The sequence below is a fragment of the Ovis canadensis genome, chromosome 14 (genome assembly GCF_042477335.2).
Source record: "Ovis canadensis isolate MfBH-ARS-UI-01 breed Bighorn chromosome 14, ARS-UI_OviCan_v2, whole genome shotgun sequence".
Lineage (NCBI taxonomy): Eukaryota > Metazoa > Chordata > Mammalia > Artiodactyla > Bovidae > Ovis > Ovis canadensis.
The window spans coordinates 37,095,065-37,235,401 of NC_091258.1; the positions used below are offsets into that span (position 1 = coordinate 37,095,065).

The 140,337-nt window shown below is 47.9% G+C and overlaps 7 protein-coding genes and 1 long non-coding RNA gene across 17 annotated transcripts; 2 read left to right on the plus strand and 6 right to left on the minus strand.

Annotated features, from left to right (window-relative positions):
• The first annotated feature begins 14,991 nt into the window (after window positions 1-14,991).
• Window positions 14,992-40,934, plus strand: LOC138418461 (liver carboxylesterase-like). Of its 2 annotated transcripts, none has more exons than XM_069549867.1 (14): window positions 14,992-15,340; window positions 18,444-18,648; window positions 19,651-19,795; window positions 22,093-22,226; window positions 23,318-23,471; window positions 25,186-25,290; window positions 28,393-28,497; window positions 31,072-31,110; window positions 35,832-35,972; window positions 37,494-37,574; window positions 38,279-38,426; window positions 39,170-39,301; window positions 40,232-40,304; window positions 40,576-40,934. In XM_069549867.1, the coding sequence occupies exons 1-14, from the start codon at window positions 15,289-15,291 to the stop codon at window positions 40,757-40,759; spliced, it is 1,698 nt and encodes a 565-aa protein (XP_069405968.1). In that variant the 5' UTR covers window positions 14,992-15,288; the 3' UTR covers window positions 40,760-40,934. The 2 variants fall into 2 exon arrangements, with proteins under 2 accessions (XP_069405968.1, XP_069405967.1); XM_069549866.1 differs by having other exon boundaries at window positions 14,993-15,340; window positions 18,441-18,648.
• LOC138418463 (uncharacterized) lies at window positions 37,859-44,164 on the minus strand. Of its 9 annotated transcripts, XR_011248588.1 has the most exons (4): window positions 43,562-44,119; window positions 42,940-42,967; window positions 41,325-41,535; window positions 39,710-41,224 (listed from the first exon to the last, which is right to left on the minus strand). XR_011248588.1 is itself a non-coding variant. In XM_069549870.1 (3 exons), exons 1-3 carry the CDS (start codon window positions 44,083-44,085, stop codon window positions 40,827-40,829), a joined length of 1,008 nt encoding a protein of 335 aa, XP_069405971.1. In that variant the 5' UTR covers window positions 44,086-44,119; the 3' UTR covers window positions 39,710-40,826. The 9 variants fall into 9 exon arrangements, 2 of the variants coding, with proteins under 2 accessions (XP_069405973.1, XP_069405971.1); XR_011248589.1 differs by lacking the exon at window positions 42,940-42,967 and having other exon boundaries at window positions 43,562-44,115; XR_011248592.1 differs by lacking the exon at window positions 42,940-42,967 and having other exon boundaries at window positions 39,710-41,245; window positions 43,562-44,115.
• A 5,099-nt stretch (window positions 44,165-49,263) lies between these two features.
• Window positions 49,264-79,073, plus strand: LOC138418462 (liver carboxylesterase-like). Its single transcript, XM_070289278.1, is given in 15 exon segments — window positions 49,264-49,315; window positions 52,593-52,797; window positions 57,511-57,655; window positions 60,782-60,915; window positions 62,007-62,160; window positions 64,117-64,221; window positions 66,024-66,128; window positions 68,495-68,533; window positions 70,138-70,278; window positions 72,236-72,316; window positions 72,670-72,692; window positions 72,694-72,803; window positions 77,328-77,459; window positions 78,367-78,439; window positions 78,715-79,073. Coding segments are annotated over 15 exon segments (1,839 nt in total). The 3' UTR covers window positions 79,055-79,073.
• Window positions 69,118-81,820, minus strand: LOC138418466 (uncharacterized). The gene is made up of 3 exons (XR_011248595.1): window positions 81,640-81,820; window positions 70,144-70,229; window positions 69,118-69,656 (listed from the first exon to the last, which is right to left on the minus strand). It is a non-coding gene; the product is annotated as an uncharacterized lncRNA (long non-coding RNA).
• Window positions 81,821-85,898: 4,078 nt separating this feature from the next.
• Window positions 85,899-87,883, minus strand: LOC138418465 (metallothionein-1A). The gene is made up of 3 exons (XM_069549874.1): window positions 87,593-87,883; window positions 86,831-86,896; window positions 85,899-86,122 (listed from the first exon to the last, which is right to left on the minus strand). Exons 1-3 carry the CDS (start codon window positions 87,618-87,620, stop codon window positions 86,031-86,033), a joined length of 186 nt encoding a protein of 61 aa, XP_069405975.1. The 5' UTR covers window positions 87,621-87,883; the 3' UTR covers window positions 85,899-86,030.
• Window positions 87,884-91,515: 3,632 nt separating this feature from the next.
• Window positions 91,516-93,745, minus strand: LOC138418464 (metallothionein-1B-like). The gene is made up of 3 exons (XM_069549873.1): window positions 93,445-93,745; window positions 92,686-92,751; window positions 91,516-91,748 (listed from the first exon to the last, which is right to left on the minus strand). Exons 1-3 carry the CDS (start codon window positions 93,470-93,472, stop codon window positions 91,657-91,659), a joined length of 186 nt encoding a protein of 61 aa, XP_069405974.1. The 5' UTR covers window positions 93,473-93,745; the 3' UTR covers window positions 91,516-91,656.
• Window positions 93,746-96,668: 2,923 nt separating this feature from the next.
• On the minus strand, window positions 96,669-98,554 carry LOC138419783 (metallothionein-1C). The gene is made up of 3 exons (XM_069552801.1): window positions 97,931-98,554; window positions 97,255-97,320; window positions 96,669-96,893 (listed from the first exon to the last, which is right to left on the minus strand). Exons 1-3 carry the CDS (start codon window positions 97,956-97,958, stop codon window positions 96,802-96,804), a joined length of 186 nt encoding a protein of 61 aa, XP_069408902.1. The 5' UTR covers window positions 97,959-98,554; the 3' UTR covers window positions 96,669-96,801.
• Window positions 98,555-104,885: 6,331 nt separating this feature from the next.
• Window positions 104,886-106,289, minus strand: LOC138419784 (metallothionein-2). Its single transcript, XM_069552802.1, has 3 exons — window positions 105,745-106,289; window positions 105,387-105,452; window positions 104,886-105,131 (listed from the first exon to the last, which is right to left on the minus strand). The coding sequence occupies exons 1-3, from the start codon at window positions 105,770-105,772 to the stop codon at window positions 105,040-105,042; spliced, it is 186 nt and encodes a 61-aa protein (XP_069408903.1). The 5' UTR covers window positions 105,773-106,289; the 3' UTR covers window positions 104,886-105,039.
• Between the last annotated feature and the right edge of the window lie 34,048 nt (window positions 106,290-140,337).

Here is a 140,337-nt window from a genome sequence, read left to right on the forward strand (position 1 = left end):
TGCTTTGGCCTGGAATGGTATCATCTAGGAGAGCCATGTATGTGCATTAAAAGGAGTGTGGTTATGTTAAAAAAAATTTTTTTTTTCTTTCCTTTATTCAAAGCTTTGTCCTCGTTCTCATTCAGGTTTGGGAACAGGGACCAACTTTTCAGTTACAGCTGGGCAGACCGTTTCTGGCCGTCTCCAGGCTCCTGCTCCCCTTCTCTGGGCTGACAGGGCACTTTGGCAATGGAGGAAGACAGTCAAAACAGAACCTGAGCACTGGGGCCGCCAGGTGGCACCAGCACACACTCCTGGCTGCCAAGCAGAGGCTGAGGGACTCCAGGAGGACGAAGGCTCTTTGTTCTCTGGACCCATCTCAGAGCCTCTTTGAACCCTCAACACCTGCCTGACCAAGATAGTGAAGATCCACTCTTGTGTGGATGAAAAAACTCTGCTGGGCTTTGTATTGTTATAGCTTGGGTGGAGTTATTCATTTATTCATTCATTCTTTGATCAGAATTATACTCAGTCCCATTATTATTCCAGGAAGGAACCAGAGAATACAAGGAAAGAATAACCCTGTCCCCAGGAGCTCTCAGTCTGATGAAGAAGACAGATGTGCCAGTAAGGAGACGTGTGTTGAGCACTGACTGCGTGCTTTTCTAAAGCCCTCTGATGGCTCCCATTGCCTTCAAGGTAAATCCAAACTCCCCCTCCTCAGCCACCTCTCCGCTCCAATCACCTGGACTCGCTGCAGCTGTGTCCCCAAGCACACCTGGCCCCTGGACCTCATCCCTGTGTCTCTCTCTGAAACTTGCTAATTCCTATTTGTCCCTTAAGATGTCATCTCTTATAAAAGCCTTTCTGAGCCTGTCCTTGTCACTGCACTTACCACAGTTTGTCAAAGATCTTTCAGAGAACTAACAACTTTTGGTACAGGAGGTCACAACCACCTACTTTTATGTGTATCTCCAGTGCCTAGGCAAGTATTTGGCATATGGTTGGCCCTCAGTGGATGGCTGGGTTTACAGATGAATGAAGCAAGGCCGTATCTCAACCTGGCAGTGAGATCGTGCACAGAATCCCACCTAGGGAGACAGAGAGGTCTCCCCATAACAGGTGGCCCTTGAGCTGAGTCATGAGGGAAATTCCAGGTTATGAGAGTCACTGGAGTGAAAGCACAGAGTAGGAAGCAGTAAGGGATACAAGGACTTGCAGATTTGAAGTGTCTAAGTAGAAGGGCTGCAGAGAGAAATAAAATCCGGAAGACAAGGGCCCTCCTCTTCTGGATAAGGAGATACAATTTTTTTCAAAGGGTAGCAGGGAGCCAGTGAAAAGCTTTCTATTTTTCACTGGAGTAACATGACCGAGGGATCAAACTCAGGTCTCCTGCATTATTAGCAGATTCTTTACCATCTAAGCCACCAGGGAAGCCCTTTCACAATGTGATCATACTTGGTTGTATATAGTGTATCAGTGAGCAGTTGCTGCATAACAAACCACCCCCAGGCTGAAAACGACAACCATATATTTGGCTCCTGAGCGTGTGGGCCACCTTGGAATTTCTGCTGACCTGGACCAGCCTCAGCGGATCTTGACTGGGCTCACCCATGTGTCTGCTGCTGTGGGTCTTAGTTGCTTCCAGGTGCTGTCTCATTCTCCAGCAGGCTCAGCTGGACTTGTTCACATGGCAGTCACAGGGGTGGGAGAGTAAGGGTTCACGTGCAAGGCTTCTTGAGTCCTGAGTCAAGAGCTGGCAAACCATTACATCTGCTCTATTTTATTATCAAAGTAAGTTAAGAGTCCAGACGCTTCCTGAATGCAGTTACAAAATCACACCACAAAGGGCATGCCCAGAGAGAAGCGAAAATGATTGTAGCCATTCAGATGGATCGCTCTGGCTCTACAGGGTGCAGAACAACAGCAGGAAGCACTAAAAACTTGGCCCAAAAGTTTATTTGGGTTTTTCTGTAAAATGTGCTGGAAAGAAACCCAAAGGGGCCTTTCAGCCAACCTAAATAGGATCCTCAGTTAGCCCAGGTAAAAGGCAAAGGATAGATCCTTTTCAGACAAATGCTTTTGAGTCAGTTTGCCTCAGCACTTCTGAGGTGCTAAGTACTGAACTGGTTCCATCTTGGAGCCTGGGGAGGTCACCTGAACCAGAAGGCATTTAATCTCAGTTTGAAGGAGGAATAAGATTTGAGAATCTCCACGCTGCACCCCCCCCGCCCCCCCTCCAACCCCCACCCTGGCCCCTAGCAACTACTTCATGGTTAGGGCCCTAGAGGCTGCAAGAGACAAGGGAGCAATCTGAATGCTGTCCCTGGGTGTGTCGGCTCAGGCATAGTCACCATTCTTTGGGATCATTGCTGAGAGTCTTGCCCTGGGTTGGAGGTCAGCCACCACCCTTGAAGGAGGGATGGTTATTATTGACACTGCCCACAAGAGGGCAGCAGAGAATTGTCAGTCAAATGGGTGCCTTTGGCCAGGCTCAGGCATGAAGTTAAACATGAGAAGCCCAGATAAGTATATTTAAACCATGTTCTGTGTAGGAAGGAAGAATTACTTTGCACCTATGGACTCAGGTTCTAGAGTCAGACAACCAAGCGTCGTATCCCAGCTGTGTCATGGATGTGAGACCTGTGCTCTTATACAACAACCACTTTCAGAAGCCTCCAGGCCCTGTGATTGCTGTAGTACTCTATTGTAATCTTGAAATTCTTAACAATTTTTAAATTATTCCCTGTGCAGTCTGGTCCCTTTTAACTAATCTTCACAAAAGCCTCACTGTCCACATCCATGCTCAGTCACTTCAGTCACGTCCAACTCTTTGCAACCCTTTGGACTGCAGCTCACCAGACTCCTCTGACCTTGGGATTTCCCAGGCAAGACTACTGGAGTGGGTTGCCATTTCCTCTTCCAGAAGATCTCCCCCAACACAGGGATGGAACCCAGGTCTCTTGTGTCTTCTGCATTGCAGACAGATTCTTTACCCACTGAGCCATCAGGGAAGCTCAAAGCCTCACTAAGTAGACATTAATATGTCCATTTTACAGATTAGTTAACTGTGGAGATGGAGTCAGCCAACATGGACTTTCTAAAGGTGGAAAGCAGCAGTAGGGGATAATCATCTCCTAATTTGTTCTTACTCCATTCTTACCCTCGGGTCCAGGCCTCTCACAGTGTCACAGCACCAGGAAGGGGATTAAAGCCCAGTGCAGGCTGGGCTGTCAGACAACTGGTGGCCAGAGCACTGGCTCTGGACTCAGGAGACAGAGACAGAATCCAGAGCATGATTTTCCAGCTGACCTCGGGCACGTACATTTCCATCTCTGAGCCTCAGTTTTTCCATCTGTAGAATGGTACAGATGCATTCCGAGGTCCCTTGCTACACCCTTGTATTAACCATGTCCTCTATGTCCCGTATTCTGATGCTTTGACAGCTGGAGCCTTGATGATTCTGGGGGGACTGCCCCTCTCAGAGTTAGACAATCCCTGGAGATAAGAATGAACTTTCCCTTCCAGCCTGCCAGAACCTGTTCCCTAACTTCTTTCTTTATTAGGCCCTCCACATGGGCCACTATCATCCTGTCCTAGTCACTCGAGGTCAATTCAGTTCAGTCGCTCAGTCATGTCCGACTCTTTGTGACCCCATGAATTGCAGCACACCAGGCCTCCCTATCCATCACCAACTCCCGGAGTTCACTCAGACTCACGTCCATCGAGTCAGTGATGACATCCAGCCATCTCATCCTCTGTCGTCCCCTTTTCCTCCTGCCCCTAATCCCTCCCAGCATCAGGGTCTTTTCCAATGAGTCAACTCTTCGCATGAAGTGGCCAAAGTACTGGAGTTTCAGCTTTAGCATCATTCCTTCCAAAGAAATCCCAGGGCTGATCTCCTTCTGGTTGGATCTCCTTGCAGTCCAAGGGACTTTCAAGAGTCTTCTCCAACACCACAGTTCAAGGGCCTGACAACTGTTGGTAGTCCCTAAGCCCCAGAGCATGGGAGGGTGGGGGCGGGGAGCTGGCTAGCTCCTTCACCCTGCCTCCCACCAACCAAGATAAAGTTCTTACCTGCAATTCCTCCGTCCTTCCTCTGCCTCTGACACACCTAGTGCTTTGCCTTGTGCCCACCAGGTGGCGTCAGCCCCCTCCTCTGGGGAACTGGGAGTAACAAAACCCCATGGGAGTAACAAACTAGCTCTTAAATAGCAGTTGGCTCTTGATCCATGGACTTTATCACACCTCAGAGTGTCTATTAATACACCACATGTTAGAACAACTTCTTTATTTATGAATCCCCCCCTTGTTTTTACTTTGCCCATTCCATGCATTTTTAAAAATAACCCATTTCAATCTCACAACAGTCCAATTACAACCCAGTGGTCACTCCCATTTTAGATGGGCAAAACTGAGGCACAGCAAAGGGACATCCCCTGAGTAAGAACACACACCTACTAAGTGTTGAGCCAGATGGGAACCCACACATCCTGGTTCCAGAATCGATAATAATATTCTGGTGAGCCACTCTCCATAATTTGGCCTCATCCATACTAACAATCGGGGCTTCCCTGGTGGCTTAGATGGTAAAGAATCCACCTGCAATGCAGGAGATGAGGGTGCAATCCCTGGGTTGGGAAGATCCTCTGGAGAAGGAAATGGAAACCCACTCTAGTATCCTTGCCTGGAGAATCCATGGACAGAGGAGCCTGGCGGACTACAGTCCATGGTGTCGCAAAGAGTCAGACACGAGTGAGTGACTGGCGCACACACACATGCGCACACACACACTATACTAATAATCAAGAGGAAAATAGGAGATGCTCTCCCACATTCTCAACACCAAGGCAGGAGTTTAGCTGATTTTTCTCTGCACGTGTCATAGCCCGTGCAGCTGTGACTTGGGGTGTTTACCCTCCCCTGTGTCTCTTGAGGCCACCAGATTGGCTGGGTGCAAAACTCCAAGTCCAGAGGGCGTGCCGCTGCTAGGGAACATTTACCCTATATGCATCTCTGGCACCTTGCCCGGGCTAAATATTTCCAAACGTCACCCCGCTCTCTGCGCTTCAGGAGTACTCATTCCAAGCCATGGAAGTGGAGAGCGAGGTCAGGATCAGAGCAAAGAGCCACAGTGCAGAAAGAGCGCAGCCCCTGTGGCTGCAGGTCTCTAGGAGTTTGGAGGGGCAATGCGGTCCCGTTCTCAGCTCTGCCCCCCTCCAAGTCCCGCCCTCTCCATCTCTGGCCCCAGCTCCTGCCCTCCCCACCCGCCTTCACCCTACCCCCACCCCTGGCCGCTTCTAAGATACTCTCCCCACGGAGTTTGCCCTCTTATACCAATATATTAACAGCCAGGACAAAAACTCTCCAATTACAGGTAACCAAAGACTCTTCAAACAACGGGTTTCATAAGTGTTTCTCCCTTCCTGGACTGTAACCTTCATGCTCTATGAGATTCCCAGGGCAGGCGCAAGCAGACAGAAGCCTTCAGCCAAGGGGAGGCTTTGGTCTGGGGTCCTCAGAACAACTGGAAAACTCTCAGAGTGACTCCTAGCCCCACAGATGCCAAGCTGGGGAATTAAGGGCAAACCTTTTCATTTCCCTGGGTTTCTATTTCCAAGCACTTATTTAGAGCTCCATAGTCTTATTTTGGAAGCATCCTAAATTTCTTTCAGTCTCCCTTCTGATGCCTGAATTAACTTTACAGTGTTCCTGCCAAGTCTCAGCCTCCTGTTACACAACTCCAGGGTCAGGGAACTCATTACTTTTCCAGGCAAGGATCTTTGAAGAGAATGTCCTTACAGTAAAGGGACTCCATCTCTCCATCATCTTTGGCTCTAATTATTCATCCATCCATCCATTCCTCCATCCTTCCTTCCTTTTGTTCATTATTTCATTTATTCTCACTATGCTAAGTGTTATGGATTCAAAGATAAATCTCAGACATGTTCCTGTAAACTGGACTGGATCCTGAATTCTAGTTTCCTCAAATATCTGGCCATGACTCTCCAAACTAAAGCTTCAAGTGTTTTCCCCACCCTTCTAATTTGGAGTCACTAAGCACAAAGACTGCTCTTGGATCTCTTTGGAAGGGAACATTTTATATAGCGAGTTCTCCTCACTACCCAGATGACAGCCAAATATCACGGACTTAAACCTTGGGTCCTCATTTCTCAACTTCAAAGGACTCCTCTAAACTCTAGGAACTGCACACCAGCCAGAGACTTCAAAATTGAATGGACTAGGAAAAGTAGCTGATATTGAAGTAGACTACTTCCTGCCTTTGGACCCGGAAAGTTTCTTTCATTTCTCCTTCCCTAATTTACCATCTTTTCCTAATTCCTACACCATGAAGTTTTTTAAAAAAATTTTTAATTTAATTTTTAATTTTTTTAACCTTGTAAAAGATTTATTTCTTTGTGACTGTGCTGGGTCGTTGTTGTTGCACACAGGCTTTCTCTCATTGAGGTAGGCGGGGACTACTCTTTGGCTGTGGTACACAGGCTTAGTTGCTTCTTGGCATATGGGATCTTTCTGGACCAGGGATCGAACCTGTGTCCCTTGCATTGGCAGGCGAATTCTTAATGACTGTACCGCCAGGGAAGCCCTATGATCTTTTGTCCACCTTTTGTCTTGTTCTGGCCTGGAAAGAGAATGCTGTTGTTTAGATATCTGACATTGCTGCTGCTGCTGCTAAGTCGCTTCAGTCGTGTCCAATTCTGTGTGACCCCATAGACAGCAGCCCACCAGGCTCCCCTGTCCCTGGGATTCTCCAGGCAAGAACACTGGGGTGGGTTGCCATTTCCTTCTCCAGTGCATGAAAGTGAAAATTGAAAGTGAAGTTGCTCAGTCGTGTCCGACTCTTCACAACCCCTTGGACTGTAGCCTACCAGGCTCCTCAGTCCATGGGATCTTCCAGGCAAGAGTACAGGAGTGGGGTGTTATTGCCTTCTCCGATCTGACATTGCAAATAACAGTAGTCCAACTGACTCAGTCGGTTAAGAGTCAGCCTGCAATGCAGGACACCTGGCTTCAATCCCCAGGATGGGAAAGTCCCCTGGAGAAGGAAATGGTAATCCACTTCAGTATTCTTGCTTTGGGAAATCTCATGGACAGAGAAACCTGGGCTACAGTCCTTGATGTCACAAGAGTCAAACAGCTGAGCAACTAAACCTACCTAACCTCCAGATGACTGTTGGATTTGTTACGATGGTGGTGATTCTGTAGTTTTCTCTGTCACAAACTTATCCTGATTTCCAATGCCTCAGTTTCCCTGGAACAAACTCAGCCCCCTCTGTATTGTATCAGACAATCTGACCCGGGTTGGGGGGTGTCCATTTCCCTGTCTGATTTCCTGCCTCTGATCCCAAATTCTGTACAAAAAGACAGACTGAATAAATATGCCTGTGTGGTCTCCAGGCCCTCACATTTTCTTAACCTCCATGGGCGATGCCTTTCGAGCCCTGAGACACAGACTCGAGTGGGATTTATCAGGACACATTCATGATTCAATATTAGCTTCAGTGTCAGACTATTTTTTCAGGCTCCAAAATCACTGTAGATGATGATTGCAGCCATGAAATTAAAAGACGCTTACTCCTTGAAAGAAAAGTTATGACCAACCTAGATAGCATATGAAAAAGCAGAGATATTACTTTGCCAACAAAGGTCTGTCTAGCCAAGGGTATGGTTTTTCCAGTGGTCATGTATGGATGTGAGAGTTATACTGTGAAGAAGGCTGAGCATCGAAGAATTGATGCTTTTGAACTGTGGTGTTGGAGAAGACTCTTGAGAGTCCCTTGGACTTCAAGGAGATCCAACCAGTTCATTCTAATGGAGATCAGCCCTGGGTGTTCTTTGGAAGGAATGTTGCTAAAGCTGAAACTCCAGTACTTTGGCCACCTCATGTGAAGAGTTGCCTCACTGAAAAAGACTCTGATGCTGGGAGGGATTGGGGGCAGGAGGAGAAGGGGATGACAGAGGATGAGATGGCTGGATGGCATCACCGACTTGATGGACATGAGTCTGAGTGAACTCTGGGAGTTGGTGATGGACAGGGAGGCCTGGCGTGCTGCGATTCATGGGGTCGCAAAGAGTCAGACACGACTGAGCGACTGAACTGAACTGAACTGAACTGAAGGCAGATTACTACTCTTCCAGGTAGTAAGTGCAAATGAGGCTATGATCAGGAACCTCTCCTCAACTGTTAAAAGTATTGCAGGATCTGGGGACTTCCCTGATGATTTAGTGACTAAAACTGTGCTTCTAATGCATAGGGCCTGGGCTCAATCCCTGGTTAGTGAACTAGATCCCATATGCCACAGTGAAGAATAAATATTAAACAAACAAACAAACAAAGAGGGGATTGCAAGATCTTCTGCTAACACTATGGCTGAAAGTCTGAAAGTGTTAGTCACTCAGTTGTGTCCGACTCTTTTTGACCCCATAGATTCCTCTGTCCATGAGATTCTCCAGGCAAGAATGCTGGAGTGCGTTGCCATGCCCTCTTCCAGGGGATCTTCCTAACCCAGGGATCAAACTTGCATCTCTTATGTCCCCAGCATTGGCAGGTGGGTTCTTTACCACTGGCACCACCTGGGAAGCCCCTACCCAACAAAAATCCTTAGGCTCTCTGAACAACTTGTTCTTGATAATAAAGTACCCACTGATTATCGTTTATTTGAACAAATAGATGTCTGTGCTGTGGTCCAGAACACTTGAGACACCTGGATTAACTCTTCTGGGGAAGTTGAACATTACCCAAGCGTGAAATCTTTGAGCAAGCCATGTGGCTTAAGAAAGTGATTCTTTCAACGGAGCCTTTCCTTGACTTATTTGATTTTGACTGATTTGGGTTTTGGAGACCACAGCTTTAGGGTATGTTCTAGGGATTGGGAAGTATCTGGCTTATAATAATCAGAGTAATTTCCCTAGTGTGTTGTATCCTCTCAAAATCTTGAACCGCATATTCACAGCTACTAACCCCCAAGCAAATGACTTCCCCAAGACTGGAATATCAGAAAAGGAGCAAAGAGGGTGGGAAGAATTGGGAGATTGGGACTGACATACATACGCTACCGTGTATAAAATAGATAACTAATGAGAACTTACTGGATGGCACAGGGAACTCCGCTTAATGACCTGTGGTGGCCTGAATGGGGAGGAAGTCCAAAAGGGAGGGGTTATATGTACACATATGGCTGATTCATTTTGTCGTACAGTAGAAACTAACAACATTGTAAAGCAACTATACGCCAATAAAAAGTAAATTTTTAAAAAAGAAAAGGAACAAAGAGAATAACCAAAAAATAAAAAAAAGTGTGACTCAAAAACCCTGACTCCTGAATACCTCAGAGATTCCACAAAGAACATCACGGTTTGTGACTACCATGGCACATCGTGACCTGTGAATGTCACACCGAAGATCAGCAAAAACTTCAGAAGAGGCAGCTACAAGTGGCCTGAAGTGTTTGCCACACCTCTTGGTTAAGCCGAGTCTCTGACCCAAAGCAGAAAATTGTCTACAGAGATAATGGTCCCAAAATGGGGTCACTTGCATTAAGTGCATGTCACCAAACAGATTTAATATCTGACTTGATTATAGCTTCAACTTCTCCCAGGCAGAGAATATTAAACCAGTCAGTCCAGAATTGTCTGGTTGTGTGCCCTCCCTTAATGGAAGGGAACCAAGCCAAGAGAAATCCACTCTTACTCAGTTAATTCCTTGTCCCATCTCCTCCTGCCTGTGAGAGTCTTTCATTTTGTATAGCTCTCTGAGCATCTTCCTGCTTGATGGGATGCTGCCCAATTCGTGAATCAATGAAGAGAGCCAATAGGATCTTTCAATTTTACTCAGTTGAACTTTTATTTTTTTTAACACCTTTAATTCATGGCAACTTATAATCTTCCATTTATGGCAATGGGTAACATTTTCTTCTTGAACAATTGTATTAAAACAAAAAGAATGCATTCATTTAAGAAAAATGGTTGGGCTTCCCTGGTGGCTCAGCGAAGAATCTGCCGACCAGTGCAGGGGATGTGGGTTTGATCCAGGAAGATCCCACATGCTGTGGGGCAACTAAGCCCATGAGCCACAACTACTGAAGCCTGTGCTCTAGAGCCCTTGAGCCACAACTACTGAGTCCATATGCCACAACTACTGAAGCCTGCATGCCCTAGAACCCGTGCTCAGCAACAAGAGAAGCCACCACAATGAGAAGCTCGGGCGCCGCAACTGGAGAGTATCCCCAGCTCTCTGCAGCTAGAGAAAAGCCCAAACGGCAACAAAGACCTAGCACAGCCAAAAATAAATAAATGAAATTATTTTTTTTAAAAAAAGAAAGAAAACTGCTCATAATAGTATACAGATGGCGTGCTTCTATGGCTGAAAGTGTGAAGTTAGCATGAGAATAACAGGTTCCAGAAACATGGTGTGTGTCTAGGCTACATTGAAAATTTTCATAGAATTCTAGGTTCATGGAGTGTTGATTCAAGGTGGATGAAGACCTCACCTCACCCGTAGCCACCCCCCACCTCTCACCACTCCTTTTTCATAAAGGACCTCCAAAATCACCCTGTGGGTTTCCCGGACCTGTAGTCCCCTAGTGTGGCACTGTTCACCTTGAAAGCTATGCCTGATTAATCCCATGATTAATTAAAACAGCCCAGTGAATGGTCCAGGAGAACATGAGCTCAGACTCGTCCAGTGCTTGTTCTAGTAAGTGCTCTCCATGTATCTGTTGAGTGAATTGATGGAGATGGTGAGGGGGGTAGGTGGCTGATTTGGAGTTTAGAGGGGTCTACTCTCCTAAGACCTGCCCAACCACTTAAGCATAAGGGCAGTCTAGGATTTTATTCTTCAGACCATCTAGTTCTATATGGGGAATTTGAGTTTCCAAAGTTAAAAAACATATCTTTACCAATTGCAACTGAATCAGTTTACAGCTGGTATGATCCCAGGAGAGGGCACAGGTTAAGCAAATTGAGATTTGGCTTGATGCCTCACCTATTTCTGCAGAGTCATCCTGAGCCAGGAGTGGGCCAGCTTTAGGCTGCAGCCAGATACATCAAGGTCTGGGCATTGCTGTCCATGTTTGCAGAATTGTGGGTGTCACAAGAAGGCATGTGTTAGAACAGGGGGACTGGGAGAATAATTCATCCACCTTTTATATCTGGCTAATGCAGCTGGATGAAGCACAAGCTGGATTTAACAAGCTGGAGAAATATCAATAACTTCAGATATGCAGATGACACCACACTTATGGCAGAAAGTGAAGAAGAACTAAAGAACTTCTTGATGAAAGTGAAAGAGGAGAGTGAAAAAGTGGCTTAAAACTCAACATTCAGAAAACTAAGATCATGGCATCCAGTCCCATCACTTTATGGAAAATAGATGGGAAACAATGGAAACAGTGACAGACTTTATTTCGGGGGGCTTCAAAATCATTGCAGATGTTGACTGCAGCCATGAAATTAAAATACACTTGCTCCTTGAAAGAAAATTTATGACCAACCTTTATTAAAAAGTAAAGACATTACTTTGCCAACAAACGTCCATCTAGTCAAGGCTATGGTTTTTCCGGTAGTCATGTATGGATGTGAGAGTTGGACTCTAAAGAAAACTGAGCACTGAAGAATTGATGCTTTTGAACTGTGGTGTTGGAGAAGACTCTTGAGAGTCCCTTGGACTGCAAGGAGATCCAACCAGTCCATCCTTAAAGGAAATCAGTCCTGAATATTCATTGGAAGGACTGAAGCTGAAACTCCAATATTTTGGTCACCTGATGCAAAGAACTGACTTATTGGAAAAGACCATGATGCTGGGAAAGAATGAAGGCAGGAAGAGAAGGGGATGACAGAGGATGAGATGGTTGGATGGCATCATCGACTCGATGGACATGAGTTTGAGTAAGCTCCAGGAGTTGGTGATGGACAGGGAAGCCTGGCATGATGCAGTCCATGGTGTCTCAGAGTTGGACACAACTGAGTGACTGAACTGAACTGAAATGAATGCAGCATCCTGGGGTCTTCATAGTCTGAGAGCCAGGATTGCATCACAAGTTGCAAAGGCCAGCTGAGCAGGGAAAAGGGCAGAATGGTTATGACTTAACCACTGTGTGGGGGTGGGACAGGCACACATATATAAGTACTAAGGCACACGCATGTGTACAAGAGCTAAGTGATTGGAAACAGGCTTGTTGTCTACTTTGGAAGACAGCCTGGATCGTTCAGTGTGGACAGAGATAGGAGTGCTCTTTATTAGGGTACCCTTTAGGGCCTGTGTTTCTTTCCTGGTGAAAGGGAGGAGCCCCAGCCCAGGTTGGTCTTTGTAGAAGCAGTCACGTCTTGGGGCTGACTTCGCTGCGGTCCTGAGCTCTCACCCCTCACCGGTCTGCCAGTTGCCAGAAAGAGTGCAGATGAGCATCACATTTAGAACTTGGGTCTCCAGAAGGTTCATTTCAGTCACAATCCATGATCTTGGCCAAGAACTCATCAACTTTTCTAAGACTGTCATGTGGTTTGTAGTTGCCCAGTTCTTCCCAGGCATTGCTCTGGCCTGGACCAGGTCAGCTTTGACAAATGATCATTGGAAAACGGTGCAAGCATGGAGAAGGCAGAGCTTCCTCTTCAGTCTGCTGCCCTGGAGACAGTCCCTTTATTTCTGCTCCGTCTCATTCGCAAGGAGGAGCCTCATACCTCAGGACTCCAGTTCCCACGATGTTTAGAGTTGGGGCTGTAACATTGTGCTGTTGTAGTTCAGTTCTCAGCTCTTCCTCTTACTTACTGTGTGCCTGCGGGCCATTTCCTTGTCCTCACTGAGCACTGGGAAATCATGATATCAATTCACGGGTTAATTTTGAGAACTGAGTGAGATCCTGCATACACACCCTCCACACAGCGATCCCCACACTGTGCGCTCAGTGAATTGTCATGTGAATGTCCGAATAAATACAAATGGAACATGCAAATAAGTAAAAACACATTTAGCCAGGACATGGCTGTTGCATATAGAAATTCAATACCTAACTTTCCAAATTTTTTCCTACAAAAGAAAGATATATACTTTTTATTACGTGAATGAAAGTCACTCAATTGTGTCCGACTCTTATGACCCGCATAGACGGTAGCCCAGTAGGCTCCTCTGTCCAGGCAATTTCCCAGGCAAGAATATTGGAGTGGGTAGCCATTTTCTTCTCCAAGGGATCTTCCTAGGCCAGGGATTGAACCCGGATCTTCTGTGTTGCAAGCAGATTCTTTACCATCTGAGCCACTAAGGAAGCCCAGTTTTCCTATTATAATGGGATATTATGCATGACTAAATTTTGAAAATATTTCTTTATTGAAAGATAATCCACACACCATAAAATTCATCTTTTAAAAATATATTTATTTATTTTGGCTACAGCATGTGACATGTGAGATCTAAGATCCCCCACCAGGAATTGAACCCGCTGCCACTGCACTGGAAATGTGGAATCTAAACCACTGGACCACCAGGGAAGTTCAAAATTCACCTTTTAAGGCTTACAGCCCAGGGGGTTTTCAGTATATTCACAGAGTTCTGCAATCATCACCACGATGTAGTCCCAGAACATTTTCATCACCTCAAAGAGAAGCCTCTACCCAGTAGCACCACACCTCATTCCTCCCCACAGCCCAGGCCTGCAGCAACCTCTGAACTACTTTCTGCCTCTATGGATTTGCTTAGTCTGGACATTTCATATACATAGAATCATACAATCTCTGTCCTTTCATATCTGGCTCCTTTCATTAGCATAATATTCAATATTTTCAAGGTTCATCCCTGTTTAGCATGTACCAGTACTTCATTTTTTTGTGGCTAAATAATACTGCATTGTACAGACGGATATTATTTAATTTGTCCATTCATCAGTTCTTGGATATTTAGATTCTTTCTACTTTGGACGATGACGAATAATGGTCCTATTTCAGTTATTGTAGGTATACACCTAGGAGTGGAATTGCTGGGTAATGTGGTGACTTTGTGTTTAATTTTTTGTTAATGTTTTGGCTGCACCACATGGCATACAGGAGCTTAGTTCCGTGGCCAGGGATCGAATTTGCTCTCCCTGCAGTGGAAGTGTGGAGTCTTAAGCACTGGACAACAGGGAGGCCCCTGTGTGTGATTTTCGAGGAACTGCCAACAGTATCCTAATGCAGTCAAAACTATATTATAATTGTTTTCCCTTCACAACACATCATGCCTGCCTTTCCCTGTTAAGAAACAGAGGTGTACATCACTCATTTGAGTAAAAGCATAGTATTGCCGTAGCCGGCTGTACCAGAGTGTACTTAGAGAATGTCCCACTTACTGGATGTATAATGATTCTGTTAGACGGGCTTTGAGCATCTTCCTCTTTCCCCTAGTAGGTAAGGGCGCTGTCACTGGGGTACTCAGAGCACTCTGCATCCCTCTACTTTGGTACCACCACATTGCATTGCAACCCACCTATCACCTCTCCCTGCCTCTGTCTTATCACATGGTGACTCCTCCAGGAGATGGACTATGTTTTATCTTTGTATCCATAGCACTTAGCATAGTGCCAGGCATTTGGTAAATGTTTGGAGATTGAATGAATGAAATAATAAATGGAAGGATGGAGGGATGGATAATTAGAACCAATGAAATGGAGAGATGGAGTCCCTTTACTGTAAAGACATTCTCTCCCCAGATCCCTGCCTGGACAGGTCATGAGTTCCCTGACCCTGGAGGTATACAATGGGAGGCTGAGTCACTTTGCAGGTATATTGTAAAATTAATTCAGACATCAGAAGAGAGACTGAAAGAAATTTATGATGTTTCCAAAATAATAGCATGGAACTCTGAAATTGAAGCCAAAGGAAAGGAAAAGATTTGCCCTTAATTCTCTAGCTAGGTAGTTGTGGGGCTAGGAGTTGCTCTGAAAGCTTTCCAGTTTTTCTGAGGACTCCAGATCAAAAACTCCCCTTGTCTGAAAGCCTCTTGTCTGTTTGTGCCCGCCCTGGGAAGGTCACAGAGCTCTAAGGTTAGAGTCCAGGAAAGGAGAAGCACTTATGAAACAAGTTGTTTATAGAATCTGCAGCTACCTGCAATTGGAGAGTTAAATCTGGGTTCTTGATTTCAAAGAGGGTAAACTCTTGGTAGGCGTGGCTCACACATTCCAGCTACCCACAAGGAAGGGAGGAGAGATTTGCTTGTTATTGAGCAGCTGGAGCGGGAGCTTGCGGAGGGAGCTGGGGGCCGGGACTGAAACAGCCCCTGTGAGCAGCACAGACACCTGCGTGCACAGGAGCGGCTCTCTTTCCGGGATGTGGCTCTTAGCTCTGGTCCTGACCTCCCTTGGCTCCTTCACAGCTTGGGGTGAGTCCTCCTGAAATGCAGATAGCAGGAGCACCTTTGGAAATCCTTGTAGGGGAAAGGATGGGCACAGGGCAAAGCAGTGACAGGCCGGGTTCTGCAGCAGCGCACGCTCTGTGAACTTGGATGGTCTGGCCCAGCTCATGCCCCATGGCAGGAGACACAGGGGACGAAGCATACCCTAGACTCGGCTTGGCACAGCCACACCAGAGGAGGACAATCAGCTCCTCTCCCACATCCCACTGAGGACTTTGATGAGCTCCTCCATGTCTTTCCCTCTTGATTATTAATGTGGATATGGAGTGGGTCTTACCAGAATCCTGCAATGGATCTCTGTCCTTGTTTAGTAGCTAACTCATGTCCAACTCTTTTGCAACCCCATGGACTGTAGCCTACCAGGCTATCTGTCCATGAAATTTTCCAGGCAAGAATCCTGGAGTGGGTTGCCATTTCCTACTCCAGGGGATCTTCCTGATCCAGGGATCAAACCTGTGTCTATTGGCAGGTATATTCTTTACCGCTGAGCTACTTGGGAAGCCCTGAAGGGGTCCTACCAGAATATTAATACTGGTTCTGGAGACAGAGCGGTGTGGGTTCAGCCCTTAGGGGCTGTGTGTTCTTACACATGGGATGTCCCTTTTCTGTGCCTTGGTTTTGCATTTTGAAAATGGAGGTGACAACTCTACCTCCGTGGACTGTTGTGAGGTGGAAATGGGCTGTTTATTCTAAACAGTGCCTGAAATAGAGAAAGTGAAAAAAGAGATAAAGGAGTTGCTTTCAAAGACACTGTATTACTGCTATATTAAAATGGTTAACTAACAAGGGCCTATTATATACCACATGGAACTCTGCTCAGTGTTATGTGGCAGCCTGGATGGGAGGGGAGTGTGGGGGAGAATGGATACATGTGTATGTATGGCTGAGTGCCTTCGCTGTTCACCTGAAATTATCACAAAGTTGTTAATCAGCTATATCCAACACAAAATTAAAGGTTTAAAGCTTAAAAAAAAAAAGACATATGTATTAATAGACTATTAGGGTATTCTAAGGCCCTTTGGAAGGAATGATGCTAAGGCTGAAACACCAGTATTTTGGCCACCTCATGCGAAGAGTTGACTCATTGAAAAAGACTCCGATGCTGGGAGAGATTAGGGGCAGGAGGAGAAGGGGACGACAGAGGATGAGATGTCTGGATGGCATCACTGACTCGATGGACGTGAGTCTGAGTGAACTTAAGGAGTTGGTGATGGGCGGCCTGCCGTGCTGCGATTCATGGGGTCACAAAGAGTCGGACATGACTGAGCGACTGAACTGAACTGAAGGCCCACAGATCAGGAGCCAACTGCCTTTTGAAAAGGTGGTTCATGACTCACATTTTATGGAGGAGAGAGCATGGCCCTACCATGGTGTGCCAGGTGGTAAACACCGGGGTGGCTCACGAGGGAAGAAAAGAAATTGGGAGTAAGGGTATTTATCTTGGTCGCTGATAGGGAAGGAAGAGGCGAGGCAGGATAAATAGGCTTGGGAGTGGCAAAGCAGAGAATTTCAGCAGGTTAGGGGCTGCGCACAGTTTTCAGGTACTTTGTCCTGGAGTGGTTGGGGCAGTATGGTTGTGGCGAATGTGAAGGACCTGATAACAAAGGGAATTGGGGTACAGGCTCTGGCAGGCTGGAAGGGAAGTTCATTCCTGTCTCCAGGGATTGGCTAACGCGGGGAGGGGCAGTCCCCCCAGAATCAGCAAGGCTCCGGCTGTCAAAGCATCAGAATACAGGACATAGAGGACATGGTTAATACAAGGGTGCAGCAAGGGACCTCAGATGCATCTGTACCATTTTGTAGATGGAAAAACTGAGGCTCAGAGAGGGAATCGTACATGCCCGAGGTCTGCTGGAAAACCACGCTCTGAATTCTCTTTCTGTCTCCTGAGTCCAGAGCCAGTGCTCCGGCCATCAGTGCTCCGACAGTGCAGCCTGCACTGGGCTTTATCTTCCTTCTGGCTCTGTGACACTGTGAGAGGCCCAGGACCGAGGGGAAGAGCAGCTATGTGTTAGTCAGTCATGTCTGACTCTTTGTGACCCTGTGGACTGTAGCCCACCAGGTTCCTCGGTCTAGACAAGAATACAGGAGTGGGTTGCCATTTCCTTCTCCAGGGGATCTCCCCAACCTAGGGATCAAACTCAGGTTTCCTACATTGCAGGCAGATCCTTTACCATCTGAACCACTAGGGAAGCCCTAATTAGAAGCTGATTGTCCCCTTACTGCTAGTTATCCCCTGGCAGGGTCATACCTTTTCCACCTTTAGAAAATCCATACTAGCTGGCTCCATTTCGTCAGTTACCTCATCTGTAAAATGGACATATTGATGTCTCCCTAGCCAGGCTGCTCTGATTAGAGTGCCCATGTGGTACATAGTAAGTGCTCAATACACATTCATCACCTACAGCACAAATGGTAATCGCTGCTGTCACCATCATTGCCTATACCTCACAGCCCATCACCCGCTTTTTCACTCTTGCCAATTGGGCATCTGTCCACGTCCTGTCTCTTGAAGGCTGTGTCTATAAGACCAGGTCTGGGTTATTGTTCTCTGTTCTGGCCACACACTTTGAGGGAGAGGTTGGCCTTTCATCTGTATCTAAAGGAGAACAATTGGGAGGGTGAGAGGTTGGAAATCATTTCCTGTAAGGATGCTTAAACAAACTGCAGCTGTTGAGGACGGACAAGAGAGAACTTGAGGGACGAGCGTGAACAGGGGTTGCTAAGGCCACCTGCCTCATGAAGGTGCAGGATGCCCCTGAGCAGCAAGGACCGGGCCTGACGTGGCAACTGCAGGAGACGCATTTAAGCTCAGTGAGAAAAAAACCGCCTGCTCCATGGGAATGGGACAGATAGAATGTGCCCCCAAATCACCCTCCCTCTGATCACTCTGTGAGTTAGGAAAGACAGCTTCACCCTCTCTTACATAAGAAGCTGAGGCTTAGAGAGTTGAGAGGACAGTCAAGATCACATGGCAAAGTATCAAAAGTGGCAAAAGTAACAAAATCCACCCAGAATCCAGTTCACTGTCACCACTGACGTGTCCTCATTTCCTCCCAACGTCCAGCAGGGCTGCCACCCTCACCGCCTGTTGTGGATACCGCTCAGGGCAGAGTCCTGGGGAAACATGTCAGCTTAAAAGGATTTGCTCAGCCTGTGGCCGTCTTCCTGGGAGTCCCCTTTGCCAAGCCTCCTCTTGGATCCTTGAGATTTGCTCCGCCGCAGCCTGCAGAGCCATGGATCTTCGTGAAGAATACCACCTCTTACCCTCCCATGTAGGTCAGGGGTGTGGTTTTGGCACCTCTCAGTGGGGGTGTTAGTCTCAAAGGGGTGCAGGAGGGAGCCAAGGCGATCCTCTGAGTGGCTCATGCTTTACTGTGAAATCCTCACGCTCTTGTAGATCCTCACCAGCATTCCAAAACTCTCACAGCATTCTAGAGCCCTTTATTCAGCTAGGAGTTCATACGCTGTGACTAAAAGACCACACGTGTCACAGCCAAGAAACATGCAGCCAAATAAATAAATAATTTTTTGAAAAGTGAGGATGGTAAGTAAAATTAAGACAATGAAAATCATTCACAATTCCACCACCTAGCAAGAGCTCCTGTTCATATTTTAGATTCTATTTTTCTAGTCTTTTATCTGTTCCATAATTTCTCCCTTAAAGTGGAATCACATAATTTCCTGTACCCGATTCTAATGTATGTGTGTGTTTCCCACACCAAAAAGCAATTCTTGCACACCATATGTGTGTCCAACAGTTCAACTAATTTCTGACACTGTTCTGCCAGAGATAGCATCAGATTCCACCCGTGAAGGGCTCAGTCCCACAAAACCTCCCTCTCCTTCAGATGCCAATTCCAAGTTGTCAGCTGTACATCTGACCAACTGGCTATAAATCAGAGGTTCCCGTGACCCCCTTCCTAGGTTCTAGTAATTTACCAGAGCAGCTCACAGAACTCAAGCAACTAATTTCCTCACTAGATTACCAGTTCATTATGAAGGATATTGAAGGTTAGAAACCACTAGCCAAATGAAGAGATCCATAAGGTGAGGTCCCTGACAGAGGACCCAGCACTGTGGCCTCCCTGGTTGTCCAGTGGTTAAGAATCTGCCCTTCCACTGCAACGGATTCAATCCCTGGTCAGGGAAGTAAGATCCCACATGCCATGCAGTGTGAAAAATAAAAACAAGTCCAAGGCCTTTGATGACCACAGCAGACATCTTGTTCAGCTCTGACTGAACCTCAAGAATTCTTCTCTCCTTGCCCCTCACAGGTGCTCCCAAGACCCAGTGGGGGCGCAGTTGCTCTCGGATCTCTTTACCAACAGAAAGGAGAACATTAGTCTCACGTTTTCTGAAGACTGTCTTTACCTAAACATATACACCCCTGCTGACTTGACAAAGAGAAGCAGGCTGCCGGTAAGCGGCGGGAATCACTGGGCAAAGCTGGGGTAGACTGGAAGGGGATGAAGGCAGTGTTGGGTGGGGGCGTCTTGGGCCAAGGGTCTTCTGGGGCCCCCTGGCTTTCTTGTGCACCACAGCCAAACCTGACATCAGGGAGCGCAGGTGGCCCACACCTCTGTTTCCCCTCGGCCAGAGTAGGGCCCCTGGGGGAGATTGCTGCACATCTGTGATGCACATTTCATTTTTCCAGGGCCTCGCATGCTAACAGATGGACAAGAAGGATGACTCTTAATTGCTAGATTAGGAATCTGATACCCAGAGAGGGTAAAACATCATTTCCATAAAGTTAGAGCTGGAAGGAACCTTGGAGATAAGCCAACAAGCCAACCCTTCCTTTACAGACAGAGAAACTGAGGTCCAGTGAGGGGAAGGCGCGGTCACAGAGTCGGGTTGGCAGGACTGGAGCACGGGGCTCCTGGAACAGCCGGGAGCGCTCTGACACGCGCTAGCACAGAGCCTATGTGTGGCCTTTCCTCAGCACACAGAGACTTTCTCTGACAGCTTTCTGTGTCACAGGTTGGAGGGCAGAGCCTGGAGCAACAAAGATGCATTTTCCTTTGCGTTTGCCAGCTATCAAGATTTTCTTGTAGTTAATTTCACTTCCTAATTGTTTTGGCTAAAGCTGACGACCCAGTGAGTCAACATTTCCAGAATGCATGGAACCCCAAGACAGAGCTGACTTCTAGATTCAGGCTGGAGATCTTCGGGTCAGGTCTGCTGGAAAAAGAGGGGTCAGTGGGGATAGAGACAGGTGGGCATACCCAGCCATCACCCAGGAACACCCCTGGCATTGTGCCCAGATGTGGAGGAGGGTGTCTATGAACTTGTGACTGGAAGCTCAGAGAGGTGGGGACAATTTTTCACTCTTTCATTTATGCATTCATTTCTTTTCCCTATTACGTATTCAGTGCTCCCATAGACACAGCTAGAATTAAGGGTTAGGAGAAAGGAAAAACATAAAACCACAACCACACAGCCCCTACCTTTGAGGATCTGCACAGAACTGGACTGGCCTCTTCAGCAAATCACTGCTGAACAGCCCCTGGCTCAGCCTGGTTTCAGAGATGACTGCAAACTCAGTCCCTCCACCTGGAAGCAGGCAGGGGTCAGAGGTGTCGGAGGAGCAGGGGCTCCGGAAACCTGAGGTTGGAGAACCACAGGGTCTGGGTGTAATCCTTGTTCCACCTTTTACTGTTTCCTCAAATTGGGGATAATCACACACAAGTGTTCAGTGATGAGTATAAAGATTTATGGCAGTGTCTGGCACAGCACCTGAGGCTAGTCTTCCTGATGCATTAGTTAGAGTTGAAGGGAAGGAATTCCTCCGGCCCCAAGAGCCAGCCTACTGCAGCACGGCCATTGGCTGCTGGGTGCTGGGTGGCTCAACATGTGGACTCTGCAACCAGACTGCCTGGGTTCAAGTCCTACCTCCACCACCTATTAGCAGTGTGACCTCAGGGTGGTTAAGTGCCTCAGTTTTCTTGTCTGTGAAAAGGGACAATAGTAATTCCTTTCTCATGGATGGTTTATTTTAAATGCTTCAATAATATTGTCACATAATTTATATATGAGTTCTTTGATTTTTTTTATTAACCAAATGTTTCTATTATTTTAGTCATTCTCACTTTCTTGCTATGTGAACTTAAATTGAGGGCTGTGTATTAGGAATTATCATGTTCACTCTCATCCTCCGTTCTTACTCAGGTGCCCCTGGCACCTAGTAGGTTTTCAGATCATATTCATCAAATAGCTGAAGACTTCTTGGAGGAGGTGGTTTTAGCTGGGTGTTGGAGGATGGATGAGATTTGGGGAGCTAAGTAGGCCGCAGGAAGTCATATTAGAAGAGGTACCACCCATGGCATGTTCTTCTTAACATGATCATTCATTCACTTGAGAAGTTGAATTCACCTCACAAAAGGTAACTAAGATGAAGCTAAAACAAGCTTCTAGCCAAGGGCCTCTGCACGCTGAGTGCACTGAGCTGGGCGAGGGGTCCAGGAGCGAGGGTGGCGGGAGTGCTGGGGAGGAGACGGTGCTCGAGCCTTGGCTGTTCCCGTGATGATGTTCTCAGCATGAGGAGCGCTGAGCGCAGGTGGCACTGGGGCAGGGGAGACAGGCAGGGGCAGCCAGGGTGCCCTGAGTGGGGTGCTGGCCTGGGCCGCAGCTGGAGAACGGGTAGGTGACCAAGCCTGCCTCTGAGGTCTTCCCCAGCTCTGCTTCCTGTCACCCTGTGGTTGCATCCCCCCCTCCAGGTGATGGTGTGGATCCACGGAGGAGGTCTCATAGTGGGCGGGGCATCAACCTATGACGGGCTGGCCCTCTCTGCCCACGAAAATGTGGTGGTGGTGACCATCCAGTACCGCCTGGGCATCTGGGGCTTCTTCAGGTAAGTCCCTGGACTCTCCTGGTGGCACACTGCCCCCCGGGTGGGGGTGCTAGGACCCCACTCTGGTCATGCAAGCCCTCTAGGGGCTGCTTGCTAGGCTCCCTGCTAAGACATCTGAGTGCCCCCCTAACTGGGCTCCACCTACCTTCTCGTTCCCCAGCCACCCTGGTGCACTTACTTCTGAGCTCTTACCCATAAAACACCCAATCTCCCTGACACACTCCTATTATTCCTACCAAGCCCAACCCAGCTGTCATCTCATCTGAACTGCTTATCCCTTTCCACTCTGCTGCCTGGCGTGTTGCAGTATCTTCAAGATGACGGTCACCATGCAGCACAGCACTTAGAGGCTCACACATCTTTCCTCCTGGGGAAGTAAAGAGGGCTAGACTCCTGGGAGCTCCAGGAAGTCTAGTAGGTGAAGGAGCGGGTGCCTGGAACTGGGAGGTTGTAAGGAGCATCTGACTCCAGGGGATATCTACTGGGAGGAGCCTTGGGCCCACTTACACCATTTCCTTCCTGGAATTTGGCACATGCATGAGTGAAGGCTTGAGTCTCCTGCATGGATTCTCTGGGGACAGGAACCAGGTTTCCAGCAGGCAGTTACTGAGCTTTTCCTGAATGTACTGGTGCCAGGACCTCTTACCCTGAGATGCTGGGGGGTGGCCTGAGGGAGGGGTGGTCACCTCCCTGGAAAGACCTGCGGGCTGGGGGAGGGTTGTCCCAGGGGAGTCGTGTCCCAGGATGTGTCCCCTTCATGGAGACCCCTCAGCTCTTCCCCCCAAGGCCCGTGTCTGCTCCCTGTGACAGTGTAACTGTGTGTACTCGCCCCACTTCCTCTCCCCCGGCCTCTCTATCACCTGAGCCAGGGTTGCACCCCGACCGTAGCAGATGCTCAGTCAGTAGATGCAAATGGCTCTGCAGAGCCCTGTAGCAGAGCAGGACAGCAGGAGAGTGAAGACCCCGTGTCAGGGCTATGGAAGCCCAGTCCTTTCCAGAAGGCTCCCCTGGACCCCCAGCCCCATCTCTGGTCCTCAGGGCCCTGCCGGGACATCTCTGCTCCCAACCCCACCCTGTCCTCTCACTCACAGCACAGGGGACGAGCACTGCCGGGGGAACTGGGGCCACTTGGACCAGGTGGCCGCGCTGCACTGGGTCCAGGAGAACATTGCCAACTTTGGAGGGGATCCAGGCTCTGTGACCATCTTTGGAGAGTCAGCAGGAGGGGAAAGTGTGTCTGTTCTTGTAAGTCTTCCTGGCCCTGATGTGGCTGCTGATGGGACCCCTTGCAGACCAGCCCATCTAGTCCTGGGACCTTTACTTCCAAGACCTGCATTCAAGGTTGACCTGACTCTGTGCAGCATCAGATGGTGGAGAGTTAAAGGCCAGACTCCCCTTGGCCCCCAGGAAGCTCAGGGCTCAGCTCAGCCTCCGGGGCCGTAGCTGCAGCCACAGCTGCAACAGACACTCTCTTCCTGTCCTGTGTCAGTTGAGCTCATGCTGTCCTGTGTCAGTTGAGCTCATCCTCTCCTTCTTAATCATTTTAATGTTAGGAGTCGCCTCACTTCTCTTGAGATTAGGGGTGGGTGTAAATGATTAATCAGAGGAGCCAACTTGATGTTGGTCTGAGTGTCCTTGTCTGACTTGAAGCCAGGCCTACAGTTCAGGAGACACGAGCACTAGGAATAGGTTGGAGGCCCCCTCTGAGGGCCCTGGTGGCTTGTCCATGCCCAGGAGGGAGGGCAGCAGTCTCTGGGGCTGAGGGATGGAGCTGGGCTGGGGAGAAGGAGAAGAAGAGGAGGGATGGGGGATGGGACAGGAACAAGGGACACAGACAGGACCTGGGAGTGTGGTGTGGGGAATGGGAATGGGGGAGACAGCAAGGGAAGCAAAGCTGGAAAGCCAGATTAGAAGGTTCTGGGAGCCGTGGAAACACTCCAACTCCCTCACGTTTGAGCAGAGGGTTAGTGCTATTACTGTTTTTTCTTTTTTTCCATCTCTTGGCTTGTGGGATTTTAGTTCCCCAACCAGGGATCAACTGGTTCCCCAACTCGGTTCCCCAACTGAGCCCCCTGCATCAAGAGCTTGGAGTCTCAACCACTGAACCACCAAGGAATTCCCTATTACTGCTTTTTAAAAATCTATGTTGGTTTCACAACTGAACACTCAGAGGAAAATGTTTTTATTTTTCATAAAGTGGAGAAATAAAAGTACAGAAAACCTCAAAGAAGAAAAAAATTCATTCACAATCCTGTTGTCTGTGGAGGCTCACCGTGAACATTTTGATTTGTATTTTTCTAATTTTTTTCCATGATTCTATCTATGTATTAATCTAGGTGGAATTTCTTAAATACAAATTTTCCTTAGCATTATAAAACAACATAAATGTTTATCTAACAATTACACACCCTTTCATATTTGTGTGTGTATAGTCAAGTAGTTCCATGGTAGGAATGAAAAATAGCTTAGCTGCCCAGTCTCACAATATTGAAACCTTGGGTTATTCCCAGTGTTTACTCTTATAAACAGCATGAGCAATATTAAAAGTTGTGTACCTCCATGCTCATTTTCCTTAGGATAAATTCTGAGTAATGGAAACAGGAAATCAGAACTGTGCCTTTATTTTATATTTCCCCAGCCAGGTTTAAAATTTTTTATTTACTTTTATTTTTTTAATTAATTCCTACTGGTGTATAGTTTCTATAAGAACTGTGCCGCTAAAGTGTTGCTAGGAGCTGCTGAGCTGCCCTTCAGATAGTGCTGATTGTTACAGTCAGTGGGCGCCACGCGCCGCCTGTTCTGTGTCCCTCACTCTGCTCCTGCCTCCCTCCAGCTGAGGTTTTCTCACAGATGCTGGGCCCATGGTCTCCACAGTCCAGGACAGGGTTGTGGATGGGTATAGCTCTTGAAGACCACCCTCCCCATGAGCATAAACTCCCTTCTCAACACGGTCCTCCAGGTGTTGTCCCCCCTGGCCAGGAATCTCTTCCACCGGGCCATCTCAGAGAGCGGCGTGGCCCTCACTTCCGCCCTGGTCAAGAAGGACATGAAGGCTGCAGCTGAGGTAGGTCTCACGCTGGACTGCCCGCACACCATTTGTTCTGCTTTCCTGGAGTTGTCAAGGGCTGTTCTTAGAATGGAGTCTGGCTGACATCCTTGAGGAATCACAGCGGTGAGGGTGGCTGAACATGTAAGACAAGGACACACCTCTCCCCACCTCCCCCTTATGCCACTGAGCAAACCAGGAAGAGAGCTGAAGCACTTGCTAAGCTCAGAGAATGATGAGGGCAGAGCTGGACTTAGGCTCGTGACTCTGGGCTACTAGCCCCGTGCACTTTCCACTGGACATGTTTCCCAACGTGTGCCAGGTGGGGTGAGGGGCTGCACAGTGGGCAGTGGCCGGTCATCTGTGTTGCCTCTCTCAGCGTCTGAGATCTGCTAAACTCATTGGCTCCATGTGACTCTGGAGTGGATTCTTCCTGGGGGTTTATGACTGGAGTAGTTTCCTGGAGGATTCATTCACTCAACAAGTAATCTTGATATAATCTGACATCTAGCAACCTCATGAAGCTTCTATTATAATTTCAGTTCAGTTCAGTCACTCAGTCGTGTCCGACTCTTTGCGACCCCATGAATTGCAGCACGCCAGGCCTCCCTGTCCATCACCAATTCCCGGAGTTCACTCAGACTCAGGTCCATCGAGTCAGTGATGCCATCCAGCCAACTCATCCTCTGTCATCCCCTTTTCCTCCTGCCCCCAATCCCTCCCAGCATCAGAGTCTTTTCCAATGACTCAACTCTTCGCGTGAGGTGGCCAAAGTACTGGAGTTTAGCTTTAGCATCATTCCTGCCAAAGAACACCCAAGACCGATCTCCTTTAGAATGGACTGGTTGGATCTCCTTGCAGTCCAAGGGACTCTCAAGAGTCTTCTCCAACAATTACACTCATCTCACATGCTAGTAAAGTAATGCTCAAAATTCTCCAAGCCAGGCTTCAGCAATACATGAACCGTGAACTTCCAGATGTTCAAGCTGGTTTTAGAAAAGGCAGAGGAACCAGATATCAAATTGCCAACATCTGCTGGATCATCGAAAAAGCAAGAGAGTTCCAGAAAAACATCTATTTCTGCTTTATTGAATATGCCAAAGCCTTTGACTGTGTGGATCACAATAAACTGTGGAAATTCTTCAAGAGATGGGAATACCAGACCACCTGACCTGCCTCTTGAGAAACCTATATGCAGGTCAAGAGGCAACAGTTAGAACTGGACATGGAACAACAGACTGTTTCCAAATAGGAAAAGGAGTACGTCAAGGCTGTATATTGTCACCATTCTTATTTAACTTATATGCATCGTGAGAAATGCTGGGCTGGAAGAAGCACAAGCTAGAATCAAGATTGCTGGGAGAAATATCAATCACCTCAGATATGCAGATGACACCACCCTTATGGCAGAAAGTGAAGAGGAACTAAAAAGCCTCTTGATGAAAGTGAAAGAGGAGAGTGAAAAAGTTGGCTTAAAGCTCAACATTCAGAAAATGAAGATCATGGCATCTGGTCCCATCACTTCATGGGAAATAGATGGGGAAACAGTGGAAACAGTGTCAGACTAGTTTTTGAGACTCCAAAATCACTGCAGATGGTGATTGCAGCCATGAAATTAAAAGATGCTTACTCCTTGGAAGAAAAGTTATGACCAACCTAGATAGCATATTGAAAAGCAGAGACATTACTTTGCCAACAAAGGTCCATCTGGTCAAGGCTATGGTTTTTCCAGTGGTCATGGATGGATGTGAGAGTTGGACTGTGAAGAAAGCTGAGCACTGAAGAATTGATGCTTTTGAACTGTGGTGTTGGAGAAGACTCTATTATAATTTAGGAGGCAGTTAATAATTATATAATTGCACAACTTAGAAAATATCAGCTGTGACTGGAGCAGTAGAGGTACCTGATGTCAACAGAGTCCAAAAGCAACACGTAGTCCAGTTTGTAGGGGGAGGTTATTATGAAAGTTTTCTAGAAAAATAAAATGATCACGAGTTGAGGTGAGAAGGATTGGTAGTGTTATTTGATAAGAAAAGAATATCCAGGAAGAGGGAAGAGTCTGTGCAAATGTCCTGTGGCAGGAGCGGGTATCTCAGGATAGAAAGTGAGGAAGGCTGATGTGGCCAGGGCAGAAAGTGCAGATAGGACCTGGAGAGAGCTGAGGATGGGATCATTGGCAGGGCCATGCTACATAGGACCGGGTGAGGGCTTTGTCTTTATTTGGAGACTGTTATAAAGACAAGAAAGGATGAGCAGCGCAGAGTCCCTGGTGAGGAGTGTGCCTTAGTGTCAGTGACGTGGAACATTTGGTCCGGCTGTGAGAGCTGGTTTGGAGGAGGGGTGGGGGCAGCAGCCAGACTTAAAGGGATGACTGGTAAGTAGAAGAAGAGGAGATAAGAGTCCAAGAATGTTTAGAATTTTGGGGAACTTTTTTCAGAATTGTTTGGCTATTAACAACAGAAGCCCATTAATCAGGCTAAAGTTAAGAAGGGGGAGTTTATTCAAAGGAAATGGATGTGGTAGAGACGGACCTGGATTTTGTTATCGAACAGGACCAGAAACTGCAGAATAAAGAATCTTAAGTCCCTTATTTTGCGCTCTCGTTCTTACTCTCTCCTCTGCTTCTTCCTGTGCCTTTTTATTTTCCACCAAATACATATTGAGCACTGATGTATGTCAGACACAGGACCAGGCTCTGGGCAGCCCGTGCACACTCTCCAGGGCCCCGCCATCGTGGCGCCTGATTTCTCTTCTTCTGCATCTTCCCCTCTGGCTGCAATTTGCAACTGACTGGCCTGAGGCCACATGGCTATTAATTGAATGAGCCAAGATTTGAAATTAGAAACTGGGATTCTGGATTCCAGCTCTTTAGCACCCCCTCCATGCTACTACCTCTCTTTAGATGTTCAGCCTTGAGATCATTCTGCCCACGTTAACGGAGATTAGGCAGCAGAGGCTGAGGAATATAAGTGGCATGCCTGGGACCCAGGACCTACTGGTCTGGAGTATTTTCTGCTATCACAGGCTGCCTATAGAAACTGAGGTTGGGACAGAATACTCGGTATTGATGGAGGGAGAGGCATGGCTCTTGAATTCTGCTGTCGCCTGTGATTTCTACAGCAAATTGCCGTCATTGCTGGCTGTAAAACCACCACCTCAGCTGTCCTTGTTCACTGCCTGCGCCAGAAGACAGAGGACGAGCTCATGGAGATAACACTGAAAATGGTAGGTGCATCTACTCTCTTGGAAACACAAGCCCCCTACCCTAGAAACATGGCCCCAGGCTTCATTATTTCAGCTTCAGTCCTCTTGCCCTGGAAAAACTACCTGGGACAGTTTCTCACCTCCCAGGATGAGTGTCAGCCTCTAGATCTGAATGGGAAATTTCTTTCTTTCCTTCCCTATTACAGACTATCTCAGATGTTAGCAAAGACAAAAAAATAATGTAATAAACAACTGTGTAATGACTCCTCATATCTGTCAACACTTACTTTTTCCAATATTGTTTTTCTAATATTTTCTAATATTTTTTAAAATTTTATTTATTTATGGCTGTGCTGGGTCTCCTTTGCTATGTGCGGGCTTTCTCTAGTTTTGGTGAGTGGGGGCTACTTTCTAGTTGGTGGTGCTCAACCTTCTCATTGCCGTGCCTTGTCTTGTTGTAGAGCACACGCTCGAGGTATGGGGGCTTCAGTTTCTGATATGTTTTTAAGAAATTAAACATTACATATTCTCAGAGATAATTACCACCCTGAATTTGAGGGATGGGACTATTTCGAACAAAGATTTTCAGAAATATTGTCACAATTTGTTTTGGTTAATTTAGAAACCACCTCAGTTATAACCCAATGGTGGTCAAGTGTTCTAGATTTTCTGTGTGTCTGCCTCAGTTGTGACTCTAATAATATAACTGTGTATCTACCCACTCATCCACCCAGCCTTCCATTCATTCATGCATCCATTCATTCATCATTTTATTTTATCTGTCCATCCACCAATGAATCCAATTTATCAGTATTTTTTCATCAACCTTGAATAATATCAATTCATCTATAGCATTCATTCATCTGTTACCAATCATCCATATATATGTATTTCATCACCCAGCTCTCTAAAATCAATGATGAATCCATCACCTAGTCTGCTGGCTATCATCCATCTATCCACTTATCCCCCCAGTTCACCCATACTCCTTGGATTAACTAATTTCATCCATCCAGCCTTCTCTGCTAAGTGTATGCAGGGAGATAACAGAGTAGGTGATGCAGATGTAATTGGATATAGTCCCTATTCACAAGGAACTATTCAAGGAGAAAGACACACATTGACTTAAGTGGATTAAGCGTGGTGGGAGTACAGAGGGGGGAAGCATTCATTATAATAAGCAGGGCTACTTCACAGAGAAGGTGACATTTCAGGATTGATGGATGGCTATGGTGGTGGGTCATCACAGGAAGTTACAGCATGACAGATACCCAGAGAACACCAACTTTACAGCCAGTGGGAACCGTTGGAGTAGCCTGAGCACCTGGACTCTCTGTCTGGACCCTGGAATCCTGAGGCTACTCCTGGACTCTCCAGGGCTAGACTCTAGCACTGGATTCTGCTCTATTTCCATGGGTTAAGTCCAATGTAGCCTTGGATCCCTGTTTCTCAGGCTCAAATAAGGTGGCCACTGTGCTCAAAGATAAAAACACAACTGTTTTCTGGTTGTGTACATTTATTTCAGAGGTAAATTTCTTTTAGAAACTCCCCATGTGGCACAAGATATCTAGCTTATAAAGGGAGATTCGGTGACTTTGGGAAAATCCAGAGAACGTAAGAGTCTAGGTTATTCTTATGAGATCTTCTGAGATCCTGTGGAAGTGTTTCCAGGATTATCCTCTCTCCCCAGTACACACACACACAAGCACACACACGGACACACACAGTAGTCCCTGGACTGTGGGTCTACAACACACAATGGAGGGATCCTTAATGGGATTTCCCGCATACTGGTCAGGCCTGTTAGCTACAGTGTCACAATGAAACTAGCACAGTCTTGGTATGGGGTGGGCTGAAATTCAGTCAGCTTGTATGAGTCAGAATTTTCTAATGCAAGATAAGTAAACTCATCTCAAAGTGCCTTGAGAAGAGAAAGGAATATGTTGTGACAGAATCTTCAGGTAACTCACTGACAAGTCCAAGAGTGGATGGCTTCAGGCATGGCTGGGTCCAGATGCACATATGATGTGATTAAGAAACTGTCTGTATAGCTCAGCTTTTACCTTTCTGTGTTGGCATCATTCTCACACACATTTGTCCTGGGGAGGTTAAAGACAGCAACACTACTCTAGTCTTATATACTATCTTCTTAGAAACCCTATTTCCCAACAATTGCAGCAAAAATTTGGGTAAACTCTATTGAACTGACGTGGGCACATGTCCACCACTGAAGTCCCTGTATTCAGGGATATGGTGCACCTGAGGTCACATACAGATGCCTGTAATCATGTAGTGAGAGCAGGAAGAGGGGGTTCCCCAAAGGAAAATCGGGGTGCTGTTGCCTGGAGGAAGAAGAAGGGGAAATGGATGGAGGGCAGGGCAAGCACCAACAGCAGTCCTCTGCAGCGCTCCCCTCCCCCACCCCACACCTGCTCCCTGTGCTGGTGCCTGGGGGAGGGTATCCTGCCCGTTTCCTTTCAGCCCAGCCAGGGTGGCACCAGGAGGGAGAAGTTGATATCTTTGAGCACAGCTCACATATGCCAGCTTTTCTCCCAGGAAGCCTCCTCACCAAAACTGCTGTCTTTGTCTTCACAGAAATTTTTCACTCTTGATTTACATGGAGACCCCACAGAGGTAAGGACCTTTGGTTTCTTGAGTGCATGTTTTAAGTCTTGACACCTTTGCCCAGTCGCTAATTCGAGTCCCATCCTTTGCAACCCCATGGACTGTAGCCCATCAGGCTTCTCTGTTCATGGGATTTCCCAGGTAAGAATACTGGAATGGGTTGCCATTTCCTTCTCCAATTGACACCTTTAAGCTCCAGTTAATGAAAAGGAAAGAATGAAATAATTCTTCTTTGTAGAATCATGGTATTTCCTTGTGTCTATATTGCTGAGGCCCAGAGAGGGGCAGTGACCCTGCCTGGGTCACACAGCCAGGAAGACCAGATATAGGACTGGAACCAGTTTCCCAGACTCCTAGTCCAATGCCCCCAGTTTTTTTTTTAAGCTTTATACAATGTTTATTTTTTTATTATTATTATTTTTTTAACTTTAATTTTTACTTTATCTTACTTTACAATACTGTATTGGTTTTGCCATACATTGACATGAATCCACCACGAGTGTACATGAGTTCCCAAACATGAAACCCCCCCTCCCACCTCCCACCCCGTATCATCTCTCTAGATCAACCCTGTGCACCAGCCCCAAGCATCCTGTATCCTGCATCAAACATAGACTGGCGATTCATTTCTTACATGATAGTATACATGTTTCAATGCCATTCTCCCAAATCATCCCACCCTCTCAAATCATCCCACCCTCTCCCTCTCCCTCAGAGTCCAAAAGTCCGCTCTACACATCTGCATCTCTTTTGCTGTCTCGCATACAGGGTCATCATTACCATCTTTCTAAATTCCATATATATGTGTTAGTATACTGTATTGGTGTTTTTCTTTCTGGCTTACTTCACTCTGTATAATCGGCTCCAGTTTCATCCATCTCATTAAAACTGATTCAAATGTATTCTTTTTCATGGCTGAGTAACACTCCATTGTGTATATGTACCACAGCTTTCTTGTCCATTCATCTGCTGATGGACATCTAGGTTGTTTCCATGTCCTGGCTATTGTAAACAGTGCTGTGATGAACATTGGGGTACACGTGTCTCTTCCAATTCTGGTTTCCTCGGTGTGTATGCCCAGCAGTGGGATTGCTGGGTCATAAGGCAGTTCTATTTGCAATTTTTTAAGGAATCTCCACACTGTTCTCCATAGTGGCTGTACTAGTTTGCATTCCCACCAACAGTGTAAGAGGGTTCCCTTCTCTCCACACCCTCTCCAGCATTTATTTCTTGTAGACTTTTGGATCGCAGCCATTCTGACTGGTGTGAAGTGGTACCTCATTGTGGTCTTGATTTGCATTTGTCTAATAATGAGTGATGTTGAGCATCTTTTCATGTGTTTGTTAGCCATCTGTATGTCTTCTTTGGAGAAATGTCTATTTAGTTCTTTGGCCCATTTTTTGATTGGGTCGTTTATTTTTCTGGAAATGAGCTGCATACGTTGCTTGTATATTTTTGAGATTAGTTGTCTGTCAGTTGCTTCATTTGCTATTATTTTCTCCCATTTAGAAGGCTGTCTTTTCACCTTGCTTATATTTTCCTTTGTTGTGCAGAAGCTTTTCATTTTAATTAGATCCCATTTTTTAATTTTTGCTTTTATTTCCAGTATTCTGGGAGGTGGATCATAGAGGATCCTGCTGTGATTTATGTTGGAGAGTGTTTTGCCTATGTTCTCCTCTAGGAGTTTTATAGTTTCTGGTCTTACGTTTAGATCTTTAATCCATTTTGAGTTTATTTTTGTGTGTGGTGTTAGAAAGTGATCTAGTTTCATTCTTTTACAAGTGGTTGACCAGTTTTCCCAGCACCACTTGTTAAAGAGATTGTCTTTACTCCATTGTATATTCTTGCCTCCTTTGTCAAAGATAAGGTGTCCATATGTGTGTGGATTTATCTCTGGGCTTTCTATTTTGTTCCATTGACCTATATGTCTGTCTTTGTGCCAGTACCATACTGTCTTGATGACTGTGGCTTTGTGGTAGAGCCTGAAGTCAGGCAAGTTGATTCCTCCAGTTCCATTCTTCTTTCTCAAGATTGCTTTGGCTATTCGAGGCTTTTTGTATTTCCATACAAATCTTGAAATTATTTGTTCTAGTTCTGTGAAAAATACCGCTGGTAGCTTGATAGGGATTGCATTGAATCTGTAGATTGCTTTGGGTAGTATACTCATTTTCACTATATTGATTCTTCCGATCCATGAACATGGTATATTTCTCCATCTATTAGTGTCCTCTTTGATTTCTTTCATCAGTGTTTTACAGTTTTCTATATATAGGTCTTTAGTTTCTTTAGGTAGATATATTCCTAAGTATTTTATTCTTTTCGTTTCAATGGTGAATGGAATTGTTTCCTTAATTTCTTTTTCTATTTTCTCATTATTAGTGTATAGGAATGCAAGGGATTTCTGTGTGTTGATTTTATATCCTGCAACTTTACTATAGTCATTGATTAGCTCTAGTAATTTTCTGGTGGAGTCTTTAGGGTTATCTATGTAGAAGATCATGTCATCTGCAAACAGTGAGAGTTTTACTTCTTCTTTTCCAATTTGGATTCCTTTTATTTCTTTTTCTGCTCTGGTTGCTGTGGCCAAAACTTCCAGAACTATGTTGAATAGTAGTGGTGAAAGTGGGCACCCTTGTCTTGTTCCTGACTTTAGGGGAAATGCTTTCAATTTTTCACCATTGAGGATAATGTTTGCTGTGGGTTTGTCATATATAGCTTTTATTATGTTGAGGTATGTTCCTTCTATTCCTGATTTCTGGAGAGTTTTTATCATAAATGGATGTTGAATTTTGTCAAAGGCCTTCTCTGCATCTATTGAGATAATCATATGGCTTTTATTTTTCAATTTGTTAATGTGGTTAATTACATTGATTGACTTGTGGATATTGAAGAATCCTTGCATCCCTGGGATAAAACCCACTTGGTCATGGTGTATGATCTTTTTAATGTATTGTTGGATTCTGACTGCTAGAATTTTGTTGAGGATTTTTGCATCTATGTTCATCAGTGATATTGGCCTGTAGTTTTCTTTTTTGTGGCATCTTTGTCAGGTTTTAGTATTAGGGTGATGGTCAATGCCCTCAGTTTTGAACTCTGTGTCCCTGTCCCCAGCCAGCCCCTGGTCTTGTTTACATTCCTAAAAATGCCCTGTTGGAAGAAGGTGAATGAGAAACCTCCGTTGTGGGCAGTGGAGATGACTGGGTAAGGGGCTCCTCAGGAGCCTTCACGAGAAGCCAGATTATCTCCTGGGGGGCTGCAGGGTTGACTGGCTGTGCAAGTCACTCTATTTGCAGGCATGTGGGGAAAGGAGCCATGAATCAGTCCTCAGGACACCACCCCCCTCCCAGTCATGCAGGAAGCTCCAACAGCAGTCTCCCCAGGCTGAGAAAACATTGAGGCCTTGTTGGTTGGTGTTTTATTATCAATAAATATTACACATAACTAATTGTCTGTAAGAAATGTATATTACATAAGGTGTCTTTAAACAGAAACATACACAACACAAGGTTGAGAAAATGTGATCAGAGGCTCAGGAACCTGGCCCCATATTTCCCCTGTTGAAGTGACAGAGCAGTCCCTAAATCAGAGTCATGGTGACTTTACAGAACTTAAGTGCTACAAATAATGAAGAATGTTATCGAACCAATCAGGGATCTTGCTCCTTACTGGTTATGAGATCAAATACATATTCACAAATCATAAAAAAGAAAGGTGACTTTAATCAGAATGCAGCAATCTGGGGAGATGGCGAAGTCAGCATCCCCCCCAAAACTACCTTCCAGGTTTCTGTTTGGCCATGAATCTTTTTGTTGTTGTTGCGATATGCAGGCTTCTCTCTAGTTGTGGTACGTGGGCTCAGTAATTGCATTGTGTGGGCTTAGCTATCTGAAGGCATGTGATATCTTAGTTCCCCAGCCAGGGATCAAACCCAAGACCCCTGCATTGCAAGGCTGATTCCTAACCATTGGACCACCAGGCAAATCCCTGGTCATGAAATTTTTTAAAGAGCAACAGAGAAGTAATCTCAGTTCACCACTGAGATAGAAGGTCAGAGTGGTTGCCATTCCCCTCTGTCTGCAGACTCATATGCAGGTTGTTGATTCCTCATGATCTTCTGGATATCACCTTGTTCACACAGTTTATTTTGGAGATTACTAGAGGGGAAGTTAGGGAGGAGACTTGGTCATCTGTTAATTACTTATTCTTCATTTCTACTTCTTTGGTCTATGGGAAGGACCAAAAAGTTAGGCAAGGTATTGTGTGATTAAAAGATCTGAAAAGTGTGCTTGGACTGGAGATGAATAGAGCATGGCAGAGGGGCCTGGTTTAAAAGTTGGTTATCGTATAGCTTTGCTAAAGTGACCAAAGTAAAGGGACTTCCTGCTGAGGGTGGTTTCCTGTAAAGAGATGCTTGCAAGGACTGTAGATGGAGAAATGCACATAGATATATTACCATGTACACTTCAAATTAAATGCACATTATATTATATATTTTCATACCAAGTTGAGTGGCGATCTGTCCCTATCACATGACCACTGATGTCCCCTGGTCAGAGTTCAGCCCTTTCGGATCTGCAGACTTTGCCCCATATGTTAGGACCCAGGTGTGTGGCCACCACCCACAGGCACCCAGGTGTGTGATACTGGCCTTGAGTTCCAGCAGGTGGTGAAGGGGATACAGGTGTGACTTGGAAGGGGAAGCATAGACACTCCCTCGCTCTCTTCCCCAGAGCCATCCTTTCCTGCCCACCATGGTTGACGGAGTGCTGCTGCCAAAGCTGCCCGAAGAGATGCTGGCTGAAAAGAATTTCAACAATGTTCCCTACATGGTGGGAATCAACAAGCAAGAGTTTGGCTGGATTATTCCATTGGTGAGAAAGCTCAGGCCTTGTAGACTTGTCTCCCAGCACATCACCCTCCCATCTCTGGTCACAGACCTCTCTCTAGGACCAGGCCAGCTGTCCCCTTCATACAGTTGACATTTCTATGGAAGCCATCTCTGATGGTCCACACTGTCATCTGGGAGGTGCAGTTCTGGGGAACCCATGTTCCCACACACTCTCTAATCGTCCTCCCATCCATGGATCCTGAAATGTCAGTTCCAATCACTGAGCAGATGAAAACCCAAGGCCTGGAAAGGGGAAGGGACTCGGGAGTAAAGGAGAGTGGGGCTTGGAACCTGCAGCCTCTCGCCTCGGGCTTGCTGCTTTCATGCTTTCTCCATAAATGACCCCCGCCTCACCCATGCTCTCACTCATCTCACTGGAAAGAGTGGGAGGAGCCTGCTTCCTCCTGAGTTAAAATTGACTTCTAAAAGTTAGAAAGGGCTTTCCCTTCTGACAGAGATAAACAAAGCCAGACACTAGTTGAAGTGGTAACAGATTTGATTCAGTTACATCCCTGCTAGAGGGAAATGGTCCATCGTGAACTGAACCCAATCCATGAAATGAAAGCCTGGAGCCTCTTTAAGGCATAGGTGAGGCAGGGCGGATTGTCTGTGTGACTGGGCTCCCTGGATTTGTCAGCTGGCATTTATCTGGAGAAGAAACAACTCCTGCCTTTATGACAGGAGGGAGTGGTGTAAGTAGAAGCAAGACCCCCACTGAAGTTAGGCCTTTATCATCTCACAGGGACTGGAGGACAGAGCAAGATTTATCCCTGAATGTTTGTTTTTCATAAAGATGGCTCTCAGATCCTTGAGGAAACAGTTTTGGGTGGAAGATTTACATCTAAAGGGGCAAAGAAAAGATTTAGAAGGGGTTCGTGGACCCACCTGCCTATCACCAGGTTTGGGCTGGAACAAACAGTAAAATCTCCTGGCAGCCCAGAGCTCTTTAAGGGGGCCTACGTTCATCCTGGGGACATGGCCTTAAGCTCCCTGAAGCTGTCCTGGAGCTTGGTCAAGTCTCTTAGGACAGAGTTTTGATGGAGTCATTATGTGCAGAGTTCTGTGGTTCTTCAGCATGATTTCAGAGGTTTTACCAAAGGACAAAAGTTATAATGGCAGGATTTGGAGCTTTCTCAGATATCTGACACAGGCAGGGTATTTGTGGAGGTCTCTGTCATCTGCCCCAGAGCCTTCCACTTCAACACTAGGCTGGCTGAAACCTTCCCTTTCTGTCTTGATGGTTATTGTGGGTATTCTAGACTAATTATTTGTACACACACACACAAAGACTGGGGCACCTTCCCTTAACAATTACTTTATCCTCCTTGCACTCCTTGATCTCTAGATATAAAGTCCATTTGATTCATTGGTTTTGACCAACTCATCAAAGAGCCATGCCCCTCAAGACATGACAAAGTGAACTTAAGTCTGCATTGGTTTGGTCTGTTGGGTTTTTCCTGCCATTGCTTAATGATTCACGGTTGTTTAACCTTTGTTTTAACAGCTCATGGGCTACCCTCTGTCTGAAGACAAGCTGGACCAGAAGACAGCCACATCACTCCTGTGGCAGTCCTATCCTCTCCTTGTAAGACTCTAGGAATCACAGGAACTGGTTGAGCCCCAAAGAGGGCCAGAAGCTTGTCCCCAGTTGCAGAGCAATTAATGGCAGAATGAAGACTGGAGCTGGGGGATTCTGATCCACTTTTTCTACTTTTCTTGTTATTACTCAAGTTGAGGGGTGGGGGAAAGTTTCAAGTGGGCTTAAAAGGCTCACCATTAACCAAACAAGAGATGCTGTGGTGATGAGGTGCAGGGGTGGTGAGGTCAGAAATTGAGAAGGAGCAAAATTAAAACCACCAAGTGAATGAATAATATTTAGGAAGAATTTATTGTACATAAGCACCACGTTTCTCTCTGGGAGATTCCAACTTCAAAGGCTGATAGGTTTGAGGACATGAAGTTTCAGCAAGGCTTCTAAAGTGAAAATGAGGAAGTTGTTCACCTTTTCAGTGGTTGCTTATTACAATAGAGTCTTTCAGGTGTCAAGGGAATGGTGAAAAGTGATTCTCTCATACCATTTTAGGGAGATGATTTAAGTTTATTTTGTGATTGTCAGAGGGCTTTACAGAAAAATAACCTAAATTAGATTTTGGTTAGGTGCATGAAATAAGTGAGAGTTAGTTTTGCTTCGATGGCTTAAATGGTTTTGTCTGCACAGATAATTCATAAGTCTGGTCTCTATCTTGTATTTAATTTTAACAGTGGTCACTTTCACTTGATCTATTTCAGGGCATTCCTGAGGAACTGGCTCCAGTGGCCACTGACAAGTATTTAGGAGGGACAGACGACCCTGTCAAAGAGAAAGACCTGTTCCTGGACTTGATAGCAGATGTGATATTTGGGGTCCCATCTGTGAATGTGGCCCGTTACTACAGAGGTGAGTCCTGGACAATAGGCAGGAGAGGGTCACCACCATTCCACCTTCACTGATTCCTGCCCGGCCCTCAGCACAAACACATGCGTGGAAACTGTTGAGAGTGATACATCTAACACAAACACGTGCGTGGAAACTGTTGCGAGTAATACATCCAATACTAACTACATTTGGCCTGAAATGCTAAAAAACAGGTGGAATTGAAAGTACCTGTTGTGCTGCAGGTATTCTCTACAGGAATGAAAAGCAGCCTGCTATCAATGAAATGTAGTGGTGTTTCTGTGGACATAAACTGTATGTATCTAGATGTTCTGGAGTGAGAATGCATCAGGGCAAAGAGGCTTATATGAATTGACCCGATGCCTCTATAATGATAGTTATTTCTTATCAGTTTCCCCATAGTTTCAACATTCATTTATTTATTCATTCATTTGCTCAGTCATTGAATAAAAACTGGTTCAAATGTAGTTCCACCTCTACCACCAATGTACCCTTAAGCAACTCATAGAATTTTTTCCAAGCTCTTTATTCTCTACGGTGCTAATAACCAGGGACTTGGTGCAGGAACACACAAGGTTGGCACACATTTGGTTCTCACAGTGGGCAGCTGTTATTAATGCTCTTGTTGTTCACTCATGACCAGGCGTGCCCCTAATTTTCTGACTGCTCATGGCCCCCTGGAGCCCCTGATACTATCCAGTTGTGTGTCTGCTGAAATGAACCATGTATGAATCCTTGTTTTCCAGATGCTGGAGCCCCCACCTATATGTATGAGTTTCGGTATCGCCCAAGCTTCTCATCAGAGCTGAAACCCAAGACAGTGATAGGGGACCATGGGGATGAGCTCTTCTCTGTCTTCGGAGCTCCATTTCTGAAAGGTGATGGCCTTTTGGTGACTATAAACTTGGAGTTAGGAGCTCCTGGTCCGAGATTTGATTTGGTGACCTTGGGCAAGTTCCTCCTTCTCTGCAGTTCTTAGTTTCCTGAATTCACCATAACAGGGTGGAAGGACAAAGGGCCCCAACCATTTTTTGTTGTTGTTGTTCTACCGTACATGATGAAGAATGCATATCCTTGTACCCTCACCCATGGTCACTCTAGAATCCAGACCTGGGCATCAGCAAGACAGTAGTGTGTCACCCACAGGCCCTGCTCAGGGGTAGAAGGCCATTATTCACGCCACACTCACAAGAGCACATCAGAGTGCAAGTGACCCTTGACTGTATATCCAACCATCCATCTAAAGCTCGTATCTTTTTAAATTAAATATCTTTAACATTATAATATTTTAAGGAATAACTCTCACAAATGTCTTTAATGTCTTCACCATCAACAGTTAACAGACAGCTTGTGTGTGACACACCCCAGGGCTGTGCTTCTGGACACTTTCTGATGGATAACTATATGGGGATCTTGCAGCTTGGTTATTCGTCAGATTCTGTGAAAACATATATGGGTGAAGGAAACTGAGAAAAGGCCCAAAGGAGAGCATCCTGGGAGGTGGGGTTAGTCTAGCAGCAACCCTGGGGTGTGTCCCTGAAACACTGAAGGGGGAAGGGCAATCGAGTGGGCACAGAAGACAAGGCAGTCAGCTTATGGATCGACTGCAGCCCTTCACTGAGCCCAGCCTCAGTTGGTAACTGTCAAGCTTAAAGTGCACTTGAATTACCCAAGATCTTATAATGCAGGTTTAGACTCAGTAGGTCTGGAGTAAGGCCCCCATTTCTGAATTTATTAAAATTTCTCAAGTGCTTCTGTTGCCCATGAACCACACTTTGAGCAGCAGTGGCTTTGTCTCCTCCCCACAGATGGTGCCTCAGAAGAAGAGATCAATCTCAGCAAGATGGTGATGAAATTCTGGGCCAACTTTGCTCGGAATGGGTGAGCTGCTGGCAGAGATGGAGTAGGGTTGGGAAGGGACAGGGAGTGTCTATTGGGTGGGGGGAGCTTCCAACGTGCGATGGTCAAACATCGGGCCCTGTGACATGAGAGCTCCCTGTGATGGACTGGGTGCCCAGGACATGGTCAGCCTCCTGTCTCTGGCAGCATATGAGCCTTTGGCAGAAATAAAGCCATGGTGTCCCTGACCATCTCAGAGGGTTGTTGGGACCAAACCTTTGCTTTGGTGAATTTCTATTTGACTCTGTTTCAGGAACCCTAATGGGGAGGGGCTTCCCCATTGGCCAGCGTATGACCACAAAGAAGGGTACCTTCAGATTGGTGTCAACACTCGGGCAGCCGAGAAGCTGAAAGACAAGGAAGTGGCTTTCTGGAATGAGCTTCTGTCCAGGGAGGCGGCAAAGAAGGCACCACACTTAAAACATGTTGAGCTGTGAATGGGAGGCTCAACTGGGCCCCCAGATGGAGGTTTCTCTAGAAGTGTTTATGTGTCAAAGAGGCGTCTTATTGTGAAGTCTGAAGAATTATCTGATGGGAGTGGCAAAGGTCCGGGAGGGGGAGTTTCTGTTTCTGTGGCCTCAATTTGGAAATAAATGTTCTTTTGGAGACCAAGTCAATGTCTTTGTCTTGCGCTGAAATAAAGTCATCCTCCTCAGTGAGAGAAGGATGAAGACAGTGGGCACCATTGGCAGGAAGGTGCTCTGGCCGTTCTGGCTTGACCTCTGGATGTGCAGAGTGGAGCAGGCTGGGCCCTGGGAGGTGCTGAGGGGGCTGCTGCATTGCTCCATGCCTCTGGGCCATCCACAACTCCAGTGAGAGGATGTGGGGGATCAGAGTGCCGTGTCCTCCTCCTCCATGCGGAGCTGCCTGAAGAGATGGAGGCGACACAGACTGAGGATGTCCTGGAGTGGGAAAGAAGGGAACTGGGCATGGCGACATGTGGCATGGCTGCCTGGCCCTTACTGGCCCTCCCACAGGTCTACACTGTTTTCTTCAACTTACGTTTTATCCTTCCAGGCCCCTCCCTGGGGCCATCTCTTCCAACAACTCATATGAACCCTCTCTGCGGCCTGGACCACATCAGGGCCAAGCAGTGACCACTTTGGAGTGAGTCCCTGAAGTGTCACCTGAAAACTGTCTCTCAGAATGCCTGGGGTGATTTCTGGCTTCTCCTGGGATGTAGAAGTCTCTAAGAATGTTACGGCCACCATTTCTGCAGGAAAAATCCAGATTATTCCCAGTTTCATGACTGTTTCTGATTCATTCAAAGAGGTTGCAGGGCAATCACCCTGAAGTCTGAAGGAAGACAGGCACTGTGGAGGAGAGATGGGACATGAACACTGGCGGACTGTCTGCTGACAGGTGGAAGATGGAGTCACCGTGTGTGTGAGTACAGTGACTCTAAAACACGAATCGAGGCTAGAGGCCAACTGCAGTGAGTATCAGAGCCTACAGTCCTCAGGAGCCACTCACCCACAGGGCAGTTCACACAGACGGCAGGCCCTTCTCTCGACCTCTATCAGGGACCCGTGAGAAACACTGGTGACAGTTGTTTCTGCTCAGTCTCCAAGTCATGTCCGATTCTTTGTGAGTCCACGGACTGCAGTCCCCCAGGCTCCTCTATCCGTGAGGCTTTTCAGGCAAGAATACTGGAGTGGGTTGCCATTTCCTTCCCCAGAGGATCTTCCTGACCCAGGGATTAAAGCTTTGCCCTCTGCATTGGCAGGTGGGTTCTCCGCCACTGAGCCACCAGGAACGCCCAGAAGGTAGTAAGATCAGTGAAAACCTGCCTCAGGAATGCAGGATTGAAGCCCTGCTCAGGCACTTCTCCCTTAAAAAATAACATCCCCAAACCACTGAAAGACCAGCATACCCACTTCAATTGGGGCCCTGGGTAAGATCTGTTGCAGCTGAGTGAAAGGAAAAATTTAAAATTTTGTATAGTGATAGAAAATGTTAGGTAAAATCCTAGTACAAGTGATAGCAGGAATGTAGGTACCCTCCTGCATCTCTTAGGAGAACAGAGGCAGCCTCGATAGTGGCTTTACATCCCTAGTGCCAGCTCCTCAATTGTGGAAAAGATGATAACCCTCTCTGGACCATGGCACAATCACACGTAGTTTTTGAGAATGAAACAGGACACACAGCCATGAACAGCAGCCCTGGGTTACTGGTTTGGAAGGTGAAAAATATCTCCTGTAATATGAATGATAAGAAGTAATATCTGATAGTTTGGTTGCTCAGTGTGTGCTAGGCTTCATTCTAAGACTGTCCATCTCTTAAATATTTCAATCTTATTGCATTCTTAAAAGTTTGTTGCCTAAAGTTAAATTCTAAAATAACCAGGAGTTATTGTTGTACCTGCCACAGAAGAGGAGACTGAGCAGAGAGGTGATGTCACCTGACAGGGACACAGGTGGGACGGGCACTCACGGTGAGTGCAACATCCTCGCCCTCACCCCTACCGGGCACCATGTCATCTCATGGTTGGTAATCTGTTCCTCCTGAGGCGGGTGCCAGGAAGTCTGGTCAGTGTCCTGCTCCCACCTGCTGAGCTCCAGGTCCCTCCTCGGACTCAGCCCAGACCCCAAGTTCCCAGAGGAGGGCCCGCACTCACTCTTCTTGCAGGAAGGGCATCTGCAGGCCTTGCAGGAGCAGGAACCAGACAGGAAGGGAAAGGCCAGCGGTGAGCAGGGGGGAGGAGGAGCCACGCAGCCGTCAGTAGGGCCCTCCCCCTCCTCCTGGGTCAGGACCAGCCCTGGGAGAGCTCCCCGCCACTCAGGCAGATGGAGAAGCCCCAGCTCACCTCCTCGGGTCCCAGGAAAGAAGATCCCCTTCCCAGGGAAGGCCCCAGGTTCCAGACCCAGCCCAGGTTGACTGGGGCTGGGAGCCAGGTCTACGTCCTGAACCCCAAGAGGCACCATGTCCCCTCCTGCCATCAACGCCCGGCAGCTCCAAGGTCTCCGTCCAGCACTGGGTCCCGGTCTAGCTGTTCCCTGACCCCCTGGGTGAGGACAAGAGGTACAGTCTGGAGCCTCCATGCCCTGAGATTTAGAATGGAGGCCAAGGGCGCCTGAAATGCTCTCAGGAGCCGGACTAGGAAGACGTTCCTAGACCAGTAAGTGACAGCGGTCCCCCTGTGATCAAACTCCACACACTCCCTTCTGCAACCCTAGACACCCTCCGTCCTGTGCCTGGGAAGCAGGCATCAGTAGGGCTCAAAGCCAGGGGTCCCTCACCGGTGGGGCAGGAGCACTTGCGGTCCATCAGGAGGAAAGGCGAGGTCCAAGGTCCAAAGCGGTGGTGAAGCAGACCCACTGGTCCGGTGGGAGGCCTTGGAGTCCAGTCCTGACCCGCCTTCGGAGGGGAGGGGCCCGCGCGCAGAGGCCCCGCCCCCTGCGCCCGCCCCGCCCGCGGCGCCCGGGCCGAGCGCGCCGCTCCCCTTGGGTGCCGGCTGGAGCCCAGGGCCCTGTGCCCAGCGGTAAGCGGGGTCCCATTCGCCCCGGCCGCCCGTCCCCGTGTTCGCCACGGGAGCAGCCACCTGTTTCGGCGCTTCTAGGAACAGGGCTCCTGTGTCCTCGCGGCTTCCCCGCCACAGATCCCCGCGCCGCCGGCCTCGGGTCGCCCTTGCCTGGAGCCAGTGAGCCACCCCCGCCTCCCGCTGGCTGGTGTCCCGCTTGGCTGAGGCCGGGGAGTGGTGCCCCAGACCCAAGGTGGAGGTGACCCTCGCCACCATTTCCCCTTCCCCGGGGTCCCCGGGCATGGCCTGCCTCGGGCCCCACCACGGTCTCTTGGCTGCAGTTTCCGGGTAACGTCTCCTGTAACAGCCCCGCGACCCACAGTTCCTTAGGCCTCTGGTCCTCACTTCCGTTTTCCTTTCCTGAAGGGACAATGGCGCGTTTCTCCAGGCGCCCCTTTGCCTCAGTTTTCCAGCGGCTTCCCTCAACTGTAAAGGGGCCTCTGCACTCCAGGATGGAGGTTCCCTAATCATAGGATGTCCCCTGCACGCCCGCCGCCCCGGAGATAGGCAGACCTGGCATTCAGTAGGAAAGACCAGTGGGTATTACCATGTCAGACTCCATCAGGTACACACCCTGGAGTCTGTACCAAGCCTTGTTAATTGCTTTTGCTCTTTGAATTCTCACAGCAACCCTGAGGGAAATACTAGTTAGGATGGCTTTTCTCAAAGGCAAAACTGCGCACAGTACAAGGAGGCTACTCAGGCAGGCTCATGGTGCTGGGAGGTGGTGCCCTGCTTCTGGCTTTTTTTTCCACTTCCTCATGGAAAGTGAGAAAGCTTCCCTTTAGCCCAGAACTATGTCTTCAGCACTTCTCACTGTGTAAGGCTCAATCCTGGGAGTCACATGTGAGAAAGAAAAGAAATGTATATATGATGTTCTGGTTACCTACTGATTCTCTTTTTCACTAGTGGTCAAGTGTTTTTTTTTTTTTCCATATATGTAAGAAAATGTATATTAATTTCATCTAATGTATGTAAGAATCATTGAAAAGAAAATGGTAAGGAAACCCTGAGGCAGGTGACAGCAGAAAGGGCAGGCTCCTTCTGTATCTGTTAGGAGGACCCAGACTGACTTGTAATGCCTCTTTTCCTGAATGGAGGGTAACCCTCTCAGGGGAACTGGTCACATGTTCACAGGGTTGATGTGGATGACACAGAACCCAGAGCTAAGCCTCCTGTCCCTACTTGATTGTCTGGAAGGAGGAAAATGGCTCTTATGCTAATAATAATAGTAAATAAATAGCTGACATTATAGATACTCACTAAACATATTATGACAGTCTGCGCATATATTACATTCTTTCATCCTGAGAGCCAGACACTATTATTTTGCCCTTTAGAGCAGAGGAGACTGAGGCCCAGAGCAGTTACATGATACTAAGTGACACAGGTTGGACTGACCCTCTTGCAGGCTGACTGCAGCCTCCTCTCCTCCCCCTGCACCAGGCACCATGCCATCCCAGGACAGGTGAGGACACTGAGCACCTGGGGGGAAGCCCTGAGGTGGCAGTCAGAACCCTCTGCATACTCGGTGAGCTCTCTGGCTTCATCCTCCCATCTCTCCAGCCAGGAGCACAACTGGACCGTCTCTGAGCACCGTTGCAGCTCTGAATGAGAGGCAGGGTCAGCATCCAGTGGCATCATCATCAACACAGCATGGCCAGGCGATGAGACCGTGTGGTTTAGATTCAGCCCTCTGACTATGGGCTATGTGACCTTAGGCAAGTTGCTTTACCTGTCAGTAACTAGCAGTCACTCCAGACCATGCAGGTCCACTGAGTTTGCTCAAATGATGGTACAGTGACTTATTCTGTGGGGCTTACTGAAAGACATGCACAGGCCCTAGGGGCACTGGATAAGCAAGGTTCCTATCTGTCTGTGGCCTCACCCTGAGCAAGGTTGCAAACCAATGAGCCTTTCTTCAGGGGCTTATTGGGAGCTGCATTAATGTCAGTGCGGATATAGAGATCATAATGGACGCTGTTCAGGTAGCCTGTGCTAGGAATCAAGCCACTGTCTCATTTATTCCCCCACATAGAAATGTCATCTTTTAAATTACTTGTTTACTTATACATATTTGGCTGTTCTGGGCCTTCGTTGCTGAGTATGTGCTTTCTCTAGTTACAATGTGCAGGCTTCTCATTGCAGTGGTCTCTCTTGTGGGGGAGAACAGGCTCAACAGTTGTGGCTCACAGGTTTAGATGCTCCATGGCAGGTGGGATCTTCCCACATCAAGAATCCCACCCATGCCTCCTGCATTGGCAGGATTCTTTACCACTGAACCACCAATTGAAGTCTTATTATCTTCCTTATAGGAAAGAGGACATGGAATTCCAGAGTGTATCAGTAACTTGCCTCTTTCAGGAAGTGACAAGGTGCCTGTGAACAAGGATGCCTGACCCCCAAACCCATGCACCCTGCACAGGCTGGCTCTTCACAAAGGGCACCTGTAGGCGATCTGAGACCTGACTTCTGAGCCGCGTGACTCCCCTTGTTCTTGAATATCAAATAGCAATTCCCTCCAGCAACCGCCAGGGGGGCGAAACACCTAGAATTAATTACCAGTCACTTAGCACATAGGACCCTGACAGGCTATATATATATAGTCCACAGAGTTGCAGGACTGAAGCCACTTAGGACACAAGCACCAGGCCCTTCAAACTGCAGAAAAGCCATCACCCTGCAGAGGAAGGTATGAAGTTCTCTGTCTGGACCCAAGTCTCAGGTACACTTGCTTTTGCTAGAAAAGAGACTGGAAAGTCCCTCCAAATCTAAATCACTTTGCGACTTTCCGGTAGCACAGGGCTGAATTTTCAAGGAAGGGTGGACCTCAGCCTGACTTAGGGAGGAACTTTCAAAGATTCAGAGCCAAGTCAGCACAGGGAGCTCTCAGGAAAAGTGGGTGCCTTGTCACTGGAACTGGCCAAGCCAAGACTGATGTCCCCTCTGGGGATGCCAAGCACAGCATCTGGGGCATGTTTGGTCTCACAGTGGGGTATTTGTAAAGTGTCTCCTGCCAGGCTTCTCTGTCCACAGATTTCTCAGGCAAGAATACTGGAGTGGGTTGCCATTTCCTCCTCCAGGGGATCTTCCGGAACCAGAGATCATATCCGTGTCTCCTGTGTCTTTTGTATTGCAGGAGGATTCCTTACCCACTGAGCCTTCAGGAAGACTAGATTATTAAAATATTTCATTAATGAAAGATAATCCACACATCAGAAAATTCATCTGTTTAAAAATTTGTTTTGTTCATTTTTGGCCACACCATGTGACATGTGAGATCTTAATTCTCCCACCAGCAACTGAACCCACACCCGCTGTGTAGCAACCGTGGAGCCTTAACTATTGGACCTCCAGGGAAGTTCAAAATTCACCTTTTTAAGGCTTACACTTCAGCGGTTTTTCAGTATATTCACAGAGTTGTGCAACCATCACCATTATATAATCCCAGGACATTTTCATCACCTCAAAGAGAAGCCTCTACCCAGTACCACTCACACCTCACTCCCTGCCCCTCCAAACCCCAGGCCTGCAGCAACCTTTGTACTATTTTCTTCCTCTATGGATTTGCCTAATCTGGATATTTCATATAAATAGAATCAGACAATATCTGTCCTTTCATATCTGGCTTCTTTCATTAGCATAATATGCAATATTTTCAAGGTTCATCCCTGTTTGGCATGTACCAGTACTTCATTTTTTTTATAGTTCAATAATACTGCATTGTACAGATATTATTTCATCTGTCCATTAGTTCCTGGACATTTGGTTTTTTTACTTTGGCCATTATAAATCACTGCTACTTGTGTACAAGTTTTTGCTGGGACATATTTTCAACTATTGTTGGTATATACCTAGGAGTGGAATTGCTGGGTAATATGATGACTCTGTGTTCAATATTTTAGAAAAAAAATTTTGCCACACCATATGGCATACAGGATCTCAGTTCTGTGACCAAGGATCAAACCCATTCCACCTGCAGTGGAGTCTTAACCACTGGACAGCTGGGAAGTCCCTGTGTGATTCTTGAGAAACTGCCAACAGTATCCCAATGCAGTCAAAACTGTATGATAGTTGTTTTTCCCCTTAACAATAGATCATGATTGCCTTTCCCTGTTAAGAAACTGAGGTGCGCATCACGAGATTGAGTGAAAGGACAGTATTGCCTTAGCCGGCTGTACCAGAGTGTACTTAGAGAATGTCCCACTTACTGGATGTATAATGATTCTGTTAGACGGGCTTTGAGCATCTTCCTCTTTCCCCTAGTAGGTAAGAGCACTGTCACAGGTGTACTCAGAGCACTCCGCATCCCTCTACTTTGGTGCCGCCACGTTGCATAACAACCCACCTATCACCTCTCCCTGCCTCTGTCTTATCTATTATATGGTGACTCCTCCAGGAGATGGACCATGGCTTAGATTTATCTTTGTCTCCATAATACTTGGCATGCATGGTTAAGTCGCTTATGTCATGTCCGACTGTTTGAGACCTTATGGACTGTAGCCTGCCGAGGCTCCTCTGTTCATGGGATTCTCAATGCCAGAATACTGGAGTGGGTTGCCATGCCCTCCTCCAGGGGATTTCCCCACCCAGTGATCAAACTGGCATCTCCCTCTCTAGCAGGTGGGTTCTTTGCCAGTAGCGCCACCTGGAAAGATGAATAACCATTAGCATAGAGCCAGGCATTTGGTAAATGTTTGGAGAATGAATGCATAAATGAAATAATGAATAAATGGAAGGAAGGGTGGAGGGATGGATGGATAGATGAATGAATAATTAGAGCCAAAGATGATGGAGAGGTGGAGTCCCTTTAATGTAATAACATTTTCTCCAAAGATCGCTGCCTGGAGAGGTAATGAGCTCCCTGATCCTGGAGGTGTGTAGCAGGAGGCTGAGTCACTTGGCAGGAACATTGTAAATGTAATCTAGGCGTCAGAAGGGTGACTGAATGAAATTCAAGGTGCTTCCAAAATAAGACCATGGAACTCTGAAAAAAGCCCCTTAATTCCCTAGCTGGGCAGCTATGGGGCTGGGAGTTGCTCTGCAAGGTATCCAGTTGTTCTGAGGGCCCCAGACCAAAGGCTCCCCTTGTCTGAAGGCCTCTGTCTGCTTGTTCCTGCCCTGGGAATCTCACAGAGCACTAAGCTTAGAGTCCATGAAGGGAGACGCACTTAGGAAACAAATTGAAGTGTCTGTGGCTACCTGTGATTAGAGAGTTAGGTCCAGGTTCTTGACTTAAAAGAGGGTGAAGTCTTGGTGGGCGTGGTTCCCACGCCCAACCACCCTCAAGGAAGGGAGGCCAGTTTTTCTGTTATTGAGCTGCTGGGATGGGAACTTGCAGAGGGAGCTTTGGACCCAGAGTGAAACAGCCCTCTGAGCAGGGCAGAGACCTGTGGACACAGGAGCAGCTGTCTTTCCACGATGTGGCTCTTCGCGCTGGTTCTGACCTCCATCTCTACTTTCACAGCTTGGGGTGAGTCCTCCTGAATGCAGATAGCCGGGGCTTCTTTGGAAATCCTTTTGGGGAACATGGAGGAGGAGATGTGCATGGGACAAAGTAGTGACAGCCCAGGCTCTGCAGAGCATGGGCTCTGTGAACTTGGATGGGGTAGCCCAGCCCGTGTTTCACAGCAGGAGACACAGGGGACCGTGCACAGCCTGGACTCGGCTGCGGGCCGCCACTCCAGAGGAGGACAACAAGCTCACCTCCCACATCCCTCCCAGGACTTTGGCGAGCTCCTCCATGTCTTTCCCTCTTGATTGTTAATACAGATATGGAGCGTGTCCTGACCAGAATCCTGGAAGGGATCTGTTGTTTTCGGCTAAGTCCTGTCTGACTCTTTTGCAACCCCATGGAGCCAGCCAGGCTCATCTATCTATGGGATTTCCAAGGGAAGAATATTGGAGTGTGTTGCTGTTTCCTTCTTCAGGGGATCTTCTGCACCCAGGGATCGAACCCGCGTCTCCTGCACTGCAGGCAGAGTCTTTACCACTGAGCCCCCTGGGAAGCCTTACCAGAATATTAATACCAACTCTGGAGACAGCTGTGTGTGTTGCCATCATGGCTCAGCACTTAGTAGCTGTGTGTCTTAGACAAGTTATGTCCCTTTGCTGTGCCTTGGTTTTGCATTTCGAAAATGGGGGTGACAACTGTATCTACCTCAGTGGGCTGTTGTGAGGTGGAAATGGGCTGTTGCTTCTAAAGAGTGCCTGAAATAGAGAAAGGGAAAAAAGAGATAAAGGAGTTGTTTTCAAAGACAGTGTATTAACAGAAAGTTTGGGGTATCCTGGGGCCCACAGATCAGGAGTGTATGTTAAGTCCCTTCAGTCGTGTCAGACTCTGTGAAACGCTATGGACTGTGGCCCTCCCGGCTTCTCTGTTCATGGGATTCTCCAGGCAAGAATTCTAGAGTGGGTTGCCATTTCCTACTCCTGGGGATCTTCCCAACCCAGGGGTTAAACCCATGTCTCTTACACCTACCTATACTGGCAAGTAGGATAAGGAGCCAACTGCCATTGAAAAGATGATTAAGACATTTCTCTGAAGAAGAGGGCATGGCCTACCATGGTGGTGCAGGTGAAGACAGGGGTGGGTCTCCAGGCAGAGGGAAGACAAAGAAATTGGGGTTAAGGGGCTTTATCTTGGTTGCTGGTGACAAAAAAGAGGTGAGGCAGGATAAGCAGGTTTGGGAGTCCCAAGCTAGCCAGTGTCAGCAGGTGAGGGGGTGTGCACAGGTTTCAGGTATTTTGCATAGGAGTGCTTGGGGCAGGGTGACAGTGCCTGAGTAGAGGGCCTGATAAAGAAGGGGACTGGGGTACAGGCTACGGCAGGCAGGAAGGGGAATTTCGTTCCTATCTCCAGGGATTGGCTAACTCTGGGAAGGGCAGTCCCCCCAGAATCAGCGAGGCTCCAGGTGTCAAAGCATCAGAATACAGAACACAGAGGACATGGTTAAGACAAGAATGTAGCAAGAGACCTCAGATGCATCTGCTCCATTTTATAGATGGAAAAACTGAGGCTCAGGGAGGGAAATGTACGTGCCAAGGTCAGCTGGAAAGTCACGCTGTGAATTCTGTCTCTGTCTCCTGAGTCCAGAGCTAGCGCTCTGACAGCCCCGCCTCCACTGGGTTTATCTTCCTTCTGGCTCTGTGACACTGTGAGAGGCCCAGAACCGAGGGGAAGCGCTGAGTAAGAAGCACATGAGAAGCTGAGTATCCCCTTACTGCTGCTTTACCTGGGTGGGTCCGTACCATTACCCCTTTAGGAAGTCCATCCTGGCTTCCTCCATTTCCTCTGTTATCTCATCTCTAAAATGGGCATAATGGTGTCTCCCTAGCCAGGTTTTTGTGATTAGAGTCCCCACGTGGTCCTAGTAAGTGCTCTCTACGCAAGCATGTGACACAAGTGTCAACCTCTGCTGTCACCATCACTGCCTGCGCCTCTCAACCCAATGCCCACTTTTTCACTCCTGCCAGTCGGGCATCTGCCCACTTCATGTCTCTTGCAGGCTGTCTTTGGATGTGTCTATAAGACCAGATCTGGGTCATTCTTCTCTGTTCTGGCCACACACTTTGAGAGAGAGGTTGGCCTTTTGTCTGTATCTAAAGGGGAAAAATTGGGAGGGTGAGTCTGGAAATCATTCCTGTTAGGATGCTTAAACAAACTGCAGGTGTTGAGGACGGACAAGAGGGACTTGAGGGACAAGCGTGAACAGGGGTCACACTAAGACCGCCTGCCTCATGAAGGTGCAGGATGTCCCCAAGCAGGGAGGACCAGGCCTGACCTGGCAAGTGCAGGAGACACACGTGAGCTCAGTGAGAAAAAACCGCCTGCTCCACGGGAATGGGACAGACAGAATGTGACCCCCAGCCTCGCCCCCCCGTGATGAGCCTGCTCAGAGTCATCGGAAGGAGCCTCTTCAAGCTGATTGTGTGTCTCTCTCTTACTCCAGAATGGTTCACTGTCACTCATTTACCCCCTAAATAAGCCCGAATTGCTGGCCTGGTGTCTGGGACTCTCCCAGCCTTGACCCTTCCAGGATTATGCTCCACCCCCGTGACTCTTCCTGGAGTCATGAGGAAGGCCCATCGCTCTTCCTCAGGCAGGCCTTGTGCCTTGCCGTCTCAGAGCCTCCCCTCTGCACAATCTCATCTCTCTTTATACCCTTACACTCTCTCTTCTACCTCTCGGGTTCACTCCTTCCACGACTGCAAGTCCCAGATGCGAGGTCGCTGCTTCCATGCAGCCAGCAGTCAGAGGGCCTCGCTCCCATTCTGTCTCCTATGGGGCCTCACTCGGTGATTCTCCCAGGACAGGGACCACTGCTCCCTGCAGGGGGGTCAGGTGTGCGTATGCTCATTGTCCACGTAAGGTCAGATGTCTGAGAAGAGCAGCCGCCTCTTGCTCATCCTCTCATCTGGCATGCAGCTCACGGCCGGGATCCAGTGGGTGGTTGATTCCAGAGGCTCCTAAGTGTGGAGACTGAGTGCCATCTTCATTCCCAGCAGCTCTTCTTCATGCGTTTATGTCTTATGTGATGCTGTTACACCTCCAATTGCAATTTGTTCCTTCAGATCGCCCTGTGAGTTAGGAAGGGCAGTTAGCTTCACCCTCTCTTATATAAGAAGAAACTGAGGCTTAGAGATTTGAGAGGACATTCAAGATCACATAGGCAAGGTAACAAAATCCACGCAGACTCCAGTTCGCCGTCACCACTGACGTGTCCTCACTTCCTCCCAATGTCCAACAGGGCTGCCGCCCTCATCGCCTGTCGTGGACACCGCTCAGGGCAGAGTCCTGGGGAAAGATGTCAGCTTAAAAGGATTTGCTCAGCCTGTGGCCGTCTTCCTGGGAATTCCTTTTGCCAAGCCTCCTCTTGGATCCTTGAGGTTTGCTCCGCCGCAGCCTGCAGAACCATGGAGCTTCGTGAAGAATACCACCTCTTACCCTCCCATGTAAGTCAGGCATCTCTCAGTGGGGGTGTTAGTCTCAAAGGGGTGCAGGAGGGAGCCAAGGCGATCCTCTGAGTGGCTCATGCTTTGTCCTGGAATCTTCAAGATACTGCAGATCCTTATCAACCGTCCAGAACTCTCATAGAGAGCCCTTTATTTCTAGAGCCCTTTATTCAACTGATATTTATCGAGCAACTTTCCCAGGTATCTTCCGGTTTCCTGGAATCCGTTAGTGACCAGAACAAAGATCCCACCTTCATGGAGCTTGCATTGTAGCTGGGGCAGACAGATAGTAAGAAGAAAGCAAATTGATACATAGATTATGTAATGTATCAGAATATGATAAGTGCTGTGGGAAAAAATAGAAAGTGGAGCAGTTGAGGGATTTCAAAAGTACTGATTCTGTTAACCTAAAACAAGAAAACAACCACATATTTTCCAGCAGAACCAGGGGTTTACTAGGGAGCCGCAAAGAATTGCCATTGAGGATATGCAACTATGGCAAACCACGTGCAAATTAGGTAAAACAAAGGATTTTCTTTTATAGAGGCCAAGGGGAAGTTAGGAGGCACTGTTACAAACAAAAAATCCACTGGAGCAAACTGGGAGTTTGTTACATAGTGGCTTTAATTGGCTGAGGAATGACAATCTCTCATTGGCTGAGCTGTTGCCAAGCCAGGAGTTAATCTTTCTCATAGTAAAGTCCTGTCACTTCCAGCCAGAGGTGCAAAGTCTGTCTCTACCTCTTGGAATCTGTATTGAGGTGAAGCGGTATGTCCCTGAGAACTGCCCCTCCTGACCTCTGCATTTTATTTTAGGGAGGTTTCCCTTTATTAATTTTCACAGTTCTATTTATTTTCCTTCTTGAACTTCACCACAGTGGGGAGTAGGGTAGGCCAGGAAATGTATGGGTGGTAGTGCTTTGGGGTGTTGATTGGACAAGTTCTCAGCTGCCTAGTGTGTCTTGCTATCTCGGCACAAGCAGAGCCATGGTTGATGTTTTCTAGTTAGCTGGCCAAGTTGGGCAATGAAGCCACATAGCTGCTTCCCAAGGCATCTCGGATGTCTGCAAGCTTTGAGTCACATATTATTTATCTCAGCAAGAGATTTCCAATTCTTTCCAGGGTCCTGTGTCTTGCTACATTCTTTTCCTTCCTTCTCTTCTCTACTGTCCTTACTCCCTTCCATCTTCCCTTTCTTTTAAAAAACATTCATTCTTTTTCTTTCCTGATTACAAGTGATAAGTGGCCCATACTTATTACGTAACAGTGAGGGAACTTCCCTGGTAGTCCAGTGGCTAAGACTCCATGCTCCCAATGTAGGGGGCGTGGGCTCAATCCGTGGTCAGGGAACTAGATTCCAAGGGCCGCGACTACGAGTTCCTGTGCTGCAACTGAAAAATCCCACATGCCGCGACGAAGACCTGGTGCAGCCAAATATTAATCAAGAAAATTAGGCAATGTTTTTAAAGTGTGGAAGTACAGGTGAGTAAAGTTAAGAAAATGAAAATCACACAGTCCCACCGCCTAGCAAGAACTGCTCTTCATAGTTTAGATTCTAGTTTTCCAGTCTTCTATCTGTTGCACACTTTCTCCCTTAAAATGGAATCACATAATTTTCCCTACCCATTTCTGGCGTGTGTGTGTGTTTCCCACACCAAAAAGCAACGCTTGCACACCATATGGGTGCCCAGCAGTTCAACCAATTCTGACACTGTTCTGCCAGAGACAGCATCAGATTCCACCCGTGAAGGGCTCAGTCCCACAAAACCTCCCTCCCCTTCAGATGCCAATTCCAAGTTGTCACCTGTGCACGTGACCAACTGGCTATGAATCAGAGGTTCCCGTGACCCCCTTCCTAGGTTCTAGTAATTTACCAGAGCAGCTCACAGAACTCACAAACTAGTTTCCTCACTAGATTACCAGTTCATTATGAAGGCTATTGTAGGGTACAAACCACAGCCAAATGAAGAGATCCATAAGGTGAGGTCCTATTGAAGGCTATTGTAGGGTACAAACCACAGCCAAATGAAGAGATCCATAAGGTGAGGTCCTATTGAAGGCTATTGTAGGGTACAAACCACAGCCAAATGAAGAGATCCATAAGGTGAGGTCCCTGACAGAGGACCCAGCACGGTGGCCACCTCCCTGGTTGTCCAGCGGTTAAGAATCTGCCCTTCCACCGCAACGGATTCAATCCCTCGTCAGGGAACCAAGATCTCACATGCCACGCAGTACAGAGAAAAAGCCTTCTGTTTTGCCAGGACAATGTCTGAACCTGTCCTTTTCCGTTTTCATGGAGTCTGCATTATACGGGCAGGGTGATTGAAATAATTTGCGATTCATTCCCCTCCATTCCACCTCCTCTTTCCAGAGTTCAGGGGGTAGTGATAGAAGGTTCCTGCCCTCTGATTATGTGCTTATTTCTCTGACAACCGGTTCCTGCTCTTAGGTGCAGTCCACAACTCACCTCATTCACCCAATAGTATACGCCACTCAGGAGATTACCGATTCAAGGGTTTTCTCTCTCTCTCTTTAGTCGCTAAGTTGTGTCTGACTCATGCGACCTCATGGACTATAGCCTGCCAGGCTCCTTGGTCCATGGAATTCTCCAGGCAAGAATACTGGAGTGGGTTGCCATTTCTGTCTCCAATACAAGGGTTTTAAGAGCTAGCTATTTAGTGAGCTGGCTGAAGATCAAATACATATTTCTTCTTATATCACAGTATCATATTACACTATACAGATAACTTAGATGCCTGTTTTGTTCATGAAAGTATATCATGAACATCATTCTGTGTCATTAAATATCACAATCTGACCTTGATCACTATATCACATTGGGTATTGACTCATAATTTCTTTACCCCATCTCGTGTTTGAGATTCTTCATTGTTGTTGATGTGTTTGATAATGTAAGTAGCACTTTGTTGAACATCTTGTAGCTAAAGCTTCCTGCATGTTGACAAATATTTTTGGATTAAGTTCCAAGAAATGATATTTTAAAGTAAGAGTATTTTAAAAAAATTTCCCTTCAGAAATATTCCAACTGCACCCATTTAATTAATATATGAAAACCTCCATTAACTGAATTTTTGGCAATGCTTGGGGTTATTAAAAAAGGCTTTTGGGTATTGAACAGTCATTATATAATTTTTTTTTATTCTGCATGGATTTGAATATTAGTGAGATTGACTCTGTTTCCCTTTATTAAATGTTGAATTTCTTCTTTTATGAATACTATACCCTTTTCTTGGTCATCTGGGGAATGCTCCCCCAGGATGTAAATCAGGAGGTTCTCTTTGGAGCTCTGACTCCACTACTTGACAGCTGTATCATCCGAGCACCTCATTGCCTCAGTTACCTCATTGATATGCTAGAGGTCATCACGCCTGCTTTCTGAAAATCTGGAAATGTGGTTTGTAATATCCTCGGAGGCATAAGCGCTGCATAGTCTGGCTCTTCCTGGCTGTGTGACGTTGGGCAGGTTCTCTAACATATCTATGCCTCAGTTTCTCAACCATAAAATGGGTGTAATAATAGAACTTAGGTCAGAGAACACTAGATGAGTTAATATATAAGGAGTATTTAAAACAACAGTTGACACGTTGAGAGGACTGAGTAAATATTACCTGTTATGACCTCTGGTGCCTCTTTTTCTATAAATCCACTTCTTTTATAATATATAACTTTATCTGTTCTCGGCCGTGCCATGTCTTCGTTGCTGTCCGCCGGCGCTCATGTGTTCTGGAGTTGGTGGGGGGGGGGGGGTACTCTCCTGTCACAGTGCTGGGACTTCTCGCTGCACCGGCTTCTCACTGCGGTGGCCTCTGTGTTGTGGTGCACGGGCCCTAGGGTGTTTGAGGTCCAGGCCTTGCTGCCCGTGGACTTGGTCGCTGTGGTTCCAGGGCTCTAGAGCGCAGGCTCGGGACTTGTGGCTAGCGGGCTTAGTTTCTCCGAGGCGTGAGGAATCTTAGTTCCCCAATTAGGGATCGAACCCGTGTCCCCTGCATTGGCAGGCAGATTCTTAATCACTGGACCACCCGGGAAGCCACATGTTGAATATTTAGGATATCCTGTTAAAGCAACCTGTAGCTCCAGCCTGTGATGAGTTGCTGACAGAATTTTGCATGTCCCTGCTGCAAAATCCTTACAGAAATCCTCCCCTCACTACACCAGACAGATTGAGGTCCAGAGCAGGCAAGGCATTTGCCCAAGGAAACCCAACATATCAGGAAGAGGCAGGGATAGGATGTAGTTCTAATGCTGCCCCACAAATATTTGACGCTATTTGTTGTAGACCCTAAATATCTGCCATTTGATTGATTTCTCCTGGTTCCTGGAAGTCTCCTGTGGACTAGAACATGTTTCCCTGTGGGCAGAATATAGGCACTCTACAGCGGGCATCATACAGCGCTGGTGTGGACCCAGGGATGCAGGAAATGGTCCTTTCTCATGCCCATCAGCACATAGGGCAGCCTCCTTCCTTGACCCGGGGCATTCCAGAGGCCCCAGGAAGGGAAGAAGGTCAGGTCTGACCATACATGGTCCTGGGAGACCTTGGTGAGCCTGAGCATCCCCATCGCATGCCCCAGGTATGGTAAGAACAACTCTATTTACTGGCCTGAAGCTAGTCCAAGGCCTTTGATGACCACAGGAGACATCTTGTTCAGCTCTGATTGAACCTCAAGAATTCTTCTCTCCTTGCCCCTCACAGGTGCTCCCAAGACCCAGTGGGGGCGCAGTTGCTCTCGGATCTCTTTACCAACAGAAAGGAGAGCATTAGTCTCACATTTTCTGAAGACTGTCTTTACCTAAACATATACACCCCTGCTGACTTGACGAAGAGAAGCAGGCTGCCGGTAAGCGGCGGGAACCACTGGGCAAGGCTGGGGTAGACTGGAAGGGGATGAAGGCAGTGTTGGGTGGGGGCGTCGTGGGCCAAGGGTCTTCTGGGGCCCCCTGGCTTTCTTGTGCACCACAGCCAAACCTGACATCAGGGAGCGCAGGTGGCCCACACCTCTGTTTCCCCTCGGCCAGAGTGGGGCCCCTGGGGGAGATTGCTGCACATCTGTGATGCACATTTCATTTTTCCAGGGCCTCTCATGCTAACAGATGGACAAGAGGATGACTCTTAATTGCTAGATTAGGAATCTGATACCCAGAGAGGGTAAAACGTCATTTCCATAGAGTTAGAGCTGGAAGGAACCTTGGAGATAAGCCAACAAGCCAACCCTTCCTTTACAGACAGAGAAACTCAGGCCCAGTGAGGGGAAGGCAGGGTCACAGAGTCGGGTTGGCAGGACTGGAGCACGGGGCTCCTGGAACAGCCAGGAGCGCTCTGACACGCGCTAGCACAGAGCCTGCGTGTGGCCTTTCCTCAGCACACAGAGGCCTTCTCTGACAGCTTCCTGTGTCACAGATTAGGGGGCAGAGCCTGGAGCAACAAGCTTTTCCTATACTTTCCTTTGCCAACTATCAAGATTTTCTTGTATCTAAATTCACTTCCTGATTGTCTGGGCTGGAAGAAGTACAAGCTGGAATCAAGATTGCTGGGAGAAATATCAATAACCTCAGATATGCAGATGATATCACCCTTATGGCAGAAAGTGAAGAGGAACTAAAAAGCCTCTTGATGAAAGTGAAAGAGGAGACTGAAAAAGTTGGCTTAAAGCTCACTAAGTTCATGGCATCTGGTCCCATCACTTCATGGGAAATAGATGTGGAAACAGTGGAAACAGTGTCAGAATTTATTTTGGGGGGCTCCAAAATCATGGCAGATGGTGATTGCAGCCATGAAATTAAAAGATGCTTACTCCTTGAAAGGAAAGTTATGACCAACCTAGATAGCACATTAAAAAGCAGAGAAATTACTTTGCCAACAAAGGTCCATCTAGTCAAGGCTATGGTTTTTCCTGTGGTCATGTATGGATGTGAGAGTTGGACTGTGAAGAAGGCTGAGCACCGAAGAATTGATGCTTTTGAACTGTGGTGTTGGAGAAGACTCTTGAGAGTCCCTTGGATTGCAAGGAGATCCAACCAGTCCATTCTAAAGGAGATCAGTCCTGAGTGTTCTTCGGAAGGAATGATGCTAAAGCTGAAACTCCAGTACTTTGGCCACCTCATGCGAAGAGTTGCCTCACTGGAAAAGACTCTGATGCTGGGAGGGATTGGGGGCAGGAGGAGAAGGGGACGACCAAGGATGAGGTGGCTGGATGGCATCACCGACTCGATGGACGTGAGTCTGAGTGAACTCTGGGAGTTGGTGATGGACAGGGAGGCCTGGCGTGCTGCGATTCATGGGGTCGCAAAGAGTCGGACACGACTGAGCGACTGAACTGAACTGAGCTGAACTGATGAGTCAGTGAGTCAGCATTTTCACAATACTTGGAGCCCAGAGAGATGACCGACCTCTAGACTCAGGCTGGACGTTGGGGCAGGTCTGCTGGAAAAGGAGCGGTCACTGGGGTAGGAACAGGACTGGGCACACCCAGCCATCACCCAGGAACACCCTTGGCATGGTGCCCAGATGTGGAGAAGGGCGTCTGTGAACCTGTGACTAGAAGCTCAAAGAGGTGGGGACAATTGTTCATTCATTCATTTTCCCTATTACATACTGAGTGTACCCATACACATAGCTAGAAGTGGGGGTTAGGAGAAGAGGGAAGGGAAAACTGTGACCACATAGCCCCTGGCCTGGAGGATCTGCACAGAGCTGGACTGGCCTCTTCAGCAGATCGCTGCTGGCCAGCCCTTGGCTCAGCCTGGACTCAGAGATGACTGCAAACTCAGTCCCTCCACCCGGAGGCAGGCAGGGGTCAGAGGTGTCGGAGGAGCAGGGGCTCCAGAAACCTGAGGGTGGAAACCTCTAGTGTGGACACAGGCTCTGGAACTGTAGGGTCTGGGTGTAAATCTTTGTTCTGCCTTTTACTAGCTGCTTCCTCAAATTGGGATAATCACACATGAGGTTTCAGTAACAAATATCAAGTTTATGGCAGCTTCTGGGTCAGAACATGAGGCAAGTCTTCCTGATGCATTAGTTAGAGCTGTAGGGGAGGAATTGCTTCTGCCCCTACAGCCACCCTCCTGAGGCATGGCCACTGCCTTCTGTGTGCTGGTCTGCTCAACATGTGGACTCTGGAGCCAGACTGCTTGGGTTCACTCCTGTCTCTACCACTTACTAGCTGCGTGACCTTAGCATGATTAAAAGCCTCAGTTTTCCTGTCTATGAAATGGGACAATTAAGAGTCCCTCTCAAATGGATGATTTATTTTTATTGCTTAGAACCATTCTTAGCACATAGTTTGTAACTGATTTCTTTTATTTTATTAACCAAATGTTTATAATATTATTTTAATCTTTCTTGCCCTGTAAACTCCTTAAATTCAGGACAGTGTTGTATGATTTATCATGTTCTCTCTCATGCTCAGTTCTTCCCGAAGTCCCTGGCACCTAGTAGGTTTTCAGATCATATTCACCCAATACTTGAAGACTTCTTAGAGGAGTTGGTTTTATACTGGGCTTGGAGGATGGGTGAGATTTGGGGAGCTAAGTAGGCAGCAGGAAGTCATATTAAGAAGAGATACCATCCAGGGCGTGTGCTTCTTGACACAATCATTCATTCACTTGAGAAGCTGAATTCGCCACTCAGAAGGTAACTAAGATGAAGCTGAAACAAGCTTCTAGCCAAGGGCTTCTGCACGCTGAGTGCACTGAGCTGGGCGAGGGGTCCAGGAGTGAGGGTGGCGGGAGTGCTGGGGAGGAGATGGTGCTCGAGCCTTGGCTGTTCCCATGATGATGTTCTCAGCATGAAGAGCGCTGAGCGCAGGTGGCACTGGGGCAGGGGAGACAGGCAGGGGCAGCCAGGGTGCCCTGAGTGGGGTGCTGGCCTGGGCCGCAGCTGGAGAACGGGTAGGTGACCAAGCCTGCCTCTGAGGTCTTCCCCAGCTCTGCTTCCTGTCACCCTGTGGTTGCATCCCCCCCTCCAGGTGATGGTGTGGATCCACGGAGGAGCTCTGCTGGTGGGAGGAGCGTCAACCTATGAAGGGCTGGTCCTCTCTGCCCACGAAAATGTGGTGGTGGTGACCATCCAGTACCGCCTGGGCATCTGGGGCTTCTTCAGGTAAGTCCCTGGACTCTCCTGGTGGCACACTGCCCCCCGGGTGGGGGTGCTAGGACCCCACTCTGGTCATGCAAGCCCTCTAGGGGCTGCTTGCTAGGCTCCCTGCTAAGACATCTGAGTGCCCCCCTAACTGGGCTCCACCTACCTTCTCGTTCCCCAGCCACCCTGGTGCACTTACTTCTGAGCTCTTACCCATAAAACACCCAATCTCCCTGACACACTCCTATTATTCCTACCAAGCCTAGCCCAGCTGTCATGTCATCTGAACTGCTTATCCCTTTTCACTCTGCTGCCTGGCGTGTTGCAGTATCTTCAAGATGACAGTCACCATGCAGCATGGCACTTAGAGGCTCACACATCTTTCCTCCTGGGGAAGTAAAGAGGGCTAGACTCCTGGGAGCTCCAGGAAGTCTAGTAGGTGAAGGAGCGGGTGCCTGGAACTGGGAGGTTGTAAGGAGCATCTGACTCCAGGGGATATCTACTGCGAGGAGCCTTGGGCCCACTTACCCCATTTCCTTCGTGTAGTTTGGCACATGCATGAGTGAAGGCTTGAGTGTCCTGCATGGATTCTCTGGGGACAGGAACCAGGTTTCCAGCAGGCAGTTACTGAGCTTTTCCTGAATGTACTGGTGCCAGGACCTCTTACCCTGAGATGCTGGGGGGTGGCCTGAGGGAGGGGTGGTCACCTCCCTGAAAAGACCTGCGGGCTGGGGGAGGGTTGTCCCAGGGGAGTCGTGTCCCAGGATGTGTCCCCTTCATGGAGACCCCTCAGCTCTTCCCCCCAAGGCCCGTGTCTGCTCCCTGTGACAGTGTAACTGTGCGTACTCGCCCCACTTCCTCTCCCCCGGCCTCTCTACCACCTGAGCCAGGGTTGCACCCCGACCATAGCAGATGCTCAGTCGTAGATGCAGGATGGCTCTGCAGAGCCCTGTAGCAGAGCAGGACAGCAGGAGAGTGAAGACCCCGTGTCAGGGCTATGGAAGCCCAATCCTTCCCAGAAGGCTCCCCTGGACCCCCAGCCCCATCTCTGGTCCCCAGGGCCCTGCCGGGACATCTCTGCTCCCAACCCCACCCTGTCCTCTCACTCACAGCACAGGGGACGAGCACTGCCGGGGGAACTGGGGCCACTTGGACCAGGTGGCCGCGCTGCACTGGGTCCAGGAGAACATTGCCAACTTTGGCGGGGATCCAGGCTCTGTGACCATCTTTGGAGAGTCAGCAGGAGCGGAAAGTGTGTCTGTTCTTGTAAGTCTTCCTGGCTCTGATGTGGCTGCTGATGGGACCCCTTGCAGACCAGCCCATCTAGTCCTGGGACCTTTACTTCCAAGACCTGCATTCAAGGCTGACCTGACTCTGTGCAGCATCAGACAGTGAAGAGTTAAAGGCCAGACTCCCCTTGGCCCCCAGGAAGCTCAGGGCTCAGCTCAGCCTCCGGGGCCGTATTTGCAGCCACAGCTGCAACAGACACTCTCTTCCTGTCCTGTGTCGGTTGAGCTCATCCTCTCCTTCTTAATCATTTTAATGTTAGGAGTCGCCTCACTTCTCTTGAGATTAGGGGTGTGTGTAAATGATTAATCAGAGGAGCTGACCATGAGGTTGGTCTGAGTGTCCTTGTCTGACTTGAAGCCAGGCCTACAATTCAGGAGACACGAGCACTAGGAACAGGTTGGAGGCCCCCTCTGAGGGCCCTGGTGGCTTGTCCATGCCCAGGAGGGAGGGCAGCAGCCTCTGGGGCTGAGGGATGGAGCTGGGCTGGGGAGAAGGAGAAGAAGAGGAGGGATGGGGGATGGGACAGGAACAAGGGACAGACAGGACCTGGGAGTGTGGTGTGGGGAATGGGAATGGGAATGGGGGAGACAGCGAGGGAAGCAAAGCCGGAAAGCCAGATTAGAGGATGCTGGGAGCCATGGGAAACACTCCAGCTCCCTCACGTTTGAGCAGAGGGTTAGCGCTATTAGTGCCTCCTTTTTTTTTTTTTTTTTTTTTTTGGCTACTTTGCATGTGGGATCTTAGTTCTCCAATCAGGTATCCATTGAGCCCCCTGCATTGGGAGCTTGGAGTCTTAACTACTGGACCACCAGGGAAATCCCTGTTACTGTATTTGATGAATCTATGTTGGTTTCACAGTTCAACATTCAGAGGAAAATGTTTTTATGTTTCATGAAGTGGAAGAAAGGAAAGGTACAGAAAATCTCAAAGAAGAAAAATCATTCACAATTCCGTTATCTATGGATACACATGTTGAGCTGTATTTTTCTAATTCTTTTTCAGAATTCACCCTCTTTATCTGACTATCCACCTATCAACCTAGCTAGAACTTTTATAATTCCTTTTCGAAATACTTGGCTGTGCTGGGTCTTCATCGCTTCACACTCTTTGCGTGTGGGGGCGTCTCAGTGCCATGCCTTGTTGCAGAGCTCAGTTCTAGGTGCAAGGGCTTCAGTACCTGTTGCCAAAAGGCTTATGTGCTCCACGGCATGTGGGATCTTCCCAGACTAGGGATTGAAACCGTGTCCCCTGCATTAGAAGGTGGATTCTTAACCATTGGACCACAAGGGAAGCCCTAGCTAGAAATTTTTAAACACAAACTTTCCCTAGCGTTATAAAACAACATAAATATTTCTCTGAGCATTAAACAGTCTTTCATATTTTTTGTATGTACAGTCAAGTAATTTCATTGTAAGAATGAAAAATACGTTATTTATCCAATCTCATAATATTGAAACCTTGGGTTATTTCCGATTTTTACTCTTATAAACAACGTGAGCATTATTACAAATTGTTGTGTACCTCCATGCTCGTTTTCCTTAGGATAAATTCTGAGTAATGGAAATGGGAAGTCAGAACTGTGCCTTTATTTTCTTTATTTTATATTTCCCGAGCCATTTAAACATTTTTATTCGCCTTAATTTTTTAAATTAATTCTTACTTGAGTATAGTTGCCATGAGAACTGTGCTGCTAAAGTGTTGCTAGGAGCTGCTGAGCTGCCCTTCAGATAGTGCTGATTGTTACAGTCAGTGGGCGCCACGCGCCGCCTGTTCTGTGTCCCTCACTCTGCTCCTGCCTCCCTCCAGCTGAGGTTTTCTCACAGATGCTGGGCCCATGGTCTCCACAGTCCAGGACAGGGTTGTGGCTGGGTATAGCTCTTGAAGACCACCCTCCCCATGAGCGTAAACTCCCTTCTCAACACGGTCCTCCAGGTGTTGTCCCCCCTGGCCAGGAATCTCTTCCACCGGGCCATCTCTGAGAGCGGCGTGGCCCTCACTTCTGCCCTGGTCAAGAGGGACTCGAAGGCTGCAGCTGAGGTAGGTCTCACACCGGACTGCCCGCACACCACGCGCTACTCTCCCGGATTGTCAGGGCCCTTCCTTAGAGTTCAGTCTGGCTCACATCCCCAGAAAATCATAGAAGTGAGAAATGGCTGAAGGGGAAGGGCAAGAACACACCTCAGCCCACCTCCTAGCTCTACCACTGAGCAAACTGGGGCAGAGAGCTGAAGTCCAAGAGCCTCGCCAAGGCCAGAGAGTGATGAGGGCAGAGCTGGACTCAGGCTCATGACTCTGGTCTGCCAGCCCCGTGCACTTTCCACTGAATACATGTCCCAAAGTGTGCCAGGTGGAGTGCTGCCCTGAATGTGTGCCATTGTGTATTATCTCACTTAAGGTCTAAGATCAAGTGAACTCATTTACACTATGGTGGCCTGGAGTGGTTTCTCCCTGGGGACTTTGTGACAAGGTGGGTGCCTGAGAATTCTTCATGGCTTCATTGATTCATGCAACAGATAGTTTGGGGATAACCTGATACCTAGTTTCTATTCTCAAGGAGGAGAGAGATTACAGATTACATAATTTTACCAGTTACAAAATGTCAGTTGTACCTAGAACAATAAGGGAAGGTACCCGAGGTCATAACAGAATCCAAAAGGAGCACTTCGTCCACGGTACAGGGGAGGTTATCAGGAAAGTCTTCCTGGAAAAAAAAAGAAAAATATGATCAACGAGTTGAGATGAGAAAGATCAGCAGTAAATTACTTGGCAAGCAAGGAATATCCAGGAAACAGGAACAGTCTGTGCAAATGTCCTGTGGCAGGGGCAAATGTCCGAGAGAGTGAGGAAGGCTCATGTGGGCAGAGCAGAAATTTCAGAGGAAACCTGGAGAGAGCTGAGCATGGGACCATGGCAGGGCCATACTACATAGGACCTGGTGATGACTGTGGCTTTATTTGATGAGCGTTAGGAAGACTAGGAAGGGTGAGCAACACAGAGGCTCTGCTGAGGAGTGTGCCTTGGAATCAGCTACAGAGCGTTTTGATCAGGCTGCAAGAGCTGATTTGGAGAGCGCTGGGGGTAGCACTGACTGAAGGGACTGGTAGAGAGAAAAGGGAGAGAAGGGGCTCCATGAATTTTTAGAATTTTTGAGAATGTTTTCAGAATTTGGGGATATTGACAGCCGGTGCCCATTAATCAAGCTTAAGTCCAAAAGGGGGAGCTCATTTAAAGGAAAGAAAGGTCTCAGAGATGGGACTGGATTTTGCTATCAAACAGGACAAGTAATCAAAGAATGGAGAATCTGAGACTCTTATTTTGCACTCTCGCTGTTTCTCTCTCCTCTACTTCTTCCTGTGCCTTTTAATTTTTCCACCAAATACATACTGAGCACTGATGTATGTCAGACACTGGACCAGGCTCTGGGCAGCCCGTGCACACTCTGCAGGGCCCCGCCATCGTGGCGCCTGACTTCTCTTCTGCATCTTCCCCTCTGGCTTCACTTTGCAACTGACTGGCCTGAGGCCAAACGACTATTAATTGGATGAGTCAAGATTTGAAATTAGAAAGTGGGATTCTGGATTCCAGGCTCTCAAGCACCCTCTCTGTGCTGCCTCTCTTTAGATGTTCAGCTTTGAGATCATTCTGTCCACTTTAACAGAGATAAAGCAGCGAGGCTGTGGAGTATAACCGGCATGCCTGGGACCCAGGACCTACTGGTCTGGGGTGTTTACTGCTAACACAGGCTGCCTACAGCAAGGGAGGCTGGGACAGAAGACCTCGGTACTGATGGAGGGAGAGGCCTGGCTCTTGAATTCTGCTGTCATCTGTGATCTCTACAGCGAATTGCTGCCTTTGCTGGGTGCAAGACCATCACCTCGGCTGTCCTTGTTCACTGCCTGCGCCAGAAGACGGAGGATGAGCTCTTGGAGGTAACACAGAAGATGGTAAGTTCATCCACTCTCTTGGAAAAACAAGCCCCCCACCCTGGGAAAAGGGCCCCAGGCTTCATCATTTCAGCTTCAGTCCTCTTGCCCTGGAAAAACTACCTGGGACAGTTTCTCAGCTCCCAGGAGTAGTGTCAGCCTCTGGATCTCAAAGCGAATGTTTCCTTCTTTCTTTTTTTTTTTTTTATGAATATCTCAGATGTTACCAAAGACAATAAATAACAAAATGAACAACTGAACAGTGACCCCTCATATTTATCAAAACTTACCTTTTCCAATCTTGTTTTCTGATATATTTTTAAGAAATTAAACATTATGTATGCTCAGAGATAGTTACCACCTTGAATTTTAGGAATGGGGTTATGTAGAACAAATAGTTTCAGAAAGCTTGCCACACCTTGTCTCAAAACCACCTCAGTTATGACCCCATGGTGGCCCAGTTTCCTAGGTTTCCTGCATGTCTGCCTCGATCATCATTCTGTCATAGCTGTTTATCTGCCCATTCATCCATCCACCTGTTCATCCATCCATCAGCTCGTTCATCACCTTATTGTACATCTGTCCATCTGTCGATGAATTAGAATCCATCAGTATCTTTTCATCAGTCCAATATCAACTCATCTGTAACATTCATTCATCTGCTACCAGTCATCTATATATCTATTTTATCACCCACCTCTGTAAAATCAGTGAACCATCCATCAGCTAATCCGCTGGGTAATCCATCTGCCCAGTAATCCCCCCAGTTCATCCATACTCCACATAGTGATCAGTTTCATCAGCCCATGCATCCATTTATCCATCCACCCATCCATCCATCCATCCATCCACCTCTGCTAGGTGTACGGGTGGAGGTAACAGAGTGGGTGATGCAGACATAATTGGATATAGTCCCTGTTTACAAGGAACTATTCAAGGAGAAAGACGCGCATAGACTTATGTGGAGTAAGTGTGGTGGGAGTACAGAGGGGGGAAGCAGGGCCCTTCATCGAGAAGGTGACGTTCGGGGTTGATGGCTATGGTGGTGGGTCATCACAGGAAGTTGCAGCCTGACAGATACCCAGAGAACACATTTAGAGCCAGTGGGAACTGTTGGAGTAGCCTGAGAACCTGGACTCTCTGTCTGGACCCTAGAATCCTGAGGCTACTCCTGGACTCCCAGGGGCTATATTCCAGCACTGTACTCTGCTCTATTTCCATGGTTTAAGTCCAAAGTAGCCTTGAATCTTGGTTTCTCAGACTCAAATAGGGTGACCACTATGCTCAAAGATAAACACAACTGTTTTCTGGTTGTATAAATTTCTTTCTAAAACTCCATGTGGCACAAGAGATCCACTTATTTAGGGGGAGATTGAGTGACTTTGGGAAAACCCAGAGAACCTAAGAGTCCATGTTATTCTTCTAAGATCTTCTGAGATCATGTGGAAGTGTTTCCAGGATTATCTTCTCTCCCCATTACACACACACACACACACACACACACACCTGGATTGTAGGCCTACAACACATAATGGAGGGACCCTTAATGGGATTTCCCCTTACAAGGTCAGGCTTGTTAGCTTCAGCCTCACAATAGAACTAGTACAGTCTTGGCAGACTCACAACAAAGAGAAGTGTGGGCTGGGCTGAATTTCAGTCAGCTTGTATGAGTCAGGATTTTCTAAAGCAAGATAAGAAAACTCATCTCAAAGTGCCTTGAGAAAGGAATATGTTGGGACAGAATCTTCAGGTAACTCACTGACAAACCTAGGATTGGATGGCTTCAGGCATGGCTGGGTCTGGACGCACATGTGATGTGATTAAGAAACTGTCCTTATCCCTCAGCTTTTACCTTTTGGTGTTGGCATCACTCTCAGACAGATTTGTCCCCTGGGGAGGTTAAAGACAGCAACACTACTCTAGTCTTACATATTATCTCTTTAGAAACCCTATTTCCCAACAATTGCAGCAACAATTTGGGTAAACTCTATTGAACTGACATGGGCACATGTCCTCTGCTGCAGTAGTCCCCGTATTCAGGGATTTGGTGCACCTGAGGTCACATACAGATGCCTGCAATATGGAGTGAGAGTGGGGAAGAGGGGGTCCCCCAAAGGAAAATCGGGGTGTTGTTGCCTGGAGGAAGAAGAAGGGGAAATGGGTGGAGGGCAGGGCAGGCACCAGCAGCAGTGCCCTGCCGCGCCCCCTCGCCCACCCCACACTGCTCCCTGTGCTGGTGCCCGGGGGAGGGTGTCCTGCCCACTTCCTCTCAGCCCAGCCAGCGTGGCGCCAGGAGGAAGCCCTTGGTACCTTTTGGCACAACTCACAGAGGTCAGCTTTCCTCCCAGGAAGCCTCCTCACCACAACCTCTGTCTTTGTCTTCACAGAACTTTTTCAAACTTGATTTATATGGAGACCCTAGAGAGGTAAGGACGTTGGTTTTTGATTACACATTTTAAGTCTTAATACCAAAGCTTCAGTTAATGATTAGAGAAGAATGAAAGAATTCTTCATGTGGAATCTTAGTAAATCCTAGTGTTTATAGTGCTGACACTGAGAGAGGGGCTATGACGTCCTGGGTCTCACAGCTAGGGCGACCATATCATGGGACCAGAACCTGTTCCCCGACCCCCAGGCCACTGCTCCCCATCATCAACTCTCTGTCCCTGTCGCCAGCCAGCCCCTAGTCTTGTATACATTCCTAAAAACGCCCTGTTGGGAGAAGGTGGACGAGAAACGTCCACTGTGGGGACTGGAGATGACGGGTGAAGGGCTCTTCAGAAGCCTTCAGGAGGGGCCCGGATCGTCTCCTGGGGGCTGCAGGGTGGACTGGCTGTGCAAGTCGCACTGTCTCCAGATCTGTGGGGAAAGGAGCCATGAGTCTCAGTCCTCAGGACACCACCCCCCACCCAGTCTCAGGCAACTCCAACAGCAGCCTCTTCAGGCTAAGAAAACATTGAGCCCTTGGTGACTGGTGTTTCATTATCAATAAATATTACATATAACTAACTATCTGTAAGAAATGTTTATTACATAAAGTATCTTTAAACAGAAACATTTACAGAACAAGGTTGAAATAATGTGACCAAAGGCTCTCAGGAACCTGATTCCTTATTTTGCTGGCGCAGCGGCTCAGCATTCGCTGTATCAGAGTCCTGGTGACTTTACAGAACTTAAATATCACGAATAATGAGAATGTTACCAAGTCAAGAGGGGTTCCTGCTGCTGGCCAGTTATGACCTTTAATCAGAATGCTCACAATCTGGGGAGATGGTGGGCTCAGTGTCCTCCCCAAAACCACCAAGTTTCTCTTTGGCCATGAAACCTTTTAAGGAACAACTGAGAAGTCACCTCAGTTCATCCCTGGAACGAGGGGTCCAGAGTGGTCGCCATCTGTTCACCTGCAGGCTGGTGTGCAGGTGGTAGACTCCTCCTGGTCTTCCTCTAGGTGTTATCTTGCTCTTATATTTGGGAGATTCCAGATGCGTCAGCTAGGGAAGAGATCCGATCATCCGTGAATTTCTTATTCTTCATTTCTGCTTCTTTGATCTGTGGGGAGAACGAACAAGCTGGGCAGGGCATTGGGTGATTAAAAGATTTGAAAGGTGTGCTTGGGCTGAGGATGAGTAGAGCATTGGGGGGCCTGGTTCAAAGGTTAGTTATCTTATAGCTTTTCAAAAGTGACCCCAAAATGGGGGGCTTCCATGTGAGGCTGGTTTCCTGTGAGAGGAGCTTATAAGAACTGACTGCAGATGGAGAGTTGCATAGGGACATATTAATGTATGCTTTTCAAATAAAATACACATTGTATTATGTATTTTTATACCAATTTGAGTGAAGATTTGCCCCCATCACCTGACTGTTGCTGTCTCCTGGTCACAGTTCTGCCCTCTGGGGTCCACGACTTAGCCCTGAGCGTGTGGCCACCGGCCAGGAGCACATGCAGGTTGTGAGCTCCGGCAGGTGGCGACGGGGATGCGGGTGTGAGCTGGAAGGGGAGGCCCAGACAATACTCTGCCCTCTTCCCCAGACTTACCCTTTCCTGCCCACTGTGGTTGATGGAGTGGTGCTGCCAAAGACGCCAGAGGAGATGCAGGCTGAAAAGAACTTCAACACCATTCCCTACATCATCGGAGTCAACAAGCAGAAGTTTGGCTGGCTTCTGCCATTGGTGAGAAAGTGCAGGCCTCATAGACTTGTCTCCCCTGCCATCATATCACCCCTCCCATCTGTGGCCATATCCCCCCTCATATCTCTGGTCACAGAATGCTTTTTTCTGCAGACCCCTCTCTGGGACCAAGGCAGCTGTCCCCTTCATACGAAAGTTGACATTTCCATGGAAACCATCTCCAGTGGTCCACACTGTCATCTGGGAGACGTAGCCCTGAGGACCCGCATCCCCACACACTCTGTGATTGTCCTCCCATCCATGAATCCTGAAACGTCGGTTCCAGGAGGGCTGGTAGAGATCATCACTGGGCAGATGACAAACCCAAGGCCTGGGCAGGGCAAGGGGCTCTGGAGTTCTGGAGAGGGAGGCCTGGGGCCTGCAGCCGCTCCCCTCGGGCTTGCTGCTTCCGTGCTTTCTCCACAAATCCGCCCCACTCCTGCACCCATGCTCTGTCATCTCACGGAAAGAGTCAAAGGAGCCTGCATCTTCCTAGGTCAAAACTGACTTCAAAAGTTAGGAAGTACTTTCCCTTCTGACAGAGATAAACAAAGCAGGCCACTAGGTGACTAGTAACAGATTTGATTCAGTTACATCCCTGTTCTAGGGAAAAGATCCATCATAAACTGAACCCAATCCCTGAAATGAAAGCCTGGAGCTTATTTAAGGAGTGGGTGGGAGTGGGGTGGATTGTCCATGTGACTGGACCACCTGGATTTGTTAGCTGGCATTTATCTGGAGAAGAAACAAACTTCTGTCTTTACAACAGGAGGCAGTGGTGTAAGTAGAATCAAGGCCCCCACTGAAGTTAGGCTTTATCATCTCACAGGGACTGGAGGAAAGAGCAAGAATTATCCCCTGGATGTGTGTTTTCCATAGAGATGGCTCTCAGGTCCTTGAGCAAACAGTTTGGGGTGGAAGAGTTACATCTAAAGGGGCAAAGATAAGATTTAAAATTACAAGGTTTCTAAAGTAACTGCTCAAGATGGGTTTCATGGACCTACCTGCCCATCACCAGGTGTTGGCTGAAACAAACAGTAAAATCTCCTGGCAGCCCAGAGCTCTTTAAGGGGGCCTGCGGTCATCCTGGGGAAATGGCCTTAAGCTTCCTGCAGCTGTCCTGAAGTTCGGTCAAGCCTCTTAGGACAGAGTTTTGATGGAGTCGTTATGTGCAGAGTTCTGTGATTCTTCAGCATGATTTCAGAGGTTTCACGGAAGGACCAAAATCTTAATGGCAGTATTTGGGGCTTTCTTAGTTATCTGACACGGCGGGGTATTAGTGGGGCCGTGTCCTCTGCCCCAGAGCCTTCCCCTTCAACACTAGGCTGGCTGAAACCTTCCCTTTCTGCCTTGATGACCACTGTGCGGGCTCTAAGCCTAACTCTGTGTGTGTGTGTGTGTGTGTGTGTGTGTGTCTGTGTGTCTGTGTGTCTCTGTGTGTGTCTGTGTGTGTGTGTGTCTCTGTGTGTGTCTCTGTGTGTGTATACATATGTATGTATGTATATCCTTCCCTGGTGGCTCAGTAGTAAAGAATCTGTCTGCCAGATGAGATGTGGGTTTGATCCCTGGGTCAGAAAGATTCCCCTGGAATAGGAAATGGCAACCCACCCCAGTATTCTGGAAAATCACATGGACACAGGAGACTGGAAGGTCCACGGGGTCACTAAGAGTCAGACACGGCTTAGAGACTGAGCATGCACACGTGTATCTGCTTGTGTGTGTGTGAACACACACGGAGCCAGGACAGCTTCTGTTAACAATCACAGTATTCTCTCTGCACTCCTTGATCTCTGGATATGAAAGTCCATTTGATGCATTGATTTTACCCGGCTCATCAAAGGCCCAGGCCCACCAAGCCAGGACGGTGGCCCTCAGCCCGCATGAGTTTGTTCTCTTGGTCACTTTGGTTTTTCCTGCCATTGCCTATGATTTCACAATCGCTTAACCTCTGTTTCAACAGCTCGTGAGATATCCACTCTCTGAAGACAAGCTGGACCAGAAGACGGCCACATCACCCGTGTGGCAGTACTACCCCATCCTGGTAAGAGGCCAGGAGTCACAGGAACTCAGGGATGTGAAGTTACGGCATGGCTTCTAAAGTGAAAATGAAGTTGTTCACCTTTGCAGTGATTGCTTATTGCAATAGCGCTTTTCAGGTGGCGGAGGACTGATTAAAAGCGGTTATCTCATGCCATTTTAGGGAGATGACTTAAGTTGACTTTGTGATTGTCAGAGGGTTTTACAAAAAATAACAACATTTTTTGCTCATGTGTATGAAAAGCTACAGTTGGTTTCCATGGCTTCAGTGGTTTTGTCTGCACAGATAATTGATAAGTCTGGCCTCCATTTTGTATTTAATTTTAACAGTGGTCACTTTCACTCGATCTGTTTCAGAGCATTCCTGAGCAACTGGCTCCAGGATTTAGGAGGGACAGACGACCCTGTCAAAAAGAAAGGCCTGTTCCTGGACTTGATAGGAGATGTGATGTGTGGTGTTCCATCTGTGAATGTGGCCCGTCACCACAGAGGTGAGTCCCGCTCACTGAGCAGGAGGAGGTCCCCACCACGCCACCATCGCTGACTCCTGCCCGGACCTTGGCACAAGCACACGGATGGGAACTGCTGAGGGTCATCCAAAACTGACTGCATCCAGGGCACGGTCCTATGTTGGTTTCCACCAGCAGCAGACTCTGAGAAAGGATCTAACTGCAGGCAGTGTATCTGGGAGTGACCCCAGGTAACCCTGGTAGAGGAGTGGAGAAGTGACAGGAATGGAGAAGGAAGTCAGTCTACCCTGTGCTGCCAAGCGAGGGTCCGCCATGGACACCTGGAGCTGGGGAACCAGCAGAAGACGCGGCTCAGGGTTTTCCCCAGTCAGCGGCAAGAGAGCTGGGCTCTTCATCCTCCAGCTTTGATGAGTCATCAGTTGAAGGCTGTTCCCAAGGGCAGTTAATTCCCTGGTGCTTTGCCCATCTGCACACATGGGCAGAGTGGTCTCTGGCTACCAAAGACCTCAGGCAAAGAGCTGCAGATATGGGAGGCAGACCTGAGGCCAGTGTGCCGGGATGCAGAGAGCATGGGGAAGCACCGACAGCCTCTGCCCAGGGGCCCCTCCCCTGAATTACAGTAGTCTGTGGGGCCACAGGGCACATACTGGAGATTTTGTCTTAGACGCCTTCCAAGGTCAGAGCTAGCTGCCAACTAGTTTGTTAGCCAGTGGAGCCGGGGATGGCGTGAGGCCAAGCGCAGGATCAGGAGTGTTGTCTGAGGGACTTCACTGATGATCTGTGGTTAAGACTCTGCTTCCGAAGTAGAGGGCAGGGGTTGAGCTTTGATCACAGAACTTATATCCCGCATGCTGCGGGCTGCAGCCATAAAAAAGGAGTGTTGTCTGGGACCAAGAAAGTCAAGGGCCTGAGCACCGGACGAGTAGGAGCAGGTGGTCTGGTAAATGTCAGTGTCTGTGGCCAAGTTAAGTTTATACCAGTGTGTGCTGTGTCTACCACAGGACCTTCCGATGCTGACCCGAGTCTGTGTGTGGGGTGTGAGGTCAGGGATGGATGAGCCCACCTGGAGAAAAGGTGTTCCTTTTCAGTACCTTTTGAGTTCCTCTCAGGACCCTTCCTTTCCTGGAGCCCTCACTCACCTAGTCCTCAAGCCAGGAGATGGCACTTTGGTCCAGACTTCTCCTCATAACCGTGCTAGGAGGGTTTAAATTTGGAGACTTCATCAGCAAATAAAATGTAGCTACAGCTGACATATTCTATCCCCACGCATTCAGTAATTTGGAGGTGCTAGCTACCACTGCTTCCTTCCTAAGGTCCTGATGACCAGCCAGGGGCTTCCCGGAGTCAAATCCTTCATGTACTTGGTCTTGCCTCTTGCCGTGTGTCGGATTTGTAGTATCGCGTCTGCATCCGTGCGGCTCCCAGCCATGTTAGGCTTGAGCTTTCTTTTATCTGACTTCTCATGACTTTGTTTCTTTTTCTTTTTTTTACACTTTTCATTTTATATTATAGTGTACCCAGTTACCCATCCTGTGATTGTTTCAGATGGACAGCAGGGAGACTCAGTCATATATGTACATGACATCTCATGACTTTGAATTCAGGGCCTTATTGCCAGCACTTCTTGGAGTTTATCAGGAAGTGATAAACCACCTTCTACTTCTCTTGTAGCTCCTAAGTGTTATTATTGAAATCTCTGTCCTACGTTTCTGTGAAGATTATGTTGTGATTCTGGGAATTTTTTTTTTAAATAAATCTCAATAGTTTAAGGTGAAACAGTGAAAAAAAAACAAACCACAATAAGAGGAAGGGAAAGAAGATTATCATAATTGTAGTTCTCTCAATTCTCGTTTTGATTAAAAAACGTGTTACTCTAAAAGAAAAAAAGCATTTTCTGAATATGAATTCATCTGACCATTGTAGAAATTTTTGAAAATAAGGGAACATATGCAGATGCAACTATACATCACTCATAATTCCTTCACCTAAAGTATCAGCTATACATTTTGACATATTTTCTTTTATGAATCTTTCCATATCTTATGTATAATTTTAAAATTAATTATTATGTTGTTCATGGAACACTGTATTGTAGTCATTTCCTCACTGTCAGTACTGTTTCATGAAAAATCTCAATTATTTCATGGCATGAAGGATTACATTTCCTTTAGTGTCCCTGTCCTAGTGGATATTTAGCCAGGCTGCTCATTTTAATGCTACACACAGCATCATACTCAGCCTCATGTGCACATATCTTTAGCCAAGTCTCAATCATTTTCTTGGGGTTGTATTTAGAAGTAAAACTTAATCTGGGCTGTTGGAGCATTTTAATGTTCTTGATACATTTTGTGAAATTGCTTTCCAGTGTGTGGGAGTGCAAATTTCTTAATTATCTCACTTGGGATAGTCAGATGAAAAGAATAAAAACAATGCTGCCAATTTTATATCAGTCCTCCCTCACCAAAAAAAGGAGAGCATCACTTTGTTTCAGTTTACATATTTTTTATGACTAGCTTCCTCCCACCTCCTACTTCTCTTGTAGCTCCTAAGTGTTATTATTGAAATCTCTGTCCTACATTTCTGTGAAGATTACGTTGTGATTCTGGGAATTTTTTAAAAAATAAATCTCAATAGTTTAAGGTGAAACAGTGAAAAAACACAAACAATAGGAGGAAGGGAAAGGAGGTTATCATAACTGAGTTCTGTCACTCACACTAGGCCTTTCTTGTGTGGCTGGGCTCTGAGTTTCTTTCTCTTTTCTGCCCACAATATGCAGCATACCCGATCCTGGTTCCCTGAGCAGGGATTGAACCCGCGCCCCCTGCAGGCGATGTGCAGAGTATTAACCACTGGAACACCAGGGATGTCCCCTGATTCTAACACTTCAGAGCGGCAGAAGCAAGAGTAAACACTGTCAATACAACAATTTCTGCTTGACCCTGAAGCACCTGTTTAGCACGTGGATTATGGAACCATGGGAGGATTGTTTCTTCCAAACAACACCTCTTGCTAAACTAAGGGTGACATGATGGGGTGGAAAAAGGAGGCAACTAAAGTATTCAACATCCTCCTGTCAGGGTGGTGTATATTGTTACACCATGGAGTGGACAAATATTTAATAATATAAAGAAATTATTATAGTCATTACAAAACTACGTATCCAATACTACCCTTATTTTTTATACATCAGTGCTAAAATGTTAGCAGAGGTTTCTCTGAGCGGTACGATCATAAGTGGTCGTTTTGTTCATTCTCCTTTTTCTGCATTTTCCAAATGTGAGAGTGTCAAAAAGCAGGCAGAAGTTATGATATTCCGCACCAGTCTGCCTTAGGGCCTGACCCTTCCCCATTAGTCACTGGCTGTGGCATAACGATCAGTGCAAAGCACAGAGCTCCCCAGGTGGGGGCCCACGAGTTAGCCCTGAAGGAGCAAGATGGGCATCTCTGCTGAAGCATCAGCAGAATAAGTAACACCTTCTTGGGGCTTCGAGAGGGAGTGGAGAGAGGGGAGAGGGGAGGTGAGGAGAGAGGCCAGGAGAGAGGGACTGTCCCCTTCCTCAGCCTTTTTGCCATTTCAGCACACTCCCTGGGCCATGCAGGAAGCAAGACTTGTGAGAGGACGGACAAAAAGGAAATGCTGGATTGAAGTTTCCTGGGACACAGACAGTATATTGTCCTCTTCTGCATAAGTTTGTGTTTCAGTATCTGCACTTTCAGGCTAGCAACTTGAATTTCCTTGAATTTGCTCCACTCTTAGTAGGTGAGAAAAACACTGGAAACACTCAAAAACAGGCAGAATCGAAGGCACCTGTTGTGCTGCCCGTATTCTCCACAGGAATGAAAAGTAACCCGCTCTCAAAGAAATGTGGGCTTCCCAGGTGGCACTAGGGGGAAAGAATCAAGAGACCTAGTACCTAGAGGTGCTTGTTCGATCCCTGGGTTGGGAAGATCCCCTGGAGAAGGGCATGGCAACCCACTCCAGTATTATTGCCTAGAAAATCCCATGGACAGAGAAGCCTGGCGGGCTATAGTCCATAAAGTGGCAAAGACTCAGACAAGCCTGAAACACCTTAGCACACACATATCGGTGAAATGCAGTGGTGTTTCTGTGTACATAAACTGTATATCTAGATGTTCTAGTGTGTCAATGCATGGGTAGGCAAAGACGTTTACATGTATTGACCCAATGCCTCTATAATGATAGTTATTTTGAATCAATTTCCTCAGAGTTTCAACATTTATTCATCATTCGATAAACACCTGGCTCCATCTAGTTCTACCTCCACCACTAATACACCCTTAAGTCAGAGAATTTTCCCCAAACTCTTTCTCTACTGTGCTAATAACCAGGGGTTTCCTGCAGGGACACACAGCGTCTGGTACGCAGTTGGTTCTCACAGTGGGCAGCTGCTAATACTATCGTTGCTGTTCACTCAGGACCAGGTGTGCCCCCAATCTCCTGATTGCTCATGCCCTCTCGAGACCTCGATACCATGCAGGTATGCGTCTGCTGAAATGAACTGTGTATCAATTCATGTCTTACAGATGCTGGAGCCCCAACCTACATGTATGAGTTTCATTATCGCCCAAGTTTCTAAGCAGAGCTGAAACCAAAGACGGTGATAGGAGACCACGGGGATGAGCTCTTCTCTGTCTTTGGGGCTCCATTTCTGAAAGGTGATGGCCCTTTGATGACTATAAGCTTGGAGTTAGAAGATCGGGGTTCAAGTTTTGATTTGGTGACCTTGGACAGTTCCTCCTTCTCTCCAGGTCTTACTTTCACCAAAACAGCATTGAAGGACAAAGAATCCCAACCTTTTTTTTGGCTCTAATGTACATGATGGAGAATGACTATCCTTGTGCCTTCACCCATGGTCACTCTAAGAATCCAATCCTGGGCATCAGCAAGTCAAGCTTAAAGTGTGCTTGAATAACCCCAGGTCTTCTTAAATGCTGGGTCACCCACAGGGCCGTGCTCAGGGCTAGAAGGCCACCACTCACTCCACACTCATTAGAGCATGTGAGAATGTGAGTGAGAGTAAGGTTAGAACTGCCTTTAACCTTGAACAAGGACTAATGTGTGTGTGTATGTATATCCAACCATCCATCTAAACCCATATCTTTTTAAATTAAACATATTTAAATTATAATATTTAAAGGAATACCACTCACAAGTATCCTTAAGTCTTTAACGTCTTCACCATCAGCAGTTATAGACAGCTTGTGTGTGACACACCCCAGGGCTGTGCCTCTGGACACTGCCTGATGGATGACTATTTGGGGATCTTGCAGCTTGGTTATTTTTCAGATTCTGTAAAAACGTGTATGGATGAAGGAAACTGAGAAAAGACCCAAAGGAGAGCATCCTGGGAGGTGGGGTTGGTCTAGCAGACACCCATGTGCACTGAGTCCAGGGTCAAGCTTAAAGAGTGTTTAAATAACCCAAGGTCTTTTTTAAATGCAGGTTTTGACTCAGTAGGTCTGGAGTAAGGGCCCCTTTTCTGAATTTCTAACAAGATCTCAAGGGCTGCTGTTGCCCACGAACCACACTTTGAATATCAATGCCTTTGTCTCCTCCTCACAGATGGTGCCTCAGAAGAGGAAATCAATCTCAGCAAGATGGTGATGAAATTCTGGGCCAACTTTGCTCGGAATGGGTGAGCTGCTGGCAGACATGGAGTGAGGTTGGGAAGGAACAGGGCATGTCTGTTGGGTGGGGGAGCTTCCAACATGTGATGGTCAAATGCCCGGTCCTGTGACCTCTGAGATGAGAGCTCACTGATGGACTGGCTGCCCAGGACATGGTCAGCCTCCTGTCTCTGGAGGCATATGAGCCTTTGGCAGAAATGAAGCCACGAGGTCCCTGACCAACTCAGAGGGTTGTTGGGACCACACTGTTGCTTAGGTGAATTTCTATTTGATTCTGTTTCAGGAACCCCAATGGGGAGGGGCTTCCCCATTGGCCGGTATATGATCATAAAGAAGGGTACATTCAGATTGGCATCAACACTCAGGCAGCCGAGAAGCTGAAAGACAAGGAAGTGGCTTTCTGGAATGAGCTACTGTCCGGGGAGGTGGCAAAGAAGGCACTACACTTAAAACATGTTGAGCTGGGAACAGGAGACTCAACTGGGCCCCCAGACGGAGGCTTCTCTAGAAGCGTTTATGTGCCAAAGAGGCGTCTTATTGTGGAGGCTGAGAAATTATCCAGTGGGAGTGACAGAGGTCCGGGAGGGGGAGTTTCTGTTTCTGTGGCCTCAATTTGGAAATAAATGTTCTTTTGGAGACAAAGTCAATGTCTTTGTCTTGTGCTGAAATAAAGTCATCCTCCTCAGTGAGAGAAGGATGAAGACAGTGGGCACCATTGGCAGGAAGGAGCTCTGGCCATTCTGGCTTGACCTCTGGATGTGCAGAGTGGAGCAGGCTGGGCCCTGGGAGGTGCTGAGGGGGCTGCTGCATTGCTCCATGCCTCTGGGCCACCCACAACTCCAATGAGAGGATGTGGGGGATCAGAGTGCCGTGTCCCTCTCCTCCATGCAGAGCTGCCTGTAGAGATGGAGGCGACACAGACTGAGGATGTCCTGGAGTGGGAAAGAGGGGGACGGGGCATGGCAACATGTGGCATGGCTGCCTGGCCCTTACTGGCCCTCCCACAGGTCTACACTGCTTTCTTCAACTTACGTGTTATCCTTCCAGACTCCTCCCTGGGGCCATCTCTTCCAGCAACTCATATGAACCCTCTCTGCGGCCTGGACCACATCAGGGCCAAGCAGTGACCACTTTGGAGTGAGTCCCTGAAGTGTCACCTGAAAACGGTCTCTCAGAATGCCTGGGGTGACTTCTGGCTTCTCCCGGGATGTAGAAATCTCTAAGAAATGCCACTCCCACCTTAATACACAAAAATTATATTATCCTTAAAGTCATGACCTTTTCCAACTGTTTCAGAGCGGCTGCAAGGCAAAAAATCATCCTGAAGTCTCAGGGAAGATGGGCTCTGCGGAGGAGAGACGGGACGCAAATGCTGGCTGACTGCCAACAGGTGGAAGATGGAGTCACTGCCGTGTGAGTAGAACGAGTCTAAAGTGTGAATCAACTGCTACAGGCTGACGGTGGCGAGTATGGGAGTATACAGTCCTCAGGAGCACGGGCCCATAGGGGAGTTCACACTCATTGCAGGCCCTTCTCCCTGGACCCCGAAAAAGGACCCATGAGAAATGCTGGTAACAGGTAGTACTTGTTATTATTCTTAGGTCACTAAGTCGTGTCCGACTCTTCTCAACTTCATGGACTGTAAACGGTCAGGCTTCTCTGTCCATGGGATTCTCCAGGCAAGACTATTGGAGTGGGTTGCCATTTCATTCTCCAGGGGAGCTTCCCAACCCAGGGATTGAACACACGTCTCCTGCATTGACAGGCAGGTTCTTTACCACTCAGCCACTGCAGAATCCCTTTCTCTTGGATTGAACATCAAATAGCAATTCCCTCCAGCAGACACCAGGAGGCAGAACACCTGGAATCGATTGCATTCACTTAGCACACCCTGCTCCTTAGCAAACACCACCAGGCTCTCCTACTGCTGAATAAACAACAGCAAGCAGAGGAAAACATGAAATCCTTCCTTTGGAACCAAGTCTCAGGTTCACTCACCCTTCCCTGACAATGGCTAGAAAACTCCCTTCAGATTCAAGTCAGTGTGTGGATTTCCTCTACCTTTGAGGGAAGGGCAGCTTTCAGCCTGACCTAGGGAGAAATTTGCAAAGATTCAGAGTCAGGCCACTGCAAGGACCTGTCAGGGGTCCTGTCAGCAGTACTGGGAAAGCCAAAACCAATGTTCCCAGTGAGGAGGAGGGGAGGAGAGCCCCACCAGGCACGTGTGGGCCACACAATGGGGCTTTGGTGAAGGGTATCCAGAACAGCTGCACACCTTCAGTGAATATACGTGCAGCTTATAAACATTTATAATGCTAGTAATTTGTTCTTCACATATTTAGGTGAATGTATCTGTTGAAGGGAAAATGGGTTTGATATATTTTGTTTCAAAAAAATTTTTAGAAATCATTTTATTGACCAAAGTATAAAATTGAGGTGTAAAAAAAAATATATTTCCCCCCTCCATGGTGTTTAAGAAGCCAGCCCTGTGTAGATGTCAAGCAAAAGGTGTACTAGATTTCATCCCCTCCAAGTAGTTTTCCAGGCTTTCACCAAAACTGAGTTTGCAGGGATTCCCAGAGAAGGAAAATGAGGAATGGAAAATGTTCTCTGCAAACCATACCCTTAACACCAATAGAGTGAATCCTGCCATTGTCTGATGCCCTGATCATCTGGACGATGCTTTCATTTTGAGCTGAGAAGCTGAAGATGTGAGAGGTGACCGCAATGGCCACCGCAGCCAACAGCAGGGCCCTCCCCCTCCTCCTGGGTCAGGACCAGCCCAAGGAGAGCTCCCCTCCATTCAGGCAGATGGAGAAGCCCAAGCTCCCCTCTTTGGGTCCCAGGAAAGAAGATCCCCTTCCCAGGGAAGATCCGAGGCCCCAGACCCAGCCCAGGTTGACCGGGGCTTGGGCCAAGTCTATGTCCTAAACGCCAAGAGGCACCATGTCCCCTCCGGCCATCAAAGCCTCGTAGTTCCAAGCCTTTCACGTGGAGCTGAGTCCTGCTCTTGCTGTCCCCTGAACCCCTGGGTGAGGTGAAGAAGGGCAGTGTGGTGCCTCCGTGCCCTCAGATTTAGAATAGATGCCAAGGGCGCCTGAAATACTCTCAGGAACCCGGCTGGGAAGACATTCCTAGACCAGTAAGTGACAGCGGTCCCCCTGTGATCAAACTCCACACACTCCCTTCTGCAACCCTCGGGACTCACCGTCCAGTTACTGAGAAGCAGGCATCAGTAGGGCTCAAATCCAGGGGTCCCTCACCGGTGGGGCAGGAGCACTTGCGGTCCATCAGGAGGAAAGGCGAGGTCCAAGGTCCAAAGCGGTGGTGAAGCAGACCCACTGGTCCGGTGGGAGGCCTTGGAGCCCAGTCCTGACCCGCCTTCGGAGGGGAGGGGCCCGCGCGCAGAGGCCCCGCCCCCTGCGCCCGCCCCGCCCGCGGCGCCCGGGCCGAGCGCGCCGCTCCCCTTGGGTGCCGGCTGGAGCCCAGGGCCCGGTGCCCAGCGGTAAGCGGGGTCCCATTCGCCCCGGCCGCCCGTCCCCGTGTTCGCCACGGGAGCAGCCACCTGTTTCGGCGCTTCTAGGAACAGGGCTCCTGTGTCCTCGCGGCTTCCCCGCCACAGATCCCCGCGCCGCCGGCCTCGGGTCGCCCTTGCCTGGAGCCAGTGAGCCACCCCGCCTCCCGCTGGCTGGTGTCCCGCTTGGCAGAGGCCGGGGAGTGGTGCCCCAGACCCAAGGTGGAGGTGACCCTCGCCACCATTTCCCCTTCCCCGGGGTCCCCGGGCATGGCCTGCCTCGGGCCCCACCACGGTCTCTTGGCCGCAGTTTCCCCGTAACGTCTCCTGTAACAGCCCCGCGACCCACAGTTCCTTAGGCCTCTGGTCCTCACTTCCGTTTTCCTTTCCTGAAGAGACAATGGCGCCTTTCTCCAGGCGCCGCTTTGCCTTTCTAGCGGCTTCCCTCAACTGTAACGGGGCCTCTGCACTCCAGGATGGAGGTTCCCTAATCATAGGATGTCCCCTGCATGCCGGCCCCCCGGAGATAGGCAGACCTGGCATTCAGTAGGAAAGACCAGTGGGTATCACCCTGTCAGTATTGCTGACAATTTCCTGGTAATTACACACCTTGGAGACTGTGCCAAGCCTTGTTAATTACTTTTGCTCTTTGAATTCTCACAGCAACCCTGAGGGAAATACTAGTTACAACTGCCATTCTCAAAGGCAAAACTGCACACTCTACAAGGAGGCTACTCAGGCAGGCTCACAGTGATGGGGAGTTATTCCCTTCTGGTTCGGTGTCACTTCCCAATTGAAAGAGAAAGTCAGTGAGAAAGCCTCCCTTTGAGCCAGAACTGTGTTCAGCACTTCTCACTGTGAAAGGCTCAATCCTGGGAGTGATACATGAGAAAGGAAAGGAAGGTATATATGATTTTCCCAGTGTGTGGGAATGTATATATGATTTTCTGGCTATGGCCTTACTCTCCTTTTCAGTAGTGGTCATTTTTCATATAATGAAATTTTCATTTAACTCTATTTTATATGATATACCCAAGAAAATATGAATCATTGAAAAGAAAATGGTAAGGAAACTCTGAGGCAGGTGACAGCAGAAAGGGCAGGCTCCTTCTGTATCTGTTAGGAGGACCCAGACTGCCTTGTTCATGGCCTTCTATCTCTAGGGTCAATACCTCTTTTGCTGAATGGAGGGTAACCCTCTCAGGGGAACTGGTCACATGCTCCCAGGGTTGATGAGGACAACACAGAACCCAGAGCTAAGCCTCCTGTCCTTGCTTGATTCTCTGGAAGGAGAAAAATGGTTCTTATACTACTACTAATCATAATAAATAAATAGCTGATATTATAGATACTCACTAAGTGCCAACCATATTTTGACAGTCTACCTATGTATTACATTCTTTCATCCTGAGAGCCAGACACTATTATTTTGCCCTTTAGAGCAGAGGAGACTGAGGCCCAGAGCAGTTACATGATACTAAGTGACACAGGTTGGACTGACCCTCTTGCAGGCTGACTGCAGCCTCCTCTCCTCCCCCTGCACCAGGCACCATGCCATCCCAGGACAGGTGAGGACACTGAGCACCTGGGGGGAAGCCCTGAGGTGGCAGTCAGAACCCTCTACATACTCGGTGAGCTCTCTGGCTTCATCCTCCCATCTCTCCAGCCAGGAGCACAACTGGACCGTCTCTGAGCACCGTTGCAGCTCTGAATAAGGAGAGGCAGGGTCAGCATCCAGTGGCATCATCATCAACATAGCATGGCCAGGAGGTGAGACAGTAGTTTAGGTTCAGTCTTCTGACTGTGGACTGTGTGACCTTAGGCAAGTTACCTCTTTGTAACTAGCAGTCACTCCAGACCTTGCAGGTTCACTGAGTTTGCTCAAATGGTGGTACAGTGACTGTGGGGCTTACTGCAGGACATGCAAAGGCCCTGTGGGCACTGGATAAGCAAGGTTCCTATCCGCCCGTGGCCTCACCCTGAGCATGGTTGCAAACCAATGAGGCTTTCTCCAGGCTCTTATTGGGAACTGGATGAATGTCAGTGTGGATATAGAGATCATAATGGACACCATTCGTGAAACCTGTGCTTGGAACCAAGCCACTGTCTCACTTATTCCCCCACATTGAAATAGCATCTTTTAAACTGATTATTCATTTACATTTGGCTGTGCTGGGTCTTCCTTGCTGTGCTCGGGCTTTCTCTAGTTGCAGTCATGGACTTCTTATTGCGGTGGCTCCTCGTTGGGGAGCACAGGCTCTCGCACGCAGGCTCGTCAGTTGTGGCACACAGCTAGTCAGGAGGCTTAGATGCTCCGTGGCATGTGGGATCTTTCCGGATCAATGATCCAACCTGTGTCTTCTGGATTGGCAGGTGGATTCTTTACCCCTGAACCACCAGGGAAGTCCTTTTATCTTTTTTATAGGAAGGAGGAAATGGAATCCCACAGTATCAATAACTTGCCTCTGTCAGGAAGTGGCAAAGTGGCTGTTAGCAAGGATGCCTGACCACCCCCATACCCATGCACTCAGCACAGGCTGGCTCTTCACACTGGGCACATGTAGGCAATCTACATCCTGAGTTCTGAATCACAAGACTCCCCTTTCTCTTGAACATCAAATAGTAATTCCCTCCAGCGACCGCCAGGGGGTGGGACACCTGGAATGGATTACCATTCACTCAGCACACGGGAGCCTGGCAGGCTAGTCCATCGGATGGCAGAGTCGGACAGGATTGAAGCGACTTAGCACGCACGCATGGCAGCACACACTGCTCCCTGATAAACACCATGGGGCCCTTCAAACTGCAGAATAGCCATCACATGCCGAGGAAGACATGAAGTCCTCTATCTGGTACCAAGTATCAGGTAAACTTGCTTTTGCTGGGAAAAAGGTGGGAAATTCCCTCTAAATTTAAGTTAGTTTGTGGGATTCCAGAAGCAAAGGGCTAAATTTCAAGGAAGGATGGATTTCAGCCTGACTTAGGGAGGAATTTTCAAAGATTCAGAGCCAGGTCAGCACAGGCAGCTCTCAGGAAAAACAGCTGTCTTGTCACTGGAACTGGCCAAGCCAAGACTGATAATCCCTCTGGGGATGCCAAGCCCAGCATCTCAGGTGTGTTTGCTCACACAGTGGGGCATTTGTAAAGTGTTTCTAGGGCTCATGAACATCTTCAATAACATATAAAAATCACAAACTTTTAAAAGTTATCATCTTCGATGCAGGATACAGCATGCTTGGGGCTGGTGCACGGTGATGACCCAGAGAGATGTTATGGGGAGGGAGGTGGGAGGGGGGTTCATGTTTGGGAACGCATGTACACCCGTGGTGGATTCATGTCAATGTATGGCAAAACCAATACCGTATTGTAAAGTAAAATAAAGTAAAAATAATAAAAAAAAAAAAGTTATCATCTTCATATATTAATGTTGCTTATTATGTGTTGAATCCAAAGTAGGTTTTACATACTGTAGATTTTAACAATTTTTTAGTAATTCATTTTTATTTTTCAAAATAAAAGTGTGGTAGAAAATAAAAACAGGTCATTTTATTGTTTTAGAAGCAAGCTAAAACATGGAAATCAAACAAGAGGAGCATTAAATAGCATTCCCTGTGAGTACTTTTGAAGATTCACATCACCGAGGACTGAGGTTGTCACAAATCCCCACAGAATTTAATAAAAACTGAAATTTCTGAGCCATCAATTCTCACAATGAGAACAGAGGGGAACCAGTATCTGCCCGATGTCATTGTGTCATATGGACAACGTTTTCCTTTTGAACTGAGAAACCGAAGCTCTGAGAGGTAGCCTGGCCTGCTAAGACCCTCAGGGGGCTAATATTTGGTCCGGAGCCCAGATCTCTGCACTTCTGGTCCATTCCCCACCCCCAACCCCAGTCCTCGTAGGCATAAAGTCTCTTTGTCCAAGATAAACAAAGGAAGACAGAGCCAGAATAAAGTCAACAACTTTACTAGAAATCACATGTCTCATAGAAAAAGGAAATTTAGCACCAGCTCAGGTTGTATGAAAAAACATAAATTTGTCATGGTTGCTCTGTTGACAACTAGGGCAGGCTCTCCCCGACATCAGGCGCAGCAGCTGCACTTGTCCGAGGCCCCTTTGCAGACACAGCCCTGGGCACACTTGGCACAGCCCACAGGGCAGCAAGAGCAGCAGCCTGGGGAAGAAAGGAGAGAGTGAAAGTCAGAAATAATATTACACGAAAACACCCTTCCCAACAGCAGACCTGCCACAGGCTCTTCCTCCAGGCCTAGAGGACTCTGACTTCAGGATAGAGAGCTGTCTTAAGAAATTTGCTCTGTGACAAAAGGAAAAGGTTGCTCGCCCCATGTGAGTACAGAATAGTCAGAGGTCCTTGGAGAGACAGTGACAGGGCCTTGGGACCAAGGGAAGGCCACCCCCAGAAGCATCCAATGAAGTGAGAAAGTCTTCAGGGTCAGAGAGGAGGCAGACTAGTTACAGAGCTGGTCCCAGGAAGACCAGGAATGCTCTGGGCTGCATCTGCAGCAAAGGACATGGTTCAGAGAAGCTATACATAGTCACCAAGTTCGTATGAAGTACTCAGGACTCTGGAGGGTTCACAAAGTGGCATCAGAGAAAGGAGATTCTAGTCCCCGATCCATTCTTGACACTATTATGTGACTTCTATGGGCTCGGTTTACCAGTTTACCTTTCGAGAATGAGAGGTTGGTTGGGACTGAACAATCCCTATGGCTTGTATGGGTCTCAATCTGTTTCAGTGCTGGGGGTGGGGGTGGGCACAGGACATGTAGGGAAGTGTGGTCAGTGTCCTGCTCCTGCCTGCTGAGCTCTGGGTCCCTCCTCAGCCCAGACCCCAAGTTCCCAGAGGGGGGCCCGCACTCACTCTTCTTGCAGGAGGGGCATCTGCAGGCCTTGCAGGTGCAGGAGCCAGCGCAGCTGCAGGAGCCGCCTGCCAGGAAGGGAAAGGCCAGCGGTGAGCAGGGGGGAGGAGGAGCCATGCAGCCGTCAGCAGGGCCCTCCCCATCTTCCTGAGTCAGGACCAGCGCTGGAGCTGCCAGTCCACTCAGGCGGATAGAGAAGTCCCAGCTCCTCTCTTCTGGTCCCAGGAAAGTAGGTCCCCTCCTGATTTACTCCCCAGGGAAGGCCCAGGCTCTAGACCCAGCCCAGGGTGACGGGGGTGGGGGCCAGGTCTATGTCCTGGAGCCCAAGAGGCATCATGTCCCCACCTCCCATCAAGGCCCAGCAGTTCCAAGGCCTCCTTGCAGCGCTGGGTCCCGGTCGAGCTGTCCCCTGACCAGGTGAGCTGGAACCTCAGTACATTCAATTCAACAAGAAGCGGGGATTTCCCCAGTGGTTAAGCCTCCCTGCTGTCCCTACAGGGAGGCACGGGTACCATCCCTGGTCGGGGAACTAAGATCCAGCACACCATGCAAGACGACAAACTAAAAACCAAACAACAAAAAAAGGCAGCGGGGTGGCAAAGGGAGATAAACGGTCTCATAATCCTGACTAGGAAAAACCATTGGTTCAATGACAGGAGTCCCCTTGAGCACAAACTCCACATCCTCCCTTCTCTAGCTGCCGGGACCTTCTGTCCTACGCTTGGAAGCGCGCATCCTAGGGCTCAACGCCAGGGGACCCTTACCAGTGGGGCAGGAGCAGTTCGGGTCCATTTGGAGGAAAAGCGAGGTCCGAGGTCCAGAACAAGTGGCAAGCAGATCCACTGGTCCGGTGGGAGGCGTGTTGGAGCCCAGGAGCCGAGCGCTATTATACCCACAGGAGGCGGGCCGGGCGCAGAGGGTCTGCCCCCGCCTGCACCCGAGCTGCCCGCTGCACCCGGGTCGGGCGGTGAGCACCACGCGCGGCCGAGCGCAAGATTCCCGGAACGCGGCTGGGCTCCGTGCGCACCGAAACGCCTCCGTCCCCCTACTCGCCCCCAACGCGGAGGGACTTTGTCCCGAATGACAAGTAGCGCTCCAGGATTCCTGCCCGCCCCTTCCCAGCTTTCCACAATGTGGGCAGTTATCGGTGTTTACGGGAACCCAGTCCCTGAGTCCTCGCAGTCTTCCCTGCCCCCGCAACTCTTGTCTTTGCTTTCACCCTTTCCCAGAGCTCATGCGCAATCCGAGCCTCGTGCTCACATCCCAGGCTTGGCTGGAGCCCCTGTGTCGTGTGCAGAGACCCGTGATGGATGTGAGCTTCACCACCTATCCCCCGAACCCCGCTTCCCTAATATTTCCTCCCACAGCCCCCACCCTGGACTTTGAACAGAGTCTCTAGTTTCTCCTGTAACAGCCCAGCAGCGAACTCAGCCTTCTGTCGCCCAGCCTTCCTTACATTCTCCACGACTGAATAGATGAATGGGCCAGGGAATCCACTGCCTAGCCAGTCCACCCGGCTCCAGGATGGAGGTTCCCTAGTCATAGGATGCCCCCTAGGAAAAGCATCCTTGTAAGTGATAGGCAGAGCTGGCATCCAATAACGAAGTAAGACAGTGGGTATTTCCCTTTGAATAGTCCTGAGAATTACATACCAGGGAGTCTGTGCCAAGCCTTGTTTCATCACTTTTCCTCTTTGAATTCTAACAGCTCAAGGGAAATACTACTTGGGAGCCTGTTTCCCAAAGGCAAAAAGTACATCCAGTACAAGGATGCTACTAACCCAAGGTCACAGTGCTGGGATGTGCCCCAAATGCTATTCCTGTCTCTTCTTAAGGAAAAGAGGCAGCGATGAAGCTTCCCTGTGGCCCAGAGCTATGTGTTCAGCACTTCTCTACTGCCTTAGCTCAAGCATGGGTGCCGAAGTGGCATGAAAGGAATGCATATATGTCTTAGTGGCTACCATCAGTGTCTAGAAGTAAATTGATCTTCATATTCATAGCCTTAAAGAGTTTGCTTTTCATGTAAACAAATTTATATGTATATAAAACGTTAAGTAAAATCTTGGTTCAGGTAACAGCAGCAATGGCAGAATCCTTCAGTATTTTGTTAGGAGAACTCGGATTGTCTTGCTGATGGCTTAATATCCCTAGCGCCAGCCCCTTTTTGTTGGGAGAGGGGCATAACCCTCTTAGGGGAACTAGTCATCTGCTCCCAATGTTTGATGAGAACAAGAGAGAACCCTCAGCTAGCACACCAGCTCCAGCTTATTGGTCTGGGTGTAGAGAAATGTATCCTATGCTTCGACTGATAATCATAATAGCTAATATTACTATATTACTGACTGTGTGCCAGGTCTCATTCCAGTTTCTTTGCAAATATTCAGTTTTTTAATCCTAAGAGCCAGACACTATTCTTTTGCCTTTTAAAGCAGATGAGACTGAAGCACAAAGAGGTTGTGTCCTGTGGATGTGACACAGGCGGGTCTGGAGCTCATGCAGGCTGATTGCAGCCCCCTTGCCCTCACCCCCTACTGGGCACCATGACACCTCATAGTGGGTGAGGGCACGGAACTCCTGGCATGGAAGGAGCAGTGGGAAGCACTGAGCTGGCAGTCAGAACCCTCTGCATAGCTCTGTGACCTCTCTGTCTCCCACCTCTCCAGCCAGGACCATAACTGGACCATCTCTGGGGACCCTTGCAGCTCTGCAGCCGGAGAGGCAGGATTCAGCCTCCAGGGGCATCGTAACCAGCATTGTGGGGCCAGGAGGTGAGACAGGTGGAGTACAGGTTCAGTCTTCTGACTTCTGACTGTGTGTCCTTGGGCAGGTCGCTTAACCTCTCTGGAAGATGGTACAATGACCCCAGCCCCTGCACATGTATTCTGGCACTGGTTCCTGTGCAGATCGGATGACATGAAGGGTGGGAAAGTCTTCCGAGTCTGTCCTGACACTGTGTAGCATCTTATCCTGTCGGTGTCATTGGAGGGCATCCCCACTCCCCTGGCACTCAGTCAGCAAGGTTCCAACCCATTCCCAGCTTTAGTCCTGGGGAATCCTCCCAAATCCATGAGCCATTTTCTAGGAGTTTGTTGGGGCCTCAATGGATTATCCACATATCCACAAAACTCCGTGGATCAAATGATTATAATGGCCACTTCTTAAAGCCATATCTAGGAATCACCACTATCCCATTTATGTCCCTGCCATTGAGATGTAATTTCCCTTATACACATGTGAAAATGGAGGCTCAGGCAATATCAAATGCACGCCCAAGTCAGACAGTGGCTAGGTAGTTGTGAACCAGGATGCCTCACACCAAAACCCATCCCCTCTTCACAAAGGAAATCTGTGGGCAAGTGTGGTTCTGACTTCTAGGCCAAGTGACTTGTTTTATGGGTTGTTGTTGTTGTTGTTGTTGTTTGATTGTACAACAAATAGCAATACCCTGGAGTAGGAAGGGGAAACCTACTCCAGTATTCTTGCCTGGAAAATTCCATGAGCCAAAGAGCCTGGGGGGAAAACAATTCATAGGATTGCAAAAAGTCAGACCCAGCTGGGCCCCCTGAGCACGCATGCACGCACACAACTTACATGAAGTGTCCTTTTACTATAAAAGATTTCTGCGTTAAAAATAATAATAATAATGGCAATTCCCTCCGCAAATGGCCAGGGGCAGTGAGCTTTGATATAAAGAACAAGTCACTGGGCTCCTCACTCCAGCCTAATGAACACCACCTCGCCCTCCACACTGGGCCATAGCTATCACCCTGCGGACACGAAGCCCTTCACCTGGACCCAGTTCTCAGGTACACGTCCTCTTCCTGGGAAACAGCTGGGCGGTGACTCCTTCCACTTTCAGTCACTTTGCTGCTTTCATGTAGCCAAGGGCTGGATTTTGAGACAGGGACAGATCTCAGCCTGCCCTAGGGAAGAACTCCCAAAGATTCTAAGCCAGCTCACCACAGGAAGCTGGCAGCGGTGGTGGCTGTCCTGTCAGTGACCCTGGGCAAGCCAAGGCTGATGTTCCCTGCGGGTATGCGGGGGCAAGAGCTGCTTCAGGTGTGCATGGTCCACACAGTGGGGCATTGGTGAAGTGTTCCCAGGAGGGCTTATCCACGGCTTCGATGAACATATGTGTAGCATTTAAAACTTAAATTTTCTTATTGGTTCTTCATAGATTGATGAAATTCTCTGTATTGAATCTAAAAATGTTCCCCCCCCCGCCCCACTGTGACCTCTAAAATTTTTTTTTAGTATGTTTACCAAAGTTTAAATCTTTAGCATTAGAAAATAAAAACTGGTCCTTCAGCAGTGTTTTAGAAACAAGCCCTATGTAGAAGTAAAACAATTAGAATTCAGATTTCACCGGGTCTGAGTACTTTCGAAACCTACAAACCTGATAACACTGAGGCCTGAACTTAGGTAGGGGAAGCCCAGAGAATGAAAATAGAAATTGAGGAGTTTTCCCATCATCATCACTTGAAATAATGAGGGCAGTGAGGACCTGTATGTGCCCAATGCCTTTATGTCACTTGGAGGATGTGTCCCCTTTTACCTGAGAAGCCAAAGCTCAGAGAGGTAACCTGACCTGTTTAAGGTACTCAGTGTCTTAGGGGCAACTGGTTAGGTCCAGAACCCAAGCCTCTGCATTTCCACTCAAGACACACAAACAAAAACAGAAGCCAGAATAGAGTCAACAAGATTTATTACAATTCACATATTTTATAGAAAAAGGAATGTTGTATCGCATTAAGGTAGTGAGAAACAATTGTCAAATGCAAGTTTGTCCTGGTTGCTCTGTGGACACCTGGGGCAGGGTCTCCACGACATCAGGCACAGCAGCTGCACTTGTCCGAGGCCCCTTTGCAGATGCAGCCCTGGGCACACTTGGCACAGCCCACGGGGCAGCGGGAGCAGCAGCCTGGGGGGAGTGAGAGTGAGAGACAACATTACGTGAAGCCACCCTTCCCAACAGCAGGCCTAGCACAAGCTGGCCCCAGGCCCTGAGGACCCTGACCTTAGGAAAGTATGCTCTATCCTAAGAAATTCATCTCTGACACTCTGAAAATTGCTCTGAGTTCAGGACAGGGCAGAAAGCCTAGAGACTGTGGTGGGGCCTTTAGGGGCAGTGAAAGGGCAGCTGCCACTCCTCAAAGGGCTTCCCAGGTGGCACTAGTGGCAAAGAACCCTCCTGCCAACGCAGGAGATGGAAGAGATGTGGACTCGATCCCTGGGTTGGGAAGATCCCCTGGAGGAGGCCATGGCAACCCACTCTGGTATCCTTGACTGGAGAATCCCATGGACAGAGGAGCTGGAAGGCTATAGCCCATCAGGGTCACAAAGAGACATGACTGAAGCGAATATACAGTGAAGTAAGCATGCACACACCCCTCAGAAACATACAGTGAAGTAAGGAAAGTGGTCAAGTTCAGAGAGGGGCAAACTGCTGCCACAGCTGTTCACCAGGGGTCAGGGAAGGACTGGGCTGCCTGTACAGCAAAGGGCTGCACGCCCAGGGCAGAGACTCTGCACCTGGTCACCAAGTTCAAGAATCTAAAGTGCCCAGAACACTGGAGGGTTCACAAGGTGACATCAGAGACAAGAGACCTGGGTTCTAGGTCTGGTTTCCATCCTTGACCCCATTCGCTGACCTCTCTCAAACTTTTTTAGCCATTGTAGAATGAGAAGTTGGAACGGAATCATCTCTCTGGCTCTTTCAGCTCAGATTCTGTTTCAGTGCTGGTGCAGGGGGTGGGGTGATGTAGGGAAGTCTGGTCAGTCCTGCTCCCTGCTGAGCTCTGGGTCCCTCCTCAGACTCAGCCCAGACCCCAGGTTCCCAGAGGAGGCCCTGCACTCACTCTTCTTGCAGGAGGGGCATCTGCAGGCCTTGCAGGTGCAGGAGCCAGCGCAGCTGCAGGAGCCGCCTGCCAGGAAGGGAAAGGCCAGCGGTGAGCAGGGGGGAGGAGGAGCCACGCAGCCGTCAGTAGGGCCCTCCCCCTCCTCCTGGGTCAGGACCAGCCCTGGGAGAGCTCCCCTCCACTCAGGCAGATGGAGAAGCCGCAGCTTCTCTCTTCCGGTCCCAGGAAAGTAGATCCCCTTCCCAGGGAAGGCCCCAGGTTCCAGACCCAGCCCAGGTTGACTGGGGCTGGGGGCCAGGCCTACGTCCTGAACCCCAAGAGGCACCATGCCCCCTCCTGCCATCAAGGCCCGGCAGCTCCAAGGTCTCCGTCCAGCACTGGGTCCCGGTCTAGCTGTCCCCTGACCCCCTGGGTGAGGACAACAAGGACAATCTTGAGCCTCAGGACTCTCCATTCAAAATTAGAGTCTGGGAATTCCCTGTGAGTCCAGTCCTTAGGATTCCCGTGCTCTCACTGCTCAGGGCCCCGTGTTCAATCCCTGGTGGAGGAACTAAGATCCCACAAGCCGCTTGACTAGGGGGGTAAAAAAGGAAAAAAAAAAATGCTCTCTCGATCCTGGCTAGGCAGAAAGCACTTCTGGGTGAACCCTGGACGTCCACTTTAGCTCAAATTCAAAATCCTCCGTCGTCTAACCCCACGGAACCTCTGTCTAGTGCCTGGGAAGGGTGTACCCTAGGCCCAGAGCCAGGGGTCGCCTACTAGTGGGGCAGGAGCAGTTGGGGTCCATTTGGAGCCAAGCTGAGACCAGAGGGCAAAAGCACGCGGCAAAGAAGAGACACCCGATCAGGTGAAAGGCGTGTCGAGTCGAGGAGCCCGCTCGCTGGGTTTGTAACCGAGGAGACGGCCCGGGCGCAGAGGGCCCGCCCCGCCTGCACCCGCCCCGAGGCTCCGCGCCCGCGCCGCCCACAGCTCCCGGGGCCGGGCGGTGAGCCCCACGCGAGCCGAGCGCAAGAGTCTCCCGGTGCCCTTGGGGCCGCTGTGCACACGGAGCGCCGCCTTTGGCCCCGGCCCGCGGGGAGGGACAGTTTGCCGGGAGATACACGGTGTCCAACCCCCCTGCCCGCCCCCTCCCAATTTTCCCGAGGGCGGCAGCCTCCCCGCTCCCGGCTTTTTCCGGGAACCCAGCCTCTGTGTTTTCGCCATCTTCCCCACCCCCGACCCCCGCGCTATCTCTTCGCGTTCACCACTTCCCGGAGCCAGTGCGCAACCCGAGTCTCGGGCTCACGTCCCAGGCATGGCTGGAGCTGTGTGTCGTGTTCAGAGCCTCGTGTGCAGAGCCCCGTGGTGGATGTGACCTTCACCACCAAGGCCCCGATTCCCTCTTGCCCCACCGTTCCCTGTCCTGGTCCCCGCGAAGGGCCCTAGGCAGCGTTTCTCTTAACTTTTCTCTCAAACAGCCCCAGGATCAACTCACTCAGGCCTTTGCCTCCCATCCTTCCTTTTGCTCTCCACGGCTGAATGGATGGATGGGCACGTTTTTCCAGGTGCTCTTGCCCTAAACTTTTCAGGGGTTTTCCTGAACCTAGCCAGTCCACCCCATTCCAGGATGGAGGTTCCGGAAGCATAACGACCCCAAGGAAGGGAAGATCATAGCCGTGACCTCTTGGACTTCAGTCTCCCATCCCTTCTGCCATTAGCACAACAAGCCTGTCTCTAAGGAGCCTGCCAGCTCTGAATAATGACAGGCAGGGCTCAGCATAATATGACCTCATAATTATTCACCTTTGGCAAGTAGGTGAGACAGCTGTAGTATAGATTCAGACCTCTCGACTGTGACCTGTGTGCCCTTGGGCAGGTCGCTCAAACTCTGGGCAATTGGCACATCCCTCCATCCCCTGCAAGTTCACTCTGTGATGGGTTCAGTGTAGATCAGGTGATATGAGGGTGGGCATTGAATTTGTGGATGTCCAAATGGTGTGGAAGCGTCACACCCGAGGGGGGCTGTCGCAGGGCATCCACACTCCCGCTGGCAATGGATTAGTACATTTCCAATCAAACTTTAACCTCCCACCTTTCCCAAAGAGCTTGTTAGGATTCAACAAGATTCTGTCCCAATAAAGTCACTGTTAACTGAAGGATCGTAATAGACACTGTTTATTAAGACCTAGTGAGGAGCTACGGAAAAGGCAATGGCAACCCACTCCAGTACTCTTGCCTGGCAAATTCCGTGGACAGAGGAGACTGGTAGGCTGCAGTCCATGGGGTCGCTAGGAGTCGAACACGACTGAGCAACTTCACTTTCACTTTTCACTTCTATGCATTGGAGAAGGAAATGGCAACCCACTCCAGTGTTCTTGCCTGGAGAATCCCAGGGACAGGGGAGTCTGGTGGGCTGCTGTCTATGGGGTAACACAGAGTCGGACACGACTGAAGCAACTTAGCAGCAGCAGCAGCAGTGAGGAGCTAGGCCACTCTCAATACCATGTAGAGATACAATCTCCTTTTAATAGGAAATGGAGACTTAGAGGATTTGAGAGACTCATTCAGGATACGGGGCTTCCCTGGTGGCTCAGATGGTAAAGTGTCTGTCTGCAATGCAGGAGACCCAGGTTCGATGCTGGATCGGGAAGATCCCCTGGAGAAGGAAGTGGCAACCCACTCTAGTACTCTTGCCTGGAAAATCCCATGGACAGAGGAGCCTGGTAGGCTGCAGTCCATGGGGTCGCTAAGAGTCGGATATGACAGCGACGTCACTTTCATACAGGATATGTGGCAGGAAGTGCCACTGCTTAAATGAACCAGCACACTGGGTCTAGAAATCCCCTCTTCACACAGGATACCTGTGGGTGAGTGTGGTCCTGACACTTGGACCACGTGACTTGTCTTTCTCTTGATCAAATAGCAAATCACTCCAAATGTTGTCCGGAGGGGACTAGCCACGACCATCATTTACAAATCACTCAGCACCTCTCTCCTTCCAAATACAGCTACATTTTCGTAACTGCAGAACGTGGTACTGTGCAGAACGTGCGCAGGCAGACATGAAGCCCTTCATCAGGAACCAGTTCCCAGGTACACTCCCTCTTGCTGGGAAATGGCTGGGCATTACCTCCTAATTCCTAGCCACTCTGCTGGTTTCAAGTAGCCAAGGGCTGGATTTTGAAAGCAGAGTTCAGCCTGACCTAAAGGAACTTCCAATGACTTAGAGCCAACTCAAAGTAGGGAGCTCTCAAGGGTAGCAGGTGTCCTGGCACTGGGCCAGGTGAGATGGATGGTTCCTGTGGGGATGTGGGGAGGGGCTACTCCAGGTATAGCTGGTCCACACAGTGGGGCACCAGTGTTTTCAGTGTTCAGCATACACCTCTGATGGAACAAATGTATAGTTTCTTTTTTAAACTGAACTATAGTTGATTTACAATATTGTGTTAGTATTGGGTGAACAAACATGGGTTTTACTTTTTAAATTTTTCTTGTATTACTGTTCCCCATGTATTTATTCAAATTTGTTGAATCAATAATTGGACTTTGTATTTTACATCCTTGTAAATGTTTATTAGTAATTCACTTAATTTTATTTTGCCAACATTTAGGTTTGTGAAGATAGAAAATAGAAACCACAGCCAGAAAATTCACACTAGTCTTTCAGTGCAGGGAGTTTGAGAGTCCCAGGTAGGGATTTAGGTAACTAGGGGTGTGAGTCCAACTTCTTTAGAGTCTATCAAGCCTAAAATCTATGTGGAACTGAAGTTATTCAGGGCAATCAGAGGATGGAAAATGAAGACACCAACCCTTGACATGAGAATGGAGGGGACCCTGAATCTGCTCAGCACACTTAGTTTATTGGGGCCTAACGCTTTGTTCTAGTAGCCATTTCTCTATAGTTCTCATCCAGTCTCCATAGTTCTCATCCAGTCTCCTACACCAGCCCTGGATAGCACAAAAGCCCTTATTCCAAATGCACAGAAAAGAAAACTGAATCAGAATAGTGTCAACAACCTTTATTACCATTTACATATTTCCTAAGAAAGGGAATGTAGAGGTCAAGTCAGAGTTGTATAAAAATGCAGGTTGGCCCACGTTCCTCCACTGACACCTGGGAGCAGGCTCTACCCCACATCAGGCACAGCAGCTGCACTTGTCCGAGGCCCCTTTGCAGATGCAGCCCTGGGCACACTTGGCACAGCCCACGGGGCAGCATGAGCAGCAGCCTGCGGAGAGATAGGGAAAGCAGATGTCAGAGATGCGTTTCCCAGGCACCTCTCTGCCGAATAGCAACCCTGCGGCAAAACCCTCAGACCCAGAGAACCCTGAGTGCAGAAAAGCATGCCCTAAGACAGCTTGGAGGACCTTTGGCATGAGTTCTACTAGGAAATGGCTGCCTGGCTCCATCTAAGCCCAGGACAGAGCAGAAAGTTAGAAGCAGCAGTGACAGGTGGGTGCCCAGCAGCAAGAGGGCCAGCCCCTCAGAACCGCGCACTCAGAACCCACTCTGGGTTCCCTCCCTCCCCCTAGCTACAGCACTCCCCACCCACCCCCTCCCTGGGTTCCCAGAGGAGGGCCCGCACTCACTCTTCTTGCAGGAGGGGCATCTGCAGGCCTTGCAGGTGCAGGAGCCAGCGCAGCTGCAGGAGCTGCCTGCCAGGAAGGGAAAAGCCAGCGGTGAGCAGGGGGGAAGAGGAGCCGCTGCAGCCATCAGCAGGGCCCTCCCCCTCCTCCTGGGGCAGGACCAGCCCTGAGAGCTCCTGTCTAGCACAGAACAGACAGAAGGCTCATCCCCCCCACCCCGCCCCCGCCCCCAACCCCCCACCACCCCGCTTCTCTGCCCTTCGGTGCAAAGGGTACTGTCTTGTATTTACCCCCAAGGATGAGCCCAGGCTCCAGTGCCCATTCAGGAAGCCTGGATGGCTCGGACCTTCTGTCTGAGCCCAGAAGAGGCAATATCTCCTCCCCAACCAGCCTAGGCAATACGGAGGCCTGGACAGAGCACTGGAGCCGACCCAGAGGCCCCGAGACACCAGGATGATGTGGGACCGGGCAGCCTTGAGCCTCAGACCTCTTGCCTCTGAAGCAGAAGACTAAGAGGAAGGGAACGCTCTAATGGAAGATGAAGTCGCTAGTTTGGGGAGAAAGCACATGCTGGGTTAACTACAGAAGCTCACCCCAAATACTCCCTCTTCTAAACCCAGGGACGCTTCTTGATATTGGGGAGGGGACATCCGAAGTCCCAGAGCCAGGGATCCCTTACCAGTGGAGCAGGAGCAGTTGGGGTCCATTCGGAGATGAGGTGAGGCTGTCCAAAGCAAGTGGCAAAGAAGAGGAACTTGTGCCGGTTGGGGACGTGTTGGAATCCAGGAACGCGCGGTTCAGTTTATACCCAGAAGAGGTGGCCCGGGCGCAGAGGCCCCGCCCCGGCCTTGCACTCCGCCCGCCCCGCTCGGTGGGTCCACGCTGTCCGCTCCGCTCCGCCCCGCTGGGCTGAGCGCACCTGGCGGCGCCCGCCGGGCGCAGGTTCAGCGAACAAGACTTCGGTCCGTGCGCAGTGCTCGGATCGCCCCCTTTGGCACGAGAACTCGCCGAGGGAGGGTGTGCCAGGTTGCTCTCGGTGTCCCAGCTTCTCTGCACCCCCTCTTCCCAATTTTCCCAAGGTAGGATGCCACCTTTGTTTCAGGATCTTCCAAGAACCCAATCATCCGTCTTTGCCACCCCAACCTGCCCCCTCCAATACCCCTCGCCGCCCGTTCCTTTGTACTCAAGTTCTCAAGTTCGTCCTTTCCGGAGCCCGTGTGCAACCCCAGCCTGTGCTCACGTCCCTGCTGAAAGGAGGCGGTGGAAAAACCCGAACGTTTTCTCCCCCAGTGCTCAGAAGGCCTTTGGCCCTATTTTTCTGGCTCAATTCAAGGCGGACACTGCGCCTGGGGAGCCTCCTTTGGGTATAAACGGAAATGGCCTCAGCTTCCATCCTTCCTCCACTCTCTAGTTTGAAGGGATATATGGGCACGTTTGTCTGGGTCCTTTGCGTATCTATACAGCCTAGCCAGCCCACCTCACTCCAGAAAAGATGTTCAGAAAGTGGGATGCATCCAGAGGAGGGATTTTTTTTTTTAGGTGATTTTCAGACCTAGCCTTACATATCATTTTTTAATTGTTTCCCTTTCAATATTACTATTTGACAGCATTTTGTGTGTGTCACAGCTGGTTAATCTGTTTTTTTTTTTTAATCTTTCATCCCTCAAAATGAATCTAAAGAGGAACACTATTGTTTGTGAGCCCATTAGGCTGATGGGAAGGGAAGTCACAAGGATGTTAAGTAGCTTGCCCACAGAGCTAGGAATTAGAGCCACTGGATCTGAGTCCAGTCAGCTTCCCAAAGGAAAGAGAGGGTCAAGGATCAAGTTTTCCTTTGATGTGTCTTCAATATCCAGTATCCTTGCCTGGAAAATCCCATGGATGGAGGACCCTGGTGGGCTGCAGTCCATGTGGTCACTAAGAGTAGGACACGACTGAGCGACTTCACTTTCACTTTTCACTTTCCAGCATTGGAGAAGGAAATGGCAACCCACTCCAGTGTTCTTGCCTGGAGAATCCCAGGGACGGGGGAGCCTGGTGGGCTGCCGTCTATGGGGTCGCACAGAGTCGGACACGACTGAAGTGACTTAGCAGCAGCAGCAGTCTTCAATATCAGTGTACTGCTTGAGATCTTTTAAAGAGAGATTAGGCCTCAAGCTTATCAGCTTTCCAGGCTTGTGTCATGATTTTGTCTTCAGGGACCTAGACTGTCTTTTCCTTCTCCAAGACACCACACTGGTCCAGTACATTGATGGTATGCTGATTGGAGCTAGTTGCAAAACATAGCAAGTACTCTAGGCTTATGGGTAAGACTGCAATGGCACTAAGAAAGCCTCTGTAACAGAGGAGATCCCTTAGGGCATCTCTTAGCACTAACCCTGCCCTGAGATTAAAGTCAGTGGGAAACTACTATAACAACCCAATCAAGACTGGACTGATAAAGGCCCAGGCCCTTCAAAAATGAAGGCTTAGGGTCGCCAGATCAAGAGCCACGACCGAATGAGGTACGTGCAGGGGGCAAAGTGAACACAGAGTGGGTAGGAGAAGAAGGTCTTTATAAACGTCAGCTGTGACCATATGACTGGTTCCAGAAACAGAACTGACAACTATAACTGTTATGAGTACTTCATTAGTTTCTTACAAATATGCAATATATATAAATATGTAAATAATGTGACATATTTGTTGTTGTTTGGTCACTAATTTGTGTCCACGACCCCATGGACCGTAGCCCGCCAGGCTCCTCTGGCCATGGGAATTTCCCAGGCAAGAATACTGGAGTGGGTTGCCATTTCCTTCTCCAGGGGGTCTTTCCTATCCAGGGATCAAACCTGCATCTCTTGCATTGGTAGGCAGATTCTCTATCCCTGAGCCACCAGGGAAGCGCATGTAATATATATATAAATAGGTAAATATATATGTATATGGCAAATATCTTTGTTTTCGTCCCTCTTTTATCCCCTTCTCATATAACATAGAATGTATTGACTGTACATTGTAGTATTTATGTATTGTTAATATCACAGCATTTAAGTTACATGATAGCAAGTACAAAAGTGACCATCACCCAAGGACTTTGCATCCTCCTTTGAGGACAGTTTTATACATTTTCAGTTGTAGGTAAGGTAGTTGTGTTTGTGTTAGACAGAAGTATGACCTTGTTATTGTCTTTTTTGGGAGATTAAGTATGGTTTAAGAAGTTGTATATTGTCACCCTGCTTATTTAACTTATATGCAGAGTACATCATGAAAAATGCTGGGCTGGGGGAAGCACAAGCGGGAATCAAGATTGCCAGGAGAAATATCAATAACCTCAGATATGCAGATGACACCACCTTTATGGCAGAAAGTGAAGAGGAACTAAAAAGCCTCTTGATGAAAGTCAAAGAGGAGAGTGAAAATGTTGGCTTAAAGCTCAACATTCAGAAAATGAAGATCATGGCATCTAGTCCTATCACTTCATGGGAAATAAATGGGGAAACAGTGGAAACAGTGTCAGAATTTTTTTGGGGGGGCTCCAAAATCACTGAAGATGGTGACTGCAGCCATGAAATTAAAAGACACTTACTCCTTGGAAGAAAAGTTATGACCAACCTAGATAGCATATTAAAAAGCGGAGACATTTCTTTGCCAACAAAGGTCTGTCTAGTCAAGGCTATGGTTTTTCCAGTGGTCATGGATGGATGTGAGAGTTGGACTCTAAAGAAACCTGAGTGCTGAAGAATTGATGCTTTTGAACTGTGGTGTTGGAAAAGACTCTTGAGAGTCCCTTGGACTGCAACGAGATCCAACCAGTCCATTCTAAAGGAGATCAGTCCTGGGTGTTCTTTGGAAGGAATGATGCTAAAGCTGAAACTCCAGTACTCCAGCCACCTCATGGGAAGAGTTGACTCATTGGAAAAGACTCTGATGCTGGGAGGGATTGGGGGCAGGAGGAGAAGGGGACGACAGAGGATGAGATGGCTGGATGGCGTCACCGACTCGATGGACATGAGTTTGGGTGAATTCCGGGAGTTGGTGATGGACAGGGAGGCCTGGCGTGCTGCAGTTCATGGGGTCGCAAGGAGTTGGACACGACTGAGCGACTGAACTGTACTGAACTGAAGAAGTTGTATGGGTGATGAGTGATGGTCTATAATGGTTAATTTTATGTGCCAACATGTCTAGGCTATCATACCAAGTCCTTGATTACACACGCTAGCCTGATGTTGCTGTGAATGTGTTTCTTTGTTTTTTGTTTTTTTTTGACATGATTAACATTTAAATCAGTGTACAGAAAAGCAGATTACCCTTCATAATGTAGAAGGCCTCATCCAGTCAGTGGAGGCCTTAGAGAAAAAATGAGGTCTCTTGAAAAGGAGAGAATTGGGCCTCCAGATGGCCTTTAAGCTCAGGATTGCAACCAACATCAACTCCTACTGGAATTTCCAGGCTGCTGGCTGGTCCTGCAAATTTCAGTCTTGCCAGTTTCCACAGTTACATAAGCGAATTTCTTAAATCTGGCTCTCTCTTTCTATCTACATCCTACTGGTTCTGTTTCTCTGGAGATGCTGATACCAATATATTTTAAAACTTATAAATCATTTAAATGTTAAGTAAATTACTGGTGCAAGTGTGGTAGTGGAAATCGCAGGCAATTTTCTGTATGCACCATAAGGGCAGACTGTTGTGCTCGGGGTTATAAACCCCCAGTGCTGGTCACAATTTTGTGAGAATCAGTGACTCTTTTTGGACCACATGTCACGTGCTCAAGTGGTTGAAGACCACAGGAGATACACCTAGGCACACCAGCACTGCTTCTGTGTCTAGAGGGTACTTGAATAGCCGCAATGTTATGAATAATAATAATAATGATAAATAGCTGACATTATAGACTGCTCACCGCATGCCAAGTAACATACTAAGTTTTTTACATGCATTAGTTCTTTAATCTCCTGAGCCATATGCTTTTGCCTAAAAAATATTTATTTATTTGGCTATGCCAGGTCATAATGGTCACATGTAGGATTCAGTTCCCTCACCAGGAATTGAACCTGGGCCCCCTGCTTTGAGGGCGCAGTCTTTGCCCCTGGACCACCAGGGCAGTCCCTGAGCCTCAAACAGTGGAGGAGACTGAGCCACAGAGAGCTAATGTCCTATGACGCAGGTTGGATTGGTACTCTTGCAGGCTGACTGCAGCATTCTGCCCCGAGCCAGGCTCCTACACCCCAACTTCCCATGACCAGCAAGGATGCTGAAAGCTGGCACAGGGGCAGCAGCGGGAAGCGCACTGAGCAAGCAGCTCTGTGACCTCTCTGGGATTCAGTTTCCCATGTGTCGGAGCACATTCAGACCTTTTCGAAAGGTCCTTCGACCTCTGAATAGTGAGAGGCAGGTTTAGCATTCAGTGACATCACGATCTACCATCTGTGGCCAGGGGGTGAGATCAGCTGTAGTATAGGTTCAAGCCTCTGACCTCTGAGCTGTGTGTCCTTGGGCAGGTTACTTAACTTCTCTGAAATTGGCACAGTCACTCCAGCCTGCACATTTACGCTCTCACTGGTTCCTGTGCAGATCAGATAACATGGTTGGGAATGTGTCCAAACGCTGTGGCAGCATCTTGTCCTGGGGGTGCTCACTGGAGGTCATCTATACTCCCTTTAGCACCAGATCAGCACATTTCCAATCCCATCCTTAACCTCCAGCCCAGAGTATTACTTCTAAATCAATGAGTCTTTCCCCAAGAGCTTGTTGGGAGCTGAAAGGATTCTCTCTCCGCGAATGTCCGTGTGGATCTAGAGATCAGAATGGCCATTGTTTATTAAGCCAGGACACCATCATTTAATCCCCACATCAAGATATAATCTCCTTTTCACAAATGGGAAAATGGGGGCTTCCCTGGTGGCTCAGTGGTGAAGAATCCCACCTGCCAGTGCAGGTTTGGTCCCTGACCCAGGAAGATTCCACAGGCCACAGAGCAACTAAGCCCATGTGCCGCAACCATCAAGCCTGTGCTCCACAAGAGAACCCGCTGCACAGAGAAAACCATGCACCACCACCCCTAGAGAGCAGCCCCAGCTCCACTAGAGAGGAACCCACGAGGCAACAAAGACCCAGCACAGCCAAAAGGAAAGAAATATGTGTGTGTGTGTGTGTGTATATATATATATATATATATATATTTTTTTTTTTTTTTTAATATGGAGAAGGCAGTTGGAGAATGGAAACTCAGTTGTTGAGTAACTTGCCCAGGGCTTACCACCTGTGGCAAAATAGGCTGTGAACTGCAACACCCATGGCCTCAGCACAGGCTGACTCCTGGGATCCCCTCTTTACCTAGGGCACCTGTGAACAAGTGTGGTCTTGACTTCGGGGCCACATGACTTGCCTTTCCCTTTTATTTGACATCAAATAGCAATTCTGTCCGCAAGCAGCCAGGGGGGACTAACCGTTGGCATTAATTACAAGTCACTGGGCACCTCAGTCCTGCCTAATAAACACCACCACACCCTCCGAACTGCCATCACCTAGCTCTGGCAGACATGAAATACTCTCATCTGGATCCAATTCTCAGGCATCCGCCCTCTTCATGGGAAATGGCTGGGTAATTCCCTCCGAATCCCTGGTTACTTTGCTGTTTTCAGGTAGCCAAGGGCTGGATTTTGGAGGGACCAGTTTCAGCCTGAGCAATGGAACAGCTTCCAAAGACTGAGTGCCAAGCCCTAGCAGGGAGCCCTCAGGGCAGTGGGTCTGTTGTGAGTGGCACTGGGCAAGTCAAGTGTCTGTTCCCTGTGTAGATGCCAGGGGTGGGAAGGCAGTGCTGTACAAGGTGTGTGGGGTCCACACCCTGGGGCTGTTTTACGGTGTTTCCGGTTGCTCTTGGACACCTGATGAATGTATGCGCAGCACCCCTTTTGTTTTTTGTTTTTTTTTTTGATTGCACTTGGTCTTAGTTGCAGCATGCAAGATCTTTAGTTATGGCATGTGGGGTCTAGGTGCACCACCAGGGATGGAACCCCAGCCCCCTGCATTGGGATTGCAAAGTCTTGGCCACTGGACCAGGGAAGTCCCCCTGTGAAGTATTTTTAAATCTGATTTTGTTTGTTCTTCATATAGTGATTGAAATGATGTGTGTGGAATCTAGAAGTATGGGCTCTGTGTTGTTCCTTTATGCATTTTTATAGTAATTATAATATATATATTATATTATAGTATTATAGTAATGATTATTATTATTTTTACCAATGTTTAGATCTGTGATGGATGGGAAGGAAAACATGTTCCTTCACCACAGGGATTTATTTTAGAAGCCCCATTTATATTCAAGCAGGTTTTAGTCACTTTCAAGCCTAAAACCCAAGAGGAACGGAAACTGAACAGGGAAACCATACAGAATGAAAATTCTAGATTGAGCAGCTTCTGTGCCACCAACCCTTGACTTGAAAATAGAGAGGACTCCACATGTGCCCAGTGTCCTGTGGCATCTGCCCTCAGGCACTTCCATTTCACAGAAGATGGAGCTCAGTGCCGAAATGTGGCTTGAACAAGGCACTAGGTTTGTCAGGCGTTAACATTTCCATCCAGAAACCAAGTCTTTGTACTTCTAGCCCAATCCCTCACCGAAGCCCTGGTCAAGTCAAAGAAAACAGTCAGAATAAAGCCAACCACTTTTATTATCATTCTTGTATTTTATAGGAAAAAAAAAAAAAGAGGGATGTAACAAACGGGTCAGGTTGTACTTAAAAAAAAAATTTTTGCAGGTTTGTACATGTTGTTCTATTTACACCGAGGAGCAGGCTCTCCCCGACTTCAGGCACAGCAGCTGCACTTGTCCGAGGCCCCTTTGCAGACGCAGCCCTGGGCACACTTGGCACAGCCCACGGGGCAGCAGGAACAGCAGCCTGGGGGAGGGAAGGGGGCGGCACTGATGAGCCCGAGGGGCAGCGGATTAAGAAGGGTTCCCGCCCTTTCCGGTGGAGGCGCCACCATCCCAGGGGAAGGGGCACCCACTGCCCGATTTAAATTCCCCTCCAGGGCTGTGGGGGCTTCCCCGTTGGCTCAGGCGGTAACGAATCCTCCTGCAAGGGCGGGGGGTGTGGTGCTGGGCGCGGGGAGTGCGGCGCGTGAGGGGTAGACAGAGAGAAAATCCCACTTACTCTTCTTGCAGGAGGCGCACTTGCAATCTTTGCATTTGCAGGAGCCGGCGCACGTGCAGGATTCACCTGCCAGGAGAAAGATGCAAGAACGGGCCCTGGAGAACCGAACGCGGGCATGCGGGCTAGCAGCCCGAGTTTGAGTCCCAGTTCCACAACCAATTCGTGGGAACCTGGGCGAGCCACGAACACGAATTGCCTTATCGGTCAAACGGGGTCTCCTAGTTGAACTCAGAGGAGAGGAGGGTACATGGAAACCCTTTCGAAAGGGCAAACAGTGCCCTGAAAGTGAGTGATGAGGAGTCAGAGACTCTCCTCTAGCTCTGCGATGGCCACCCAGCCCCAAACCAGAGGTCCTTACCCGCGGTGCAGGAGCAGTTGGGATCCATGGCGAGCTGAAGCGGAGGCTGGGGTCCGGAAACGGCTGAGCAAAGGATGGCGAGGATGCCGAAGGGGCGTGCTGGAGCGGAGCGGGCGGTGGGCTGCCTTTATAGCGGAAAGGAGCTGGGGCGAGTGCAAAAACCCTCCGGGGCCGGGCGCTGCCTGCACCCGCCCCGCGCTGAGTCACTGGCGGGCCGCGCGGCTCACCGAGCTGTGCACACGGGCCACCAGGCATCAGTTCCCAGAAGCCGCCCTTCGTGCGCCGGGGCGATGGAGGGAAGGGCCGGGCGCAGAGCGGGGAACACCGCGTGCAGGGCGGCCCGGGCCGTGCGCCGAGCCCCCTGCCCCTGCCCTCGCCGTGTGCAGTTTCCGCCACCGCCTGCCCCTCCCCCAGCTCTCCCGCCCCTCCCCTCCCCCTGCCCCCTGCTCTGTACCCTGTGCTTGCCGGGCCTGAGTAGTTAGAGAGTTGATCCTGAGGACCCTGTTCAGTTCAGTTCAGTTCAGTTCAATCGCACAGTCGTGTTCGACCTTTGCGACCCCGTGGACTACAGCACTCCAAGCCTCCCTGTCCATCACCAACTCCCAGAGTTTACTCAAATTCATGTCCATCGAGTCAGTGATGCCATCCAGCTCGGGTGGAAAAAAAGGTTGGAACTCAGGACAGATTACAGAAAACTTTTTGTACCTGTCAAGACTCAAAACATGTGTACATTCCCACTGAATCCATGGGATGATTACTGATGTTGTACTGTAGATGCTGTGGGGGAGGCAGTAAGCCTGTTATGTAGGAGCTCTCATTTAATCCTCCATTAACCCTGTGAGGTAAGGGCTAGCCATCATTCGCATTTTAGAGTATGGAGGCCCAGAGAGGTTAAGTAACTTTCCCAAGGTCACAGAGCTAGTGAGTGGCAGAGCATGGTGATTCAAATCAGTGGGCCCAACAGATGCTGAAGTCCCTCTAAGGGCAGACATCACCACCAGGGCAGACCAAGGATCAAGAAGCCACAAGCTTTGTGCTCAGGAAACTCAGAGTCATGCGGGCAGCCTCAGTGGGGCATGGGGAAAAAGTAATGCCAGGGTCGTGGCTAGGATGGGGGCAGGGGGAGCAGAGTTGGGAGACCCAGCCCAACCTGGGAGGAGATGGGCAAGCACCTTGGGCTTGAGGGTGAGAAAGTCCTCTCCAGGCAGGGGAGGAAGAAGGAGTTGTATGCCAGGGCCTGCAAGAAGCAACCGGATGGAAAGTTGGGACATTGGGAAGGGAAAACACCACAAGAAACTTCTTCCCCAGTGGATGCAGAGGGAAAGCGGGGAGGTGGTGTCCAAATTCCTCTCTGCGGAGACACATCCTGTTCCCTTGCTGGCACATGTCTGAATACTAAGCAACGGATCTTAGATCATCCGGTCCAGAGCGAGTCATCGGAGGACCAGGTTACTGGAACGTTCCTGGCGGGCTTAGAGGATCCTATTTGCTGCAGTGGGGAGTTCAGTGAGGCAGTGGGCAGAGGACAGGCTGTCCTCAGAGGATTTACTGTAAAGTCCTGTGGAAATATCTTCACAGCTCAGCTCAAACATCACTTTCTGCTGGGAGCCTGTCCTGACCCTAGCACCTAGGTGAGCTAGGTACTAGCTGACCTAGCCTGTGGAACATGCTGGTAAACAGCCTGTTCTTTTCCTTCCTGGTGCTTCCTGTGTCTGTAATGTGTTGGAATGTGTGTGATTCTGGGATCCGTGTCTGGGTCCCTCCACCCTTGCCTCCCCGAAAACACCAAAAGAACTCACTGCCCCTAATATGTGTCTACGGCACTTAGCCCAGGGTCAAGTTTACAGTAGGCACTTAATAAATATTTGTCAAATCAGTTAATGAGGGTAAATCCATCCATGTGTCCTCCCTTCCCAGCCTCTCTTCCCCCCAGCATTAGGGCTGATTACAAAATGAAAGTAAAAAAAGCTGTTTTCACCACTCTGGGACCTGTGTGGTCACTCAGAAATGCCAAGCAGGGCAGGAAAGTTGAACTGTCAGAAGGACTTAATTTTAATACTCACTGAACCACTCACAGGCTAAGTGACCTTGGGGCTGTTATGGGCCGGGGTCCCCACGCCCCACCCCAAGCATCAGTTTACTCATCTATCAAATGATTAGATTGTACTAGAACTGGAGGCTCACATGCAAACACCCTCTGATTTGAGAGCCAAGGTCTCAGAAATGTCACTGTCGGGCAGCCCCATGGACCAAGAGCATGGAAGGGCTGCTGTTTGGATGGTGGGTAGATTTTGTTGTTAGTTACATGTGCATTACATTTGCATTATATGCAAAATTCCAGGTCTCTAATAAGCCAGATCGTCACTTGCCCACTCAGGGGAAACAGTCCGACACTATGAGGAAGACAATAAAGCTTGTTTTGGCCCCGAAAAGTGTTGAATCAAGCCCTGGGTTTGGGCCAGCTGTGTTGGCAGTAAAATTTGTTTTCAGGTCGAAGCTGTCTCGCTTGAGTTATTTTGACTCTGTGAGGGAAGGGATGACCAATCAACAAAGGTCAAGGGCAGCCCAGGCCCAGCTTTGCTCATCTCTGTACTCCTGAAAGCCTCATTGTGTTGGGGAGACAGGGGTGGAGAGGAAGAGTGCCTGCCCTCCTCACGTGGTAGGAAGTGAGGAAAATGAAGCCAAGCAGTGTAAAATGAGGAGTGTTAAATGCAGACTTGGTGTGAGTCATCAGTGTGAGGCAATGGTGTGGCCTCAGCCTGCATTAATTGTACTATGCCATCTAGAATGAAGCGTACTTCTACTGCTGAGTCATTCATTCATCCTTCCCCTATGACAGTATCCTTAGCCTTCCTTTGTAGAATTGCTCTTTCCTATGCTTAGTCCATATGATTTGGATGGAGTAGGCCCCATCTGTGGGCTCTCAGGACATTCTCTCTTCCTGGCCACAGTGACTGACTCTGATTGGATCACATAGTCATGAACCAGAGAGAATCAATGAAACTCCTGCTGGAAATGCTGGGAGAACGATTGATATTCTTTCCGTCTAGATTTGAACCTAGAAGGATGTGAAGCTGAGTTTCTAAAGCCTTTGATCCATGAGAAGGAGTCAAGAATAAGTTCATTGTAAAGGAGATGGAGACTGATGATACCACTGGAGCACCTGGATCCAGCCAAGCCTGAAGCCACTGTGAGTCCAAAATTTCCTTTTTTGGTTTAAATCCTTCTGGAAATAAGATTCCTAACTGGCATAGTTGGGCACACCATCCTGAGGGCTGTGTTCATGGCTGGACTTTAGTAGTCCAGAAGAAAGTTAATAACAAAAATCCTAAGACTCAAAACCCTATCATGTAACAGCTGAGAGGGGTGGGTAGTTTCAGTCTGCAAGAAAACAGTTACCTTCAGATATGTGGACAGTGGTTGCTCCAATTATCTGTAGCTGTGCAATAAACCAGGCTTCCTTGGTGGCCTAGAGGGTAAAGAATCTGCCTGCAATGCAGGAGACCCAGGTTCTATCCCTGGATCGGGAAGATCCCCTGGAGAAGGTAATAGCAACCCACTCCAGTATTCTTCCCTGAATAGTCCCATGGACTGAAGTGCCTGGTGGGCTACAGTCCATGGAGTCACAAAGAGTTGGACACGACTGAGTGAGTAACTTCGATTTGTGCAACTAATCACCCAAAACTTTGCAAGTTAAGACAAGAACCAATTTATTCTCTTTCTTGGTTTTGTGGGTCAGGAATTTGCGAAGAGCTCATTTGGGTGATTCTTTTGTTTCGTGTGTCACTGTCTGAGGTCACTTGGTGGCATTCAGTCGGTGGACGGGCTGGTCTGGCGCCCACTCACGTGTCTGGCACCCTCACAAACAGGGCTAGAGGGCTGAACTCAGCAGGAATTAGAGACCAGAGCTCCCTCTTGTGGTCTCTTCAGCATGTGGCCACAGGGCAATTAGGTTTCTTACGTTTGGCTCTGGGCACCAAGGGTGAATGTCCCAAGAGACTGGAGCGGTATCTGTGAGTCTCTTAAGCCCTGAGTCCTGAAACTAGCACAGGTCACTTTCACCACATTTGATTGGTCAAGAAGCCACAGATTTGAGGGGAAAGGATGAGGACCCCTGGTCTTGATGGGAGGAATGAACGTTTGCAGTTATCTCCAATCTGCCGTAGTCATCATGGGGCATAATATTGAGCACCTACTATGCATCAGAACACTCTGAGCTGACTTCACTGAGACCTCAGCTGTTAGTCTCTCCATTTTACAAACGCGCCACTGAAGAGCTGTACAGTGGCCAGCTCTGGGTCACACAGCCGGAAGTGGCAGTGTGGGGATTTGAACCCAGGACTCTCTGACTCCACAACTATGTGTTTATGCCACACTGAAAAGAAGAAATTAGACTTGTGCTCTAAGGGCAGCAGAACCAGGAATAAGGATTCTCTTCTGGGCAGGAAAAGGCCTCTCTGGCCATTAGGGCTGGTGATGACGACGGGATGGCCTGGGGAGGGTTTCCTGTTACCGTGGGAGCAGGGACAGAGGCTGGGGGATTCTGACAGATTAGCTGGTGGGATGGAAACAACATATTTCTCGTGAGAGGATCGTCAACATTATGGAGGTGATGAACTGGCCCACCTCTACAAGGCTTTCCTTCAGGTCACCGATGCCCTCTGTCACCACCGTCACAACCCGCTTATCCAAGACACCCTCACATATATATATGTATATTATATGCACACACACATATATTTAGTTTAAATTTGCCTTTTAATGTGATTAGCATTATACTACATGTACATCTTGTTTTTTCCCCCCACTAAACGATAAGTTGTGGTGGTCTTTCCATAGCAGTACCCAGTATAGCATTCTTTTTATTAGAGGTTCATATGACCAATTTTATACTTCCCTCTGAAGATTATTTAGCTTGTTTTGAGGCTTCTGTGGATACCAACAATGGGCACATTGTTGGTGCCCATTCTGGCCCATCCCTTCCCGGGTTGAAGGCATGTGCATTTTAAATTTGAGTACCTACTGTTAAAATACCCTCCAAGATTCTGCTTTTGATTCATTTGGGTATATACCCAGAAGTGGAACTGCTGGTCATAAGATAATTCTATTTTTATTTTTTTGAGGAACCTTCATCTTACATTTTCTCCAGTGCTGCACAAGGGTTCCAATTTCTCCACATCCTTATCAACAGTTGCTATTTTCTGGGTGGTGCTTGTAGTTTCTTTTTTGTCTTTTTGATAGTAGTGTCATCTGCTATAGTCTGAATGTTTGTGTCCCCTGGAGCCTTTGAGAGGTGCTAAGTTCATGAGGGTGGAGCTCTCATGAACAGGATTAGTGCTTCTATAAAAGAAACCCCACAGAGCTCCTAGTCTTTTCCACCATGTGAAGATGCGATAAGAAGCCTTTGACCCAGAAAAGGGGCTGCACCCAACCATGCTGGCCCCCTAATCTCAGACTTCTAGCCTCTCAAACTGTGAGAAACAGATTTCTGCTGTTTGTAAGCTGCTGTAAGTATTTTGTTATACCAGTCCAAAGGGACAGACACCCTCCTAGTGGGTATGAAGTGATTTAGCTTTGTTTTGATGCTTTTTGTAACACAGAGCAAGCCAGAAGCAGAGGAAACAAGCTTGACTAGGTTTTAGGCAGACAGCCTGGGTTCAAATCCTGCCTCTGCTACCTTCGAGCTTCATTGCTAAGTTGTATCCAACTCTTTTGCAACCCCAAGGACTATAGCCCACCAGGCTCCTCTGTCTATGGGATTTCCAAGGCAAGAATTCCCTTCTCCAGGGGATCTTCTCAACCCAGGAATCGGACCCATCACCTGCTTTGGCAAGCAGATTCTTTACTACTGAGCCACCAAGAAAGTCCACCATCTTTTAGTTTTGTGAATGATGCTAACGCTGAAACTCCAGTACTTTGGCCACCTCATGCGAAGAGTTGACTCATTGGAAAAGACCCTGATGGTCGGAGGGATCGGGGGCAGGAGGAGAAGGGGACGACAGAGGATGAGATGGTTGGATGGTATCACTGACTCAACGGACATGAGTCTGAGTGAACTCCAGGAGTTGGTGATGGACAGGGAGGCCTGGCGTGCTGCGATTCACGGGGTCGCAAAGAGTCGGACACGACTGAGCGACTGAATTGAACTGAAACACAGGACAGCAGGCTCAAAATGGAGTTGCTTATGCTAAGCTCCATGTCACCAGAGACTTTGGCTCTCCAGAAATGGAATCTTTAAACATTCAGGAATCACCTGATCAGCACTAATTGGGTAATCTTCATGAGAAAGCCCTGCCACTCCCTGAAGGAAAGTAACTGCAATAACCAACCAGCTTTTCTGCCTGTTATAACTTCTTTGTGTCTTGCTGGCTATAAAAGTCTTCCATTTTGTGCAGTTCCTCAGAGCTCCTATCTATCTGCTACATTCAATGCTGCCCAGTTTGAATAGGTATTTGCTCAAATCAACTCTTAAAAATGTTAATATGCCTCAGTTTATCTTTCAACAGACCACAAATTGTACCCCAAGCCCTATTGGCCCATCTGTAAAATGGGTAAAATAGTCATACCATTCTCCTAGGGTTGTATGGATCAAGTAAGATAGTGTCCTTAATAGAATTTTGCACAAGATAATCTCACATGTATTAATCTTTTTGGTGTCTTATTTAAGAGAGTCACCCCCAGAATTCCCTGGTGGTCCAGTGGTTAGGACTCTGTGCTTCCACTGCAGGGGACATGGGTTCCATCCTTGATGGAGAACGAGGATCTCACAAGCCATGGGGTGAGGCCCGGGGGTGGCAGGGCGGGGAAGTCATCTCCACCCCATAGTACTCAGCATGGTCCTGTTTTCCTCTTCCAAATTCTTTTATAGCTTTGATTTTGCTCCTGGATATTTAAGTCAATTGAAAATTATTTGTCTGCTAGGCACAGGGGTAGGCAGTTGTTTCAACACTTTTCACTAACTAGTGTAACTTTTCGCCGCTGAATTAATCACTTCTTACTTGCAGCTGCACTGGGATCTATTTTTGAACCATCCTTTCTGTCCAATTGATCTATTCCTGAGCCGACACCAATTCCGAGAGCTTTAGAACAAGTCCTGCCATGGAGCTAGAGCAGGCCTTTTTTGTTGTTTCAAAACTGGCTTGGCTTTTCTTGTACTGTTTTCTTTTCAAAACAGCCTATTAGGTTAAAAAAAAAAAATCCTGGTGGACTTTTGAATGGATCATCCTGATGAAGTAACATGGAGGAAAACTGATATGTTTACAGCATTCCATTCTCTTAGCTGGGATATTTTTCTTTCCCAGGACTTTTTCTTTTCCATTCAACCCAGGTAGACCAGAGTGTTCCCTTTCATCAAGGATTATGCCACAACCACTGTGGATTAAAGCTCTCAGTACCCTACCTCCCCTTGAAGAAGGAAGGAGCTGGACACAAACTGCCAAATGAGAAGGTCTGAAAAGGAGCGGAACAATCTGTTTAGGGAGACAGGCTATTCAGGGTGGTGACCTTGGAAACACAGATGACAGTCTGCCAAGACAGGCCCCGGGGCCTCCTGGCCTTGCCTCTGATGACTCTGAAAACAGGCAGCTTTGCAGGAGTGGCTAGAAAATTGCAGAAACTTCAGGGCTTTGGGGCTGGGGTCTGGTTTTAACTTCCCCCAACCCCATTGGCTTCTCAGGTGGGTCAGTGGCAAAGAATCCGCCTGCCAAGCAGGAGACACAGGTTTGATCCCTGAGTCAGGAAGTTCCTGTGGAAAGGGAAATGGCAACCCACCCCAGTATTCTTGCCTGGAAAATCCCATGGACAGAGGAGGCTGGCAGGCTATAGTCCATGGGGTCACAAAGAGTTGGACACGACTTCACGAAAACAGCAACAGCAACAAGTCCCATTGTACGGATGCAGACTGTGAGGCTGAGAAGCAGAAAAAGAAACAGACCCATATGAGTCTGGTCTCCCCTCTTTTCCCAGAGTTCAGCTTGACTTGGCAGGAGGGTCATGTGCCATCTGAAGGTGGGAGGATGTCCTCCCAGTCCCAGAAAGACCAGTGGCCAATCTCCCAATTTTATCTTCCAACTGGGCAGTTCTTCTGATGAGGCTCCTTCCACCCACCCCCCCCCACCCCCACCCCCACCCTGGCGTCCTTCCCCTTTAAGAAGAGACCAGTCCTTGGCTAATGCCATTCATAGGATTTATTGTCACTTGCCAGTGGCTTGCAGGGAAGGGGACACACTGCTGGGCCTCACCACAGGGCAGGTGGCACTGGGCCACCCTGCACTATTCACACACGTTTCACACGGGACAGTGGGCACGTCCTCACTGGCAGCAGCCGCACTTCTTCTCCTCAGCTTCGGCCCCCTCTCCACCTTTACACACACAATCCTTGGCACATTTCTCGCACTCTGCGGGGCAGCAGCCTGCAGATAAAATGGGGAACGCCCAGTCTGATGGCCTGTCCTCCCCCACCTGTCCCCACCAAAAGGAGGGGGAAAGGAGGGCTGCCAGAGGGCACTGCCCCCCACTTCCTAGTCTTACACCTGGGTTGGCTCAGCATCTCTGGTGTGTCAGCTACACACCGGGCTCCCATGGGGGAAGGGTCCACAGTAACTAGCCCACAGCCCCATCTATGAGCCCAGGAGCCCCGGGGACGGTGGAGTGAGGCCGACACTAGGGGGAACCAGGCCTTAGGGAGAAAACATCCAGGGGAAATGACCTTGAAGGATGAACCTGTCGGGGCAGAAATGGTGCAAGTGTAGGGGTCAGGAGATTCGTGGAGGGCGTATGCCTAGTGTAATTCACAAACAAGGGCGCCTTTCCCCTGCGTATTGCACTGCTTTGGGGGAGATTCAGGGGAGGTAAAATTGAGGGGATCCACAAAGGCCAAGAGGGCCCAAGGGACCCCAACTCCAGAGCTAACCCCCGGCCTCACTCATGTTTCCCCAGGCGTTGGAGATCTGGAGGGAAGCGGTGGGCTCAGGAGAGCAGTTCTGTATCCTAACTGCCCATTAGAACCTTCCGGGAATCCACAAACAATTGCCTGGGCCCAAGGTAACAATCACTGAAGGAGGGCCTGCAACTGAGTCTTCAGGCCTCTGGGTGGTTCTTTTCCCGTTAGAGTCAACTCAGTGTCACAGCCGGCAGAGGGGCCGCTCCGTGCCTACTGCCTACGTGGACAGGCGTGGTGCTCGGGGGAGGACCGGTAGGGGGGCGCACAGAGGGGTCCCCGCACTCACTCTTCTTGCTGGAGGCACATGTGCAGCCCTCGCACTTGCAGGAGTCGGAGCAGGTGCAGGAGCCGCCTGGGGGAGGGGGGCACAAGATGGGTTACAACTCGGGGTGGGGCCAGGCCTAAAAGAAGACGCGGTACTCAGCCTCAGTGCCCTTGGGGATATAGCCATGCCCATCTTTCAAGAAATTCAAAATGGGAAATAAGGGTCCCTTCCCCCAAACGTCCTTGAGCAAAGGCGTAGGATTCTTTGCAAGTAAAGGGGCGCGCGGTGCCGCAGGTGGGGCGGGGGCGGGGGCTCACCAGTAGGGCAGGGGCAGGCCTCAGGGTCCATGCCGGAGAGGAGCGACCACCGAAGGAGGCGAATCGGCTTCTAGGGCAATTGGATGCACTGGCGGCAGCAGGTGGCGAGACTTTTATAGCCCCAGGCGGGGGCGCGTTGGCACAGCCCTCTAGGCGCGCGCGCCTCCTCTCTCCATCCGGGAGCACAAGTCGGCGCGGAGGCGCGCATTGCTGCCGCGCTCCCCGCACCCCTGCCGTGTGTCCCGCTGCAGTGTGCACAGCCGGGTGCGCGCGCAGTCACGTACTTCCCACCATGTGCACGGGGAACACTCCCCGCCCGCCTGTCCGCCCTTGTCCACCGCTGCAGCCGCCACCTCGCAGAAAGTGCTCACTTCCCGCCTCTGGAGGCAGAGGGAGAGCAAAAGGCTTTTTTATTTCCCAGCCCTTTCCTGCTTCTCATCCTCTCCACCGCCGTTATCCCTTATTCTGGGATTCCCAGGGTGCGCTGAGTCATTCCGCTGCTCCAGGACTCCCTGTTTGATGGGGAGAGAACACACCCCGCCCCCACCCAAGGGCCCTCACAAACTGTCTTGGGAAGGACCTGCTCTGGGAGCCCTGCAGCACAGGACTGGGGTGACCAGCGGGAGTTTTGGGGGGAGGGGTGATGATGCTAGGTGGCTGCATCTCAGCTTCAGAGGGAAGCCTCTCTCCTTTTATCTGTTCCTTCTGCTGAGTTTCTCAGAGACCCTTGCGTGTGTGGTTGGCTGAAAACTGGCCCCTCAAGAGATATCAATGTCAAATCCTAGAATCTGTGGTTATTACTGTATTTGGAAAGGAGGGCTTTGCAGATGTAATTAAATTAAAAATCTTGAGATGAGATCATCCTGGATTATCCACATAGGCCCTAAATCCAGTGACGAGCATGCTTAGAAGGTCCACAGAGATGAGAAGAGGAGGGGGCGATGGGACCATTGGAGCAGAGACTGGAGTGATGGGGCAGCAGCCACAGAAGCTGGACACAGAACAGTCCACGTCCTTTGTTACAAGACTGGGTCCTCACTCAGCAAGTCAGCACACTTAATCCCTAGGAAATGGAGGAGCAAAGGACAGCATTAGACAACTGGCCAAGGGTTACAGAAGGAGGAGAAAGGGTTGCTGATGGTGTTTCAGAAAGGGCAGCCACATGGTGACCTACCCCCCGCCCCTGCCCAGCCCCGAACACGGGGAGGCCTCACTTCTGCTTACAGTGTAAGCACCTTTCACATGGTTGTATTGGGCCTCACAGAGGCAAGGCTCATCTAGAGACCGTAAACAAAACAAAACTTTTCCCAGGAACCCTGCATTAAGGGGCTTCCCCGGTGGCTCAGCAGTTAAAGAATCTGCCTGCAATACAGGAGATGTGGGTTCAATCCCTAGGTTGGGAAGATCCCCTAGAGGAGGAAATGGCAACCCACTCCAGTATTCTTGCCTGGAAAATCCCATGGGCAGGGGAGTCTGTTGGGCTTCAGTCAGTTCAGTTCAGTTGCTCAGTCGTGTCAGACTCTTTGCGACCCCATGGACTGCAGCATGCCAGGCTTCCCTGTCCATCACCAACTTCCGGAGCTTGCTCAAACTCATGTCCATAGAGCTGGTGATGCCATCCAGCCATCTCATCCTCTGTCATCCCCTTCTCCTCCTGCCTTCAATCTTTCCCAGCATCTGGGTCTTTTCCAGTGAGTCCGTTCTTTGCATCAGGTGGCAAAGTATTGGAGTTTCAGCTTCAGCATTATTCCTTCCAATGAATATTCAGGACTAATTTCCTTTAGGATTGACTGGTTTGATCTCCTTGCAGTCCAAGGGACTCTCAAGAGTCTTCTCCAACACCACAGTTCAAAAACATCAATTCTTCAGCGCTCAGCTTTCTTCACAGTCCAACTCTCACATCCATACATGACTACTGGAAAAACCATAGCTTTGACTAGATGGACCTTTGTTGGCAAAATAATGTCTCTGCTTTTTAATATGCTATCTAGAGCACCCCCACTCCAGTACTCTTGCCTGGAGAATCCCATGGATGGAGGAGCCTGGTGGGCTGCAGTCCATGGGGTAGCTAAGAGTCGGACATGACTGAGCGACTTCACTTTCACTTTTCACTTTCCAGCATTGGAGAAGGAAATGGCAACCCACTCCAGTGTTCTTGCCTGGAGAATCCCAGGGACGGGGGAGCCTGGTGGGCTGCCGTCTATGGGGTCGCACAGAGTCGGACACGACTGAAGCGACTTAGCAGCAGCAGCAGCAGGTTGGTCATAGCTTTTCTTCCAAGGAGCAGGCGTGTTTTAATTTCATGGCTGCAGTCACCATCTGCGGTAGTTTTGGAGCCCAAGAAAATAAAGTCTGCCCTGTTTCCATCATTTTCCATCCATTTGCCATGAAGTGTTGGAACTGGATGCTATGATCTTAGTTTTCTGAATGTTGAGTTTTAAGCCAACTTTTTCCTCTCTTTCACTTTCATGCATTCCAAGGGTGCTATAGTCATGGGATTGCAAAGAGTTGGACTTGACTTAGCAACTACACAACGACAACCTGTTGCCTCCTCAAGAATGGAAGTGCCTCCACAAGTCCTCCCAAAGAGACCTGATCACCTCTCACACCCAACTTCCACTTTTTAAAAAAGAAATACTGGGATAGGCTGGCACCTGGGACTCTCTACCAGAGTGCTTGCCCTGGACAAATGTTTCTTCATTTACAAAGAGACTGTATGAAACTATAAATAACCATGCATGCACATTTGAGGCAATTAGGAACAATGAGATACAGGAGGGCCACAAACTGCCATTTTCAAGGTGCCCAGAGCAGATGCCCTGGAGGAGGGCTTAACCCACTCCAGTACTCTTGCCTGGAGAATCTCATGGACAGAGCAGCCTGGCGGGCTAAAGTCCATGGGGTCGAAAAGAGTCAGACACGACTGAAACAACTCCGCACACAGCAAAACCAAGGCACTGTGCATGATCCCTGCGCACAGCACACCTAAGCCACCCCTCTGGCCCAACCAGAGCCACCCCTAACTTCATCCATTTAAGGAACCAGCCCACCTCCTGGGAGAACGAGCAAGGACACCCGTTTCTTATTTTCACTACCTCGTGCTGCAGCCTGAACCCAATAAAGCCTTGCCTGGCCTCTTATCAATTTCTCTTGATTAAAGGGTCAATATCTGTGGAGGATTTGCAGCCCTCCCGCTTTGGAGGTGGTCCTGAGGCTGCTTCCCAGGAAGATGGAGCGACTGAGACTCGCCAGGAGAGGCCAGGCCCTAGTCCGCTCCCCCCGGCAAAGCTGAGCCTCTTTTAAATCGGAGCTGGACAAACACTTGAAAATGTTGGTTGGAAACTCTGCACCCTCAAAAATATTAGCTTCCAGGGGGCCTCCAAAGGGTCTCAGACAAGGAGCGAGCTAAGCTTTCTCCAGGCTTTGCACGTGTTGGCTCTTGAGTCTTCAGTTTCGATAAAGTTGAAGGAAGAGGAAAAAGAAGGAAGAAAAAAAAGTTCAGAGAGGAGACACTATCATCTCCTATCTGGACATGACTTAGTGGCCAAACAACAATAACCCCAAGGTATTTGACGTGAAGCCTGGGTGGCTTCTCAACAGTGAGTGAGTGAAGTCGCTCAGGCGTGTCCGACTCTTTGCGACCCCATGGACTGGAGCCTACCAGGCTCCTCCATCCATGGGATTCTCTGGGCAAGAGTACTGGAGTGGGTTGCCATTTCCTTCTCCAGGAGATCTTCCCAACCCAGGGATCGAACCCGGGTCTCCTGCATTGCCGGCAGATGCTTTACCATCTGAGCCGCCAGGGAAGACTCTCAACAGTGGCTTCAGGCAATTTCAACTGAAGAACTCACCACCTCGACCCACTGCCATTTGTTTCCTGTTCATTTTCGTTTTGCCTATGGGCACTCGGGCCTTAGACTTCTCTGGCCTGGGCCCTAACCTTGACAGTACTCAAGGTCTCCCTATCTGGAAGTTTTAGTGCCAGGTTAGGTGTGCAACCTAGCATTCAAGCCAAACTGTCTGCCTGCCGTTTCCCCTTGGACTGCTCAGATTTCCTCAGAATTGAGGTTTCAGAGCTAAGAGAACCATCTCTCACTCTGTGGGCTAATCTTGTTAACCTGACTGGGCTCAGGGATGTCCAGAAAGCTGATTAAATGTTACTCTTTTTCCAGAAGAGATTAGCATTTGAATCAGAAGACTGAGTAAAGATAACCTTTACCATTGTGGGTGGATGTCTAATCTAACCCCCAATCTAATGAGGGTGTAGGTAGAACAAAGAAGTAGAGGAAGGGTGAATTTGCTCTCTGCCTCATCTCAGACATCCATTTTCTCCTGCCCTTGGACTCCTGGTTCTCGGGCCTTTAAACTTGGACTGGGACCATAGGCTTCTCCATTCCCAGCCTTCCAGACTCGGATTGAATTTCACCATTGGATTTACTGGATCTCCAGCCTGCAGATGGCAGATGTTGGGACGTTTCAGCCTCTATATTTCAGTATGTCAATTCCTAAAATGAGTCACTCTGAGTCTGTACATTGCCTACGGTTCTGTTTCTCCGTAGAGTCTTAATATATCACCCACACCCAAGGGTGGCCAGGATTTTGAGAGATCTGAAAGCCACAACATTCTACTGAAACATCCTCCTGCCCACCCCTACTTGCCAATTCTTCACAGAACCAGGCTTCTCATCCTTCTTTCTCAGCTTCTGTGACCTCCAAAGAGCATTTCACGTAGGTGCGTCACTCCAGAAGGTTCCCCATCATCTCACCTTCATTTCCCTCTGACCCCTTGTTAATTCTCAGTGTAAATTTATTTTGTTTGTGTTCCCTATGCCTGTGATGCTCCTTCCCCAGATATCCACATGGCTTGCTCCCTTCTTTCTTTTCTTCTAATCTCAAATCTTGCTGCCTCCATGAAGCTCAAATCTTGATCGCCTCCGTGATCACCCTGTTTAAGATGGCAACACGTACCTCGGTCCTCCATACTTTGCTCTGTCTTTTCTTTTTTCATAGCATTTAACACCTCTTAGCGAACTAAATAATTCATTTGTAAAGCTTATTGCTATCTCCCCCTGCTAAAATTTAATCACTGTAATCTGATGAAGAATTCATTTCTTTTGGTTGTGGACATATAAAGGGCCTGAAACAGTGTCCTGTACATCGGAGACATTCAGGAGATATTTATTGAATAAATGAATGAGTGGCTCTGAAGTCAAGCTGTTGCCTTTGTTACCGAAAGGTTCTTAACCTCCTTAGTCAATAGAAATTGATGAGACCAGACAAAAATTTAGGCAAGGCTTTTTAGGGTTCCTGCTGCAGCAGTGGGGAGCAATTACAAGTGACAGATTCCCATGCTTACTACCTGAGAGGGGGCAAGCTGGTTCCTCCTATGGGGTGAGGGTAGGAGGGGATCCATATGTCGGGCCAGAGGGATGGCCTAGGTGGTCTGCCTTTGATGGTGCTGTGTGGGTTTTTGGTCTTTTTTCCTTTATTTTCATTTTCATTTAATAATTTTTGGCTGTGCTGGGTCTTTATTGTTGTGCCTTGATTTTCTCTAATTGTGATGAGCGGGGGCTACTCTGTAGTTGGGGTGTGTGGGCTTCCCATTGTGGTGGCTTCTCTTGTTGGAGAACACAGGCTGTAGGGTGTGTGAGCTTCAGTAATTACCGCTCATGGGCTTAGTTGCCCCTTAGTTGCATGTGGGATCTTCCTAGACCAAGGATCGAACCCATGTCGCTCTCATTGGCTGGTGGACTCTTAACCGACTCAACCACTGGACCACCAGGCAAGTCGCTGGTGTTTTGTCTTGCATCTTGTTCATAATTTTCCCCAATTGCATACACAGGCTATTTTCAGTCTCTTATAGTTGACTTGTATCTTGTTGCTTAAAGACGTTTGTCCATGTACAAGCACTGCAGCAAAGGGTCCCAGGTGCCAGCCCGTTTCAGGTCACCTGACACTGACTAGTAGGGTGACAAGTGACGAGCAAGTTGCCAACATTTCTGTGTCTTGGGTTGCTTAAGGGTAAAATGGTGACAGTTTTTTCAGCAGCTTAAATTGGGAGGCACTTGAAAAGCTTTCAGAGTAGGGCCTTAACTATGTTGGCTCTTTCTGTTTGCAAATAAGTCTGAGACTCATGAGGTCAGGTGAGGACTCTGCAGGAGCCTGGGACCCCTAGAGCTCCTACCTGACCCCCAGCTCCATTGTTAGCCTCAGTTCTGGGCTTCCCGAATAGCAGCTCCCTCTGATTGACATGCGTTTACAGGTGTTGGCTTGGACCAGCTGAGTCACAGACATCAGTCCTCACCCTGAGCCCTGCACCCAATCCCAGTGCCTCCTGGGAGAAGGGAGTGCACGGAGATACTTATCTTTTAAATGAGATTGGGGCCAGGAGGCGGGATCAGATGGGTTGAGGGGTGAAGATCACTTAGGATCACACCAACTAATGGATGGAAAATCCCCAGGTGATCTCAGAAACAAGCCCAACAAGTCCCACCCCTGGCTGAAATTGGTTCAGTGCAGTATTAAGACTGTTGCATTACTCTTTCAAAGAGTTTCCCAATTTATTATCCTGGGACTGAAAGGTGGCCAAGAGTTTAGGAGCCTGAGTAAACAGCAGTGTACCCAAAAGAGGTTGCAAACATGCTCGTTTGCAAAGAAAGTCGTTTCTTGGAGAGGTCTGGACATTCAGGATTGAACCCGGGTCTCCCACATTGCAGGCAGACGCTTTACCATCTGAGCCACCAGGGAAGCCCAGAGTAATTGTTAAAAGAGTAGTATTGTTCACAGGGGCAGCTGAAGCAGAGGAATGGGCTCTGGTCTAAGAACCCCATGGTTCCTAGTTCCAGCTCTTTCAAAAACTAGCTTTCTGAACTCATGGAAATCTCTCCCCAGTTTTCACATAGTTTGACCAGATAACTGCTGGTGACTAATGCGGATAATGTTCACCATTTGCTGGGTCTTTACTATGCATTTTGAGTACCATGTGTTTTATAGATATGTTCTTTTATGTCATATTTTAGATTCCACATCTAAGTGATATGTTATTTGCACTTCTCTGGCTTACTTCACTTATTATGGTAATCTCTAGGTCCATCCATGTTGCTGCAAATGGCATTATTTCATTCTAAGAGGGTTCCCTTTTCTCCACACCCTCTCCAGCACAATAAGTGAGATTCTTTGTGCAGATCACCTAACACATAATAGCTGCTCACTAAACAGTGCTCAGTGAACCCTTCTCTGTTCAGGAATCTTCCAGGATCTGGAACTAGCAAATGATGGATGCCAGTTCCCTTTCACCTACTTCTCCTATCTCTTCATGGTCTGCCCCCTACCCACCCTGGCAACCAAATATAGTCCATGAAGTGAAGTCAAGTCACTCAGTCATGTCCGACTCTTTGCGACCCCATGGACTGTAGCCTATCAGGCTCCTCTGTCCATGGGATTTTCCAGGCAGGATTGCTTGAGTGGGTTGCCATTTCCTTCTCCAGGGGATCTTCCTGACCCAGGAATCGAACCCGGGTCTCCTGCATTGCAGGCAGATGCTTTACCATCTGAGCCACCAGGGGAGCAAAAACATGTAGTCCATGCTAACCCGAAAATGTGCTCCTAGCTCACCTGCTTCCATGCTTCTGCTCATACTTTTGCCACTTCCTGGAACTTCCTGCTCATGATTTCTACCTGTTTAAAATCCTATGTAACTTTCAAAGCCACCTCCTTCAGGAAGTCTTCACTCTTGTCTAAAACCAAATGTATTGCCCTCTTTAGAACTTCTCCAGGGGTTTGTCTGGATACTTTCTGCCCCATAGAAGGGTACAAGGTAGTCTGACAGTCTCCCCCAGTGGACTCTGAGGTCCCAGAAGGCTGAAGCTGGAAGAAGCAATTCCTTTTCTCTCCCGGATTCTGTGCCTAGCAAAGCTCCCTGTACACTTGAAATGTTCTTTGATTGTTGAGTGAATAAATCAACATGAGAACTAAGAGCACCCAACTTTGGACTCACTCTCTTTGGGGAACACCTTTGAAGGCTAGGTCAGGAAAAGAGGCTGATTTAAGTATGTATTATTGAAGTTATTCTGTGGTTCCCTTCCTTTGCCTAATGAGTCATTTAGTGGTGAACCCTTTCATATTGCAAATATTTATTGAGCAGACACGAAGGTGAGTGGAACAGTGTCTTTCTTCTCCAAGAACCCACAGTCTGGGTGAGGAGGCATTTAATAATAATAAAAAAATCAACCCACAGTAAGATGAGCACAGTTTTATTAACCAGTCCCCACGTTTGAAACATTTTTGTTGTTTTCAAATCTTCACTGTTATACTTCATACTGTGATAAACATCTTGGCATCTTTTGAGTGTGTCCATGATTTTTTTCTTAAGACACTACATTCCTTGAAGCAGAATTTCTGGCTCAAAGTACACATTTTTTCCTTTTCAAACAGTATTTGTTTAAAAAATGCTACTTCAGTAAATGTTGGAAATTTCAGAGTAATAGAAAAGTGGAAAAGTAAAGAATTTCATCTATGATCTGAACACAACCACTGTTGATATTTTAGTATACTTCATTTCCATATTTGGTATGTTTTTCTTTTTCAAAAAAAAGTCCTGCATAATGAATTGTAGCCTAATATTTAAGATTGTGGCTGTAATCATTTTCTGTGTTTTTGCATTTTTAATGGGTTATATCCTCTTGTGTGCACAGACCATGGCTTACTTGAGCAACTTCATGGAATTGAAGTTATTTCCAGTTTTTCGTAATTGTACATAGTGAAAATGAAACTTTCTATGAGTGAGTGAAGTTGTGTCTTTTTTCCTGTGTTCACCCTGAATTTGCGGTGAACTCTTAGAATAGATTTCCAGAAGTGAAACCACTGGGGCAAATGGGTAAAATGATTTTATGGTTCTTTGACATATCAATATATTGCCAAATTATTCTTTAATTTTTTAAAATTTTTTATTTTACATTGAAGTACAGTCGATTAACAATGTTGTGATAGCTTCAGGTGGAAAGCAAATACATATACATGTATCCATTCTCCCCCAAACTCCCCTCTCTTCCAGGCTGCCACATACTTTTGAGCAGAGTTCCCTGTGTATACAGTTGTTGTTTTAAGTCGCTAAGTCGTGTCTGACTCTACCCCACAGACGGTAGACCACCAGGCTCCTTTGTCCATGGGATTTCCCAGGCAAGAATACTAGAGTTCTGTCCTTGTTATTGCCAAATGATTTTTAAAAGCCTTACGCCTGTGAATCTAGGTGCTTTGCACCTTGTTAAGGCCTTTGGAGAACTGATTTATCCTCCCCCAGAGGTGACTAAGGATTCTAGCCCCTTACTGGGATTTCTTGGGCTCCAAACCCAGCCAGACTGAGGTTGAAACAAGTCTGTGCAATTCCCTGAGGCTCAGAGAGGACTCAGTATGCTCCTGCGTCTGGGTCTGGAGCGCCCCCTGCAGTTCACATGAGGAACTTCCCTCCCCACCCGGTGACCTGGGCTCCGTTCCTTCCCCATCAAACCTTGCTCTGGTCTCCATCCAAGTCGGAGCATGACCTGAGCAGGTCCAGCGTCTGTCACAGCCTCTCTGAGGTCTCCATTGTCCCTTGGGCAACACAGGAGCATAATCCGTATTGTGTCAGCCTGCTAACACGGCGTTTTCCTGCTCCAGGCAACTCTGCCATGAGAAAGCTTTTTTTCCCTGACTTCAAATCGCGTTCCTTGGTGTTTCTTCAACTGCTCAGGTGTTAACCATTCAGGGTCATATGTAACCAGTTTGCCCCCTTTTCACTTTGGCCTTTGCCCCAGCTCATCTTCCCTCCTGGTCTTCAAGCTTTCCTCTCAGCCTGTCCTGCCTGAGTAGGGAAAAGGTCTTTAACTTCTCTGAGTCTAGTTTCTTTACCTGTAGAATTAACATAATTGTTGCTATCCTGCACGGTTTTTGCAGGCATTCAAATAATACCAATAAAAAGCTGAGTACAGGGACTTCCCTGGTGGTCCAGTGGTTAAGAATCCACCTTGCAATGCAGGGGATATGGGTTCAATCCCTGTTGGGGAACTAAGGTCCCACATGCTGCAGAGCAACTAAGCCAGTGTGCCACAACTAGAGATTCCTGGTGCCACAGCTAAGACCTAATGCAGCAAAAAAAAAAAAAAAAAAAAAAAACAAGAGCTGAGCCCAGACATTTGGTTCAAGATGGAAGGCTGAGGACATGCATTTTACCTCTCCTTCCTCCTGAAGATCCATGGAAAGAAAAACTCAGAAGACAACAGGGACTTGGTGTTGGGGAGGATGACTTGGATTAATGAATCAGATTTTAACATTTTTCTGGAATATCGAAAGGATTCAAATCACCTTTATGGGTGGATGGAAGGAGAGAAAGCCATAGCTCAGATCAAGAAGTAGAGACATCCGCGGGATGGGGTGGCTATTTTATTCTGTTTTAGTTGGGAAGTCGAACTGGGAGAGGGGAAGAAGAGGCAGGCACAGCAACCAGGATGGTGACTGAAGGGGGATAAAGCTGGAGAGCCGAGACATGGCCTCCTTCACTTCTACTTGTTTGGATCTGCCATGTTGCCCCAGGCTGAGACTGTGAGATATTCTCCAAAGAAATGGAGTAACCAGTCTAGGAGGGGCCAAACTCACCAGCAAGAAATGAGAGTTCCTGTTGCCCATCCTTGCCAGCGTTTGGTGTTGTCGGTCTTCTGGACTTCGTCCATCCTCATAGGTGTGTAGCAGTATCTCATTGTTGTTTTACATTTCCCTGAAGACATATGATGTGGAGCATTTCATATGCTTCTGTGGCATCTGTATAGATCTTCTTTGGTGAGGTGTCTGTTAAGGTCTTCGATTCACTTTTTGTCATTTTGAGGACATAGGACAAGAGGTGGAGGAGTATTTTCTTAGGGACCCATGTTAGACACAAGAGCTAGTGTTTAGGGTTAATTGATCAGACTGTGCCAAACAAGTACTCGATTGTGAGTGACAGCAGCCCCCATGTATTCTTCAATAAATTTGTGTTTTGAGTGTTTGGATAAGTAGGCTCTTTAAAGCACAAGGCCCAGGCCAGGGAACTTTCATTCCTGGGTGTGGGGCTGGAGTACCTGCAGCCTTCTCTCTGCCCATCCATCTACCAAAGGCATGAGCATGAACTCTAAGCCCAGCAGCCCCAAATTCAGGTCCCAGTTCTGCTGCCTATGAGCCTTGTGTCTCTGAGCAACCCATTGAGTCTCCCAAACCTTGGCATCCTCATCTGGGCAAAAGGAAAGATGGAAGGTTAGCCTGTAAGTTCATCCCTTTTCTTCTACCCCTGGCTCCATTCCATTCTGCAGACATCAAAACCCTAGTGCCCAGTCCCTATCCACACATCCCCCTTCCTTGAATTCCTCCATCCCTCAGGTCAAGGAGCACACAGACTGCTGGCATGGTCTACCCTCAGGCAGGACTGACCTAGGGAAGAGGCCCACACAGGCCCTGAAGTTGGTCCCCAGTACTCAAAGCCTTGTCTCACTGGGGTAAGTAGGAGAGGGACAGATAAAGAGTTCTGGGTGAATGTGTCTTCATGACTCTCAGTCTCCTTACCTGTAGGGAGGAGAGCCAGAGACAGACCCTCTAAGGTAGGAGGTCCATAGCAGGACCCTGACTGTGCAGCTCTGAAGTAGTCCTAACGGTGCAGGGTCCATGAGATGATGTTTATAAACTGCTTAGCCCAGTGCTTGGTACTTGTTAAGTGTTCAGCACTCTGTGCTCAATAAATATTAGTTGTTGGTATTATTATTATTATGAAACTCTGAGGGCTCAAAAATGTGGTAGGAATAAATGAGATTGTTCAAATGAAGCATTTGAATGAGATGAGATGGCATCCCTTGGGAGCTCTGAGGCTGAGTGACTGGTCAGCCTGCTTGTTGGAGCCACAGGGAACCTCTCTGGCTCCTGGAAGGTATGGTTACCAGGATCATGTCCTTCCCAAAGGGACCTAGAGCTCCACCATCACTGAGAGTGACTTGCCAGGGACCTTCTCAGAGACTCATGAACAGAAGCCTAAGAAAGCCCTGTGAATCCCCATTTAGGGAGTACCTTCCAGTGTACATTGATCCTATGCCGCGGGTTCTCCCTGTGAGGGAGGGACACTTTGCAGATGTGGAAACTGAGCCTCAGGAGGTAAGTGACTTGTTCAAGGTCACACAGCCAGCGGGGGGTGCGGGGCGGGGGTGGAGGGTCCAACTCCCAAGTCTTTTCTGTTGCACTGAGATGCTGCATCTAAAGCTCAATCTAGGGGGCGGTCATAAGATGGCCGAGGAATAGGACGGGGAGACCACTTTCTCCCCCACAAATTCATCAAAAGAACATTTGAACGCTGAGTAAATTCCACAAAACAACTTCTGAATGCCAGCAGAGGACATCAGGCACCCAGAAAAGCAGCCCATTGTCTTCGAAAGGAGGTAGGAAAAAATATAAAAGATAAAAAGAGAGACAAAAGAGGTAGGGACGGAGATCTGTCCCAGGAAGGGAGTCTTAAAAAAGAGAGAAGTTTCCAAACACCAGGAAACACTGCGAAAGCCTTAACCTAAGACACCGCCAGGCCCGCTCACAGAACAAAGGACTGAACAGAGCTAGCCGGTTGCGGACCGGCCCATCCCCCGCTGGAGACAGACAGGCAGGCGAGGGCAGCCAGAGCCAGAAGGGGCCAATCGCCGCCCCAGGAAGGTATCATCTACCAAACTGCAAGCAGGCTTTCATTGCTAACCGAGACTTCTTGGGACTCTGGACGGTCGACATCCGCTGGGAGGGTCACAGCCAGAGATCAGCTCCCCAGAAGAGACACATGGCACATCTGAGAAGGTGCACCAGCTGTACGCCCAGAAAACCGAGCGGCAGGGACGGGGGAGGCCATAAGTCACAGGGACCGCTCTTGCCAAACACCTGGTCACCTGAGCTGCTCAGACCTGGGAAGGGCACAAAACGCAGGCCCAACTGAGTCTGCACCTCTGAGGACTACCCAAGTGCCTGAACCTGAGCAGCTTAGACCTGGGAAGTGCATTCAACCGAGAGCCAGCCTCAGACATTTCCTGGCAGAGCAACCTAGAGCCTAAGCAGTGTAGACAGGGAAAGCGCACATGCCGTGAGCGGGGGCAAACCCACTGTGGCCTAGACAAGGTGAGCACGTGCCAGTGTTATTTGTTGCAGTGTTCCTCCCTCCCCACAGCACAACTGAAGAAGTGAGCCTAAAAAAGTGTCCACCACTGCCCCCTCATGTCAGGGTGGAAATTAGACACTGAAGAGAGCAGCAAATAGAAGAAGCTAAAACAGAGGGAACCACCTCGGAAGTGACAGGTGCAATAGGTTAAAACCCTGTAGTTACCACCGCCTACATAGGAAGGGGCCTATAAATCTTCAGAGGTATAAGCTGGATCAAGGAACTATCTGAAAATGAACTAACCCCACACTATCCACAACAACACCAGAGAAAGTCCTAGACATATTTTTACTATTATCATTCTTTAAATTAAAAAAATTTTAAGTCCTCTATTACTCTTTTAATTTTCATTTTTATAACCTACTGCTACTGCTGCCAAGTCGCTTCAGTCATGTCCGACTCTGTGTGACCGCTGTTACTTTGCAAAAAGAAGACCCTATTTTTTAAAGCAAACTTTATATATATATATATATTATAACTTTTGTGACTTTTTTCTTTCATATTGTATTTTTGAGAATCCAAACTCTACTCTAGATTTTTAGTCTTTGCTTTTTGGTATTTGTTATCAATTTTGTACCTTTAAGAACCCAGTCTTCAGTACCAATTTCTACTTGGGAGCGAGATTACTGGCTTGACTGCTCTCTCCCTCTTTGGACTCTCCTTTTTTTTCCACCATGTCCCCTCTATCTCCTCCCTCCCCCTTCTCTTCTTTACCCAACTCTGTGAATCTCTTTGTGTGTTCCGGACTGTGGAGAACACTTAGGGAACTGATTACTGGCTGGATCTGTCTCTCTCCTTTTGATTCCCCACTTTATCCTCCTGGCCACCTCTGTCTCCTTCCTCCCTCTTCTCTTCTCTGTATAACTTCATGAACATCTCTGAGCGGTCCAGACTGTGGAGAGCACATAAGGAAGTGATTACTGACTAGCTTGCTCTCTCCTTTTTGATTCCCCCTCTTCTCCTCCTGGTCACCTCTATTTCCCTCCTCTCTCTTCTCTTCTCCATGTAACTCTTTGAACCTCTCTGGGTGTCCCTCACTGTGGAAAACCTATTCATCTCTAACCTAGATGTTTTATCATTGGTGCTGTATAGATGGAGAAGTCATGAGGCTACTGTAAGAATAAGACTGAAAACCAGGGGCAGGAGGCTTAAGTCCAAATCCTGAGAACACCAGAGAACTCCTAACTCCAGGGAACATTAGTTGGTAGGAGCTCATCAAACGCCTCCATACCTACACTGAAACCAAGCACCACCCAAGGGCCAACAAGTTCCAGAGCAAGACATACCACACAAATTCTCCAGCAACACAGGAACACAGCCCTGAGCTCCAATATACAGGCTGCCCAAAGTCACTCCAAACCCATTGACATCTCACAACTCATTACTGGATACTTCATTGCACTCCAGAGAGAAGGAATCCAGCTCCACCCACCAGAACACCAACACAAGCTTCCCTAACCAGGAAACCTTGATAAGCTACCTGTACAATCCCACCCACAGTGAGGAGACTCCACAATCAAGAGAACTCCACAAACTGCCAGAATACAGAAAGGCCAAATCAAACTCAGCAATAAAAACAAGATGAAGAGACAGAAAAATACCCAGCAGGTAGAGGAACAGGATAAATGCCCACCAAACCAAACAAAAGAGGCAGAGATAGGGAGTCTACCTGATAAAGAATTCCGAATAATGATAGTGAGTATGATCCAAAATCTTGAAAACAAAATGGAGTTACAGATAAATGGCCTGGAGACAAGGATTGAGAAGATGCAAGAAAGGTTTAACAAGGACCTAGAAGAAATAAAGAGTCAATATATAATGAATAATGCAATAAATGAGATCAAAAACACTCTGGAGGGAACCAACAGTAGAATAATGGAGGCAGAAGATAGGATTAGTGAGGGAGAAGATAGAATGGTATAAATAAACGAAACAGGAAAAAAGAAAAATGAATTAAAAGAAATTACTTGTCAAAGAGATTGTCTTTAATCCATTGTATATTCTTGCCTCCTTTGTCAAAGATAAAGTATCCATAGGTGTGTGGATTTATCTCTGGGCTTTCTATTTTGTTCCATTGATCTATATTTCTGTCTTTGTGCCAGTACCATACTGTCTTGATGACTGCGGCTTTGTAGTAGAGCCTGAAGTCAGGCAGGTTGATTCCTCCAGTTCCATTCTTCTTTCTCAAGATTGCTTTGGCTGTTTGAGGGTTTTTTTTTGTATTTCCATACAAATTGTGAAATTATTTGTTCTAGCTCTGTGAAAAATACCATTGGTAGCTTGACAGGGATTGCATTGAATCTATAGATTGCTTTGGGTAGTATACTCATTTTCACTATATTGATTCTTCTGATCCATGAACATGGTATATTTCTCCATCTATTAGTGTCCTCTTTGATTTCTTTCATCAGTGTTTTATAGTTTTCTATATATAGGTCTTTAGTTTCTTTAGGTAGATATATTCCTAAGTATTTTATTCTTTTCGTTGCAATGGTGAATGGAATTGTTTCCGTAATTTCTCTTTCTATTTTCTCATTATTAGTGTATAGGAATGCAAGGGATTTCTGTGTGTTGCTTTTATATCCTACAACTTTACTATATTAATTGATTAGCTCTAGTAATTTTCTGGTGGAGTCTTTAGGGTTTTCGATGTAGAGGATTATGTCATCTGCAAACAGTGAGAGTTTTACTTCTTCTTTTCCAATTTGGATTCCTTTTATTTCTTTTTCTGCTCTGATTGCTGTGGCCAAAACTTCCAAAACTCTGTTGAATAGTGTTGGTGAGAGTGGGCACCCTTGTCTTGTTCCTGACTTTAGGGGAAATGCTTTCAATTTTTCACCAAGGAGAATAATCTTTGCTGTGGGTTTGTCATTCAGTTCAGTTGAGTCTCTCAGTCGTGTCTGACTCTTTGCGACCTCATGAGTCGCAGCACGCCAGGCCTCCCTGTTCATCACCATCTCCCGGAGTTCACTCAGACTCATGTCCATCGAGTCTGTGATGCCATCCAGCCATCTCATCCTTGGTCGTCCCCTTCTCCTCCTGCCCCCAATCCCTCCCAGCATCAGAGTCTTTTCCAGTGAGGCAACTCTTCTCATGAGGTGGCCAAAGTACTGCAGTTTCAGCTTTAGCATCAGTCCTTCCAAAGAAATCCCAGGGCTGATCTCCTTCAGAATGGACTGGTTGGATCTCCTTGCAGTCTAAGGGACTCTCAAGAGTCTTTTCCAACACCACAGTTCAAAAGCATCAATTCTTCGGTGCTCAGCCTTCTTCACAGTCCAACTCTCACATCCATACATGACCACAGGAAAAACCATAGCCGTGACTGGACGGACCTTAGTCGGCAAAGTAATGTCTCTGCTTTTCAATATGCTGTCTAGGTTGGTCATAACTTTTATTCCAAGGAGTAAGCGTCTTTTAATTTCATGGCTGTAATCACCACCTGCAGTGATTTTGGAGCCCAGAAAAATAGAGTCTGACACTGTTTCCACTGTTTCCCCATCTATTTCCCATGAAGTGATGGGACCAGATGCCATGACCTTCGTTTTCTGAATGTTGAGCCTTAGGCCAACTTTTTCGCTCTCTTCTTTCACTTTCATCAAGAGGCTTTTTAGTTCCTCTTCACTTTCTGCCATAAGGGTGGTGTCATCTGCATATCTGAGGTGATTGATATTTCTCCCAGCAATCTTGATTCCAGCTTGTGTTTCTTCCAGTCCAGCGTTTCTCATGATGTACTCTGCATAGAAGTTAAATAAGCAGGGTGATAATATACAGCCTTGATGTACTCCTTTTCCTATTTGGAACCAGTCTGTTGTTCCATGTCCAGTTCTAACTGTTGCTTCCTGACCTGCATATAGGTTTCTCAAGAGGCAGGTCAGGTGGTCTGATATTCCCATTTCTTTCAGAATTTTCCACAGTTTATTGTGATCCACACAGTCAAAGGCTTTGGCATAGTCAATAAAGCAGAAATAGATGTTTTTCTGGAACTCTCTTGCTTTTTCATGATCCAGCAGATGTTGGCAATTTGATCTCTGGTTCCTCTGCCTTTTATAAAACCAGCTTGAGCGTCAGGGAGTTCACGGTTCATGTATTGCTGGAGCCTGGCTTGGGGAATTTTAAGCATTACTTTGCTAGCATGTGAGATGAGTGCAATTGTGTGTTAGTCTGAGCATTCTTTGGCATTGCCTTTCTTTGGAATTGGAATGAAAACTGACCTTTTCCAGTCCTGTGGCCACTGCTGAGTTTTCCAAATTTGCTGGCATATTGAGTGCAGCACTTTCACAGCATCATCTTTCAGGATTTGAAACAGCTTAATTGGAATTCCATCACCTCCACTAGCTTTGTTCGTAGTGATGCTTTCTAAGGCCCACTTGACTTCACATTCCAAGATGTCTGGTTCTAGATTAGTGATCACATCATCATGACTATCTGGGTTGTGAGGATCTTTTTTGTACAGTTCTTCTGTGTATTCTTGCCACCTCTTCTTAATATCTTCTGCTTCTGTTAGGTCCATACCATTTCTGTCCTTTATCAAGCCCATCTTTGCATGAAATGTTCCCTTGGTGTCTCTGATTTTCTTGAAGAGATCTCTAGTCTTTCCCAATCTGTTGTTTTCCTCTATTTCTTTGCATTGATCGCTGAAGAAGGCTTTCTTATCTCTCCTTGCTATTCTTTGGAACTCTGCATTTAGATGCCTATATCTTTCCTTTTCTCCTTTGCTTTTCGCCTCTCTTCTCTTCATGGCTATTTGTAAGGCCTCCCCAGACAGCCATTTTGCTTTTTTGCATTTGGAATGCAAAAGTAGGAAGTCAAGAAACACCTGGAGTAACAGGCAAATTTGGCCTTGGAATGCAGAATGAAGCAGGCAAAGACTGATAGAGTTTTGCCAAGAAAATGCACTGGTCATAGCAAACACCCTCTTCCAACAACACAAGAGAAGACTCTACACATGGACATCACCAGATGGTCAACACCAAAATCAGATTGATTATATTCTTGGCAGCCAAAGATGGAGAAGCTCTATACAGTCAACAAAACAAGACCAGGAGCTGACTGTGGCTCAGATCATGAACTCCTTATTACCAAATTCAGACTTAAATTGAAGAAAGTAGGGAAAACTGCTAGACCATGCCGGTATGACCTAAATCAAATCCCTTATGATTATACAGTGGAAGTGAGAAATAGATTTAAGGGCCTAGATCTGATAGATAGAGTGCCTGATGAACTATGGGTTTGTCATAGATAGTTTTTATTATGTTGAGGTATGTTCCTTCTGTTACTTATTTCTGGAGGGTCTTTATCATAAATGGATGTTGAATTTTGTCAAAGGCTTTATCTGCATCTATTGAGATAGTCATATGGCTTTTATTTTTCAATTTGTTAATGTGGTGTATTACATTGATTGATTTGTGGATATTGAAGAATCCTTGCATTCCTGGGATAAAGCCCACTTGGTCATGGTGTATGATCTTTTAATGTGTTGTTGGATTCTGATTACTAGAATTTTGTTAAGGATTTTTGCATCTATGTTCATCAGTGATATTGGCCTGTAGTTTTCTTTTTTTGTGGCATCTTTTCAGGTTTTGGTATTAGGGTGATGGTGGCCTCATAGAATGAGTTTGGAAGTTTACCTTCCACTGCAATTTTCTAGAAGAGTTTGTGTAGGATAGGTGTTAGCTCTTCTCTAAATTTTTGCTAGAATTCAGCTGTGAAGCCATCTGGACCTGGGCTTTTGTTTGCTGGAAGATTTCTGATTACAGTTTCAATTTGCGTGCTTGTGATGGGTCTGTTGCTACTGCTAAAGTCACTTCAGTCGTGTCCTACTCTGTGCGACCCCATAGATGGCAGCCCACCAGGCTCCGCCTTTCCTGGCATTCTCCAGGCAAGAACACTGGAGTGGGTTGCCTTTTCCTTCTCCAATGCATGAAAGTGAAAAGTGAAAGTGAAGTCACTGAGTTGTGTCCAACTCTCAGTGACCCCATGGACTGCAGCCTACCAGGCTCCTCCGTCCATGGGATTTTCCAGGCAAGAGTACTGGAGTGGGGTGCCATTGCCTTCTCCGGATGGATCTGTTAAGATGTTCTATTTCTTCCTGGTTCAGTTTTGGAAAGTTGTACTTTTCTAAGAATTTGTCCATTTCTTCCACGTTGTCCATTTTATTGGCATATAATTACTGCTAGTAGTCTCTTACGATCCTTTGTATTTCTGTGTTGTCTGTTGTGATCTCTCCATTTTCATTTCTAATTTTATTGATTTGACTTTTCTCCCTTTGTTTCTTGATGAGTCTGGCTAATGGTTTGTCAATTTTATTTATCCTCTCAAAGAACCAGCTTTTGGTTTTGTTGATTTTTACTATGGTCTCTTTCATTTCTTTTGCATTTGTTTCTGCCCTAATTTTTAAAATTTCTTTCCTTCTCTTAACCCTGGGGTTCTTCATTTCTTCCTTTTCTAGTGCTTCTTGAGGTATGCCTGTTTTGCTATGAACCTTCCCCTTGTCACTGCTTTTACAGTGTCCCACAGGTTTTGGGTTGTTGTGTTTTCATTTTCATTTGTTTCTATGCATATTTTGATTTCTTTTTGGATTTCTTCTGTGATTTGTTGGTTATTCAGCAGTGTGTTGTTCAGCCTCCATATGTTGCAATTTTTAATAATTTTTCTCCTGTAATTGAGATCTAATCTTACTGCATGGTGGTCAGAAAAGCTGCTTGGAATGATTTCAATTTTTTTTAATTTACCAAGGCTAGATTTATGGCCCAGGATGTGATCTATCCTGGAGAAGGTTCCGTGAGCACTTGAGAAAAAGGTGAAATTCATTGTTTTGGGGTGAAATGTCCTATAGATATCAATTAGGTCTAACCGGTCTATTGTATCATTTAAAGTTTGTGTTTCCTTGTTAGTTTCCTGTTTAGTTGATCTATCCATAGGTGTGAGTGGGGTATTAAAGTCACCCACTATCATTGTGTTATTGTTAATTTCCCCTTTCATACTTGTTAGCATTTGTCTTACATATTGCAGTGCTACTATGTTGAGTGCATATATATTTATAATTGTTATACCTTCTTGGATTGATCCTTTGATCATTATGTAGTGTCCTTCTTAGTCTCTTTTCACAGCCTTTGTTTTAAAGTCTATTTTATCTGAAATGAGTATTGCTACTCCTGCTTTATTTTGGTCTCTATTTGCGTGGAATATCTTTTTCCAGCCCTTCACTGTCAGTCTGTATGTGTCCCCTGTTTTGAGGTGGGTCTCTTGTAGACAACATATACAGGAGTCTTGGTTTTGTATCCATTCAGCCAGTCTTTGTCTTTTGGTTGGAGCATTCAACCCATTTACATTTAAGGTAATTATTGATAAGTATGCTACCATTGCCATTTACTTTATTGTTTTGGGTTCGAGTTTATACACCCTTTCTGTGTTTCTTGTCTAGAGAAAATCCTTTAGCATTTGTTGGAGAGCTGGTTTGGTGGTGCTGAATTCTCTCAGCTTTTGCTTGTCTGTATAGCTTTTGATTTCTCCTTCATATTTGAATGAGATCCTTGCTGGGTACAGTAATCTGGGCTGTAGATTCTTTTCTTTCATCATTTTAAGTATGTCTTGCCATTCCCTCCTGGCCTGAAGAGTTTCTATTGAAACTGTTATCATTATGGGAATCTCCTTGTGTGTTATTTGTTGTTTTTCCCTTGCTGCTTTTAATATTTGTTCTTTGTGTTTGATCTTTGTTAATTTGATTAATATGTGTCTTGGGGTGTTTCACCTTGGGTTTATCTTGTTTGGGACTCTCTGGGTTTCTTGGACTTGGGTGATTATTTCCTTCCCCATTTTCGGGAAGTTTTCAACTATTATCTCCTCAAGGATTTTCTCATGGTCTTTCTTTTTGTCTTCTTCTTCTGGGACTCCTATAATTTGAATGTTAGAGCGTTTCATATTGTCCTGGAGGTCTCTGAGATTGTCCTCATTTCTTTTAATTCGTTTTTCTTTTTTCCTCTCTGATTCATTTATTTCTACCATTCTATCTTCTACTTCACTAACCCTATCTTCTACCTCTGTTATTCTACTATTTGTTGCCTCCAGAGTGTTTTTGGTCTCATTTGTTGCATTATTCATTATATATTGACTCTTTTTTATTTCTTCTAGGTCCTTGTTAAACCTTTCTTGCTTCTTCTCAATCCTTGTCTCCAGGCTATTTATCTGTGATTCCATTTTGTTTTCAAGATTTTGGATCATATTCACTATCATTATTCGGAATTCTTTATCAGGTAGATTCCCTATCTCTTCCTCTTTTGTTTGGTTTGGTGGGCATTTATCCTGTTCCTTTATCTGCTGTGTATTCCTCTGTCTCTTCATCTTGTTTATATTGCTGTGTTTGGTTTGGCCTTTCTGTATTCTGGCAGTTGTGGAGTTCTCTTTATTGTGGAGTTTCCTCGCTGGTGGGGTTGTACGGGTGGCTTGTCAAGGTTTCCTGGTTAGGGAAGCCTGTGTCGGTGTTCTGGTGGGTGGAGCTGGATTTCTTCTCTCTGGAGCACAATGAAGTGTTCAGTAATGAGTTATGAGATGTCAGTGGTTTTGGAGTGACTTTGGGAGCCTGTATATTGGAGCTCAGGGCTGTGCTCCTATGTTGCTGGAGAATTTGTGTGGTATGTCTTGCTCTGGAACTTGTTGGCCCTTGGGTGGTGCTTGGTTTCAGTGTAGGTATGGAGGCATTTGATGAGCTCCTACCAATTAATGTTCCCTGGAGTCAGGAGTTCTCTGGTGTTCTCAGGATTTGGACTGAAGCCTCCTGCTTCTAGTTTTCAGTCTTATTTTTACAGTAGTCTCAAGACTTCTCCTTCTATACAGCACTGTTGATAAAACTTCTAGGTTAAAGATGAAAAGTTTCTCCACAGTGAGGGACACCCAGAGAGGTTCAAAGAGTTACATGGAGAAGATAAGAGGAAAGAGGGAGTTAGAGGTGACCCGAATGAGATGAGGTGGAATCAATAGAGGAGAGAGCAAGCTAGTCAGTAATCACTTCCTTATGTGCACTCCACAACTGGATCGCTCAGATATGTTCATGGAGTTATACAGAGAAGAGAAGAGGGAGGAAGGAGACAGAGGTGGCTAGGAGGATAAAGTGGGGAATCAAAAGGAGAGAGACAGATCCAGCCAGTAAATCAGTTCCCTAAGTGTTCTCCACCATCTGGAACACACAGAGATTCACAGAGTTGGGTAGAGAAGAGAAGGGGTAGGCAGGAGACAGAGGCGACCTGGTGGAGGAAAAGGAGAATCCAAAGGGGGAGAGAGCAGTCAAGCCAGTAATCTCACTCCCAAGTAAAAATGGGTACTGAAGATTGGGTTCTTAAAGGTACAAAATTGATAACAAATACCAAAAAGCAAAGATTAAAAATCTAGAGTGGAGTTTGGAATTTCAAAAATACAATATTAAAGAAAAGAAAAGAAAGAAAAAAAGTCACAAAAATTATTTTAAAATATATATATATATGAAGTTTGCTTTAAAAAATAGGTCTTTTTCCCCCCCCAAAGTAATAGTAGGTTATAAAAGTGAAAATTAGAGGAGTAATGAAAGTGAAAGTGAAGTTGCTCAGTTGTGTCCGACTCTTTGCAACCCCATGGACTGTATCCTATTAGGCTCCTCCATCCATGGGATTTTCCAGGCAAAAGTGCTAGAGTGGATTGCCATTTCCTTCTCCAGGGGATCTTCCTGACCCAGGAATTGAACCCGGGTCTCCCGCATTGCAGGCAGATGCTTTACCATCTGAGCCACCAGGGAAGCCCAAGAGTAATAATAGAGGACTTAAAAATTAAAAAAAAAAAAGAGAATGATCATAAAAATAGTAAAAATATATCTAGGACTTTCTCTGGTGTTGTTGTGGGTATTGTGGGGTCAGTTCATTTTCGGATAGTTCCTTGGTCTGGCTTATATTTCTCAAGATCTGTAGGCCCCTTCCTATGTAGTCGGTACCAACGACAGGGTTTTAATCTATTGCACCTGTCACTTCCAAGGCGGTTCCCTCTGTTTTAGCTGCTTCTTTTTGCTGGTCTCTTCGGTGTCTGATTTCCGCCCTGACACAAAGGGGTCGGTGGTGGACACTTTTAGGCTCACTTGTTCAGTCGCGCTGTGGGGAGGGAGGGGCGCAGCAAACAAATAACACCGGCGTGTGCTCGCAGTGCCTCAGCCACACTGGGCCTGCCCCCGCTCACGGGGCGTGTGTCCTCTCTGCCCACACTGCTCAGGCTCTAGGTTGCTCCACCGGAAACCATCCAAGGCCGGCCCTGGGCTGCATGCACCTCCCAGGTCTAAGCCGCTCAGGTTCAGGCATGTGGGTAGTCCTCAGGGGTGCAGACTTGGTTGGGCCTGCATTTTGTGCCCTTCCCAGGTCCGAGCAGCTCAGATGATGAGATGTTTGGCGAGTGTGGTCGCTGCAACTTATCGCCTCCCCTGTCCCTGCCACTCGGTTTTCTGGGTATACAACTGGCGCACCTTCTCAGGCGGATGATGACTGTCCAGAACCCCAAGAAGTCTTAGTTAGCAAAGAAGCCTGGTAGATAATATCTCTCTGGGGCTGCGATTGCCCCCTTCCGGCTCTGGCTGCCTGTCACTGGAGGGGGATGGTCTGCAGTCGGCTAGTTCTGTTCAGTCCTTTGTTCTGTGCGCGGTCCTGGCGGTGTCTTATGTTAGAGCTTTTCACGTGGTAGCTATCCCGCAGTTTGGTTTGCTAGCCCAAGTTAGTTTGCTCAGATTGCCCTCGGGGCATTCAGGCCAGATCCTTACTCTAAGCAATGCAGCCCGCGCCTCCCTGCCCAGCCCCCGCTTGCTAGTGGCGGGTGCAGGTGTCTGCGCTGCTTCTCTGCTGGGGGAGTTACCACTGGGCTCGTAATCTGTGGGTTTTAATTATTTATTTATTTTTCCTCCCTGTTATGTTGCCCTCTGTGCTTCCAAGGCTCACTACAGACTCGGCAGTGAGAGTGTTTCCTGGTGTTGGGAAACTTCTCTCTTTTTAAGACTCCCTTCCCAGGACAGAGCTCCGTCCCTACCTCTTTTGTCTCTTTTTTTGTCTTTTATATTTTTTCCTACCTCCTTTCGAAGACAATGGGCTGCTCTTCTGGGTGCCTGATGTCCTCTGCCGGCATTCAGAAGTTGTTTTGTGGAATTTACTCAACGTTTAAATGTTCTTTTGATGAATTTGTGGGGGAGAAAGTGGTCTCCCCATCCTATTCCTTTGCCATCTTAGGACCACCCCCCCAGAACACTTTCTAACACCATACACAAAAATAAACTCAAAATGGATTAAAGATCTAAACGTAAGACCAGAAATTATAAAACTCCTAGAGGAGAACATAGGCAAAACACTCTCCGATATAAATCACAGCAGGATCTTCTATGACCCACCTCCCAGAATATTGGAAATAAAAGCAAAAATAAACAAATGGGACCTAATTAAACTTAAAAACTTTTGCACAACAAAGGAAACTATAAGCAAGGTGAAAAGACAGCCTTCACAATGGGAGAAAATAATAGCAAATGAAGCAACTGACAAAGAATTAATCTAAAAAATATACAAGCAACTCCTGCAGCTCAATTCCAGAAAAATAAACGACCCAATGAAAAAAATGGGCCAAAGAACTAAACAGACATTTCTCCAGAGAAGACATACAGATGGCTAACAAACACATGAAAAGATGCTCAACATCACTCATTATCAGAGAAATGCAAATCAAAACCACAATGAGGTACCATTTCACGCCAGTCAGAATGGCTGCTATCCAGTCTACAAACAATAAATGCTGGAGAGGCTGTATAGAAAAGGGAGCCCTCTTACACTGTTGATGGGAATGCAAACTAGTACAGCCACTATGGAGAACAGTGTGGAGATTCCTTAAAAACTGGAAATAGAAC

Bases quoted from the DNA above. Each gene is read 5' to 3' on its own strand.
- LOC138418461 (XM_069549866.1), top strand. From the start codon at position 15,289: ATGTGGCTCTTAGCTCTGGTCCTGACCTCCCTTGGCTCCTTCACAGCT. The intron at 15,341-18,440 runs GTGAGTCCTCCT...CCCAACGTCCAG, and splicing joins TGGCTCCTTCACAGCTTGGG to CAGGGCTGCCACCCTCACCG. The intron at 22,227-23,317 runs GTAAGTCCCTGG...TCTCACTCACAG, and splicing joins GGCATCTGGGGCTTCTTCAG to CACAGGGGACGAGCACTGCC.
- LOC138418463 (XM_069549870.1), bottom strand. From the start codon at position 44,085: ATGCCCGGGGACCCCGGGGAAGGGGAAATGGTGGCGAGGGTCACCTCC. The intron at 41,536-43,561 runs GTGAGGGACCCC...TTTTTCCTGCAG, and splicing joins CAAGTGCTCCTGCCCCACCG to AAATGGTGGCCGTAACATTC. The intron at 41,225-41,449 runs GTGACACTTCAG...TTCCCACTCCAG, and splicing joins TTCTGAGAGACAGTTTTCAG to GACATCCTCAGTCTGTGTCG.
- LOC138418465 (XM_069549874.1), bottom strand. From the start codon at position 87,620: ATGGACCCGAACTGCTCCTGCCCCACTG. The intron at 86,897-87,592 runs GTAAGGGTCCCC...CCTTCCTGGCAG, and splicing joins GAACTGCTCCTGCCCCACTG to GCGGCTCCTGCAGCTGCGCT. The intron at 86,123-86,830 runs GTGAGTGCGGGC...TTTCTTCCCCAG, and splicing joins ATGCCCCTCCTGCAAGAAGA to GCTGCTGCTCTTGCTGCCCT.
- LOC138418464 (XM_069549873.1), bottom strand. From the start codon at position 93,472: ATGGACCCCAACTGCTCCTGCCCCACTA. The intron at 92,752-93,444 runs GTAGGCGACCCC...CCTTCCTGGCAG, and splicing joins CAACTGCTCCTGCCCCACTA to GCGGCTCCTGCAGCTGCGCT. The intron at 91,749-92,685 runs GTGAGTGCAGGG...CACTCCCCCCAG, and splicing joins ATGCCCCTCCTGCAAGAAGA to GCTGCTGCTCCCGCTGCCCC.
- LOC138419783 (XM_069552801.1), bottom strand. From the start codon at position 97,958: ATGGACCCCAACTGCTCCTGCTCCACTG. The intron at 97,321-97,930 runs GTAAGGGATCCC...CCTTCCTGGCAG, and splicing joins CAACTGCTCCTGCTCCACTG to GCAGCTCCTGCAGCTGCGCT. The intron at 96,894-97,254 runs GTGAGTGCGGGC...ATCTCTCCGCAG, and splicing joins ATGCCCCTCCTGCAAGAAGA to GCTGCTGCTCATGCTGCCCC.
- LOC138419784 (XM_069552802.1), bottom strand. From the start codon at position 105,772: ATGGATCCCAACTGCTCCTGCACCGCGG. The intron at 105,453-105,744 runs GTAAGGACCTCT...TTCTCCTGGCAG, and splicing joins CAACTGCTCCTGCACCGCGG to GTGAATCCTGCACGTGCGCC. The intron at 105,132-105,386 runs GTAAGTGGGATT...TCCCTCCCCCAG, and splicing joins GTGCGCCTCCTGCAAGAAGA to GCTGCTGTTCCTGCTGCCCC.